This window comes from Musa acuminata, unplaced genomic scaffold (assembly GCF_036884655.1).
Source record: "Musa acuminata AAA Group cultivar baxijiao unplaced genomic scaffold, Cavendish_Baxijiao_AAA HiC_scaffold_1139, whole genome shotgun sequence".
Lineage (NCBI taxonomy): Eukaryota > Viridiplantae > Streptophyta > Magnoliopsida > Zingiberales > Musaceae > Musa > Musa acuminata.
Window position 1 is genome coordinate 11362 of NW_027021351.1, and position 120729 is coordinate 132090.

At 37.1% G+C, this 120729-nt stretch overlaps 7 protein-coding genes and 1 pseudogene across 9 annotated transcripts; 1 reads left to right on the plus strand and 7 right to left on the minus strand.

The window, feature by feature from the left end:
* Positions 1 to 1971, plus strand: part of LOC135671355 (large ribosomal subunit protein uL10-like) — a 2618-nt pseudogene extending 647 nt beyond the window's left edge.
* Positions 1972 to 6476: 4505 nt separating this feature from the next.
* Positions 6477 to 8203, minus strand: LOC135671342 (ethylene-responsive transcription factor CRF1-like). The gene is made up of 2 exons (XM_065179388.1): positions 7989 to 8203; positions 6477 to 7662 (listed from the first exon to the last, which is right to left on the minus strand). The coding sequence occupies exon 2, from the start codon at positions 7599 to 7601 to the stop codon at positions 6681 to 6683; it is 921 nt and encodes a 306-aa protein (XP_065035460.1). The 5' UTR covers positions 7602 to 7662; positions 7989 to 8203; the 3' UTR covers positions 6477 to 6680.
* Positions 8204 to 52145: 43942 nt separating this feature from the next.
* LOC135585948 (ubiquitin-conjugating enzyme E2 10) lies at positions 52146 to 56033 on the minus strand. 2 transcript variants are annotated; one of them, XM_065179709.1, is made up of 4 exons: positions 55800 to 56033; positions 54208 to 54335; positions 52951 to 53055; positions 52146 to 52441 (listed from the first exon to the last, which is right to left on the minus strand). In XM_065179709.1, exons 1-4 carry the CDS (start codon positions 55867 to 55869, stop codon positions 52298 to 52300), a joined length of 447 nt encoding a protein of 148 aa, XP_065035781.1. In that variant the 5' UTR covers positions 55870 to 56033; the 3' UTR covers positions 52146 to 52297. The 2 variants fall into 2 exon arrangements, with proteins under 2 accessions (XP_065035781.1, XP_065035782.1); XM_065179710.1 differs by having other exon boundaries at positions 55781 to 56025.
* A 1094-nt stretch (positions 56034 to 57127) lies between these two features.
* On the minus strand, positions 57128 to 59703 carry LOC103999688 (uncharacterized). Its single transcript, XM_009421506.3, has 3 exons — positions 59675 to 59703; positions 59470 to 59581; positions 57128 to 59298 (listed from the first exon to the last, which is right to left on the minus strand). Exon 3 carries the CDS (start codon positions 58401 to 58403, stop codon positions 57492 to 57494), a length of 912 nt encoding a protein of 303 aa, XP_009419781.2. The 5' UTR covers positions 58404 to 59298; positions 59470 to 59581; positions 59675 to 59703; the 3' UTR covers positions 57128 to 57491.
* Positions 59704 to 59732: 29 nt separating this feature from the next.
* LOC135671484 (BTB/POZ domain-containing protein POB1-like) lies at positions 59733 to 66048 on the minus strand. 2 transcript variants are annotated; one of them, XM_065179645.1, is made up of 6 exons: positions 65699 to 66048; positions 64311 to 64451; positions 61895 to 62010; positions 61741 to 61804; positions 60953 to 61232; positions 59733 to 60866 (listed from the first exon to the last, which is right to left on the minus strand). In XM_065179645.1, the coding sequence occupies exons 1-6, from the start codon at positions 65940 to 65942 to the stop codon at positions 60038 to 60040; spliced, it is 1674 nt and encodes a 557-aa protein (XP_065035717.1). In that variant the 5' UTR covers positions 65943 to 66048; the 3' UTR covers positions 59733 to 60037. The 2 variants fall into 2 exon arrangements, with proteins under 2 accessions (XP_065035717.1, XP_065035716.1); XM_065179644.1 differs by having other exon boundaries at positions 64311 to 64457; positions 65699 to 66046.
* Positions 66049 to 68050: 2002 nt separating this feature from the next.
* LOC135671371 (phosphatidylinositol 4-phosphate 5-kinase 10-like) lies at positions 68051 to 74050 on the minus strand. Its single transcript, XM_065179445.1, has 9 exons — positions 73865 to 74050; positions 73575 to 73628; positions 72939 to 73090; positions 72308 to 72470; positions 71777 to 71887; positions 71477 to 71643; positions 70273 to 70406; positions 68819 to 68927; positions 68051 to 68593 (listed from the first exon to the last, which is right to left on the minus strand). The coding sequence occupies exons 3-9, from the start codon at positions 73082 to 73084 to the stop codon at positions 68284 to 68286; spliced, it is 1140 nt and encodes a 379-aa protein (XP_065035517.1). The 5' UTR covers positions 73085 to 73090; positions 73575 to 73628; positions 73865 to 74050; the 3' UTR covers positions 68051 to 68283.
* Positions 74051 to 75734: 1684 nt separating this feature from the next.
* On the minus strand, positions 75735 to 79656 carry LOC135671372 (uncharacterized). Its single transcript, XM_065179447.1, has 2 exons — positions 79173 to 79656; positions 75735 to 76444 (listed from the first exon to the last, which is right to left on the minus strand). Exons 1-2 carry the CDS (start codon positions 79568 to 79570, stop codon positions 75958 to 75960), a joined length of 885 nt encoding a protein of 294 aa, XP_065035519.1. The 5' UTR covers positions 79571 to 79656; the 3' UTR covers positions 75735 to 75957.
* Positions 79657 to 81782: 2126 nt separating this feature from the next.
* On the minus strand, positions 81783 to 83534 carry LOC103999699 (probable WRKY transcription factor 27). Its single transcript, XM_018818703.2, has 3 exons — positions 82871 to 83534; positions 82667 to 82780; positions 81783 to 82573 (listed from the first exon to the last, which is right to left on the minus strand). Exons 1-3 carry the CDS (start codon positions 83221 to 83223, stop codon positions 82102 to 82104), a joined length of 939 nt encoding a protein of 312 aa, XP_018674248.2. The 5' UTR covers positions 83224 to 83534; the 3' UTR covers positions 81783 to 82101.
* Positions 83535 to 120729: the final 37195 nt, after the last annotated feature.

Genomic DNA, 120729 nt, shown 5'->3' on the forward strand with positions numbered 1-120729 from the left:
GCCTGTTTTATATGATCAAGTGAGATTTTATTATCATGTTCGTTTAGCCTTTTGCTTGTTTAAGATCCTGTTGAATATGACAACTTTATCATCGTAAATATCTTTGGTTCGTTTCAAGTTATATATGTTAGAATTTGTGGAATGCAAACGAGATCAAATATAAAAAATGCTGGAATCATGCCAATGTTCAAGCCTTTACAGTGTTTCCATCCAGATGTTCATTATAATTCAACATGCACCAATGTTTGATATATTTGTGATGAGTTATGTTGACTATGAAGTATCTTTGATGCAAAAAGTTCTTTGTGATGTTGCATTTCTTAAGAAGCCATAATAAGGTGTATAATGGCTGAGTTGGAATGATTTGTAATGTCCCAAAAGAATATGATGGCCGAATATGGCTATCAAAGTTTTTCTTGTGTAATCTTGCAGATCATACTAGATAAATGATTCATCTTTATTTAGTGGTAGAAACTTTGCATTGAGGAGCAAGATAATGTGTAAATCTCCAGAAGAAATTGATGGATCCTGCCATTTTGCTTCTACATTAGTTTTACAAATTTCTAACTCATCATAGTTAGGTTGAATGTTAGATTGTCACTGATGATATGACAATCATATTCTTGCGTATCTAACTAAGCCATTCTATTGCAATATGAGAAACAAATTTGGGAATGCCTTACTTCTGAAAAAAAAAAAAGTTTGAAAATGCAAATAGTCCATGCAAAAGTAATTAGTAAGATTTTCTATAAGATCTGGGCATCCTATTTATCTGATTACTTGGAGATATCATTTTTAAGGTCTATACAGTATAGTACTCTCCTTTGTTCCTTCTGCTGATATCTTTGGCACTGATCTACTGCTCATCTTGTTCGATGGACTGGTTCATGGATGAAAATCTTCTGTTGGTAAAACTTGGAAGTTTTCTTCAATTATCCTCTTTTCCTTTATATTCAGGTTGGAGCTCCTGCCTGTGTTGGGCTTGTTGCGCCTATCGATGTTGTTGTCCCTCCTGGCAACACTGGATTGGACCCTTCACAGACATCTTTCTTTCAGGTTAATAAGATATATGTCTTGTGTGCCATACAAAATATTTCCTGTAGTTTCTTCTTGAAGCCCGCCCCTTTTGCTTTCTATCAGGTGCTCAACATCCCAACCAAAATTAACAAAGGTACTGTAGAAATCATTACCCCCGTCGAGCTGATCAGGAAGGGTGACAAAGTGGGCTCTTCCGAGGCTGCACTCCTTGCAAAGCTTGGGATAAGGCCTTTTTCGTATGGTCTTGTTATTCTGTCTGTGTATGATAATGGATCTGTCTTCAGTCCTGAGGTGCTAGATCTCACGGAGGAAGACCTCATTGAAAAGTTTGCAGCTGGTCTTTCCATGGTTACTTCACTGTCTTTGGCCATTTCTTACCGGTCACTTGCGGCAGCTCCCCGTTATGTTCATCAACGCATACAAGAATGTGCTAGCAGTTGCAATTGCGACAGAGTACACCTTCCCACAGGCTGAGAAAGTTAAGGAGTACCTCAAGGTAGATTGCATACTTGTAGTCATTGGATTTTGACCAAATACGACATTACAAGTTTGTACAGTGTTCTAAATTCTCCAAATGGTGCAGGATCCAAGCAAGTTTGCTGTTGCCACTACCGTGGTTGCAGTGGAGGCTGCTGCTGCACCTGCAGCAGTACCTGTGGAAGAAAAGAAAGAGCAGCCTGCTGAGGAATCCGAGGACGGTATGGGCTTTAGCTTGTTCGACTAGGGAGCTCAAGGATCGTCTTATGATTTTCTAGGTTTAGTTTCGACTGTATTCAAAAGAGTATGAATGGTAGTGGCATTCCTTTGTTCTACCATATTTTCTTCTCTTTTCCATGTTTGGCTTGGATTCCTTTCAAAGTTTTGTTTATGTAGTTCTTAAACAATTTGATAATTATGTTTGTTATATTAGAATTTCCATGCCACATTTAACGAGTTTACAGGCTAAATTATTATTTGCTCTCTCTAAATTGAATATGTTTAACATGTAAATCTTATAATTAATACAAATTTTTTAAGCTCAAACCCCTTAGAAAAAAAGGCTCATATTGTTGGGTTTTTAACTAATAATATATTTTGATAAAAATGTCTTTTGACCACTTGGTGGTATAGTTTTTGTCATTTTGACAAAAATCCCTCTCTACCACTACTCCCATTATCGTCGTTATCATTACTTTCATCACCACTTATCTTTTCTCTCTAACAAGCAAAGAGGAGGAAGAGGTGAAGCAAAAGAGAAGAAGGGAGAAAAGAAAAGAAAATGTTGGGAAAGAAACAGGCAACATTGCCTCATGATAAAACGGAGGCGACGATGGTGCTGACAGCAATGTGTCGATGATTAAGGACAAGAGTGGTGGCGAAGGGATATCTTCATTAAAGTGATAAAAAAAGGTACCCCTAGGTAATTATATTTGATAATTATTTTATTCTCTATTCAACAAAATGTATTTGATAATTATGTTTGATATATTCCCACATTTTACAAGTTTTCTAACGAAATTATTTTTTGCACCACCTAAATCAAATATGTTTAATATGTAAATCTTATAATTGATATAAATTCTTCAAACTCAAACCCCCAATAAGAAAAATTTTTTTTAATTAATGATATATTTTGATAAAAATACTCTTCCACCATGACGACGTTGTATTCGTTGATCCCCTCTACCTCTATCCCCATTATTGGCATCATCCTTTCCTTTGTTGCCACTTATCCTTTTCTTGCTCTCCGCCTCTGTCTCTCTCTCTCTCTCTACTCATTGTTTCTTTTCTCTATTTTCACGATGAGTAGAGAGACAAAAGAGCAAGGGAAAGCAAGGAGGAAATGAGGGAAAAGAAACGATGAGAAAGGATGAACGTCACCTCATGATAGAACAAAGACAACTGTGAGGAGGAGGAAATGAGGGAAAAGAAACGATGAGAAAGGATGAACGTCACCTCATGATAGAACAAAGACAACTGTGAGGAAGGATGGCAATGGTGGTGCTAGCAACAATGTGTCGATGATTAGGGATGGGGGTTGCAACAAGGAGATATCTTCGTCAAAGTGATAAATAAAAGGTTCCCTTAAGTAACAACCAATTAGGGATGTCATTAGTAAAATTTCAATAGGAAAGATTTTTTTAAGGCAAAATACCTATAAAAAAATTTATTTTATTTAAGTGAAGGATAATCAAGGGTTCTCCATAAAATCTAATCTAATATAATTGTCATTTAACAATAATAAAATACCTAATAATTTCATCATAATGAGTACTAATCTTTTTTTTTTGGGACAAATAATGATAGGTTAAAAACTTCATTTGTTTTGTCTAAGTCATGCAATAACTTTTGACACCTATTTTATAAAAGGATATATATATAATTTAATTATTTTATAAGTCATTGTCACATCGAAAGTGGGAGAAAGAGGTTGAGAATATATGAATTATATTATACAGATATAAATGGACTTAATAGCGATGCATTTAGTATTTTGAGACATGCCATCAAAATTATGGTACCTCAAATTAAATAGGGCTATAATGTTGAATGGAAACATAGATTCTTGGATATCTTGGTGTAGATTTTCTCGGTGGCAATTTGACCCAAGCTTTAGATCTGACCTGTCCCAAATTTATGGCCCTCTTCATGCCATACTTTAATGAACTTAGTACCATCAGCCATTACTTCTACCAGCATTTTTTTTCCAAGGAAAGAATTCAATTGTTGTCACCTAAATTGTATGGTTTGTACAAAAAGGCATTAAAAAGGAAAAGAACTACAAAATTAAAATTTTAAATCTATATTATTTTTTTATACCAGCATATCATTTAACCTTTGAATTAATTCCAAGATCGAGAAGGATGGGTGTCGATATATCGATATAATTATTTCTTTATGACCTAAATGATTTCAATCATGAAAACAACCTCTTTATTTCTTGATTTTAATTTTTTAATATTTATTTTATATGGTATTCTATTATATCTTTTTTTTTGTTGATTGATTAAAGGGAAAGTTAAATTCGTCATAAATGTTAATCACATGGTTAAACTATGAGTTTATACCCAAAGGGAGCCCTTTAATTGATTGTTATGTTTGATGTTGGAGGGTACTAATCGAAGTGTCAACATGTTTAATATGATTTCTCTTTATATATATATATATATATATATATATATATATATATATATATATATATATATATATATATATATATATATATATATATATATATATATATATATATATATATATATATATATATATATATATATATATATATATATATATATATATATATATATATATATATATATATATATATATATATATATATATATATATATATATATATATATATATATATGATAACTAGCAATAATCAGTATGGAAGAGTGCTACAATGTACTTTAATTCATAGTAAATAAATCAATGTCCTTTGACAACTTAAATTAAAAGATGAACTAATTTTCTTTTACTATAAGCATAAGCTCTCTCAAAAGACTTGTTGACATAAAAGAAAAAATATAACCAAATTATATGTAGAGGTGAGCTTATGTATACATACATATACACACTTGCCAAAGCTTAGGATGATCATATTTGGTACAATATCAGACTCAAGAAATAGATTTTGGTTGGTCAAAATAAATCAAGAAAATAATCAGCTGATAGTGCTTTGAGTTCTTTAAAGGACTACACTGTAAGCATCCAAAACCTTTGATTTTATGCTTGGAGTTGCACTTAATAGGAAGCTTCAAAAGTAGAGGTGAATCAGATTTATATGACAGAATGAGAATGAGAGGGAGAGAGAGAGAGAGATGATATGAGCTACTAAAGATCAGGATGCTTGAATCAGAATAATAAATCAGCAGAGAAGGGTGACAGAATGGAGAAACATTGTTACAACTCCAACCTGAAAGCATTTCCACTATTAAATACATGCTTCAAGCATTGACCTAAGAATATTCTGATGCATCTCCACTAAGAAATATTTTTATTTTCTTATGCTTCTGTTTGGTAGATCTTTAGAATCACATCACTTTGCAGCAGCATTATTCAGAAACATTCATCCTACCCACCACCTTCCAAACAAGCATGCCTACTATGTGGACAATTCTCATCTCATTTAAGGTATAGGCACTCCAATGCATGCCTACATTGTAAAAGCAATGTTATCTCATATTAATTTCATTGAGTTTAAATTATCAATCCAAAATGCTTATGCTTAATATTGTCATTTAATTTGAGATTTAATCCAATAATATCGTCCTCTTGCTTTGTCGATCTAATACTAGATTGATTTTGATAATTTTTTTTGTCTGAGCCACCGATCGAAAATAATTAAGCACAATTTAACATTAGCATACTCGACTTATCCTTATAAATTAATCCTTTTTTTTATCTTTATCCACTTTTAATATAGGATTAAACCACTGCTGCTTGACACAGCGATACATAATCTCAAGAGATTAGTGAGTGTGACATGAAAAAAGTTTGCACAATGATACGCATGATGGACTGTTCTGTCCAACTCAGATTCAAACAAGCCAAGTGGAGAATAATCAATCCATCACCTGTAATCCGCCTTTACTAAAGAGATGTTGAGGTGTCCAATTGTACTTTGATCCACCTTCTTTGCCTTAACAAATTGGGGGGAATTTAAGGAGGTGTGAGATTCCCTTATAGATTTGTTGTCCGAAGAATATTTCCCCACACATTGCTGGTATAAAGTTCTCCTATCTCAAAAGAATTGACAGTGACTCACATACATCAATTACCATATGAAATTTCTCTAAATTATAGCAGTTTGGTTGTGCAAAAATAAGCTTCGCACTTCAAACGTTATATTAGATAATCATTTCTTATACTATTTTTTAATCAAAATCTAAAGATATATTAGATAATTCATACACAATCATATCCTAATTTACATGATGTTTCTTTTATATTGAAATCTTTCTAAATTTTAATCCGGACGAATTCCTAAAAAAAAGCACTATGTTATAATGTTTTCAATAACATCCAAAAAATATCGGTATAAAAACATCGTAACATAATATTTTTATATAAATTTTATAAAAAATATTATCATATAGTATTTATTATATTAAGTTATAGTTTTCAGTAATGCAAATATTGTATAAAAATTATTATAATTGGACTGATTCGGATCAATTTATAGAAAAAAAAAAATCTCCGCAAAATATTTTTTCCCCCCAATCTCTCTCCTCTCTCATTTTTCTAAAACATGTTGATTGGGCCTAATCCGCCATCAGTACGTCGGGACCCACGTCTGGGCTCCACGTGTCAGCCAACGACAAAGCGTCGGCAAAGCCCGTCGAATACGGCCACGAGTCCGTCATTGGGATGCCAAAGCGTACGGCGACGCCCAGCGCCACACCTCCACGTGTTGATGGTCGTTAAATAAGAAGGACGCACCAAAGATCTCCGTCTTAAATAATACCACACCGCTCCGAATCTCTTCCTCTTATTATCTTACACGGAAAGTTCCCGTCACCGTTAACAGACGGAGATTCTTTTTAGAGAGACAAAAAAATAAACACGAGGGAAATAAACTGCCGATATTTATGGCTCAACGCCATGGCAAAATCGGCCGATGAATCGGCGTCAGGCGACGGAATCGCGAACTGAAAGGCTTAGATTGCGGCGGGGTGCAGCTCGATCGGGAAGAAATCGCCCAAGTCTGCGAAAAGACCGTCTCCCGTTTGCCACGTCGATGACAGCTCGAGGAGGTCCAGCCTCGAGCCGAGGAAGAACCCGTCTCTCGAGTCATCGGCCAGCGAGCCCACCTCGGCCGAGCCGTCGTAGAAGAAGCTGACCGGATCCGACGCGCCGAAGCCGAGCAAGTCCACGAAGAAAGCCTCCTCCTCCTCCTCCGGCGGCAGGAACCCGCCCTGCTCCACCGGCGGTTTTTGCTGCTCCGCCGGGTCGCTGGTCTTGGTCGCGGCGGCGGCGGAACAGGTGGAGAAACCGCGGAGGACGGATGTCGGGGAGGAGAGGTTTCGGGGCTCCTCGGCGGAGTCGTACCTGCCTGATACGGGGGTCAGGTTGAGGTTCTTCGTGGGCGGCGGCGGAGGCGGGGGGCAGGCGAAGTTGGTGGTGGCGTCGGGGCCGCGGAGCCGGATGGCGGCGGAGTCGTACACCTTGGCGGCCTCCTCGGCGGTGTCGTACGTGCCCAGCCACACCCGGACGCGCCGCCACGGGTCCCGGATCTCCGCCGCGTACTTCCCCCACGGCCGCCGCCGGACGCCGCGGAATCTCCGAACGCCGTCTTCCCCGCCGGATGCCACAGCAGGCGCGGCCTTCCGCTTCTTCCCGACGGCCTTGCTCTTCCCGACCGCCGCGTTGCGGTGGGCCTCGAACCGAATCTCCTGGACGTACCGCCGGACGCGGCGGCGGGAGCGGCAGTACTCGCCCTCGTCGCCGGATGAGTCAGTGGCGTCGTAGTCGTTGCAGAAGACGCGCACGGTGCGCGGAGGCGGCGCGAGGGGCTTGGACGTCGTCACGACCACCACCTGCTCCGTCCGTTTCACAGGCACCAGAAAAGCAGCATCCATCGAACTCACTCCACGATGCTACTCTATTCTCTTGCCATCGGCTTCCTTCCTCTTCCTCCGCCTGCATTCCAACACGACGACAAGAAACCAGCCATAAAAATCTAATCTTTGGCATCCCAAAAGCTCCAAGAGAAACTGAAGGCCCAAACAAAAGCGTTATATGGCAGACCGCAAAAGAAGGCACCCCAAGCAGATAAGAAACAGACTCAAAGCTGAGGTTTTTACTGATGAAAGGAACATCAAGCAGCGAAACAGTGACGACTTACAACACCCCAACACAGCAGCAAATAAGCCTCATAGATTGTATACAGAAGAGGAAATGGGCTTTTAGAGAGAGAGAGAGAGAGAGAGAGAGAGAGAGAGAGAGAGAGAGTAAACAGAGTTAACCTCAGAAAGTGGAGGACCAGCAGGTGAGCACAGAGTGGTTGGAACGGAGTTAACCTCAGGACGGGCTTCTGGTTTTGGGAATTGATAAGAGAAGAAGATGCAGAGAGAAAGCAGCAGCAGTAGCAGAACACACAGCAGGGAACAGTAAGAGAGAGAGAGAGAGAGAGAGAGAGTGTGTGTGTGTGTGTGTGGTGGAAGAGTGAGTACGGGAACACGAACTTTAATAGGATCTGAATGGGAAATCTCGCGCTGCAATTGATTTTATTTTCTGATTTTTATTTTATTGTGTTTCATTATAATTAGAATTAAAAGTAAAATCGATGAATTGGATGACAGAGGCTGCGCCCGTGAACCCATCTGGCGCCGCCAGCCACCTTCGACGGACCGCCGCATCCTCCGATATGACAGCTGGCAGGTGGAACCCACCAAGAGGTGGGCCAATGGGAAGCCTAGCAGGATGCTGACTTGTCACTGTACGGGCGTGTAAGCTCAAAACCTTCACCATCCTCTGATTATTTTTTATAATGATAATATTAAATTAGAAATAAACTTGATTCGATTATAATATGAATATAATGACATAGGAAAGATTATCGATATCTCATAATCACGTGAAATATCACCACCACATAATCAATACCTCACCATTATGTGATCAACACATTAGTATCTTTCGGATGAAACGTTGTGATGATCAATTCAATTTATGAAAACTAGTAACTATTTCGAGAATTTAACTATGACATCGAATACAATAATCCCAAAAATTACTATAAAAAGACCCCTCTAAACTTTTAGTATATTTATTCTTATAAAGATTTATAATCTATCTAAATTTTTAGGACTCTAAACTAACGTAAACATAATTTTTTAGGATTTGAGCTTTTTTTTAATCGATATTATTTCACTTTATAAGAGTCCTCTTTTCTGTTGTATGTTAATTTTTTTTCTTTTGAATCAAGACGAACATAATAAATATTTTATTTTAATATATATTTTTACTTTGATTTAATATTAACATGATATATATATATATATATATATATATCATAATATGAGAAATGAAAAGATGATGAGGCTGAAGCATTCCCAAGTCATCTCTCTCCTCACTCTCTTAGGAGTTGGGAATCCCCCCAAACACTATCATATGAGGAGAAAGCTAAAGTAATTAAGGAGAGACGAGAGGAAGTGAACAAAGCATTCACGTGCATATTTTAGTGGCCGAGACTTACACCTGTCAACACATAGTCCAACACTCTTTACTGTGGGTGTCTTTTCATCATGCTTGCCTTCAAATGAATTCATTGACTTGTACAAAAACACTCCCAAACCTCTCTTTCTCTCTCTATCACAATCATCATCATCATCATCATCATCATCATCATCAGTTGGACAAGAAGGGTTGGCATTAATTGGTCCAACCTCCATGATCATCTCGTGGATGATTCAATCTTTTATTAGTGGTTCTATTTTCCTAATCCCTTTCTTCTCAACTCCCAACAAGTGTCCATTAAGGATCTGTTGGGGTTTGCAACTCCTAAATGACCTCATTCAGCTATGGAACAAAAGTGAAACCCTAATCCATTCAAAAAAAAGATAAATGCAGGTAACAATTGAGTGTTTCTCAAAATTCCAACGCTTCAATTTGGGTTAGACTAAGTATCTGCTAAGATGCGATGGAGGAAAACTCAAAATGGCTCTCTTAATTCTAAATTCATTTTATTTTTAGCAAATATTATAATCGTTAATTAGCCGTTTCGATATTTTCTTTTTGTTTGTTTTTTTTTTCTAACTTGATGAATATGTTATGTCTATTATTTCTCTTCATTTGGGTTATGAAAATTTTGATTCTCTTTTGATATACTTTGCATGAATTCTCTGAGTCCTGATAAGAAATTATTTGCTTTTGAGTAAACCTAGCAACATTTTATCGTTCATCCAAAAACAAGTATCTAATAAGTCTTAACTTTTTCAAGTCACCGATCAATACCAAATTCAATATGATCTTATATAAGCCCTTAGTCGAGAAACCCAAGTCTTTTGGATCCCCATGAAAGTGATAGGAACGAATAGAAGACAACTTCAAAAATAAAAGAATAAATCAAGAGATCAATGAATAAGCAACATACCAAAAAGTTGATGCAATGTAATATGGTTCAGTAACTCTCTATCTATATAGAGAGAAAATTGAATTATTCAATATACGAGATTAATTACAATATCCTTGAGTTATTTATATTCAAGCATGGCTCTCTTTGTATGCTCTCTCCTAGAAACTCTAAAAATTTTTCTTTCAATCCTCTCTAGATTCACTAAAAAGAAACCCTCAAATCACTAAGTGTCTTCTCTCTCTCTCTCTCGTCAAAACTTTGAGACTAAAGATGTATTTATAAAGATAAATCCTAATTCTAACTTTTTTATTTAAATTTTTAATTAAATCTAATTCTTAATCCACTAAAGAGTTTGAATTTGATTAGAACTCCTCCGAATAGCATTATTCTTGGATCAAAATTTTCCATGCAATTTCTTCTTTTAGGATGAACCCACTTTAGCTTTTTGGTTAAAAGTGGTTCTTAACTCTCTCATCAATATGAGATCTAAATGTGACTGAAAAAAATATTTTTATATTTTATTTTCTAAAATAACGTTAATCTCTCTAGCATCTCTCCATATATATAAGATTTACATGTGCATTAACTCTATAAACAAAAAATTCCTTGACCATATTGCAAATACGAATCAATACCTTAAATTTTATACTAACTATATATGGGTTAATTACATATTACTCCTTATAGTTAGCTATATTTAGTTTTCGGTTCCTACACTTTAAAAAATTATATTGACATATCCATAATTACGAAAGTGAAATATCTACGTCTATTTATCCTAATATCGTTAGTTTTACTAACAAAAACATGAAACAAAGGGCAAAAATATAATTTTAATATTCCAATTGGTGATGATAGATGATGTCGGTGGTGTCAAATGATGATATTGATAAGTTGAATTATAATGATAAAATCACATATTAAATGCTTGAATAAAATATCTTATTTACACATGTGGAAAGAGAGGATTTCTCTCAACTGTCTAGTGAGATTTCCTCAAGAGATTTCCTCATTCAATTGAGGAAATCTTAACTGCGATCAATTGTATGTACATGAGAAACATATAGTTGATGTCTGACAACTTGATCTCTTATGAAGTGAAAGTCGATGGTAATGTGTTTTATGCATGAGTGGAACACTGGATTGGCATATAAGTAGGTAGCTCTAATATTATCACATAATATATTGTATGAGGAAAGGTGGAGTTGATAAAATTGAGTTCCTTGAGTAGATTTATGACACAATTGAGTTCAGTAGCAATAGTGGCAATAGTCAACTTCAGTCGTAGATCGTGCGATTGTCTTTTGCTTCTTAAACCTCCAATTGAATATATTAGCTTCAAGAAAAATAATACACCCTGACGTGGATGTTCCATTAACAATAGCATAGAGATGAAGTAGGGCATCTTTGCGGAGAAAGATATCATAATTGAGGGTTCCTTTAAGATACCATAAAATTCGTTTGACCACAGACCAACATGTAGTAGATGGCATGAATTATGATAAATTATTGACTACAAATGAGATATCTAGACGGGTGAGAGCTGAGTACTATAAGAAGCCAAGTACCTGTCAGTATTGAGTAGAATCCATAGTGGGACTTCCATCACATAATTTAAGCGATTCACTTGTAGAGAGGAGAGTTATAACCTCTTTTGCATCCTGCATATTTGTCTTTGATAATAAGTCTTAGATATACTTTCTTTGTAATAAGAGGAGACCTGAATATGTGAATGTTACTTTTACTCCTAAAAAGTAACTCAAGATTCCTAAATCTTTGAGGGAAAATCGATCAGCTAGTTGCTTCAGGAATGCTTGGATCTCTAGAGGATCATTGCCTATGATAATAATATCATCCGTATATACTAGAAGATATATTATGTTTCTATTTTGTTGTCGTAGGAATAACGAGGTATCAAACTTGGATTTGATGAAGCCTGTCGATGTCAAAAACGAGCCAAGTTCAGTATACCACGCTCTTAGAGCTTGACGAAGTCTATAAATAACTTTTTGTAGTTTGCAAATATACCTCGGATACTGTGGATGAAGGGGAGATTTGTTGGAGACCTATATGGTCAGGAGACAGCTTAGCCAAACCTTTGTTGATACTCTTATTATATTGGTTGCTCTTCCTCTTAGATTTTTGATTGATTTGAGATGTGATGGTTGGTCCGGCCAATTTATCCTCGTGTTTTAAATACATCTCATAATTAGTCAACTTGTCATAGAGTTCTTCAAATGTTATTGGTGAGTCGCATGCCCAAATTATTGTTGCCAGTTTTTTGTACTCGTCTCTACTGGTCATAGGTGTCCTGTAAGCCAATTATATGAGTGACGACACGTATGATATGACACACAATCTTTTTGCTTATTATTATTATTATATTTTCTCACTTTATATGTGTGTGTGTGTGTGTATGTGTGTGTGTGTATGTGTCCATGGATCTATAGAATGAGAATCGGATCATGATAATGATGTTGAATCTTGTATTTTGATGATGAAACCAATTGATAATTATGTTTATGTTTTAATCTATGTTTCGAGTTATACAGGATGCTTCGATCAGGATGAGACAATTAAAGCAAGAAAAATCATGTTGGGCCGGAGGAACATGTCAGAAGATTGGACGTCGGGCCGGTGGATCGGTCGATGTATCGATAGAAAGCTTCGGGCCGTGGATTCGGGCATCGGACCAAGAAGAGCGGGTATTGCGTCAAGGATATCGGAGTTACGGAGTCAACTGGCCGATTGGGCAATAGGCCGCAGGAGAGGACGATGCGCCAAAGAATCGGACGAAGCGTCGAGGGACCAATGACATACTGGACAACTTGATTAATGCTTAGTATTAATTATCTAGATCGAAGTTTGTTTTATATGTGCAGGATTAACTACGATGGAAGTAAGACATGCAGCAGGAGTTATGCCAGAGTCAAGACCATGATCACGTTTGGGGTTCGAGAGTTCGACGGAAGTCCGGACGGTCGTCGGAGGTTCTACAGGAACAAATCCAAGAAGTCCAAGAGCTTGCCAAAGAAGCTCGTCGGAACTCTCCAAGTGGATCGTCGCGAGTCCAGGAGTTTGCTGGAAGTCCGCAGGAGCATCGCTGAAGGTTCATCGGATGTTCGCCAGAAGTTCGCCGAAAGCTCGCCGGAAGAAGCGATTGACGCATCGGAGCAAGTTGCAGTAAATGTCTTAAGAAATATCGTAGTTAGCATGTAAATTAAGTTAGAAATAGAAAGTGATCCCATTAACTTAATATGGGGGCAATTGGGCCCTTAACAGACCCAAATTGGGCCGAATGGATCAGCCCATTCGGACCAAGACTTCCTGGCCGGTAGTGGCACCGCTTGAGTCCGCGGTGGCACTGCCCAAGAGCTTAGTCTCCCAGGAAAGCTGGGCGGTGGTACCGCCTAGGCTCAGTCTCCGAGCGAGACTGGGCGGTGGTACCCCCCTGTCAGGCGGTGGTACTACCCCTGTCAAGCAGTGGTACCGCCTGAGCTCGGTCTTCGAGCGGTAGTACCACCCACTTATGGTGGTAGTATCGTCAGGACCCCGAAAATCCAAGAGATGACACATTTGAGCTCCAAATTCAAACCAATTGGGGCCTATATAAACCCCACCCTTTCTTGCATGAAAGGTAACCGAAAGCTTGATCTTACTATATGATTTTAGAGATCAAAAGTGTTGTAAAGGCCAAAAGTTCTTCTCTCTCTTTTTTTATAAGTTTTGATCATTCAAGAGAGGAGTGAAAATTCTGTAATGGTTGTCTCCTAAGCCCGTCAAAAGGAGTGAAACTGTAAAAGGGTAGTTGGCCTTCGTCTATTAAAGGAAGGCCTCTAGTAGACGCCGGTGACCTCGTCAGAGGAAGAAGCCGAAAGTGGATGTAGGTCACGTTTGACCGAACCACTCTAAAATCTAGTTTGCATTTCCTTTGTGCTATTTATCTTAACTGCAAACTACCTTCCTTACTTTACTTCAAATACGTTTATGTAAGCTTTCAAAGTTATTATCTGCACGAAACAACTTTTACGTCGGAATCGGATTTCAACGTACGAACGCAGTTTTAATCGTCAAAAGTTTTCTGCTACACTAATTCACCCCCCCCCCCTCCCCTCCTCTTAGTGCTCTTGATCCTAATAATTGGTATCAGAGCCTCGTTATTTCTCACTTGGATTAACACCCAAGAGAAATGGCTCTTTTCGGCAACCAAGAGGGTCACTCTCTCATTCGTCCTCCCTTCTTCAATGAGACGGACTACACTTATTGAAAAACTCGAATGATAGTTTTCTTGCTTTCTTTGGATTTGAACTTATAGCACATAGTTAAAAACGGATTTGAAATGTCATCTCTTCCAATGAACCATTAGAATGATTTGGAGAAGAAGACGTTTTCTTTAAATGCTAGAGCTATGAATGATTTCGACAAAAACGAGTTTAATCGGGTTAGGATCAAATATTTATTTTTGCATTTATATTTATTTTCATTTTTGCAAGGATCAAATCCATTTTTGCAAGGATCAAGATATGTATGTGAATCAAATCCTTGCAAATGTTAAAAAAAATCTTCCTTTTTCAAGAAGGAATCATTTCATCAAATCCATTTCTCGAAAAAAAATATTTTTCACACGATAAGTCTACGAGAGATGCATTTGTTAATTGATTCCATATATCAAAAATCAATGATATGAAACAAACTCGATATGACATATGTTTATGAAAGCTACATTAAGTCCGGAAGAGAAATACTAAATCATGTTAGGATCAAGAAAATCTGAAAATAAAATTGAACACTTTCATGCATTCGGACATGGTTTTGTTATAGATTTTCAAACATAATCATGAAGATAAAACATGCTCATCATCATGGAATTTTTTATATCCAAAACACATAATTTCCAACATGTTATTAAGGCATGTAATAGTGTAAAATTCTCATTATAGCAATTATATCCTACCATGCATGATCAAAATTTCTTCCTATTTTATCATTGTAAACAAGAAAGAAGAAGGGAAGAATAAAATAATATAAAATATTTTAATCATTTCAAGGCATATAAGCTATAAATACAATCACATCATGTCATGAAAGATAAAATCACTTGAATACTAAAAGACATGATTCATTTTGACACATCTCCTCTTTAAATAAAAAATAAAAGGAATTCTTAGGAGATCGTGATATAGATAAAATTCATTCAGTCTTGTATGAGAACAAGATATTAATTTAAGCATATAAAATTTTTCAATTCATTATGAATCATAAAAAAAATGTGGTTCCGAAAAATCATGATTCATTTAGGAAAATTTTCTCTTTAGTACATGAAGAAGAAATATAGCAATGATACCAATCATGATTCATTTGGATGGTAGATGACAAAAAGAAACATTGAGGATAAAAGATCTCGATTTTTATAGAGTAAATCTCAAGTTTTAAATCTCAAAAAATCAAGATAAAGCCCATTCAAATTTAAATCATCAAATCAAAATCATTTTTAAGAGATTCATAAAAAGATGATAAAATAGATTCATCAAAGTCAATAAGATAGAGAAAAATAATTTTTAAGAAAAATATTTTTCTCTATTTAGTTGTTTCATATAAGCATGCCTTTGTCCTTTTTGTGCCAAAAAGAATATATATAATCAATCGTTTAGGATCGAAAAATAAATTCCGTCATAAAAACCATTAAGATCAATAAACCACAAAAATCATCATGTATAACTTTAAAATCTCATGTATAAAATAAAATCATCAATCATGGTATTAAAACATCATTATGCATTATTAAATCATCAAGCATGATTTCATATTTTCAATCAAAAATTATTTTGTTTGTTTATCATAAGATATGCATTTTTCATGATTATTTTTAAAATCATTAGAAGGGTAAACATGATAAGCATAATCCTAATTCATTAGCATTTTCATTATATTATTTAAACTTACAATTTTCAAGAAAATTAATTCTATTCTAAAAAAAAAATGCATTAAGGAAAGCATTATGTAATTTCAAAATAAATTAAGGGGGTTTTGATTACCTCATCATTGAATGTTGTTAAGGCATAGTTTGCCACCTCACCTTTTTGATTTTCTCCTCACCTTCGGAAGAGCTCGATTCATCCCACTTTGTGTTCTTCTTCTTGCGTTCAAAGCAAGTAGTTCCATTCTTTTTGTTCTTAAATTTTTATTTCTTAAATTTTTTAAATTTCTTAGTGAGTAGTTCTTGTTCACCATTACTTGAGCTTATGCTCGAGTGGTCTTCAAATGTTCTATATCTCAAATCCTTCCTGTTCTTTGCAAGGTGGTTTTGTTCATCATGTTCATCATGTGCATTGTGCACCATTTCATATATCATCAATGAACCAATTAGTTCTTCAAGTGGTAAGTTGTTTAGATTTTTAGCTTCTTGTATCGTAGTTAGTTTTGAATTCCAATTTTTAGAAAGAGAATACAAAATCTTGTTTACAAGTTCAAAATCCGAAAAACTTCTACCAAGTGCTTTTAAACCATTGATGACATCTGTAAAACGGGTGTACATGTCTCCAATGGTTTCGCTTGGTTTCATGTGAAACAGTTCAAAATCGTGCATTAAAAAGTTGATTTTCGAATCTTTTAGTCTACTTGTGCCTTCATGAGTGGTTTCAAGAACATGCCAAATGTCGAAAGTCGTTTCGAACATAGCAGTGATGATTGATTTATTTTTAATATCATGCATGAAAAAAAAAATGAAATGTAAGGTTTTAAAAATGTGCATGTTTTAATTTTAAAATATAAGGATGCACAAATAAGATTGATACTTAACCCTTGTCATGATTTGAAGATTATAGTAAAGGAAAATGAATTACACTATTATATTGTTATTTCCTTCTATTTGACAATGACATAGGCGGAGCAAATTTTTCTAGCTTGCTAGCTAGCTTGCAAATCTCAAGAGAAGCAATGTGTGCTAAATTACATATTTTGAGAAGAAATTGCTATCTTGAAACATCACCAAGAGTTGCTAGATTGAAATCTCAAGAAGAAGCAAAACATGCTAATGTGCACATCTAACAAACTTGCATATTTCAAGAAGCAATAGTTGCTTTCTTGAATATCTCTAAATTGCTAGCTTGCATGTTCTAAAATGTTGTAACATTGCTAGCTTGCAAGATGTAGAGCTTACTATTTTGAACATCTTAAGAAACAAAAATTACAAAAGTACTATCTTGCCTATCTCAAGATGAAAAACATGCTAACTTGTGCATCTAGCAAAGTTGACAAAATTTACATATTTCAAGAAGCAAGAGTTACCTTCTTGAACATCTCTAATTTGCTAGCTTGCATGATGTAGAAGTTGCTATCTCAAAAGAAGCAAAAGTGCTATCTTGTATGTTGTAAAACTTGCATATCTAAAATTTGATAGCTTGAATGTTCTAAGCATAATGTAACACTTGCTAAATTTTCTAGCTTCAAACCTGCATGACGATAAAATTTGATATTATGTTTTTTCATGCAATAAGTTAAACTTATATTCCAAACACAAGAATAGTTGGACTTCTCCTTTTTGTTGATGACAAAGGGGGATAAGTATGATGTTATTTATAAGTTTATGCATAAGTTCATGATGACGTGTTGCAAGTATTCATGATGAATATTGCAATGACTTGAATTCAGTTTGAATTCAAGGTTCTATCAATATGGCATATTGATAGGGGGAGTTTGTTTAAACTTCGGGAGTTAAGTTTAACTCCGTCATCAATTGGTTGTCATCATAAAAAAGGGGGAGATTGTTGAATCTCGTATTTTGATGATGAAACCAATTGATAATTGTATTTATGTTTTAATCTACGTTTTGAGTGACGTAGGATGCTTCGATCAGGATGAGATAATTAAAGCAGGAAAAATCATATTGGGCTAGAGGAACATGTCAAAAGATTGGACGTCGGGCCAGTGGATCGGTCGACGTATCGATAGAAGGCTTCGGGCCGTGGATTTGGGCATCGGGCCAAGAAGAGAGGGTATTGCGCTAAGGATATCAGAGTTGTGAAGTCAACTGGTCGATTGGGCAATAGGCCGCAGGAGAGGACGATGCGCCAAAGAATGGGACAAAACGTCGAGGGACCAATGACATGCCGGACAACTTGATTAATGCTTAGTATTAATTGTCTAGATCGAAGTTTGTTTTACATGTGCAGGATTAACTACGATAGAAGTAAGACATGCAGTAGGAGTTATGCTGGAGTCAAGACCATGATCACGTTGGGGGTTCGAGAGTTCGACGGAAATCCGGATAGTCGTCGGAGCTTCTACGGGAACAAATCCGAGAAGTCCAGGAGCTTGCCAAAGAAGCTCATCAGAACTCACCAAGTGGATCGTCGTAAGTCTAGGAGTTTGTTGGAAGTCCGCAGGAGCATCACCAAAGGTTCGTCAGATGTTCGCCGGAAGTTCGCCGGAAGCACACCGGAAGAAGCGATTGATGCACCGGAGCAAGTTGCAGTAAATATCTTAAGAAATATCGTAGTTAGCATGTAGATTAAGTTACGAATGGGAGATGATCCCATTAACTTAATCTGGGGGCAATTGGGCCCTTAACAGACCCAAATTTGGTCGAATGGATCAGCTCATTCGAACCCAGATTTCCTGGCTGGCGGTGGCACTGCATGGGTCGATGGTGGCACCGCCCAGGAGCTCAATTTCCTAGGAAAGCTGGGCGGTGCAACCGCCCAGGTCAGGCAGTGGTACCGCCTAGGCTCAGTCTCCGAGTGAGACTGGGCGGTGGTACCGCCTGAGCTCGGTCTCCGAGTTGTAGTACCACCCAGTTATGGCTGTAGTATTGCCAAGACCCCGAAAATCCGGGAGATTACATATTTGAGCTCTAAATTCAAACCAATTGGGGCCTATATAAACCCCACCCTTTCCTGTATGAAAGGTAACCGAAAGCTTGATCTTACTCTATGATTTTATAGCTCAAAAGTGTTGTAAAGGCCACAAGTTCTCCTCCCTCTTTTCTTCCAAGTTTTGATCATTCAAGAGAGGAGTGAAAATTCTGTAAGGGTTGTCTCCTAAGCCCGTCAAAAGGAGTGAAACTGTAAAAGGGTGGTTGGCCTTCGCCTATTGAAGGAAGGCCTCTAGTAGACGCCGGTGACCTCGTTAGAGGAGGAAGCCGAAAGTGGATGTAGGTCACGTTTGACCGAACCACTCTAAAATCTGGTTTGCATTTCATTTGTGCTATTTATCTTAACTGCAAACTGCCTTCCTTACTTTACTTCAAATACGTTTCCATAAGCTTTCAAAGTTATTATCTGCACGAAACGACTTTTGCGTCAAAATTGGATTTTAACGTACGAATGCAGTTTTAATCGTCGAAAATTTTTTGCTGCACTAATTCACCCCCCTCCCCCCCCCCTCTTAGTGCTCTTGATCCTAACAAATGAGACCAATTCACCTTTAAACACAAATCCCAAATAATCCTGATCATAGGTTACTTGAGAGGGACATTGAAATAATCGAACAAATTGGTGTGCCATATACCCATCCATATGATGGAGGTAGTTCATCTCATAATTGCTCATGTGGAGACACTAGGGCTATAGTGTCGGTGTTGATTAGAGAATAAGTTCACTGATTGATCAACTCACGGAATGTTGGATGATTGATGATACCTCATTGTCAGATAACGATTCTGTCATCCCAGTGGTATACCCACTCCTTAGACTTGAGATACTAATGATGTCCTATATGAGTACTTCAGTCTTTGATACTAGACTTATAGGTTTGGAAGTTCCAAATCTAGTACAACCGGTCATCGGGAGTGACAACCAACCTTATGAGGGTCATTGAGTATCAATAGAGGATCATCCTCTCTCGGTATCATGAGAAGAATATATTATGTATTCTTGCTTAGATAAATCCTTAGTCAAGGTCATTCGGATTAAGAGAGAAAGAGTTTTTCGAGAGAATCCAATTAGAGTGAGACTCAAGGAGAAATCGTATAGGCCTAACAAAACCATACTCGGTATATAATCTATGAGATATTAGATAAATGAGGGACTATAGGTATATGGTAACTAAGGACATATAAGCTCAATGGATTTGATTCCCTTATATCATTTGGGGATTACGGCGTAGTGGCTTAGTACATTCACAATCGATGAGTCGAGTGAATTATTATAGAGATAATAATTTACTGAGTCATAAGGTGTTCTAATAGGTATGACTCATGACCAGCTCGATATTGGTCCAAGAGAATCACACACATATAGTAGGTATTGCAACTCCTAAATATCCTCCTTTAGCTATGGAACAATAGTGAAACCCTAATCCATTCAAAAAAAAGATAAATGCAGGTCACAACGAGTGTTTCTCAAAATTCCAACGCTTCATCTTGGGTTAGACTAAGTATCTGCTAAGATGCGATGGTGGAAAACTCAAAATGGCTCTCTTAATTCTAAATTCATTTAATTTTTAGCAAATATTATAATCGTTAATTAGTCGTTTCGATATTTTCTTTTTGTTTATTTTTTTTCTAACTTGATGAATATGCTATGTCTATTATTTCTCTTCATTTGGGTTATGAAAATTTTGATTCTCTTTTGATATACTTTGCATGAATTCTCTGAGTCCTAATAAGAAATTATTTGCTTTTGAGTAAACCTAGCAACATTTTATCGTTCATCCAAACACAAGTATCTATAGACTCTTTATTAAGTCTTAACGTTTTCAAGTCTCCGATCAATACCAAATTCAATATGATCTTATATAAGCCCTTAGTAGAGAAACCCAAGTCTTTTGGATCCCCATGAAAGTGATAGGAAGGAAGAGAAGACAACTTCAAAAATAAAAGAATAAATCAAGAGATCAATGAATAAGCAACATACCAAAAAGTCGATGCAATGTAATATGGTTCAGTAACTCTCTATCTATATAGAGAGAAAATTAAATTATTCAATATACGAGATTAATTACAATATCCTTGAGTTATTCCTATTCAAGCATGGCTCCCTTCGTATGCTCTCTCCCATAAACTTCAAAAATTTTTCTTTCAATCCTCTCTACATTCACTAAAAAGAAACCCTCAAATCACTAAGTGTCTTGTCTCTCTCTCATCAAAACTTTGAGACTAAAGATGTATTTATAAAGATAAATCCTAATTCTAACTTTTTTATTTAAATTTCTAATTAAATCTAATTCTTAATCCACTAAAGAGTTTGAATTTGATTAGAACTCCTCCGAATAGCATTATTCTTGGATCAAATTTTTCCATGCAATTTCTTCTTTTAAGATGAACCCACTTTAGCTTTTTGGTTAAAAGTGGTTCTTAACTCTCTCATCAATATGAGATCTAAATGTGACTGAAAAAAATATTTTTATATTTTATTTTCTAAAATAACGTTAATCTCTCTAGCATCTCTCCATATATTTAAGATTTACATGTGCATTAACTCTATAAAGAGAAAATTCCTTGACCATAATGTAAATACAAATCAATACCTTAAATTTTATGCTAACTATATATGGGTTAATTACATATTACTCCTTATAGTTAGCTACATTTAGTTTTCGGTTCCTACACTTTAAAAAATTATATTGACATCTCTATAATTATGAAAGTGAAATATCTAGGTCTATTTATCCTAACATCGTCAGTTTTACTAACAAAAATATGAAACAAAGGGTAAAACTATAATTTTAATATTCCAATTGGTGGTGATAGATGATGTTGGTGGTGGCAAATGGCAATATTGATAAGTTGAATTATAATGATAAAATTGCATATTAAATGGTTGAATAAAATATCTTATTTATACATGTAGAAAGAGAGGATTTTCCTCAACTATCCAACGAGATTTAAGGATGTCAATCTTGGACCGATGAAATAAAAATAGTTTACGGGCAAGAGGCTTCGTGAGTGAGTTTACTAGTTGATCAACTATATGTATATGAGAAACACACAGTTGATGTTTGACAACTTGATCTCTCAGTAAGTGAAAGTCGATGGCATTTGTGTTTTATGCATGAGTGAAACACTGGATTGGCACATAAGTTGGTAGCTCCAATATTATCACAATATATTGTATAAGGAAAGATGGAGTTGACGTTGAGTTTCTTGAGTAGATTTATGACCCAATTGAGTTCAACAGCAACAGTGGCAATAGTCAACTTTAGTCGTAGATCGTGCAATTTTCTTTTGCTTCTTAAACCTCCAATTGAATATATTAGCTTCAAGAAAAATAATACACCCTGATGTGGATGTTCTATCATCAAAGTTTCCTGCTCAATCAACATTAACAAAAGCATGGAGATGAAGCAGGGCATCTTTACGGAGAAAGATGTCATAATTGAGGGTTCCCTTAAGATACCATAAAATTCGATTGACCACAAACCAAAGCGTAATAGATGGTCGTTGCATAAATTATGATAATTTATTAATTACAAATGAGATATCTAGACGAGTGAGAGCTGAGTACCGTAAGAAGCCAAGTACCTATCAGTATTGAGTAGAATCCATAGTAGGACTTCCATCACATAATTTAAGTGATTCACTAGTAGAGAGGGGAGTTATAACCTCTTTTGCATCCTACATATTTGTCTTTGATAATAAGTCTTAGATATACTTTCTTTGTGATAAGAGGAGACCTGAAGATATGAATGTTGCTTCTACTCCTAGAAAGTATCTCAAGATTCCTAAATCTTTGAGGGAAAATTGATCGGTTAGTTGCTTTAGGAATGCTTGGATCTCCAGAGGATCATTGCCTGTGACAATAATATCATCCGCATATACTAAAAGATATATTATATTTCTATTTTGTTGTCGTAGGAATAACGAGGTATCAAACTTGGATTTGATGAAGCCTATTGATGTCAAAAACGAACGAAGTTCAGTACATGCTCTTAGAGCTTGACGAAGTCCATAAATAGCTTTTTGTAGTTTGCAAACATGCCTTAGATACTGTGGATGAAGGGGGGATTTGTTGGAGACCCATAGGGTCAGGAGATAGCTTAGCTAGACCTTTGTTAACACTCTTATTGTATTGGTTGCTCTTCCTCTTAGATTTTTAACTGATTTGAGCTGTGATAGTTGATCCGGGTAATTTATCCTCGTGCTTTAAATACATCTTATAGTCAGTCAACTTGTCATAGAGTTCTTCAAATGTTATTGGTGAGTCACATGCCCGAATTATTGTTGTCAGTTTCTTGTACTCGTCTCTGCTAGTCATAGGTGCCCTACAAGCCAATTATATGAGTGATGACACATGTGATATGACACACAATCTTTTTGCTCATTATTATTATGATATTTTCTCACTTTATATATATATATATATATATATATGTGTGTGTGTGTGTGTGTGTGTGTGTGTGTGTGTGTGTGTGTGTGTGTGTGTGTGTGTGTGTGCATGCGCGCGCGCGCGCGTGTGTGTTTGCAATGAGAATCGAATCGTGATGAGATCACGATAATGAGATCGATTCACCTTTAAATGTAAATCCTAAATAATCCTGGTTATATATTACTCGAGAGGGACATCGAGATAATCAGATAGATTGGTGTGCTATATACCCATCCATATGATGAAGATAGTTCATCTTATAATTGCTCATGTAGGGACACTAGGGCTATAGTGAAGGTGTTGATTAGAGAATGAGTTCACTGATTGATCAGCTCATGGAATATTAGATGGTTGATGATACCTCATTGTCAGACAACGATTCTGTTATCCTAGTGGTATACCTACTCCTTAGACTTGAGACACCAATGATGTCCTGTATGAGTACTTCAGTCTTTGATACTAGACTTATAGGTTTGGAAGTTCCAAATCTAGTACAACTGGTCATCGGGAGTGACAACCAACCTTATGAGAACCATTGAGTATCGATAGAGGATCATCCTCTCTTAGTATCATGAGAAGAATATCTCATGTGTTCTTGCTTAGATAAATCCTTGGCCAAGGTCATTCGGATTGAGAGAGAAAGAGTTTTTCGAGAGAATCCAATTAGAGTGAGACTCAAGGAGAAACCGTATAGGCTTGATAACACCATGCCCGGTATATAATCTCTGGGATATTAGATAAATAAGGGACTATAGGTACACGATAACTAAGGATAGATAAGCTCAATGGATTGGATTCTCTTGTATCATTTGAGGATTGTGACGTAGTGGCATAGTACATCTGCAATCGATGAGTCGAGTGAATTATTATGGAGATAATAATTTACTAAGTCATAAGGTGCTCTAACATATATGACTCATGACCAGCTCGATATTGGTCCTAGAGAGACACACATATAGTAGGTATTGCGATGAGTAGATGTTCGGATATGAGATATCCGTTAGAGCCCCTATCTTATTGGATATCCAATAAGCTTCTGAATTATTGGATCCTATGGATGAGATCCAATAAGAGCTAATAAGATATTATTGGATAGAGATCCACTAATCTAAGTGGCTTGGGTAGTTGGATGGAGATCCAATACCCAATAGGACAGGATCCATTAGAGTTAAGTTGATAGGGGACCTCTATAAATAGGAGGGAACCAAAGGCTCATAGGCTAAAGGCTTCTCAGTTACCACCTCTTATTCTCCTCTCCCCTTCTTCTCCTCGGACAATAGGTGTGCAGATTTGGGTAATGATTTGAGGAGCGTCTTCGTAGTCCCTATCGTGTGGATCACTACTAGAGAGGATGTCGCTTGACCTCCTTCATCCTCTTATATAAATCTACAGGAATTTAGAGATATATGATCTCTTTAGATAACACAACTATCTCACACGTTGTTTTCAATTTTGTGGGTTTTGCGCATCAATCTTCGCACATCGATGAATACCTTTTTTAAGAAATCTAAGATTTTTATTTTCTATTCTTTTGCTATGCATGTGATGTCACCCTTAGATTTCCCTACAGTCTCCAAGATCATTCAGGGTATGAACTAGGACTTCTTCATTACTGAGCGAATGACTTATCAAAGCCAAGTCTTCGATGATAACTTCGATATGTTATAGATAATCAGCAATAGTACTAAGAATGGAGAGAAGACTGAACATACAAGTATGTGAGTGATTTGGTAAGATGGTTTGTAACTTGTACTAATCTTCTACAGTAGTCGTACATAAAGATATTAGTGGGGCAACAGATCCAACGATGGAGGCTTGAATAGCTTGGAGGATAAGACGATCTTGGCGTAGCCATAGTTTGTGGGCTGGATTTGGTACCAGACTGGGGTCTCCTGAGATGTTAATCATTGCTAGTGAATAATTGAGAGAGCCATCAACTTAGCCTATAATGGGATATAAAGAAGATCAAACTTTGTGTACGAACAAATACAAGTAGACCGTAACACATAATGAAATTAAATGAAAATCAAAATCAAATATAGCTCTAAGATTTATGTGGAAAACCCCTCCAATGTAAAGGGTAAAAATCACAGGGTAATCCAAAGATAATTCACTATAAGAATAATGAATATATAAATCTTAGAGTCTTTTGCCCAAAACTCATGCAACAATCTCAAGAGAATAATTGAGATATAATGATTACGTCACTATGTACAATATCCAAATTCTCCCCGAGTAATCACAGCAAGAATCTACTATAGATCTAATATAACCTGAGATGAGAACACTACTTGGATGATTGAGTACAGTCTCTCTATGTTGTCCTTATCTTCTTTCATTTCCTTCTCTTGTTTTTTCTGCTCTTTTCTCCTTTTTTTTTAATCAAGTTGCTACTATAGTTTACTACCCTTGTTGCTATGGTTTTCTCCCTCTTTTTCGTAGCTACCACACCCCCCTTATTAAATCTAAGGTTAGATTAAAAGGGAGGTGGGCTATAGGTTGTTAAAGCCCACTATAGGCTGAACACACTGGCTGTAAGCCCAACAATCTCCTACTTCAACCCATAAAATAGGTTGTCCCATGACTCCTCAATGTGAAGCCATGCCGATCACCTATCGGCATATCTCATGTCTTTTTTTTTGTAAGGTCTCTGTCAACATATCTGCTCTGTTGTCATCTGTGTGAATTTTTTGAAGCTGCAATTGATCTCTTCAAGTATATTTCGAATCTAGTGGTATCTAACATCCATGCTTTGACTTGGAATAAAAAATTAAGTTTTTACACAAATGAATGGCACTTTGACTATCACAATTCACCACATAGTTTTTTTTTGTTTTAGCCCCAATTCTTGTAAGAATTTTTTCATCCATAACATTTTTTTACAAACCTCTATAGCAGCAATATATTTTGCCTTTGTGGTAGAGAGAGCAATACATCTTTACAATCTGGATTGCCATGACATAGCTCCCCTTGTAAAAGTAAGTACAAAACCTGATGTGGACTTCCTCGCATCAATATCTCTTGTCATATCTATATCTGTGTAAACTGTCAATATAAGTGGTCCACCTCCAAAGCTTAAATAAACCTTAGAAATCCCTCTGAGATATCTAAAACTCCACTTCATTGCTACCCAGTACTCTTTACCTAGATTTATAAGAAAATTGCTAGTAACATCCACTGCATATGCGAAATTCGGCCTCGTACATACCATCGAGTACATTAAACTTCCAACTACTGAAGCATAAGTTTGCATTTTCTCCTTCTCCTCATTACTTAAAGTGACCTACAAGAGAAGAACCAACTGGCTTTGTATTGCTCATACTGAACCTTTCCAATACATTCTTGATGTATTTCTCCTATGACTGTTGAATCTCATATTTTGATGATGAAACCAATTGATAAGTATTTATGTTTTAATTTACGTTCTGAGTGATGTAGGATGCTTCGATCAGGATGAGACAATTAAAGCAGGAAAAATCATGTTGGGCCGGAGGAACATGTTAGAAGATCGAACGTCGAGCCGGTGGATCGCTCGACGTATCGACAGAATGCTTCGGGCCGTTGATTTGAGCATCGGGCCAAGAAGAGCTAACATTGCGCCAAGGATATCGGAGTTGTGGAGTCAACTGGCCGATTGGGCAATAGGCCGTAAGAGAGGACGATGCGCCAAAGAATCGAACGAAACATCGAGGGACCAATGACATGCCAAACAACTTGATTAATGCTTAGTATTAATTGTCTAGATCGAAATGTCTTTTTACATATGCATGATTAACTATGATAGCAAGGCATGAAGCAAAATGAAGTCCCGGAGTCAAGGACGCGACTACATTGGGAGTTCGAGAGTTCGTCGAAAGTTCGGACATTCGTCGGAAGTTCTGGAGGAACCAGCCGAGAAGTCTCGAAGCTTGCCAAAGAAGGTCATCAGAACTCGCTAAGAAGATCGTCGTGAAGTCCAGGAGTTCACCGGAAGTTCGCCGGAAGCTCATCGGAAGAATAGACATAAGGACTTATTTTGCTTAGCAAATGTCTTAGCATTTCGTAGTTAGCACGTAATTGGGCTTGAATTTGGGCCAACCCAATTATGGGCCAGTTAGGCTCATGTAAGAACTGTGTTGAGCCCAATAAGAGGCCCAAACAGTGCCCCAAGAAGTCTCACCGTCGTGGCACAGTCTTCGAGATTATGTCAGGCGGTGGTACCGTCAGTCTGGGCGGTTGTACCACCCCTAGTAGGGTGCCAGGCGGTGGTACTGCTAGACTTGGGTAGTGGTACCGCCTAGGACAGTGTTAGCGTTGACTGACACTAGGCGATGGTAGCACCCAACGCAAGCGGTGGTACAGCCCGTGCCTTGGGAACCCAGGATGGAAAAGTTTTAGGCTCCAAGTTTGAATCAACTTGAAGCCTATAAATACCCCTCTCATCCCTGGTTAAAACACACAAGTATTGAGAGAAAAAAAAGTATAGAAACGATGCTGTAATCTTGTGCGAGCTCCTCTCAGAGATCTAAAGTGTTAGAATAGTTTGAGAGAGAGACGAGTGAGTGGGGGTGTAAGAGTTATCTCCTAAACCTGTTAAAAGGAGAATTGAGTTGTAAAAGGTGATTGGCCTTCGCCTATTGAAGGAAGGCCTCTAGTGGACACCGGTGACCTCGTCGGAGGAGGAAGCCGAAAGTGGATGTAGGTCACATTGACCAAACCACTCTAAAATCTAGTTTGCATTTACATTTGTGCAATTTATCTTTACTGCAAACCTCTTTAAGTGCTTACTGCCTTCATTACTTTTACGAACTCGCTTTCAAGTTAAGTTTTCTGAAAACGATTTTACGTCAGAAACGATTTTATCATACAAAAGTTTTTAAACCATCGTTATCTTACCGCTGCACTAATTCACCCCCCCTCTTAGTGCCGATCCCTGATCCTAACAGTGACAACCAAATCTTCTTATTTTTTCTGTCATGGGAAATCTGCATGCTTAGTATTTACTTTATTGGCCCCATATCCTTCATTGCAAAAGACTCACTCTGTTCCTTCTTCAACCTGTCAAGGATAAGCATGTCATCAACATAAAGTAAGAGAATAATAAAATTCTCACCAAACCATAATGATTTAAAGTCGTTATTTTGTATCCATTTTTAGTTATAAATAAATTAAACTTTTTGTACCATTGTCTTGGAGCTTGTTTCAACCCATATAAGCTCTTCCTCAACTTGCAGACAAAGTTCTCTTTATCTTTGATTTCGAAGTCTTCTGGTTGCTCCATATAAATTTTCTCCTCTAAATTACCATGAAGGAAAGCTATCTTCATATCTAACTGCTCAACCTCCAAGTCCTGGCTAGCAGTAATACCAAGAGTAACACGAATAGAAGATATTTTAATAACATAAGAAAAAATCTCTTCAAAGTTAATATATGTCTTTTGACCAAAGCCTTTCACAACCAATCTAGTTTTGTACTTTGGTTGAGAACAATATTCTTGAGTCTTCAACTTGAAAACCTAATTATTCTTCAAGGCCTTCATTTCCTTTGGTAGCTGTACTAAATCATATGTGTGGTTCTTCTACAAAGTATTCATCTCTTCCTGCATATCAACTAACCATTTCTTTTTCTACTCACTTTCAACTGCTTCTCAGTAACTCTCTGGTTCACCAGCATCAGTAAGCATCATATACTCATCTGTAGAGTATCTTCTGGAAGGTTGACATTTTCTAGAAGATCTTCTCAACTAAGGTTATATAGGAAGTTGCTTCCCGACTTCTTCTTGCTCAACATGTCCTACAAGTATATCAATATCGGACTCTACACCATCTTACTATGTATCTCCCCCATCACCCTGATATACTGAAGGAGTAATCGGGTCACAATCTGCTAATTCTTCTGTAGAAGTCTTGGCTTGTGCCTTCTTCTTCAAATCCTTAAAGGTTTGATCCTCAAAGAAGACCATATCTTTGCTTCTAAACACCTTCTTCTATTCTAGATCCCAAAGCCTATAACCAAATTGATCATCTAAGTATCCAAGAAAAATATATTATTTTGTCTTACCATCCAGCTTGGACCTCTCATTGTTTGGAACATGTGCAAATGCATGACAACTAAATACTCTCAAATGTCTGTAGGAAATATCTTTCCCTGACCATATATACTCTATAATATCACTATCTAGGGTTGTACATGGTGACAAGTTGATCACATCAACTACCGTCCTTAGAGCCTCATCCCAAAACTTTTTGGATAGCTTGGCTTATGAAAGCATTCATCTGATTTTTTCCATAATTGTGTGGTTCATCCTCTCTGCAATAGCATTATGTTGAGATGTACCAGGAACTGTCATCTTATGTTAGATGTCATGTGACCTGCAATAATCATTAAACAATCCTAGGTACTCACGATCATTATCTGATCTTGTGCATTTTAATTACCTTTATATCTCCCTTTCAAATTAGCTTAAAACTCTTTGAAGACATTAATAACCTAATCTTTGGTCTTCATAGCATAGGCCCAAACTTTCTTGGAAAAATTATCTATAAAAGTGATAAAATAAAGTGCACCACCGATACTAAGAACATTAATAGATCCACCAGGAGTTTTTGTCCTCAAAGTAAAACATACATCTGTATAAACATAGGCTATGGTATATAATTTTTTTAGACAAAGCAGGACTAGCAAATGAAACTCTATGTTGTTTACCAGCTACATAATCAATACAAGGGTTCGGACATGTACCTTTGAGGTCTAGCAATACCTTGATCTTGGAAAGAGCTTGTAGTCCCTTTTCGCTCGTGTCCCAGTCGCCTATGCCACAACTCTATGCTGAAGTCTTTTTCTATAGCAGTTAACTGCTCACCACAAGCTTTAGCCTGCAACCTATATAAGGTGTGACATTTTTTTCCACTAGCTACAATAAGAGAACCCTTATTGAGCTTTCATTGCCCTCTATGAAATCTATTATCATAGTCTTTATCATCTAGTCTTCCAACTAAAATTAAATTCAGCCTCAAGTTAATCGCATGTCTTATATCCTTAAGCACCAACTTGTAGCAAAGTTGATCTTTATATGGATATTACTCATTCTAATGATGTCTGTGGTGCCATAGTTGTTGAATCTCATATTTTGATAATGAAACCACTTGATATATGTTTATGATTTAATCTGCGTTTTGAGTGACGCAGGATGCTTCGATCAGGATGAGACAATTAAAGCAGGAAAAATCATGTTGTGTTGGAGGAACATGTCAGAAGATTGGACGTCGGGCCGGTGGATCGGTCGACGTATCGACAGAAGGCTTCGGGCAGTGGACTCCAGCATCGGGCCAAGAAGAACGGGTATTGCGCCAAGGATATCGGAGTTACGGAGTCAATTGGCCGATTGGGCAATAGGCCGCAGGAGAGGATGATGCGCTGAAGAATCGGACGAAGTGTCGAGGGACCAATGACATGCCGAACAACTTGGTTAATTGCTTAGGATTAATTGTCTCGATTGAAGTTTTATTTTACATGTGCAGGATTAACTACGATGGATGTAAGACATGCAGTAGGAGTTGCTCCGAAGTCAAGACTATGATCACGTTGGGAGTTCGAGAGTTCGACAGAAGTCCGGATAGTCGTCGGAAGTTCTACGGGAACAAATCCAAGAAGTCCAGGAGCTTGCCAAAAGAAGCTCGTCGGAACTCGCCAAGTGGATCGTCGCAAGTCCAGGAGTTTGCCGGAAGTCCGCAGGAGCATCACCGAGGGTTCATTGGGTGATCGACGGAAGTTCACCGGAAGCTCGCCAGAAGAAGCGATTGACGCACCGGAGCAAGTTGCAGTAAATGTCTTAAGAAATATTGTAGTTAGTATGTAGATTAAAGTTAGGAATGGGAGGTGATCCCATTAACATAATCTGGGGGCAATTGGGCCCTTGATAGACCCAAATTGGATCGAATGGATCAACCCATTCGGACCAGAATTCCTGCCAGGCTGTGGCACCGCCAGGGTCAGCGGTGGCACCACCCAAGAGATGGTCTCCCAGGAAAGCTAGGCGGTGCAACCGCCCCAGTCAGGTGGTGGCACCGCTTGGGCTCAATCTCCGAGCGAGACTGTGTCACGCCCCTCTCGAATTTAATTTTCATTCAGGAGGTGTGAACCTAATTCAAAATTGATAATATTATAATTCAACAAACAATCCAGGATCCAATCATACATTTGAGGTCACTAAGAAAAACATTCAAGTCATTCACCTTTACAATCCATAATTCATAAAACCTGTGTAGTTTATAATCATACATCATGTCACTAGATGATTCTTAAAATCCAAAAGCAACTTAACTAAACCATAACCACATCATAAATCCATAGTTGTGAGAATCTATACATTTACAAAACCAACATGTACCACATGTTTATATCATTCATTACATAAATTTAACTTAACATTCCCAAAATCATAACATGAGAGGTACTTTTCAAATATTTATAGGATACATCAATCTAGATTTGTCATTGATACAAACAAAAGGAACTTATACAACATCAACATATCAAGTACGAAAGATTTGCCCCAAAATCTTCTAGCTTCCCATTGCCTCAACCCAAACTACATATTTTAGCGAGTGATAAGCTATCCTGAAAAATTTATATATCAACGGGGTGAGCATATAAAGCTCAGCAAGCGACTAACATATCCATAGCAAAGAGGATAGTTTTTTTTAAAACAAATAAGGTATCAAAAATACAAAGCAGAGATACAAGATGAAACAAAAGCATGTGTTGTTTGAATGCAGAATTACGATGTCAATTCGTTCGAAGCATGTTTTGTTCATATAATCGAGGAAGGGTAATTGGAGCATATCATTGACATAAGGAGCATATCCATGGCATTTGATAATTTCAAGGTATAACAAAGACTTATAACATTTCAGAAACATATCAAAGAACAAAACATGAATAGAAGCTCAAATGTCACATGATGATGTATTCATTTCATTCTTATCCAAAGCATGCATAGAAACATAGCCAAAGCTTTAGATATCATATCAAACACATAGAAGGTGAAGTGGGATCATAACATAATATGATTCATCTATTTCTGAATGACCACCAAACATAAGTCTCCCACGTCTAGGAGCTCCATCCACCCATTTTTGAGTGAAGTCATAGGGGGCCAGCAGAGCATCGCGGGCTCTAAGCATAACTCCCTTTACCATTTTTGGCAAAGGTTCACATTTATCCCACAAACACCAAAGTACAAAGGGACAGTATAAATAATGAAATTAGCATATATCGAAAGCACATGCGGAACAACAAAATGTACATATGTCTTTCGAGTCAATACGATACAAATATAATCTTTCACAAATGTATTCAGATTTAAAAGGAAACAAAAGCAAGAGCATACAAGGATTTCAAGAAATCACATATAGCTCAATTGAAATAAAAAAGTTAGATGAATTCAATGTCCAAAAAAATGAAACTGGAAGAGGCACATATCGAAAGCAAATGCGGAACAATGGGATGTATGTGCCGAATCATTACGATGCAAACTTGAACTTTAGATGATAGCTGCAGATGTACAAATAAATAAAGGACAAAAGTATACAAGAATTTAAGGTAATAATGTAAAGCTTAACTGAAGTAAGAGTTTTTGCCAAAATCGATTTCCAAAGAGAAGAAACAAGAAAAGCCGAAATCGACCAAAGCTCGATTCTGGCAGAATTTGATAGGAACATTGTATGAACTATTTGGATAACCAATTATACTCCAATTTATACAAAATAGGTGTCATTAGAAAGCTTTGTCAATCTAGTTTCACGAAAATCAATTTTACAAGAATTGAAATTTACAATAGGGAGTTACAGATAATTTCGTAGCGAAAGTTCTGAAAATATTAGCTCTGTTTTACTGAATTCATAGGGTCGATGAAAGTAGATGTTTTAGTTAGTAATTGTACTTCAAAAATTTCAAATTAGGTATATATAGAAAGCATTTGGAGTCTAGCTTCGAATAAATCATACTTTGTATGAATCTGAGTTCACAGCAGAATGTTATAAGCAGTTAAGCAACAAGAGGTCAGAAATTTCAATCACTATTTTGCAGAATCTGTAGGGTTAATTTAAATAGAAGTATTAGTAGGTATTTAAACTCCAAATCATTCTATCTTAGTATCAAAATAAAGATATTTTTGTCTACTTTCAAATGGAATAGGCTTTGTCTAAATCAGAGTTTATTACAAAATGTTATGATCGAAATATTGCATAGAGGTCAGATTACCGAAAAATTACAGATTCATGGCTTGTGTATCAAAACAAAAGGTCTGGTTCTCAGTTTAAATCTCTCAAATTTTGCAAAATAAAAATAGAAACAGAGATTAAGATTACCGTGGGATGGGGTTAGAACACTTGCCTTAAAATTATTTGAATCCCAAATGTGGGAAAATTGATGAAAAACGTCAAGCTCTTCTTCTTCTTCTTCTTCTTCTTCTTCTTCGTCTTCTTCCCTTCTTTTCTCAAACTCACGTTGGCTGCAACTTTTCAGGTTTATTTTCTTTAACCTTTCATCTAATTCTTTTTTTTTTTTTGAATTTTGGCTAATGCAAAAGTTGTAAGGTGTCATGCATGCATGAAAGGGGCTAGGTGTCATCTTTCGAGTAAACATAAGTGGCACCCTTAGGTTAGCTAGTGACACATGTCCATTATTTTTTTTTTAACTTAAATTTGAATCTTTCATAAATTATATCAAACTTCTAATATTTACTCTTAGGTCCCTAGCCATAAACTTTTAATATAATATCATTTAATATAAAATAATCATTAAATAATCCTTATTTTTACAAACAAACCTTTTACTAAATTTTCAAAAATGGAGGATGTTACACTCTCCCCTCCTTAAAGAAAAATTTAGTCCTCTAAATTTATCATACCTCATTCGACGAAAAGATGAGGATAAACTTTCATCATTTTTTCCTCAAGCTCCCAGGTTGTTTACTCTCCAGAATGATATCTCCAGATCACTTTAACTAGAGGGATAACCCGATTCCTCAAGATCTTTTATTTTTTATCAACAATCTGAGTGGGCTCTTCCACATAAGACAAGTCTTTATCATTCACCATCGGCTCATACTTAATGATATGAGAGGTATCAGGTATATACTTTCTGATCATTGAAACATGAAATATATTATGGATATGGCACAATGATAATGGCAAGGCAATCTTATAAGCGACAGAACTAACTCTCTCAAGAATATCAAAAGGTCCAATAAATCTTGGGCTTAACTTTCCTTTCTTCCTAAATCTTACAATGCCTTTAGAAGGGGAGACCTTCAGGAATACAAAATCTACAATTTGAAACTCAATATTTCGTCTTCTGTTATTAACATAACTCTTTTGACAACTCTGAGCAGTCTTTAACCTTTTTCTTATAAGTTGAATTTTTTCAGTAGTCTCTTGTACTTTTTCTGGTGCTAATAACTTTCTGTTGCCAATTTCTTCCCAACATATAGGCGTCCTGCACTTTCGCCCATATAAAGCTTCATAGAGCCATCTGAATACTTGAATGATAACTATTATTGTAAGTGAACTCAATAAGAGAAATATCTTTATCTCGTTCATCTTTCCAATCCATAACATAGGCTCGAAGCAAATCCTCAAGTTTTTGAATGGTTCTTTCTGATTGACCATCAGTTTGAGGGTGATAAACAGTGCTAAACTTGACTTTAGTACCCATAGATTCCTGTAACCTTCTCCAAAATCTAGATAGAAATCTGGAGTCTCTGTCAGAGATGATCTCCTTTGGAACACCATGAAGTCTTACTATTTCATTGATATATAAATCTGTAAGCCTATCAAGAGAATAAGTCATATTGATTGGTAGGAAATGTGCATATTTCGTTAACCTATCAATGATAACCCATCCATGGTAATACATTCCCATTTCCATTCAGGAATATCTAAAGGTTGCAACAAACCTCCAGGTCTTTGGTGTTCTGCTTTGATTTGCTGACAAGTCAAACACTTTGAAACATATATTGCAATCTCCTTCTTCATGCCTTCCCACCAATAATGACTTTAGAGATCTCTATACATCTTAGTACTACCAGAATGCATAGTGTACTTTGAATTATGACCTTCCCTCAGGATTTGATTTTTGATATCCGAGTCATTTGGAACACATATTCTATCCCCAAATCTCAATAGGCCATCCTCTGAAACTCGAAAATTCAGTTTCAATCCCTTTTCTACTTTATTCCTTAAGCAGATCAAGCATCGATCTCGTAGTTGTCCTTCTTTAATTTGTTGAATGAGATCAGATTGCACTTGGATGGAAGCCATTAATATCATTGAGTCTTGCCCTTTTCTCATAATATTCAAATCATAATTCTCTTCTAATAACTTTCATTGCTTCACAACCAAAGTCGCCATAAAACTTGTAGATTTTCTACTAAGGGCATCTGCTACAACATTAGCTTTACCCGAGTGATAACGAATGGTACAATCATAATCCTTTAGAAGTTCTATCCATCTTCGTTGCCTCATGTTTAACTCTTTTTTAGTAAAAATATACTTTAATCTCTTATGATCAGTAAAGATTTCAAATGTTCGCCTATACAAATAATGCCTCCAAATCTTTAGAGCAAAAACAATTGCTGCCAATTCCAAATCATGAGTTGGATAATTCAGTTCATAACTCTTTAGTTGTCTAGAAGCATAAGCAATCACTTTCCCTTCTTGCATCAAAACACATCCAAGGCCCTTTCTTGAGGCATCAATATAAACCATAAATCCCTCATCACCACTTGGAATAGTGAGAATAGGGGCACTAGTCAATCTCCTTTTTAACTCTTGAAAACTTTGCTCACAATCATCACCCCATACAAATTTCACATTCTTTTGAGTGAGTTTGGTGAGAGGTTGAGCGATTCAAGAAAATCCCTCCACAAATCTCCTATAATAACCTGTCATGCCCAAGAAGCTTCTAACTTCTATCACGTTTGTTGGTACTTCCCACTTAACAATAGCTTCCACTTTCTTTGGATCAACAGATATACCCTTTCCTGAAATCACATGGCCTAAGAAAGCAATTTTATTCAACCAAAATTCACATTTGCTGAACTTTGCATACAACTTCTTTTCTCTTAGTATGGACAATATATTTCTCAAGTGTTCCTCATACTCCTGATTAGTCCTTGAATATACTAATATGTCATCAATGAATATAATCACACAATCGTCCAAGAATGGCTGAAATATCCTATTCATCAGTTCCATAAAAGCTGCAGGGGCATTAGTTAAATCAAAAGGCATCACTAAGAATTCATAGTGACCATATCAAGTTCTAAAAGTTGTTTTTGGAATATCCTCCTTCATGATCTTCAACTGATAGTAACCTGACCTTAATCAATCTTGGAGAATACTTATGCACCCTACAATTGATCAAACAAATCATCAATTCTAGGTAGGGGATACTTGTTTTTGATGGTCACCTGATTCAATTGTCTATAATCAATACAAAGCCTTAATTTTCCATCTTTTTTCTTACCTAATAGCAACGGAGCACCCCATGGTGAAACACTGGGTCGAATGAAACCCTTATTTAATAATTCTTGTAGTTGCTTTTTCAATTCCTCTAACTCAAGTGGTGTCATTCTGTAAGGAGGCTTAGATATTGGGGTTGTCTCAGGGACTAAATCAATAGTAAATTCACCCTCTCTATCTGGAGGTAAATCAGGCAAGTCATTTAGAAATACATCAGGCAAGGAGGTAAATCATGCCCAATACTCTCAAAATAAAAGATGGGATGATCTAGTATGCAAAAAGTGATCATTTTGTATAACAATCTATACTGGTATGATTGGAAGATAGTTAATCCATACTTAGTATAATATCAAAACTCCAAATATCTAGGAGAACCAAATCAGTAAGAAGTTCGTGTTCTCCAATAGAAATCAAACAAGATGACCAGATCGAGTTTGTTATCAAACAATCCCCAATAGCCGTATTTACATATAGCAAATAATCCAGTGGTTCAGGTTGAATGCCCATGTGATAAGTAAAATATTACGAATCAAATCATAGATGAGACATATGGTCAAACAAATATTTACATTCTTTCATAAACATGAATAGTACCTTCGACCACTAATTCAGAAGCTTTAGAATCATATTCCGTGATAGCATATACTCTGACATGGGCTGATGATTTATGAGGCAGTGATTCTTTCTTCTTGTTCAAAGGACAGTTTTTTATTTTATGATCCAAATTTTCACAAGCAAAATAGGCTCCAATTACCTACAAATATAAACTTATTTCATAATCTAACTCGCATCATACATAGGATTGAAGCTTTTGTGGTGATTTCCCTTTTTCAAATCAATGATGTCTTAACCCTCTTATTATCACATTCTAATTCATTTCTAATCTTTTTTTTTTTTATAAACTTGTCCTTGCTATTCCTGTCCTTGATCACCAGAAATTCTTTTGATCATCAGAACAATTTCGGACATCAAATATCTTCTCCAATCGCATCATCTATTTTTCTGCTACCAATGTATTAGGTTCACCACGCTTCTACTGCACCACTCTGATTTAATATCCCTGATCAACCATTTTATCGCACTTAATTAATCAAAAGCAGATGAAGTAGGAGAACTAAATATCCTCATCATCCTAGATTCCTAAAATGCATCAAAAAAAATTTCACCAATCACTATAGTTCATTAGACCTTAATATATTTTACATATCAACATATCAAACATTTCAGTGATCCTCAAACCATGCTCTGATACCACTCTGATCACGCCCCTCTCGAATTTAATTTTCATTCAGGAGGTGTGAACCTAACTCAAAATTGATAATATTATAATTCAACAAACAATCCAGGATCTAATCACACATTTGAGGTCATTAAGAAAAACATTCAAGTCATTCACCTTTACAATCCACAATTCACAAAACCTATGCAGTTTATAATCATACATCATGTCACTAGATGATTCTTAAAATCCAAAGGCAACTTAACTAAACCATAACCACATCATAAATTCATAGTTGTGAGAATCTATACATTTACAAAACCAACATGTACCACATGTTTATATCATTCATAACATAAATTTAACTTAACATTCCCAAAATCATAACATAAGAGGTACTTTTCAAATATTTACAGGATACACAAAAGGAACTTATACAACATCAACATATCAAGTACGAAAGATTTGCCCCAAAATCTTCTAACTTCCCATTGCCTCAACCCAAACTACATATTTTAGCGAGCGATAAGCTATCCTGAAGAATTTATATATCAACGGGATGAGCATATAAAGCTCAGCAAGCGACTAACATATCCATAGCAAAGAGGATAGTTTTTTTTTAAACAAATAAGGTATCAAAAATACAAAGTAGAGATACAAGATAAAACAGAAGCATGTGTTGTTTGAATGCAGAATTCTGATGTCATTTCGTTCGAAGCATGTTTTGTTCATATAATCGAGGAAGTGTAATTGGAGCTTATCATTGACATAAGGAGCATATCCATGGCATTTGATAATTTCAAGGTATAACAAAGACTTATAACATTTCGAAAACATATCAAAGAACAAAACATGAATAGAAGCTCAAATGTGAAGTAGAAGACGATGCATATAAACATAACAAAGACGATGCATTCATTTCATTCTTATCCAAAGCATGCATAGAAACATAGCCAAAGCTTTGGATATCATATCAAACACATAGAAGGTGAAGTAGGATCATAACATAATATGATCCATCCATTTCTGAATGACCACCAAACATAAGTCTCCCACGTCTAGGAGCTCCATCCACCCATTTTTGAGTGAAGTCATAGAGGGCCAGCAGAGCATCGCGGGCTCTAAGCATAACTCCCTTTACCATTTTTGGCAAAGGTTCACATTTATCCCACAAACACTAGAGTACAAAGGGACAGTATGAATAATGAAATTAGTATATATCGGAAGCACATGCGGAACAACAAAATGTACATATGCCTTTCGAGTCAATACGATACAAATATAATCTTTCACAAATGTATTCAGATTTAAAAGGAAACAAAAGCAAGAGCATACAAGGATTTCAAGAAATCACATATAGCTCAATTGAAATAAAAAAGTTAGATGAATTCAATGTCCAAAAAAATGAAACTGGAAGAGGCACATATCGAAAGCAAATGCGGAATAATGGGATGTATGTGCCGAATCATTATGATGCAAACATGAACTTTAGATGATAGCTGCAGATGTACAAATAAAAAAAGGACAAAAGTATACAGAAATTTAAGGTAATAATGTAAAGCTTAACTGAAATAAGAGTTTTTTCCGAAATCAATTTCCAAAGAGAAGAAACAAGAAAAGCCGAAATCGACCAAAGCTCGATTCTGGCATAATTTGATAGGAACATTGTATGAACTATTTGGATAACCAATTATACTCCAATTTATACAAAATAGGTGTCATTAGAAAGCTTTATCAATCTAGTTTTAGGAAAATCAATTTTACAAAAATTGGAATTTACAATAGGGAGTTACAGATAATTTCATAGCAAAAGGTCTGAAAATATTAGCTCTATTTTACTGAATCCATAGGGTCGATGAAAGCAGATGTTTCAGTTAGCAATTGTACTCCAAAAATTTCAAATCAGGTATATACAGAAAGCATTTGGATCTAGCTTCGAATAAATCATACTTTGTATTAATCTGAGTTCACAGCAGAATGTTATAAGCAGTTAAGCAATAAGAGGTCAGAAATTTCAGTCCTTGTTTTCAGAATCTGTATGGTTAATTTAAATAGAAGTCTTAGTAGGCATTTAAACTCCAAATCATTCGATCTTAGTATCAAAATAAAGATATTTTTGTCTACTTTCAAATTGAATAGGTTTGTCTAAATCAGAGTTTATTACAAAATGTTATGACCGAAACATTGCATAGAGGTCAGATTATCAAAAAATTACAGATTCATGGCTTGTGTATCAAAACAAAAGGTCTGGTTCTCAGTTTAAATCTCTCAAATTTTACAGAATAAAAATAGAAATAGAGATTAAGGTTACTGTGCGATGGGGTTAGAACACTTGTCTTAAAATTATTTGAATCCCAAATGTGGGAAAATTGATAAAAAACCTCAAGCTCTTCTTCTTCTTCTTCTTCTTCTTCTTCTTCCCTTCTCTTCTCAAACTCACGTTGGCTGCAACTCTTCAGGTTTGTTTTCTTTAACCTTTCATCTAATTCTTTTTTCTTTTTTTTTTTGGATTTTGGCTAATGCAAAAGTTGCAAGGTGTCATGCATGCATGAAAAGGGCTAGGTGTCATCTTTAGAGTAAACATAAGTGGCACCCTTAGGTTAGCTAGTGACACATGTCCATTATTATTATTATTATTTAACTTACATCTGAATCTTTCATAAATTATATCAAACTTTTAATATTTACTCTTAGGTCCCTTGCCATAAATTTTTAATATAATATCATTTAATATAAAATAATTATTAAATAATCCTTATTTTTACAAACAAACCTTTTACTAAATTTTTAAAAATGGGGGATGTTACAGACTGGGCGGTGCAATCGCCCTTGACAAGCGGTGGAACCGCTTGAGCTCGGTCTCCGAGCTCTGCCAAGCGGTGCAACCACCCTAGTCAAGCGATGGCACCGCCTAGGCTCAGTCTCCGAGCGAGACTGGGCGGTGCAACTGCCCCTGTCAAGCGGTGGCACCACCTAGAGGCTCAGTCTCCGAGCTCTGCCAAGCGGTGCAACCGCCCCTGTCAAGCGGTGGCACCGCCCAGATGCTCAATCTCCGAGCTCTACCAAGTGGTGTAACCGCCCTTGTCAAGCGGTGGCACTGCCCAGAGGCTCAATCTTCGAGCTCTGCCAGGTGATGCAACCGCCAGACCCCGGAATTTTGGGAGATGACAGTTTCGAGCTCCAAATTCAAACTGGTTTTGGGCCTATAAATACCCCTCTCATTCTTGGTTAATTCACACAAGCACAGAGAGATTAAAAGAGAGAAAACGTTGCTGCAATCTCTAGAATTTCTCTTCTCTAAATTCTAAGTGTTAGAATTCTGTTTAGAGAGGAGAGTGAGTGCTTGTAAGGGTTATCTCCTAAACTCGGTAAAAGGAGAAGAGGGGTATATGAAGGAGGTTGATCTTCTCCTAGTAAAAGAAGATCGTTAGTGGATGCCAGTGACCTCGACGGAAGAGGAATCGGAGGAGTGGATGTAGGTCACGATTAACCGAACCACTATAAACTCCCATCTTCTCTGGTTTGCATTTTATTTACTGCTATTACCTTACTACAAACCCCTTCAATAGCTTATTTCCTTCAATACATTTACGTATGCTTTCAAGCTAAGTTTCTGAAATCGGTTTTACGTTGGAAACGATTTTTATCGTACGAGAGATTTGACGAAGTTGATATTTTTATCCGCTGCACTAATTCACCCCCCCTCCCCCCCCTCCTAGTGCTCTTGAACCTAACAATTGGTATCAGAGCCCGGTATTTCTCATTTCGAATTTACACCTAAGAGAAATGGCTCTTCATGGCTTTCAAGAGGGCTTATCGGTTGTTCGTCCATCGTTGTTTAACGGATTGGAGTACACTTATTGGAAAACTCGAATGAGAGTTTTCTTGATTTCTATGAATTTGGATTTATGGAATATTATTGAAAATGGTTTTCAACTTCCCTAAACCGATGAACGAATGGTCGGATTTGGAGAAGAAGTATTTTTCTTTAAACACAAAGGCTATGAATGCCTTATTTTGTACTTTGGACAAAAATGAGTTCAATTGGATTTCTACGTGCGAAACGACATTTGATTTTGGCGAACACTTGAAATCACACACGAGGGAACTAGTAGAGTCAAAGACTTAAAAGTTAACATTTTATTACATGATTTTGAGCTTTTTCGAATGCAACCAAGCGAGACTATAAGCGACATGTACACCCATTTCACGGATGCCGTCAATAATCTAAGAGTTCTTGGTAAATCTTTTTCGTATTTTGATCTTGTAAGCAAGATCTTAAGATCCCTTCCAAAAAGGTGGGATCCTAAAATAACCGCAATACAAGAGACAAAAGATTTAAATATTTTTTCACTTAAAGAACTAATTGGTTCGTTGATGACATATGAAATGGTGCATAATGCACATGATGAACAAAACAACCTTCCAAAGAACAGGAAGGATTTGAGACAGAACATTTGAAGACCACTCGAGCATAAGCTCAAGTGATGGTGAACTTAAACTACAAATGAAACAAAAATTAAAAAGCAAAAAGGATGGAACTACTTGCTTTGAACGCAAGAAGAAGAATAAAAATTGGGATGAATCGAGCTCCTCTGAAGACGAGGAGAAAATCAAGAAAGGCAAGGTGGCAAACTACGCCTTAACCGTTTTCAATGATGAGGTAATCGAAATCCCCCTAATTTATTTTGAAATTACTTGATGCTTTCATGATGTTTTTTTTTTTTAGTTTAGAATTAATTTTTTTAAAAATTACATTTTAAAAATAAAAATACAAAAATTATAATCATGCTAGTAATTTCGAAAATGATAATATTGCATATTTTATGATAAACAAGCAAAATGATTTTGATTGAAAATATGAAATCATGCTATATGTGGTTAAGAAGTAATAATGTGTATTATGTTGATTTCCATTGATACCATGATTGACAATTTTATGCATGAGATTTTAAGTTATACATGATGATAAGCATGTGTTATTTTCATGAGTGCATTTGAAAAACATATGGCAAAACCATGTCCGAATGCATGAAAGTGTTAGATTTCATTTTCAGATTCTCTTGATTTATTGATCTTGATGGTTTTATGATGAAATTTATTTTTTGATCCTAAACGTTGATGCATGTTTTTTTTTATTTAACATAAATGAAAAAGCATGCTAACATGAAATCAATCACTTAAAATTAAATACTTAAAAAAAGGAAAATATATTATCAATGAAATCATGAATCTACTTATGTTATGAATTTTGTGAACCATAAAAATGATTTTGGTGATTTGAATTTGAGATGAGTTTTATCAAAATCATGATCTTGTTTTCTTGAAATAACATGAGATTTCCCTTGATGATCATCTCAATTATTTAAAAGGAGATTTGTCGAAATGAATCATGGAATTTTCGATTCATGACTTGATCCTTCATTTGTTTATGAGATGGTTGAAATCTTTGTGCATTTGAATTCTTCCCTTCTCCTTTCAATTTTTGAATTTATGCATGTTATATGTTGAAGATTTGAAACCATGTTTTGATATCATGCATACCCAAGAAATGTTGATTTGACAAAATGAATGATGATTTTTCTCTTGAATATAACTTGTGATATATTTTTTTTTATGAATCATCATCTTGATTTCTCGATATTCGATACATGAAATTTTATTATGAATCAAGATTTTTTGTTTAATCGATCTCCTAAGATTTTCTTTCGATTATTTATGAGGAGGTTTTTCAAAAAGAAATCATGTCTTTTTGTATTCAAATGTTCAAATCTTTCATGATATGATCTTTATGCAATTCCTTGTATTCATGAAATATTTATCTCATCACCCAACTAATTCTTCTTTATATTCCTCATATGATGATATGAATGAATGAAATATTCATAAATTTATAATGATACATGCAATACTTATGATAATGATGTATATGATAGTGTATTGCATATGATGTGTATCATGAATGCTTTAAATGATGAATGTTTGATATCATTGATCAACATGTTGATAAATGCTTAAAAATTTTAAAGCTTGAATATCATGTATGATATGCTTATAATGATGATTGATTTATTTGTATCATGCATGAAAAATGAAATGTATGTTTTTGAAAATGTGCATGTTTTAATTTGAAAATATAATGATGCACAAATAAGATTGATACTTACCTTTGTCATGATTTAGAAATTGACGCAAAGGGTCTTCCCTTCTTTTTGACATTGACAAAGGGGGAGAAATATCTAGCTCAAACAAAGCAAACAAAAGAAGCAAATGTGCTATCTTGCCTATCTCAATAGACAAAAATGCTAACTTGCACATCTAGTAAAACTTGACAAACTTGCATATTTCAAAAAGCAAGAGTTGCTTTCTTGAACATCTCTAAATTGCTAGCTTGCATGTTCTAAAATGTTGTAACATTGCTAGCTTGCAAGATGTAGAGCTTGCTATCTTGAACATCTTAAGAAACAAAAATTACAAAAGTGCTATCTTGCCTATCTCAAGAAGCAAAACATGCTAACTTGCGCATCTAGCAAAATTGACAAAATTTACATATTTCAAGAAGCAAGAGTTGCCTTCTTGAACATCTCTAATTTGCTAGCTTGCATGATGTAGAAGTTGCTATCTTAAAAGAAGCAAAAGTCCTATCTTGTATGTTGTAAAACTTGCATATTTAAAACTTGATAGCTTGAATGTTCTAAGTATGATGTAACACTTGCTAAATTTTCTAGCTTCAAAACTACATGATGATAAAACTTGATATTATGTTTTTCATGCAATAAGTTGAACCTATATTCCAAACACAAGAATAGTTGGACTTCTCCTTTTTGTTGATGACAAAGGGGGAGAAGTATGATGTTATGCATAAGTTTATGCATAAGTTCATGATGACGTGTTGCAAGTATTCATGATGAATATTGCAATGACTTGAATTCAGTTTGAATTCAAGGTTCTATCAATATGGCATATTGATAGGGGGAGTTTGTTTAAACTCCGGGAGTTAAGGTTAACTCCGTCATCAAGTGATTGTCATCATCAAAAAGGGGGAGATTGTTGAATCTCGTATTTTGATGATGAAACCACTTGATATATGTTTATGATTTAATCTGCGTTTTGAGTGACGCAGGATGCTTCGATCAGGATGAGACAATTAAACAGGAAAAATCATGTTGTGCCAGAGGAACATGTCAGAAGATTGGACGTCGGGCCGGTGGATTGGTCGACGTATCGACAAAAGGCTTCGGGCCGTGGACTCGGGCATCGGGCCAAGAAGAGCGGGTATTGCGCCAAGGATATCAGAGTTGTAGAGTCAACTGGCCGATTGGACAATAGGCCGCAGGAGAGGATGATGCGCCGAAGAATCAGACGAAGCGTCGAGGGACCAATGACATGCCAGACAACTTGGTTAATTGCTTAGGATTAATTGTCTCGATCGAATTTTTGTTTTACATGTGCAGGATTAAATACGATGGATGTAAGACATGCAGCAAGAGTTGCTCCGGAGTCAAGACTATGATCACGCTCGGAGTTCGAGAGTTCGACGAAAGTCCGGCCGGTCGTCGGAGGTTCTGCGGGAACAAATCCGAGAAGTCCAAGAGCTTGCCAAAAGAAGCTCGTCGGAACTCGCCAAGTGGATCATCGCAAGTCCAGGATTTTACCGGAAGTCCGCAGGAGCATCACCGAGGCTTCATCGGATGATCGACGGAAGTTCGTCGAAAGCTCGTCGGAAGAAGCGATTGACTCACCATAGCAAGTTACAGTAAATGTCTTAAGAAATATCGTAGTTAGCATGTAGATTAAAGTTAGGAATGGGAGGTGATCCCATTAACTTAATCTGGGGGCAATTGGGCCCATGATAGACCCAAATTGGGCCGAATGGATCAACCCATTCGGACTAGAATTCCTGCCAGGTGGTGGCACCGCCAGGGTCGACGGTGGCACCGCCCAGGAGATGGTCTCCTAGGAAAGCTGGGCAGTGCAACCGCCCTAGTCAGGCGGTGGCACCGCTTGGGCTTAGTCTCCAAGCAAGACTGGGTGGTGCAACCGCCTAAGCTCGGTCTCCGAGCTCTGCCAAGCAGTGCAACCACCCTAGTCAGGCGGTGGCACCGCTTGGGCTCAGTCCCCAAGCGAGACTGGGCGGTGCAACCGCCCCTATCAAGTGGTGGCACCGCCCAAAGGCTCAGTCTTCGAGCTCTGCCAAGCGGTGCAACCGCCCCTGTTAGGCGGTGGCACCACCCAGAGGCTCAGTCTCCGAGCTCTACCAGGCAATGCAACCACCCCAGTCAGGCGGTGCAACCGCCAGACCCCGGAATTCTGGGAGATGATAGTTTTGAGCTCCAAATTCAAACTGGTTTGGGGCCTATAAATACCCCTCTCATCCCTGGTTAATTCACACAAGCATAGAGAGATTAAAAGAGAGAAAACGTTGATGCAATCTCTAGAATTTCCCTCCTCTAAATTCTAAGTGTTAGAATTCTGTTTAGAGAGGAGAGTGAGTGCTTGTAAGGGTTATCTCCTAAATCCGGTAAAAGGAGAAGAGTGGTGTAAGAAGGAGGTTGATCTTCGCCTAGTAAAGGAAGATCGTTAGTGGATGCTGGTGGCCTCGACGGAAGAGGAATCGGAGGAGTGGATGTAGGTCACGATTGACCGAACCACTATAAACTCCCATCTTCTCTGGTTTGCATTTTATTTACTACTATTACTTTACTGGAAACCCCTTCAATAGCTTATTGCCTTCAATACATTTACGTATGCTTTCAGTTTAAGTTTCCAAAATCGATTTTATGTTGGAAATGATTTTTATCGTACGAGAGATTTGACAAATTTGACGTTTTTATCCGCTGCACTAATTCACCCCCCCCCCCCCCCCCTCTTAGTGCTCTTGATCCTAACAATACCCATCTTGATAACACCAAAATTTTTAGATCTATAGGTAGCAAAAAACTCCCTTCATGATATAGCATGATAAGAAGCACCTATGTCAATCACCCACTCAAGATCTTGACACACACAAGAAAAAATATCATTAGAAAGAGACAAAATCAAATAATCATCACTCTGCACTATAGTTGTAGTATTATCTTTTAACTCTGTAGACTCCACTTTTTTTTTCTTTTTTCTTGCTCTTCTTAGGTTTCTTGCATTGGTTCTTGTAATGTCATTTCTCACCGTAGTTATAACAAATAATATCTTTTCTTGATCTTGACTTACTTCTACTCATGCATGAACTACTTCTATCCTTGGACTTTGACCTTCCTCTGTTCTCTTATATAAGTGTCTATGAATCATTCCAAGATATTGCTAATTTCTTTCTTCTCAACTCCTCATTCAACAAACTACTTGTTTTTTTAGTAATGGTGACAACACCATTTGACGCAGAATTACTAAGAGAAACCATCAATATCTCCCAATTTTCTAGTAATGAATTGAGAAGTAACAATACCTACAACTCATCATCAAGAGATATTTTCATAGAGGATAATTGGTTAGTGATACTCTGCATTTTATTCAAATGCTCAACAATAGAAGCACCCTCTTTATATTTCAGGTTCACAAGTTTTCTGATCAAGAAAGCTTTGTTTCCAGTTGTTTTTTTTTCATAGAGACTTTCCAACTTTTTTTCAAAGAGAATATGCAGAACTTTCAGTAGAAACATAATGAAAGACACTATCATCAAGCCACTATCGAATAAACCCAATTGTTTTTCGATCTAACCTCTTCCACTCATCATCTGTCATAGTTGCGGGCTTTACACTATCCCCTTGTAAAGGTTCATACAAATCTTTACAATATAAGAGATATTTCATTCTTAGTTTACATATCATCTAATTGTTTCTATTCAGTCTAATCATATGATAAACACTACCGACCTCTATGTTCAAACATAAAAAAATTAAATCAATGAAACCCTACTCTGATACTAGTTGATGGGATATAAAAGAACAAATTTTATATATGAACAAATACAAGTAGGCTATAACACAGCGAAATTAAATAAAAATCATAATAAAATAGGATACCAAGATTTACGTGGAAAACCCCTTCAACGTGAAGGGTAAAAACCATAAGGTAAACCAAAGATAATCCACTATAAGAATAATGAATATACAAATCTCAGAATCTTTTATCCAAAACCCAAGCAACAATCTCAAGAGAATAATTAAGATACAAGGATTACATCACTACGCACAATATCCAAATTCTCCCCAAGTAATCACAGTAAGAATCTACTATAAATCTAATCTAACCTGAGATGAGAACACTGCTTGGATAATTGAGAATAGTCTCTTTGTGTTGCCCTTGTCTTCTTCTTTTTCCTTCTCTTGTTTGTCTGCTCAACAGCCTAGTAAATCATATCCAAATAGGAGATTAGAAAATTATGCTCGTCATAATGCATAGTTGCTATCTTTGGATAATTTGAAGATGATGAGTGCTGCAACATTGATGGTAATAAGGCCTGTATGTTGAGAAGTGCTATGATTTCTTGTAGGAATAATAACTGGAGCGTTAGAGATAGATGATAAAGATATTTTGAGGATATATATCTACAGGAGCACACAAGTGGTCAACTATAGAAAGAGAATCGAAGATGATTATGATGAGGTGTAGTGGACCATGCTTCTTCTTGGTCACGATTGCTACAGTGATCAGAGAGGAATAATGAAAGGACTAGATAGTGTTGTGGGAGGTTCGTGTGATGAGATCGGAGAGATACTCCAGTGATGTATGTTTGTTGAAGTAGCTTGCATGGTAGGATGTTCATGATTTTGAAAAGGAAAAGAAGACTTTACAAAAATAACGTGACGTGATACAAAGACTTTTTGAGTTTGAGGTTGTAGCATCAGAAAATATTATGTTCAAGAGAGTATCCTATAAAAAAGCAAGGCTTAGATCGTGGTGTTAGCTTATTTGAGGCATAAAAACGTAGCTATGGATATCATAGACAACCAAAGAATTTAAGTTTATAAAGGTTTGGAGACTTATGAAATAGTTTTTCAAATGGTGACTGGTATTGGAGAACTGGAGTGAGCATACGATTAATGAGATAGACTACAATTTAAAATATTGCTGACCAAAAAGTTGGTGGGATGGATGCCTAATGTAGAAGTGTAAGACTAGTTTCAACTATATGTTGATACTTACGTTCGGTAGAACCAGCTAATTGGCAACCATCGGTCGAATTCACCATGTGAACATCATCCGGCTTCTAGACTTCTGCTACAATGTGAACATCATCCAGCTTCCAAGCTTTTGATGCGAGGCATGCTCCGAGCTCTGATCTACAAAAGGTGTTAGCAATAGGTTACAGTCGAAGATTTTAGTAGCATCTCTTTGATTGGCAAGATCTTATTTATGAAAGGACAACAACATCTCTTTGATAGGCGAAGAGGGGTGGCGTCGCTACTCGTTAGAGCTTGTGCGATAATGGTGGAGCTCGAGGACTTTGGAGGTTGTCTAATGCCTTCGTCGTCAGAGCTACGGTTGAAAAGGCTAGAGTGCGAGAATGCAGCAGCGAAGAGGAGCAGTAGTACGAGAACACAGTTGTTGGTGGCATTGCACCTGAGCCTAATGGTGGATTTGGCGATAGCTCTAGAGTTAAAGTCATTGGAGGAAGGAGCAGTAGTCAGTGAGAAAGGAAGGATAAACCTTGCTCTAAGACAGTAATGGCTCTGATACCATGATAAGTTGAATTGTAATAATAAAAGCACACAGATTTCCCTTAACTATTCAGCAAGATTTCCTCATGCAGTTGAGGAAATTGTTGGAGGTCATAGGTGGATATTATGGATGAGGAGAGTAGTGACGAGAGATGAAAGTCGCTCTACATTTGCATCGATGCCAACATAGTCGTCAAGCGATGAAAGGGTACTAATGTAGATGTTGAATAGTTGTCACTCTACATCTATGTCGGTACTGATGTAGATATCGAGCGACCTTTTTGACACATATGTAGAGCGACGAAATGGCTGCTCGGCAACTATGTCAATATCGACATAGATGCAAAGCAACGCTTATCTTTTGTTGTCACTCTCCTCATCCATAACGGTCACCTGTGGCCCTCAACGACCCATCATCCATTACCATCAACTGAAATATTAAAATTATTTTTTTACTCTTTATTTTTATGTTTTCATTGGTAAGATCAACGATATTATGATAAATGAACATAGATGTTTCACTTTTGTAACTATAGGAGATGTGAATGTAACTCTTTAAACTGTAGGGACCGAAATTATATTTTCTTAGTTTCTAGATAAAAATTTAATTATATTCAAAAAATACTATGATTAGATTCCTATTACCAATTAATCCAACTACTTGTTGAACAAAGACTAATCAAGTTCGAATTGGAAATCCATCGTTGATAACTTATAATCAACAACTATATCTCTCTTTGTCCAAACTATAAATTTACAAGAATATTTTTTATTTAAATCTCAAATCTACATCTTAATCTTAATCTAATTAATGCTCCTCTGAGTATTTAAAATATAATTACGAGAACAAGGAATTAGAATACCATAGAGAAGAACATAAAGCAAATATATATTATATAGTAAAGCGGGAAGTGGGCTCGGTGGCCGAGACTGCGACAGGGCACAGCGGCAGCGGCAGGTCGGCGCCAGGACCACAACCCACCACCACGACACTGGCGGTGGCAGAAGGCGACACACCGACGCCCCCCTCAAGACGGACGCGTGTCGAGGCCTCCCGGCCGGCCGCATGTGGCCGAGACGTGGCGGGCGGTTTCCCGAGAGGGCTGGTGGATTCCGTCCCTCTCCCGAGCCGCCGTCATCCGTTGACCGCGTCCATCTTACGTGGCGTCGTACAGTACGTGGAAACCGTGGGACATCGTTCTGCTGGGACGCTTGGGTGGGAACGTTTTGGGTGCTGGGGAAACTGATGGTACGATGGTACCATCACGTGGCGAGCTTCGACACGTGACACGTGCATCACGTGGGTTATAAAATATCCGCATGTGCGATGGTATCCAATATGAAATCATGGGGACATGACTTATTCGCTCGATCATATCATACTGTTCATCGAGGACAAGAAAGAGAACAGGAGAAGGATTCGACATGACCGATGCAACGAGAGCAAAATAACATCAAACTTTTTTTCTTTTTGAAGGGATTACTATAACACCCTAATTTAATCTCACATTAAAAAATAATTGAATACTTGAATTAGCTAATAAAAATTTCTAGTTGGACTTAAATATTTTAGTTGAGACTTAATAAATTAATAATCGCATCGATGTCAATGTCCTCATTTGTTTAATTAAATAAAAAAAGAATTATATCGCATGTCACGAACATTCCTACCGATCGAGGTGTGAATCGATACATAAATGACTATCGTTTCAAGTGATTCAATCAAATTCAATATAACAAAAGCTAAAATAACGATTAGGGCTCGTAAACATTAGTGATTCAATCAAATTCAATATAACAAAAACTAAAATAATGATTAGGGCTCGTAAACATGAGATTTCTTCTTAGTGATTCAATCAAATTCAATATAACAAAAGCTAAAATAATGATTAGGGCCCGTAAACATGAGATTTCTTCTTATGAGGCATATGAAATCGACACTGCATCGCTACTATTGTTCGCAACCATCTAACCACCCCTTGGCACGCTATTGTTTGACATTCCTAATCTTCTTTCCTCTTCTCATTTCTCATTATTCTTTCTCCTTCGCTACATCTTCCTCTTCTCCTCCTTCGTGTTTGAAACATTGATACCGACTAATACGATCACTTCCTCATTTCCTTTCTTTTTTTCACCTTCCTCCTTCACCATACCCTCCTATTTCAGATGGCATCTTGAAGCTCTCTCCAAGGTGATGGCCATCTCTGCGTACTCTGATCCCATACAGATCTTGAAAATGATGGTTGCGGCACAGAGGGAAGGGAATCTCTTTAGAGTCTCACAGCTTGGTTTTCTCAAAAGGTTCAATTTTACATAGATTCAAGCCTGTAAGGCAGCAGAGAGCAACAGTGCAAACATCTCAAATGCAGCGACAAGTTCTGTTTGATTAATTTTCTTGTTTATAGAGAGCACAATTGGGACTCTTCTACTCCTTGAAACAAGTAACAGATAGCAGACATGATTCACAGCATGTCCAAGGGCGGATACAGCCCCAACAGATCCTAGCTGCAACATGACTAACCCATTGCATACTTCTGGGTCCAGCTTCTCGCGGAAGCCTCATACTTGTTCCGATCAGTCTTGTACATGTGTGCAATCTCTGGGACCAAAGGATCGTCGGGGTTTGGGTCTGTCAAAAGAGAACAGATGGAAAGCAACACCTGAAAGAACACCAAAGCAAATATCAAGCATCAGTTATTTTTTATCGGTCTTATCCTTCACTTACAAAAAAGTATCATATGGAAGAACAGCAAACGACAATGTTAGACGCAGGTTGTTATCGCAGCCGAATCAACCTACATCCAGATTTTCACAAGGAGCAATGGAGACCGGTTTGTTGTAATCAATTAGCATACCATGAGATGATCAAAGAAAAGAAAATAATGAACATCAGCAACCGGTCACATCTCACCAAGTCATTGATAATCAATGGCAATTACTCTCACTGACACGATTACCAAAAGATAACAACAGATGCATGAATTTATGCCACAGAGAAATCTTCAAAAATACTTCTATTTAACAGACGCTGTTGAATAATTCGCCAAAATATTCTATGAGTGAATACTGCCACTTAGATCCTGGAAAATTTTAACGCTATAAAACACCCATTAAATGTTAATCTACAATGAATTTTGAACATGAAAGAATATGCACAAAATTTAATAACCTTAGAGATTGTCAACGCAGGACTCCACTGCTCCTTCAAGATGTCAAGACAAATGCTGCCATTGCTGTTAATATTTGGATGGAAGACCTTTGTCCTGAATGCTACCTGCATAGTACAGATTTGAAGCTTAAGGGAACCGAAATCACTGCTTATTTTAACTGTGATATGTGTGTTGTTAAGTATTTAATGAAATCAAGGCACAAATTACTTAATCTCCATACACAGGCCAAGTCCTGGCATACCCATTATACCCATTAGAAATAATGCAACAACACTAAATCAAAACAAATGATGCTTATCCCTTTTCTTTTTCCACTACTAATTTACGGTGGTGAGTATTATGGGAAGTGCACCCTGACTGCTACCATATTCCAACAACAAGCTACAGTAGCTGGGATAAGAATGTTTCTTAAAGTTGGGTCCAAGTGGCTTTCCTGCTTCATTTGTTGTTGATATTGCCTATAAAATTCTCATGATCCGCCTGATTCTGTTTGTTTAAATATAATCAGAAAAATCATATAACATCCTTATTGGAAGAATAGTCCTCATAGGGTGATTGTTGACAAGTATCTTCTATTTTACAGTAGACTTACAGAACCTGTCGAAATTTGTTTTGGTGTTCAAGCTCTAAACGATGAGAAGATACAAATGCTTCGACTTTGAATGCCTTTCTCAAGTCTGTGCTATAGAAAATTTGAGGAACACCACTAATCATTGATAAACTCTCATGACTAACAAGTTTATAGATTGGTTTTAGATTTTTTTCCTCCAAATCTTGTAGCGGTGTATATTAAGTTGTTACACATGGCCAATGGGTTAATAATTATCAATTTTGTACTACACCCTTTGTGCTATATTCTTCTTGGAAATCAACTTGTTTTTCTTGATAAACAAGCTTGGGATGTTAATCACTTGTCATAGGTTGTGATTACCACATCCAATAGCTCAAAGATGATGTCAAGTCAATCATAGACCTCATGAACTTTTCTTTTTCTCTTTCTTATAAACATATCCATGCCAACTAACATCCATTTTTTAATATTTGTAGCAGGGTGTATATGCATTGTGCCCTATCCAGTGCTCCTTACCTCCTAGCCTATTTCTACATTCATGTTTAGTCAGAGGTTTGGAAAACAAAAAGCAAACCAGTTTAACATCCAATATTAACAAGAAAAAAGAGTTGTTATAGTTGCACCCTCTGAAAACAAAAGTAACTCTAAACGACAAGACATATCAAGAAGCTTAATGATGCAGTACCTTAGGTGGTTTGAATGGATAATCAGGAGGAAAGTGGATGGTGACAAGAAAGACACCCCCAGCATAAGGACTATCCGGAGGACCCATTATTGTTGCTTGCCAGTGAAACATGTCTTCTGCCACAGGACCTGTAAATTCCAAAAAAATGCAACTTATGGAAAAATAAATAAACGTCAAAGTCATGTCGAGATGAAGTTACCAGTAAATTCCAAGTTTAAGCTTCACCCACATCTAAGCATTATGATCCCAAGAATTGACTAAACTATCAAGTTCAAAATAAGGGTTTTTCGTTACCGATCTACGTTTGATAAACTCTAAGATGCTTGTGAGCATCCAAATGGATCAATTAGTAATAAACCATAAGGTTCCAACTATTTAGGCTTCAGCTACATGGATCCTTTCCTCCCATGGGTATCTACAAATTTCATCTCAATGGATTAACCATGCACTAAATAAAAAAGATGACTATTAGGATATTATCAAGCATATATTGCTTGGATCGAGTGATATTAGTCCCTTTTTATTCATTTCAAGTATATAAAAAGAAGGTCCCCAATAATTTAAGACAAGACATGTGCATGCCATTAAATTAAAAAATACCCATGAAGAACAATTGGGAGAGAGAGCAAATAAACTAGATCCATACTCAACACGACAACAAAAACTAGTTTATTGTCACTAAAAGCAGAGCCACTAAGTAGTGAGGTTAAACAATGGTTAACGAATTCATAATAGGTAATCCACGCTAATGTATCAACATCTGCAATAAAATTAATCATTTACTTAGATTAACATTATCATTCAAGCAAAAAAATATAGATATATACATATGAGCACAAGATCAATTTTTTTTTATTTTTGACAACCTTGACAGGCGAATAAGCAACCATGTTTCTGACAACCAGGTTTTTGACAACCTTGACAGGCGAATAAGCAACCAGGTTTTTGACAACCTCGCTTTCCCCTGAACCAACCGCACTAGAACAACATGTTTCGTTGTTACTTTTATGATAAGATCTAGCATATTGCCCATGCATGAAACGATATGAAATCAGAAGGCGAATAAGCAACCACAACGGAAAGCAATAAACCATTGAATTCTTGAAATAATCAATATTGACAAATAACAATCTGAAAGAACAGCCATAAAGCGACCATAGTAGACAACAAACTCTTTCACATTATATCCCATTTCCGTAAGTCTACACCTAATCCTGCAAAAGCTGAGCGTCTACCATCTCAAGACAAAACATTCTGCCACCGGGGAAAAATATAGGTTGCCTTATCTTACTTCGGTCTGAAATTTGGTAACTGCTATAAGACCAGACACCACAAACACAAGTCCAAAAACCATATTATGAACCACAACAAGGTTTCCGGCTCAATTCCCTAAATCACCACATGCAACGCGAGAAAATAGTGAAGTCGAATCATTTCATATCTAGAAAACTCAGGTAATTCTTAGAATATGGCAGCTTTAACACCAACAAAAGATCCACCCCCACCATACGAGTCCGGGTCGAAAACCTCAACAGCTCATCACAAAACAAAAGGGGAAAAAGGGCAAAACTACCTGGATCCGGCGAGGTTACCTGCGCTGCAGGACGTGGGAGGATCCTTCTGGAGGTCCTTGAGCTCCTTCAAGATCCGCTTCGAGGCCATGAACGCACACCTAATGCCCCTGCAGCAACCCCGAATCGATCGGATCGCCGAGGGAAGGAGGAGAAGAACAATCCGATCGCAAGAAGCAGCACCGGATTGGAGGTGGGGAGGAAGCGCGCTCTTATAGGAATTCTTCGGGTCGTCGTCATCCGCTCCTTCCCGCACGCGGTTTCGACGAACAAACGGCGAAAGCGGAAAGGTAATAAGGGAAGGGGGAAGTTTCGTAGCGATACATCCATCCACCGAATACGTACGCGTGTTTGCCGTATTGCATACTCGTATATTTGTACGACGGGGGGCCGATGATGTAACGATGACGACATGGTGGATGATGTGATCAACCGTCTATCAATCACATCATGCAGATATCAAAAGGTTAGTTTGTATTCCAATTTTAGATTTAATAAAATACAGCACGAATTTTTTTCACATTGACTTTACAATTTTTAATATATTTATTAAATTGTAATGTATTAAATTGACTTTACAATTTAGTCAACGAGTAGAATCTAATAAATTAGAATTTTGATAGTTTATCGTAAAGCACCGAACTCAAATTCGATATTTTTATCGAAAAAAAAAAGTCATGACAAAAAATAATTCTCTCTTATATATATTATTATTATTACCTTAAGTATTTATTAATCATTGGATAGGCTCCCAATACAAGTCTAATAAGAATTTGGCACATTAGCCCAACATTAAATCCGAATCATTTACAAAAATGCGAATTCCCAAGAAAAGCTTTTTTTTCTTTTAGGTTTTGCTGAAAAAATATCCTCGTTTTTATAATTATGTGATAGTATCCTTTTTAACCTAATACTAGAAATATCTTTTTTTCTCGTTTTCCTATAGACGGATCAATCGATAGGGTCAATCAGTCCGATTATAACATTTTTATACTTTGTTACGATATTTTTTAGTAATATCAAAAAATATTATAATGTAATACTGAGTTATAATATTTTTTTAGTATTATCAAAAACATTGTAACAATGTTGTATAATGATTACCAAGTTTGACATAATAATATTAGCTCAAGTTTTTTTTTGTTAAGTTATTTAAATATTATGCTAGTGCTATATATATATATATATATATATATATATATATATATATATATATATATATATATATATATATATATATATATATATATATATATATATATATATATATATATATATATATATATATATATATATATATATATAGTGTTTAATTGTTGCACTTGAAATGTTGTGGATTTGGGGTTTGCAATGTGTGAGTGAAGTTCCAGAGAATCCAAGAAGCAGGCCACCATAAAATATGGGCAAAATTAGTGCAGAAAATTAACACACCTGATTGGTTTCAATCATTAAAAATGTAAGCCAAAAAAAAAAAAGGAAAAAGAAACACAATTTGACGCAATAATGCCAGTGATTTATTTTGAAGACTATCTCTAGGATCCACATCACCTGTGAGATCCTAAAATTTGTTTCTTCTTCTATCTGGAAGAAGAGAAGTGACTCGACTAAGATATCTACTACCGGAGACACTTCAAGTAGCTGTTGTTGTCAGCTACTCCAATCCTTTTGTGATGATAGAGGAGGAAGAGGAGGAGGAGGTGATGATAAAGTCAGTCACGGTGCAGTAGTTCCATCCTCCATCACTGCCTTTGTTCTACTCATGGCGGCAGATGGCATCTTGCTCCTCCCGGCCCAGGTTGTGCCCAAATCCTCACCTTCCTCTGCTTGCTGTTCCATCTCCTCCATTTTCCTATTCCTCGTCAACCTCATGATTCCCATCCCTACCAAACCCACCAATAGAAGCCCAACCACTCCGCTCCCACATGCCACCGCCCAAACCCTCCACGTCGTCTCCCTCGCCGTGTCCGGAGCCGAGCTCGCCACGGACGACGGCACGACCATGGTGAAGTGCCCTGTCCTCGTCGCGGCGCAGGCGTTGTCCGACGCCGCGTCGGCGAGCTGCACCACCGATCCGTGCGGCCCGAGGCGGGCGCACTCGATCGTGGCGTTCAGTCCCGCCGGCAATGTGACTCGGGGGAAGGTGATGGAGATGGGATCTCCCAGAACTCTGAGCTCCAGCTTCCGGGTGGCGTTGGAAGTGGAACCACCGGATGCGTCGTAAGCGAGGCAGCCGACGACGGGAGCGAGGAGGGAGTAGCCGGGGACGTTGAAGAAGGACGACGACCGGTTGCCGAGGTCTTGGTGGACGACGACCAGCCGCCTCACGAACGGGACGGTCGTCGTCCTCGGAGGGACGTGGAGGGAGCCGAGACGGGCTCCTCTGCTCCACAGATTCCCGCTCCTCATCCTTTGGACAGAAGCTCTGACGCCGGAGAGACTCGAAGGAAGAGGCACCTCGTATGCCACACCTGTTCGACCTCGAGATAACAGGTCGAAAGCACGGTCGCGAATCGTCGAATCCAAGGACTCGATCGACATGGTCGACGAGTCCGTTCCAAGGGCGACGAGCAACAAGGAGGAGAAGAGGAGAGAGGTGACAGGCCAACACACCGCTCTTGGCCCCATGAGGCTGCAGGAAGAAGAGACTGCATACGTCGATGAGCTCCTAACGCCAAGCAAGCAAGGAAAAGAAGGTGGAGTTCCTTTATCTCTCCTTCCAAAGGCTGTGTGTCTGATTGAGGCCTTTTTGTCTCTCCCTTTACTATCCAACTTTAATCAACTCTATCCGTGAAGAGATGGGGGAGGAGGGCACAGAGATGGGCTGGATTGGCTAATATTGCAAGATCTAAGAGGCGAAGAGAGATGCAAAAGGTTGGAAATGGTATCAGCAGGGCAATTATAGCCATCTTGTACGTGTGGCAAGTGGAGGGTGACAGCTTGGATACCGCCGTCAATCTCGTACTAGTTGGTCAATGTGATCAACATCCATGATTGGAACATCAACAGTAATCCTGTCCAGGTTTCGTTGAGGCATATCCACACCAACTTTCTCTCTGAGCTCTGCAGTCCAATATCCATTTGTTCCTAAATATATAAATATAAATATATATATATGTATGAGATAAGGAGGAGGAGGACCAAACAATGTATTGGAAGCGGGTGACAAAGATTGGCCATGGAATCTAACAAGTCTCTTGGAGGATTGTCAACATATTTAGCCAAAATATGTGGTCCAATGAAGTCATATAAGCAGGGAATATAATATAATAAACCAACAAACTAGAAAAGTATGCAAAGTACTAAATGGATGTTTGAGGTCCTCCTCTTATGTGAGTGAGACTTGAGTCGTCGTCGTCTTATCTAACCACTGTTCTTGATATAAAAAAGAAAGAATAGGCAATGAGATCTCACGAATGGGATTTACCTCAAATATCCATCAGTCGGGCTCTCATTCATTTGAAGCATCAGAGTCCACGAATGAGATGATTTTTAGTTGTTTCTGTGCTGATCAGATTCCTCGCTGGTAAACAAAAGACAGGACACGAGCAATAATGCGGTTTGAATGAAATGTGTACAACAAAAAAAAATTAACCAAAAAGATTAGGGAAAATTTCTGACAGCATTTAACCAGAATTGGAACAGATGTACTAAAATTGGCAGTATGAAGGGGGAAAGAGGGGGGCTTACTTACAGTGCCTTAACCAACCTGCCAAATGGGTCAGTCCTTTTCTCATGTAAATAGATCTCCAACACAAAGCTGTATTCTTTTACTCCCAAAATAGTTCTTCAATTTGAGGTCAAACCTGAGCCCAAGCAGATCAGTGTAGATTAATGAATCCAACAGGACCATAAAAGATGAAGTCAGATTGAAGTTGATAACACACAACCAATCCAACCTGGAATTTGAAGAAGCCAGTCAGGGAAAATATCCACATGCCATGAAACTGAAAGATGTCACGCTGCATAAGCTGCTGGATAAATAACTGGAGACGGTAATAATTATACAGATTCATTAGTTAGGAGCAGAGTTAGTGAGCAAAGGAACTTTCGCAATCTCGTACATAATATTACATGACCATTCCCCTCCCCCCTCTAAAGCTTTGGCCGCCATCGTAGGGTAAAAAAAAAAAAAACCATGGCATGACACCCTTGCATCCACCCCATGGCATTATGGGGAGTGATAAGATGACAAAGCATCAACATTTCATTTTTCATTCGCATGAGAGAGATTGATGTTCACTGATCGTCTGACACTTGTACTACTGCGGCGAGGGGGATTGGGACTGCTTGATGGTCAATTCAGCTCTCAAGTGAAGAGTGTCATTGATGAAGAAGAGGCTATCTTCGGCCATGAAGGAAGTCCATGGTGTGGCAAACAGGTTCCTGTAGCCTACTGCCTTCCCGCCTGTGAAAGTGTAGTAGCCTTTGTACTTGCTCACAAACTCTCCTGACGGCTTGGTTCTTGCAGCAAACTCATAGTCCACCGTAAAGCTGATTGAACCTTTCTCCTGCATCCCTAGGAAAAGGCCGAAGCAGTGGAACAAACTCTGTTGATCCAAGTTGCAGTGGGCTGAGAGGAAGAATCCCTGCCCGCCCAAATGAAATGCCTGTGAGTAGACCCGGCCCGATGGGAACAGTTTAGCGCACTCCTCTCTCTTCAGGTCCAGGTAGACGATGCATTGTGGGTGAGGCCTATCGAATTCTACCACCTTCAGCGGACGGTACTTATAAGCCCTCTCCGTAAACCGCTTGTGGCTTGATTCATCAGCAGAAAAGGCGCGCTGCCGGTGCAAGGCCTCTGCCTTAAAAAAGAGCGCCTCGGTGACCAACTTGGAAGCAAGCTCGTGGTCCAGGTCATTGCATGTGAGAACTTTTCTCAGTTTCCTGCAAGTCATATGAGCAAAGCGGATATGGCGAATTAGGCGAGAACTCAAGATCTCACGCCGTTCTTCTAAGACTGGGTACTGAGCACGGGCCCATTTGAGAACAAACTCATAGATTGCATCCTCCGATGCCGCTTGGAGGTCATTACTAGATAGTATAGCCTCGATGCCAGCAAGAGGAAGACCCATCATTACGTCTTGCAACCTGCAAGTAGAAAAGTTGCCAAGTCCAAAGTTAGAATATATGTACCGAGTTTTGCATATGGTCATTGCTTCTACATGTGGACTTACTTTGTTATGTCCTTGTAACTATTGGCAAGGTAATCCTTGGCTGCATCGGTCAAAGGCTGGACTGCTGAGGCCATTGAAACACTAAAAGGGAGATCCAGATAGAGTAGTGCAGATTCTGTGGTCATGGGCAAGCTTCTAAGTAACTGAGTACAATGGTGCATGCAAGACACAACCTCAAACTTATCAGCAGCCATCAGCACATCCAAGAGGAGGGTGGGAGAGGTAGTCGACAACTTTCCACTGTACATAAAACTTAAGAGCTCCATAAGAGCAGCTTCCTCTGTTTAAAGTGAAAAAAATTAAGGTATATAAAGATAAAGTTGCTTGTCCAGAAAGGCATGCAAGTTGGGCTGATGTACAGACCTCCATAACTCTGGGGTTGTTGCTCTGAATCTCTCTCTAAAAAGATGGAACTCCGAGAACAAAATATATTTGGAATGCAGAAACAAGTTCTATCCATCAAGGATGTAGTTAAAATATCCAATAACATGAATTGTTAACTCGAGGAATGCCACATGGCAGTTCACATAATATTACTCAACTTTGTTGATTTTGTTAAAATCTGAAGATTCTCCTATACCTTAAAAAATAAAGACAAATCTAATCTGGTGCAAGAAATGACAATTTTATCAATTACAAAGTCTCAAGGATCTATTGAAAGTAAGAAAGGATCAAATGGCCAAATTGAATTATATACTCATTTCCAAGATGAAATATAACACTTTAGAGGGCAGATATACTTACACCAAGTAACACTTAATAGTTAATACCATCTGTTTTGAAATTACCTGATGCATTGATTCTTAGGGTCGCATGTCGCTGATCGGATTCTTTCATGCCATTTGAAAAAAGCTAATAATGAAAACATGAGAAAAAAAAACAATGATTTAGAAGTTATAATCACAAACAGAATAGAGTACGACAGTAGGTGGCACTTCTAACCTTGTAGAAAAATGGGCTTTTGGCAGCCAGTATAGCAGAACTAATATAAATGGAGTTGACTCTGAGGATACAAGGAGAATCAAGACTTAATGGATCATTACTTTCTGAATCATCACCTGTAAATTATTAAATATAGTCAAACAACAAACAAAAACACAAAAAATGGTACTGTGACAAAATAAGATCCAAGTCAGCATTGCCATGTTCATCAACCAATTCTTAAAACAAGGATGATTCTTCCAGGTTCAGCAAGATATTGACATCTCTATCGTACTGGTAGAAAATGTCTTCAGTGAAACCTCCTCTATATGCTCCAACGAAAGAAATAGCATATAAATGGAGAAGTTGCTTTTTTTTTCTACAAAATGTGTGATGAAGTATAGCATCAAGCTGGGATGTGTCATGACTTTTTATTCTCAAGGAGACTTGGCAGGCAAATGAGATGTGCCTTACAGCACAAATACAAGTTTGGACGACAAACAATGATTAGACCAAAAAATAATTCTGTGGCCACATAATTGACACAGAAGTTGATTATTATGACCATGCATAGTGAGCTGTTGAGTGTCTCCAAAAGTTCATGATTAAAACGAAATATAACATATATATTATTGTGCTTACTCTTAATTTTGTGTTTTTTGTCTGCTTGTTGACTTTGTTTTTATCTTGATGTAACTCCCTAACCAAAGTTACCCTTCTGTCTAATCCCATTGCGGCCCAGGATATACTTGAACCTGAATTGGTACAAAGAAAATAATATACACACAATATAGCCTGTAGGTATGCTGGCCAAACCTGATACAAATTTGTCTTAAGGAGGAATGTTAAAGTAGGTTGAGATGTTTTGCACCCAAGTTTTTCATAATACAAAGATGTTCATAACCTCCGTAAGGCCTTCCCTAGATTCATTAATGTTCTATAACCTATCCAATATTGATAAAAAAAATTACAAAATGATAATATATAAGAAGTAAGCACTTAAGGTTCACATCAGAGAAGTCAGACACTTAATGACATACAAGACTGAGACAAATACAGATTGAGACACAATGGTTGTCCTTTATTATGATGAGGCCTTCATATATGTTTTTTATTAGGATAAGATTCACATACTTATTCATTTAAAGCATAAGTATTAACAGTGACAACTAAAGACATCTGAAACTTTTATGTTGTGTTGTTAAGGTATTAATAGCAAGCTCAGATACAAAATTTATGATTTCGCAAGAATCAAGCAAATAGATTGCAGGAGCAGAGCAAGCTCGTATCTGCAATCATCCACAGGTCAAGACCTTGCTAATTGAAGTTTTTATTTTCTGTGTGCAGAAGCAACATAATCATTGACAGGATTGAATTTTCAATCCGACAAATATAGTATGAATTTAAGAACATTGTGATCAATGCTGAACAAAAAATTATTACATTGTTAAATTATTTTGTTCAGGACTAATTTCATCAAGTTAGGCCAAATAACTTTGTCTAAATGTCTCAGGTTTGGCGAAATTATGGTTGACTCAGGACTCATTCCTGAGACAAGTAGCACCTAACCCTAGCCAGCACCCAACCTAAAACCAGCCTGGCATGACATCTTGCTATCTACATGACATTCATAGACTGAAATCTTCATTAACTTGAGTTTCACCCAGCATAAGTTGAGGATGAGTTGGGACTTAAAACCTCCAAGATGTAATTGGGTCTAATTAAGTTACAGTTGGTGTTTCCTATGTGTTGGATTGGGTTAAGCTTAACTTCAATTCAATCCAAACCAAGGTTCAAAATCTTGATCAGGTGTGGATACTGATTGGAGGCCAGATCTATACAGAAACCTAGTACATAGTGACAAACTGACGCACAGTACCACTCGAACTAGAGAGAAAAAGGAGGTGATGGCAGCAGAGGCAGAGCAGGAGGAGGAGAAGGTGGTGGTGATATAGAAGCAGAGGCCTGACAGAGAGGAAGATGTGGAAGAGGAGACAAAGGAATAGACATACCAGGAGGGGGGGGTTCGGGGGAAGAGGAAAAAAGATATAGTTGTCAAAATCTTTAAAAAAAGATGGGGATACCGAGTGATAGGCTTACCACCTGATATCTCTAGTTTTAATAACTAAAATCAGATGGTACACCTGAGAAGTAACAGTACGTATATCACTATATCAGTTCACGATCAGAAAAGCAAATACAAAATTGACTGACCAGTATGGCCAGTTTTCTAAACCTCGAACCAAACTCTCCAAGTTGCAAGTTTAGAGATAATTTCTATAAAGAAACAAAATAAACATATTACCAAGCTATGCAATCAAAGTAACAACATGAATGTAAAATACCTATAAGGGAACTTGATATTCAAAAATACCTTCCACCCAGCAGCAATATTTAATTATTGACATAGCATGATGCTAAAGAGAGCTGGGCATACCGCATACACCAGTTCGATCTGTAATTGGTGCTGATTCTTCAAGCATTGGTTCATCTTCTTCATCTTGATTCTCATATTCCGCACATTCCTCAGTGTCAGGCTCGCAACTTGATATAAGCTCCGATGAGTATCTTGCAAATTCTGGTGCTAAAATTGATGAACATGTTTGTTGAATACAACAATTAAAAAATAAACAAATAAAAGTACAGATACATTAAAGTCATGGCATGACTCAGATAATGCAAGAAAGCTCCGCAAAAACTTGCAACTTAATATACCTTCAATCAAGGCTTCATTCTTCAAAGAGTAAAATAGTGAGGATTGGCATGGTTAGCGCCCCACAGTATCTTGTGAGCAAGCTATATTGAGTGTCGGCGCACTAACAGTATATTGCACACACCGATATGCATTGGACATAGTGCACATCTATAATCATGGCATGGTTCATAAGTCAACCCTTGTACCCGGGACACCATTTAGCTCTTGGACAGCCATGTCATCAGTTAGAGGGTTAAACACATTGTTCCATCTTCTGCCAAGATTCTTTGTGTTCTAACATTTTAATTGTGTTACCTATGACGTAAAGGGACTTAACCCTAACTGGATGGTGTTCTTTCGATACAAAGACTGCCCTTCTGACTTTCACCCATCAGCCATAATGACACCCAAATCTAACATCAATATAGTCATTTCATTTTTCTTCCTGAAATCGCCATCACTCAACATTACCCTTTTTAAATACATAATTAATTTCTAAACCATAGTTTTATAATCTGGTAGTGCCATTCCATGTCAACTAATTTGATCCTCAAAAACTTGAAGTATATTTCACATGAGCCTCGACATCTGAGATCACCATAATCAACAGATCCCTGAAGGGAACAGCCCAAATCGTCAAATTCAAACCATTAATAAGCATACCATAATGGGTCAGCAGATCCTGATTGAGATCGGCTCAAATCACCAGTTCTAGGTTGATTCTAACTGGTCTATCCAGAATTGGGATCATCTTAAGAACTTGAAGAACAGTACATCTTTGTTGACATAGGCAACAAGATCCAATGTTAGCCAAATTTTAATATCCGCCATCATTTTCCACTGACCAGGGTCAGAAAACCTATCTGTAACAAAAGTTCGTTATAACTCAAGTGTCAGTATTTCTAGCGCTCGATGGACCTCACTACTCGGAGAGCTAGAAAAGATTCACCTCTCCAATCGAAACCCCTTTCATTCAACAGTACCGGTAACCAAATACCTATACTTCTTGAACATATTCGGTCAGAAGAGAAAACGACAAGGAAAAAATAAATGGACTGGCGAGAGGAAGGGAATCTGCCATATCCGGGGAATTAACGGAGAGCTGGGGAGTCAGAGAGGGGTCCCCTCACCTTCCTCCTTGGAGCCATCATTTCTCCTCCGCTTGCGGTGTCCGTCCCACCCGATGCCGGCTCCAGCCCCGGCCCCGAGTGTCTCCGCCATGACCTCGATCCGAAGCACGCGGTCGGAGAAGTTGCTGGAGTTGAAGGCGAACTCGAAGTTGTTCTCTCCGCCCGGGAGGGAGTGGTCGCGATCCATCTCCGTCGCAGCCGTTCCGTCGTCGAGTGGATCGGCGCCGCCTCCCCACTCTCTCATTCCCCCTCACGCCCAAGGCGAAGCCCCAACCCTAAGAGATGAAGCGAAGCCAAGAAAGAAGGAAATGGCTGAAGGGCTTTAAAGCCGACACGAGAAAGCGGAGAGCTGCCGGTTTGCAAGTACACACCTTTTATGCTAAGATGAACCGCATTTAATATTATTATTACTACAAAAAGAATCCATATATATATATATATATATATATATATATATATATATATATATATATATATATATATATATATATATATATATATATATATATATATATATATGATGAATTTTTGAAAAAAAAATTTACTTTTCAAAATTTTTTACATATCATTCTTACTATAAAAAAAAGAGATAAAATAATTGTTTCATATAATTTAAGATATTATTTCAAAATTTTTCAAATTAAAAACGCTCTACGAAAAATTTAAACTTTTTTTTACGAATTCACCCACATATATATTGCTAATTGATTATAGTATTTCTCTCTCTAAATTCAATACATTTATACAATCAACCATTGTATGTATAATTGTAATTATGTGTAGTCATGTTGAATGAGATAACTCCAAACACTTAGATTTGTGAAGTTTGGAGATAATAAGAGTTAAATATATATTCCCATTCTAATTGAATATGAATAAAAAAATAAAAAAATCATTTAGATAATATATTATTTATTTTAAAAAAATATATGATATAGGCGAGATTCAAACTCAAAATATTATAATAAACTTTCAAAAATCTAGATTTCGAACTTTTAACCCTTTGTAAGAGTCTAATGTACCACAATTAGATCGATATTTAAAGTATAAATATGTCGAATAAGATTTCGATTCTCAACACTTAGTAAAAAACTTATAATTATTATTTAAGATATAAATATGTATTATTTAGATAATATATTATTTATTTTTTAAAGATAAATGATATAGGCGAGATTCAAACTCAAAATATTACAATAAACTTTCAAAAGTCAGATTTGGAACTCTCAACTCTCCGTCTTATACAATATATAAATATATCGGATAAGGTTTCGAATCTTAGAATCTACGGAACTAATATTTAAGATATAAATATTTATTATTTTTATGTTTATTCAGACATCATTATTATTATTTTTCTGTTTTATTATAACAATTATCAATTAGGGTTTTTCACCTGTTTGATTGACCAAAAATATTTGTCATATCGAGCTAAATAACATTATATGGTTTTATTAAAATCATTTCTCATATGAGTGGATGATAATATTTTTCTCTCACATATCTGATTTGTGTGATGGGAAAACTTTGGGTGAGGGTTGAAAACGTGGATGATAGAGGTCGTTCGATTGGACAATCTTATTGTGGACATACCAAATCCACGTCGTATTCCATCAATTGCATCCCTTCCACCTATCCTTTCCGGTGGTAGTTATCCGTCGTTACCGGTAGTTACACTTGTGTGAGAACGAGAGAACAGAAATGTGGGAAGACAATAAATTAACATATATATATATATATATATATATATATATATATATATATATATATATATATATATATATATTATAGCAGACTATATTAAATTAACGAATGATCCAATTAATTCATATTATAGCAGACTAAATTAACGAATGATCCAATTAGTTGAAGATTGGCAAATGATTCATATCTTTGATAAGTCGATTAGCATTAATTATGTAAGAAAAAGTACGACAAGAAAGGAGATCCAATTATTTGTAAATCGAACAATTATAAAAGATTTATGTAATCGACATCGAATAATTAGGACTTGTTGTCGCTGCTGTGACATGTCGGCAACAGCCTCTCAAAATCAGTTGATATCACAAGATTCTTGAAGGATAGTCTTTATGCACATGATGGTGTTCTTACACTTTGATTGTTGGAGTCTTTAACAAATGCAAATCTCTGGTTTTTGACTTCACATAATTACTGTTGTAAGGCACAAAAAATAAGAGGAAAGGAAGCACACAAGTCCCTAATTTTCTTGGATTAGATCAGAAACATCCAAATATGATCAACTCTCAGTATGAGTCAACAGTAACATCATCAAATTCGAGAAAGCTATAGTCATTTTGTTCATCTCTGGCAATCAATGGAAGTGCAGCCAGCTTCCACTCCATCATGATAATATCAACATACATTGATAAGCCATTCTTCCAAAAATATGTGCGGTGTGAACAAGTAGAAAAATACAGTGTTTGATAACTTCTCAGAAACACTTGATCATTTTACATCAATTCTGATTCTGTGTGGACTCAAGAATTTTCTAGAGAGAAAGGTTATCAGCATATGATGAGGACCATCACACTGTTACACACAGCTTGATTCCAAACAGAACATGATCAAAGTTCTTTCATGATCTTTTCAGCCTCACTTTCTGGAAAAAATTTGCCAAGGAACTCCTCGAAATGAGTCGAATAAACCTTGGGATTGACTGCTAAAATCACCGGGGAGTCTGATTGGAGAGACCTGAAAACATGTTCCACATGCTTAAGCTTGCTGTGCCCTTGAAGAATATTGACTATTCCGAGATACAGGATAACGTTGTTGGGCGACTGCTTCCTGGGGTGGCAAAGTGATGCTAAATTGCCTTCTTTTCTCTGTGTGTTGACTACACGAGCTGTCATTCGGATGCCAATTTCACTTGCAAATCTGAAATAATTAATTTGTTTTTAGAGCAAGTGAAAGAGAAAAAAAAAAAGGAAATTAAAAAAAAGATCAGTTCAGAACTATCACCCCAAAATCCAAAGATGTGTTGATGCTTAAATGTACAAAGATGAAAAATTACAAACCAAAAACTATAATTACAATATGCCAGAACTACAAACCAAAAACTATTAGGATATTTCTGAGCATAAAAAATGTGGAGATATTTACTCTATAGGGCAGGATGACCCTGAATTATCATCGGTAGTCATATCTTCGGCTGGATCACACTGGGTTGCGTCTGGACCATCTGAAGTTTTCTTCTCGGTATCATCTGAACCTGCACAATATATCCATTGCATGTCTTTGGATCAATAGTTATCATCTTGAAGTGTGATAGGGATTGCTCAGAGTGTCGAAAAATGACATTGTTATACATATAAACAATTTCAAGGAGAGATTTCTTTCTCCGCATACGACGCATTTATCACACAAACTTAATTCTTGACATAAAAAAGAAAATACAGGGAAATGAGTAGCTTGAAACTGATTTACCAGCTGCTGAATTAGTGATATATGAAAGCTGCATCATTATGTCTTCCTTCTAAAATAACAACAAACTTTCCAATTGCAACTCTAGCTAGCACCTAAATTTCAAACAGACAATGACTCTTACAGATACTTAGTTTCATCTTTTGACTATATATATATATATATATATATATATATAGTCACACACACCTTAAGGAGTTGAAGCATCGCATGTAAAACTAAAACTCAGTACTTACAGAAAGCTAGGATGCAAAATGACAAATCAGATAAGTTGGGTTCTAGGAGAGAGCTTGGATGGTGCTTTAGAAATCTAAATGTGGGACTCGTGCATTTATTTGAATGTGGTCTTGTGTGTTCGTTACTTGCAGCCTCACCCAACATTTCCTATTGAATCTTCATACAGATGATTATTGTTATGCCCACAAGTCATCCAATCTGTTATGCTACAGTGATATCCGCTAATCTTTACAGGGTTGTGGCCACCCTACTTGATGAGGTCATATTTAGATTGGAAAGTTGGAAAAACAATTCCTTACAAAAAGACAAAACCACTCCTCTTCAGGAATGATTTTGGGTCCATAGTTTCTCATAGGTCAAAGTGTTTGCACTGATAATAGCTAATTATACACAACAACAATAACAACAAAACGTAAATCCCAATTATTTGGGGTCAGCTACATAAATCTTTTGTCGTTATTGAGATATGTAAAACACTATATGTTTGGTTAATTTTAGAATATTTAAATTTTTATTTATAATTTTTATTAAGATCTCTTTAGATTTTTCCCTGTCTCTTCTTTTACCACTAATATTAATCAAGAACACACCAAGGCCATCAACCCACCTAAAGAGTGCAATAAGCCCCCTAGAGTAAAGGAGGCACATTAGGTGCTAAGTGCATATCAAGATTCTCATATTCTTTGCCAGGCAGTTTGGTTTAACTGAAGCATGATGACTTTTTCCAATCTTGTTTAAGAAGGTTCACTCACTGATTAACTAAAACCATAAAATTTCCTTGAGAAAATAAAAATATGCCTAAAGATTTACCTACGCGTACTTCACATCAGACTATAGGACTAATAGAATATGCAATCTAGTCATTAGAAGACCCAACAAATGCCATACTTTTTTACCTTCTTTATGCGTAGTGGTATAGTGGCCTTGAAAAACAGCTTCAAATGGTGCGGAGCAGACATGCATGCCTAGCAAGAGACTGTACTCAGTAACGCCTACTTCTTTCAAAAAGCTGCAGTCATGCTTTATTTGCCTGCCCCAGAAAGAAATTAACTTTGGAAAGCAAAACAAAAGACAACACATGATAATATCATGAAATCTTAATATTCCTTCATTCAGTTCAAATTAACAGTAATTGCAGGGCTATTCTAAATTATCTAATTGTGCGCTTACCACCTTCATAAATGATATAATCATATAACAGGTTTCTAGCAGTACTTTGGATATGGCATTTTAAGTTTGCTTTGGAGATGACCTAAGCAATACCACACAAGGGGTTCTCTCACAATGTAATAAGTAAGATGAGCTTCAGTTATGTAAACACAGAAATCCTATTCATATGGTTTAGTTCTCTCCATATTACCCTCAATCTCTTTCCATATCTTTGGAACTTCTACTAAAAATTTGATTCTTAAAACAAATAATTTTGTTATTGACTTTTGATATTTGAACTCAATCACCATTTCCTCTGATTCTGATCCTTTAAAGAGCATAACTGGTTGTAGCACAGGGGTATGAGGACAGATAAATATACTGAAGCAGCAAGGACCTGAGGATTGAGTGTTTTGCAAGTGTTGAGGACCTAATCCCTCAGAGTCTTCAAGGAGGCTCTTGCAGTGTCTCCTAATCGTCTGCCCATTAACCTTTAGTGCCTAGTTAGTACTTGGCTCAAAAAACTAAAATAGGAATTAGATGTGGGGATCTGAATTAACAAGTATGAGAAGAAACAAAAGTTTGTGAGCAGAGGATACATAAGAATAAAGGTTTCTAAGATCAGTATAGATCTCTCTGTTAACATACTGCGACACAAACAAAAGGATTCATGGCTCAGATAAATCATGAACATCAATGTTTTTCACATGCAAACTGAAAGTATGAAAAAGAATGGCTGAATGCACGATTATTAAAAATAAATAAATTTAGTATTCTAATTAGCAAGTAGAATTTATCAGATAAGGAAAATAAACTAACTACATGAGTTTCAACTTGTTCAAAGGTTGAAGATCTTGGTATAACCTCTTTTAAATCATTGAAAAAACAAGCAAAGAAAAAAATACAAAGGAAAACATTGTTGTAAAGAGCAATAATACCCAAGATACCTACCTTAGAAGTTGGTGCCTAACTGCTGCATGGAGGTGAAAAGCAACATTAAGATCTTCCTCAGCTCCTGCTTTGCTAACAAGGCGACCTTGAGGTGAAATTCCAAGGTTAAATTTCTTATGAATGCTTATATCTGACCGAAGAATATTTCCAACTACGACGAAGCGAACCTGTTTATAGTAATGTGTCATAACCCACCATAATAGGTAAGATACCATCTCAAAATTTGCAAAGAAACAACTAATCATGTTATTTATTACAGGTAAAGCAGAAGTTATAAGCAAATTAGACATGTCATGCTACCTTTTTTCCACCTTGTGGCTTCACAACATATAGCCCATAAAACTTTGGTAGCAAAGACCTCCTGTATTTCTTCAGATGGTGATAATATTTTGGTAGTATTTCTAATAAAACCTGAAAGAATGAGGAATATAAGCTTGCTGTTTGCAGCGGCAAAAACTTTTAATGCCTATGGAATAAACCTCAACATAAACTAAATGTTATTTATCCCACAGAAAATAGTGGCCACACATGCACATTAAGAGAAAATGTCAAATAGTTTCAGTTAGTTACCTATTTTTAAAACTGATTCAGACAGAAACTAGATATACTAAATCTGTCTGGAAAATTACACCCAAGCAAATTTGTGTCAAATAGGATAATGTTGTTTTTATTGTTTGTCTTGGTGCAGGCCACCAATTTCTACCATAACGTTGGAGTATTTACCATTTATTTCAACAAATTTCATAATCATGATAAGGTTAAATGTTGACTCAAACAGATAAAGCAAAAGATTAATAAACTACTGATACATATGAGGCAGTAGTGCAGTACCTTCATCTCAGATTTGCTTAGGATCTTTATTATAAATCGATCATCATGCTGTAAACAAAGAGAGGTAGCCTTTTCAGGTGAAACAAGGAACTTTAAGGTTTCATGTCCACGTATTGAGTCCGTGTAGTCATCATTATCAATTTCCCCAAACTCTTGAAGTTTCCTGAAGATTGAAGCAAATAAAAAAAGGTTAAGTTAAATAATCTAAGTGGTTACATACAAACAAAATGTTCCAAAATCTACTAAAAGAACAGGTATAGTACTAAAGCGATATTGTGTACTTGTTATAGTTTAGATTGTCAATGTTAAAGTAATTCTTTCCTTCTGTCACAACACAAAAATACTCAATAGAACTAATATTTTGTTCTGAGGAGGTGATGGAGGATATTACAGCTTGTAGACCCTCATCTGCAACAAATTCCCAATACAAATAAAGATAAAAGTTCCAAAATAGATCTATTTTACACCTATCTAGAGCCTAATAGGACAATCTTAAAAAACTATTCCAGTATTCCTTTGCAATTTAATAATAAAGCTCATTTATATAGAATATACTACTAACTCAATAGGAAATGAGTATATTAGTTAACAATCTGTAAAAAGAGAAGCAATTTGTAAAGTAAGTACGAACCTGAAAACTGCAGGACGATAATCTACCCACTCAAACTTGGCATTTGTTGTGTGAGAACCAATAGAACATTGCAAGGAAAAATTTGAAGTGGAAACAAAATCAAGATCAGAAGGTTCCCACTCTCCGAGTGCTGGTTTTTCCTCCATTTCTGCCTGCATGTTAATAACCTTTGCATAAGGATAACATGCCCAATAAACCATCACTTATCTTATAAATAACTAATTCAATGAAAAAATGTACTATTACATGCTCCATCAAATACAAGAAGTAAAAAAGTCGTAAGAAAGTAGGCAGAGAGTAGCATCATCTTAAGCTATTCAGTGAAATCGCAAGGATATGATTGCGTTCACTTGATTTTGGAAATTACATAGCGGTAAAAGGCAAGATTCTTTCTTTGTCCAAACAGTTTTGGGCATAACTAATCATGTTTCAACTGGCACATGTGATGTGAATGCGTTGATACAATTAGGACACAGGCGTAGGCACATAATTGACAGAAGCTCCACACACAATGAAGCTCATCGTGCGATCACTGAGCACTCAAAACCCGTTCATCCAGAGCTTACATGAAGATATAAAAATCTTAGTATACACAACATTTATCACAACAATAGATTACGCACCAACTTTACTAACCTTCCAAGCCAAGCAAGATCTCAATAGAAGCTCTCGATTACGTCACGTATCAGTCTGACAAAATGTCAAGAGAATAGAGATATAGTAAGCACAGCAAGAATCCAGAAAAAGACAACAATGAACGTGCTGATAAGCCGGTCACAGACATAAAACTCACCCCACACGAATCATCAGGTTGAGACACATCAAGATTCAATTTGTAAGCAGAAATATGAAATCTTGAAACACAGGAGGATAAAGAAGAGCAAACGCATCAACGATTGGAGGAGAGAGAGGTGACGGTTACGTACCGGTGACCTCCTCTGACGCCGCGAGAGCCACCGGGATGTGGGAAGACGCGGAGTTGATGGGGGCATTAGAAGATGGGAGGCAAACGGGACTGAACCCAACGGGGGTTGGGAACAGCGTGGAGATGGTTTTAGGGCACCGGCGAACGGCTTCGAACGCCAAGAATAGGCGTCGCGGCCACCAGTGAAAGAGAGGGAAAGAGGACGAATGCGCGACCGAATAGGGGCAAAGGATCAGAACTTGATGAAATGCGACAACAGCCCGACTTTTAAAGCATGTTTGGTGATACGGTTTCAGTTGGTTTGATTTCAATTAAAATATCACGATTTAGTAGTTGATGGGAAAATATTCTCAAGTAAAAATCACCGGAGAGAAAGCAAAGATCCGATCAACCATCAGAGGTCACTCTTATTGACTAATTCATAATATTTTCCCATCAACTTCTAATTTGTTATAATTCAAAATATTAATTTAAAATAATAATTCAAGAAATATTATGAAAAACGATGGGAGAAAGGATATTATGTTGAAACATTTCATAGATTAATTTGTTATAAAAGATTACTTACGGTATGATAATCGAGATCAATTATTATTTATTAAAATTATTTATTTTTATTAATTATTGACTTGAGTTTCGAAGGAATCACGTCGAAAATCTCATTTGATCTTAGTTTTCGTGAGACAAGCATCTAAGTCCATATTAGCCATGGAGCAATTGTTTGAGTCTTGTTTCAATCGTATAAAAATTTTTCATGTATATAATCTCGAATCGAATCGTTGAAGAAGGTATCATCCATTTCATCGAAGACACGTTATACTAATTTTTTTTAATAATTTCAATTAGTTTATTAATTATTCTTTTATAATTTTCTTAATGTTAGACCAAACTGACCGGTTATTTAAAATTAATACCAGATTGAAATACAAATAAATAGATTAATCATTTTAAGGAAGTTTGAAAATTATAAGGAAATTCTAAGCTCGGAAGGATTATGTTAGATTACTGATAGATAATTGGCATATTACAGTTTTATTGTGTTTGTTGAATTACAAAGAAGTTTCTAACCTACTTAATAAGGGTAAGAATTTAAGAAATACATGGAATGGACATTCATTCTCTCTCTCTCTCTCTCTCTCTCTCTCTCTCTCTCTCTCTCTCTCTCTCTCTTCCCAGCTGCTTTCTTACTAACTTTTTCTCTAGCAAATAAAAAAAATCTTCTGTCATCAGTTTCACACTTGGAAAAGGGTGAATAATAGCAAAATCAAACCCTGTATGCAGCAGTTATGACCATTTCCTAAATGGGAAGAAGAAAAAAAATGATCCATGATATCAATGGAATAATATAAATAGGGAAGCAAACTATTATAAACTATTTCAAAGCATCTTACAAGTGCCTTTTATAAGGAAATCACCATCAGTTTTATTGCTTGTTCCTTCATCAAGAGTTCACTTGTAGCAGACAATAGGATCAATTGTACTAAGAACAACAGTCCCAATTTTAACTTCTTCCTCACATCTAAAAATGTGTTTTCCATTTCATCCCCAGGGTTAAAAGAAGATGATGCACATGTATCATCAACATCAGTTTCAACTTGCAGTTCAACAGGAAAAGATTGAGGAGTTGGAACAATTGAACAGGATAATGCATACCTTATTCTATGTCATATAATATCACTGTGCACATGCACAATCACAAGAACAGATCTTTCATGTGCCCATAATCTGACTGAAGAAACTACCAGCCCTCTTTGAAAGCAGATTTTGCAAGGCATTACTGAATCCATTCTGGAACAAAATGATGAAAACATTTATGATTTATATAAGAAAATTGGTTCAATTGGAAAAAAAAAAATTCAACCCCTTCCGCATTAAGGAATACGCTAACTTTTATTTTTTCTAGGATTTTATCAACACCTGTTTATTTTGTGGCTACATTCGGTTAAATTATATGGAACAATAATTTCATGAAAACTGCATTACAACTGACTGTACAACTATACAAGAATCTGATACCAACAATTTATACATAGGCTAACTCCCAAATGTCAGTTGGCAAAACTCCATAAGTATTTTGGGAAGCAGAAACTTCTGTCAGTCCTTTTCGGCACATCTGGATGCAACTAGATAAAATGCCAAGTAGCATTTGATCCATGAGAGTCTCAACATAAATTTCAAGCAAGAAAAGCCACTTGATAGTGATGTCTCAAAATAAGTGGGCTTTGGAGTGGATGGACAGCCAAGCAACTGAATCAGCTCCTCCACTGGCAGTACCTGAAACTTGGTCGGTGTATTAAGAGCAACATTGTCTACACGATGCTCATAGATCTTTCCATTCTTGTCAAGTTTGTACTCTGAGGTTCCATCAAAGCGGCCATGACTCTCCCAAGGCACTCGGGGAATGCCATGAACAATCCAACGGATCATGATAACATTCTCCACAGGCTGCCATATGCTCACAATGTTAATCCATATGGCCCGAAAGAAAATGCGGCCACTAAGTCTTAGTGCCCAAAAAATCCTTTTATAATTGTCAATACCAGCAAACGTGTTGAGAGGATCTTTGAAGACAATATCATCCCTGGATGATAACAAAAGAAATATGTTAACCAGAACTAACTAATAGCTCTAAAACTCATTACACTGACAGTAATATAAACTATTCAACCAATTAAAAGTGAGAAGATCATGGTGAATCAGCAACGCCAGACACAGTGAGTACCAGTCACAGGACATATCTTTACAACTATAACTGAGAATTTAGAGCGGAACAAGTAATAACTTCTGGAATGTTTTCATAAGGTACATGATGTAAGTATCGTCTACCTTAAAACAACCTGTTCTAATGAATTACTTGAACATTTCTAATATTTCAAATTATTTTCAACAAAAGTTCAATCTTAAGAATGAGACTGATCTAGGTAATATAGAACTGTTTACCTTGAGAGTTTGATGAAGTTTGTGGTACTTAAACCAAAATCATTCATTTCCTTGGCGAGTGGCAACAACCATGCAAATGGGAGGATATGTAGAGGTAACTAAAGGGCCCGTGTGGAACTCCCATGTGGAGCCATCAATACCTCCATCGAGGCAGCCAGGTAAAATGTGTAAGCCAAAAAGTAGGAAAAGTATTTTCTATCTAACAAACCCTGTAAAGTTTCATAAGTATTCAAGGTTCTTTATCAGCTCTTTACATTTATAGATAAACCAGCAGCTAAAATTTATAGATTTAGATGTTGAAAAACTTTATATCAAGTCATGATAGTTTGTGGGGACCTCACAGCAAATAGGATTTAGAAGAAGGAAGCATAACATTAGGGAGAGTCATATATGCTATTATAGCTTGTCCTCATTGTCTAAACACATTTTTGAGTTCTACGCACAACAGCTTAGTAAGGAATCATAAGAGTGACCACTCTACCTACCTAAAGAAAGGGATGGAGAAACAAAATAAAGAACAAAGAGAGAATAAGCTGATTCACCTGCTGCCAATTTGCACCAATCAATTACTTGGCTAAAAGTCGAGAGAAATCTTCATTTCTATTTATATGTTAGCTTGATGACTCATTTTGGTTAGATCTAGCTATTGGACCAAGTACCAAGATTTGCAACATTCAGATCCAATTTAAAAACAACCATGGAAATTACGATCTGGACTGGCAGAATTTGATAGCGACACTGGCCTTTTACGAAAGAAAAAAACAACCTAAAGTGATTAGAACATTTCAGGATTGGCCGAAATGGGCCCAAATTTAAATAGGATCAACTAGGCCCATTGATGACTAAAACCCCACTGAAATCCATTGGAACTAGTTGGATTCAGTCGAAATTGGATGAGGCTGATCAAGTCCTGGCCAAGTCATGACAGCTAGTCCTCTGTAAAAGTAGGTTTGGAGGGAGCCTCATTAATATGATTCACAGCGATCAATCATGAAAAACCATATTAAGTGTGGTGGGTGTGATCAAACGTGGATATCTCTAGACAATGTGGGAAATGCTAAGCCTTATTTTTTATCTACCCTTTTCATGAGCTACTGATGTACATGATGAATTAAGTTTGGCTCGTCGGATAGTTCCCATCTTATGCGGAAGAGCTTCAACAGATAGAAAATCGATGAAACGACCCCATATCCTGTTCCACAACTGTTCGTTTATCTTTCTGCTGACAGGCAAATAGGTTGCATGGTATCGCATCAATGGTTCTAAGGACTTGTAGGCTTTTGGAGCATAGGCCGATAGAATCACTAGAAACACAAATCTAACTGTGATTTTGTTATTTTAGGCACATCTAATGCATATGAAGATTTCGGGAATTCAAGTCCTACAGGGAGAGGAAGGTCATACCTATGATCCAGTGGAATTTTGGAACCAAGAATGACATGTTTAGATTTGCTAGGTGGGACCAGTCCAAATTTGTGCCGAGATGGGTTTGGCTGATCAGCCATGTTCAGTGTAGTACTCTTGTAGTCATGCCTTAATTTGATTTGTCGGTCGAATGAATCCTACTTATCTAAGAAGATGTCTTAGGTTAGGAATCATATAATCATAACCCATTCCCTATTTTCCTTGTAGGTGCTATTTTGGAACAGTTCTTTGGTCCATGCCATTATGACAGTGTAAGTTGTGGAAGAATAGACACAGAATTCTACTACTGTTTCCAGAGGTACCCTATTGTAAGATATGGGGTTTTCTTTTTTTAATCTTTTCTCATGCTCTCCTCTTTTCTTGATATGGGTTTCATGATGGGGTTTCACATGGTAGACCTAAGACAAGTGATTTAACTTTTTTTAATTTTTATAAGCTAGTTTCATAATTATGCCTTAAATCATGAAAGATCCCATCCCTGTATTTTCTCGACAGTATAGCTATTGGAATTCCATGCACATTTTGCCCATTCCTAGTTCCATCGTGGTCGACACTTGTAATATCCAGTTCTGCCTAAACCAAAAACAGCAGTGGCAACCACACAGATTGTGGCTATGCCAAAAAAACCATAAGATTCAGTGATATCTCCTCAAGGGATGACTTTTGGTTTTCCATGTCCCCATTAATCTCTCCACGCTACTTATATGGGCAAAAATCTGGGGTTGGTGGTAGTAAAATGAAAGCAAGCCGCCAGACAGCTCCGATCAAACTTGTACAAATTCTCATCTAAGGCTGTTAAATGTCCACAGAAATTAGGTTCTCTAAACCTAAAAGGATGAACTTTTCCGTGAAATTTCCAGCTGGATTCGAATATTGTTTAAAAGGTCAAGCGAAATCTTGATATAATTACCAATAAAAGCCACGAAACAAGCGGAATCACGAACCTAAATATGTCAAAGTTGGGTTCACGCTGGAAGGTATCAGGAAAATCCTCTCGCAAGGTCCGAATCGCGTATCCCATGTTGACATAGTAGCTATGCCTCTCGTCGCCGTCGTCCATCTGCTGCTGCGGCGTCACAGAGGGGGACGGGGGAGAAGCAGACGAAGCGCCGGAAATTAGAGGGACGGAGAGGAGAGGGGGAGGGAGCAGGCCCCTCTCCCGCAATGGATCGGACACCCTAATCACCCTCTCCTTAGCCTCGTCCTTGACCTCGCCACGGGCGCAAACGCTTCGTCGCGGTGTCCTGCCGGGATCGGGGCTGCTGCTGCTCGTCCGCCTGGGGAGTGGGGCTTTGGCCGCCGGGAGTGAGGTGGCGTCGGTGAGAGGGAGGAGGAACGCCATGGGAGAAATGGGGCGAAAAAGGAACCTCCTTCCTATCCGAGAGAGATATATTGGGGATGGGGATGAATAAAGCAAAGCAAAGCAAAGATTGGTCTCATCATTACATAAGGCGGTGAATAGGAGGATCACCAGTTGAAATATCAGCTCTGGTGGGGACCAGTGTGGGTCCCACTTTTGATTCTGAAAAAGAAGGGTAAAATAAAATTAGCACCTAATTTTTCAAAACTTTTGAGTTTATATATATATATATATATATATATATATATATATATATATATATATATATAAACTTTATCCTTTTTGTTTGATTTTAGTATCTACTAAGTGGTAGAAAAAAATATATTATCTGAAATTATACATTAAGAGAGGATTAAGATTGCTAAGAGTTATTTAATTAATTATTTTTTTGATATATTAAGATCAAATCAGATGAACAAATCTGGAGTTTGGGGGAAAAAAATAATTGACTCAATTTTGACTTTTCAATAGGTCAAAATCACAGTTTGTAAGTTGAAAATTAATGTTCTTATTTTCGATTAAAATAATGTCCTTATGGCAACGGGTCAAACTTTTCATTTGAGTTTGACATTAACATTGGAGAGATTGGGTCAAAAGTGATGAGGCAAATTGTCAACTCAAATCACTTTCTTTTATTTGCCTTGGAAAAGAAAGATTAAGCATCACTTTCCAAACGCCCATTTCATGTGGCATCAACTTTTACGTTTCATGACAAAACTAAACCCACATTTAGATGACAATGATAGGAAAGAGGCAAAATGTGGATAGGCCAAAGAACAGTGTGCACCGGTGAGTCTATTTGAGAATATATTTAAAATGTGTATCGAGGATCAATATATATTTTAAATGTAAATTAATATTTAATATTTTTTAAAAAATTATATTTGATTTTTTAAATAAATATCGTATTAAAAATGCTCAAATACCCAAATTAATATTTCAATATTGACGGCATGTTAATATAATTTTTTTTTAAAATTTTAAAATATTCTATGATATTATTTGAAATGGTAAGTTTATCAAAATAATTTAATAAAAAATTAACATGATTTATTTTTTTATAAAATAAAATTTTATTTATTTTTTAAAAGTTTTTTATTTTTATTTTACTTATTAATTTAAATAAGTAATTATAATTTTTAATGCATATAAAAAATTAAAATGATAAATTTTAGCAAAAAAAATATTAATAGACATTTGAAATATAATTTTATCAAATAACAGTTACATCAATATGTATTTTAAATATAAATTAATATTTTTTTTTAAATCATACTTGATTATCTAAATATCGTGTTAAAAATGTTCAAATGTTACTACTAACTTAGGATATATATATATTTTTTATTTTTTAATATTCTATGATATTATTTAAAATTATAAGCTTATCAAAATAATTTAATAAAATTAACATGATTTATATTTTTATAAAATAAAAATATATTTCTTTTTAAAATTTATTTTTATTTTTATATAAAATATTTTTTATAAGATTTCATTTTATTTATTTTTTTACTTATTAATTAAAATAAGTAATTATAATTTTAAATAAATATAAAAAATTAAAAGGATAAATTTAGCAAAAAAAATATTAATAGACATTTGAAATATAATTTTATCAAATAACAATTACCACGGATACACATATAAAATGTAATTTACATCTATTGCTTATCAAACACTAAAAGTATTATTATGTAACTACATAGTATTTTCGAATACAACCTCAGCATCAAAATAATCAATTGAGGTAAGAGAGATGAATTCATTAACTCACACACACACACACATTTTTCTCCATTCTTAAATTATTATTTCATTATTTTCTTTGCATCAAATAATCTTTGACTTAAACAGAAAAGAAGAAAAACTCGAAAAATTTACAAATTTATTTTCAAGGAAAAAAATTCAATCAAACTAAAACTATCATATGAGATTAAAAAAGTTTAACCTCTAAGTAAGTTTATTAAAAAATATATATATATTAAAAGTTCCTTCTTAATTTCTTTTTCCTAGTGATGTAAATTATTTTTTAATCGATTAACACGTTTTATTTTATTGATAATCTTCATGGTGTAGTCATGGAAAAAGAGGACTGATATATTAAGAATATAAATATATTAAATCATATATTATATAATTACTCAATATTTTAGATGTATTGAAAATATAAAATGATATCAAACTTATTCAGGTCGCTATTATTATTAATTCAAAATTTACATATTTGATTGAGTATTGAAAAAAAAATCTAAATTAATTGAAAAATACAAAAAATCTTACAACTCATATTACATAATGAATAGAAAGAAAATTGGAGAGAAGATTGCGTGTGAATAATTCTTTCCTAATAAATTTCTCAGGAAAACTGTGGAGATATGATGCCGTCTTTCTCCCTTTCGTCTCCTGTCTGCTCTGTGCGGCCTATAGGACGGACAGCGGAGGAGGCATCAGCTCCCACCGGCTGCCTTCGCCGTGTTGTTGCTGTTAGGAAGTCACCGCGGCTGAAGGAACTACTGGTCTCTCAGGTCCCCACAATCGAACTCCCCCGCCTCGGCAGCCGCAGTGGGAGCGGCGGCGCCCATGAAGAGCAGGTCGTCCTCGCCCATGATCTCCATGTCCTTCACCAGAAGGATTCCCTCGTCTTCGTCCTCCTCCTCGTCCTCGTCCTCCTTCTCATGCGGCCATGTCTGGAGGAGCTCGTCCTCCATGGAGGCCGTGAGGGGGGTCGTGGGGGAGAGACCCGCCGCAGCGGAGGAGGACGGAGGGCTGGAGGATGGGTTGCCGGGGGCAGGGTGGCCAACTCCGCGGGAAGGGGAAGGGAACTTGTGGCGGGTGCTGCCGGCGAGGGCGTTGCGGTGGGTGGGCACCGGGTGGTTGTGCTCCGCGGTGTAGGTGATGATGAACATGGCCGGGTCCGCCCGGCTGCGCTCCACCTGCTTGCGGGCGAGGCAAGCCTTTGAGCTGCTACACCTGTAGTATCCCCTGCATCCCGACACCAACAGAGAACTCACCAAGCTCAGAGAGAGAGAGAGAGAGAGAGAGAGAGAGAGCGAGAGAGAGGGGGGGTTAGCTTACCGAGGATAAGGAGAGCCTTTGATGGGTTTCTGGCCGTACTTCCGCCACGCCCACGTATCGGAGGAGAGCCCGTCGGACGGGACGTGGCACACCACCTTCTGCTGCTGCTTCTTCCTGGAATCGCCCAATTAATATCCAATTCTTAGATCAAAGCTTCCTCTTCAAATCTGAACTACACCGCGGAGAGGCACCGCTTCCTCTTACCGTCGTTTGGAGCGTGGAGTCTGGGAAAAAGGTCGGTGAGCATCCTTGGACGGCCTCGCAGCAGCGTCGGCAAGGGAAGGAGACGGACTCCACCTCGACTGTTGCTGCTGCTGGACTTGGGGGACGCAGGGCTCGTAAAGCTCCTCCAGCTCTTTAAGGCCATCCCGGCCGAGGAACAGACGCTGGAAACCCACAAAGGGGGCACCTTTATCAGCTCCCACCGCCGCTGCCTCCTGCAGCTCCACCTCGAGCGGCACCATCGGCGCGGCCTTCGTCCCCGACGGCCGGCAGCTCCGCACTACCGCGCCCAGATCCCAGTCGTCATCAGCCATCCCCAGCGACAGCAACCACATGGCTCAGATACACTTCCTCGGGATTCCGAGCTCGAGCTCCGCTTATTAAGCCCATGCTCCCCGCGTGGAAAGCGAGACGGAGGCGTTGACCAACGGAAGGAGGAGGTCGGAAAGGGGGCTCGGAGACAGACGATCCAGCGGCGCTGACTTTCTCTCCTCGGCTACACGATGGAGAGCAAACGTGGAAAGAAGCCGTCAAGGGCCATTTTGGTGGGAGCCCCTTCTCTCGAAACTGCTAAAAACCAGGGTCGTTTTTGGAAAAGCCATCAGTTGACTTCTGCCAAAGGTCAACGAGTGAGAACAAGAAAATAGAAAGAGAAACAAATAAATCATATAAAAAAAATGTATACATATTTGCATGGATAAAATAATATCCTAAGTTAAATTAGAGGTATTTAAATATGGGTGATTGAACTTAGTTGAAGTTTCTGCTGTAACTCTTTAAATCCCTACGTGAGAGAAGATTTGGGGGGTATGAGATTGATTCTAAGGATATTAAAGTAGTTAAGGTAAATATTGTAGTATATTTAGACAAAATTAGACCCACTAAGATTACTTCAATTAGCTTGGATTTGTTACCATATCACAACATCAACCGAAGACCACGAGAATTTGAATACAAGGAAGGAAAGTGCATGTGAATTGCATAGAATTCTAATGGCGAGAAGTCAATGGTTATCATTTCTCCGTTGATTTAGTATTGATGGGCGTTGACATTGAGAACTATGAGTGTGGGAGAGAGTTGGAGAAGTAATCAAAAGCAGAAGAAAGACGAAGGGGAGTAAAACATATCCTCTATTTACTTACATATAGTAAATTTTATATATAGTGTACGAGTCTCATATATATTTAATTATAATTAGTATATCAATAGAAATATAAATAATATTTATATATTACGTATTCATGTTTTCGATTCTTAAGATTAAAATATATATTTTTCAAAAATATCCTTCTCGGTGTTCTATAAAATATTGATTTAAACACATATAATTATTAAGATGAATATGAGGTTAAGTTATGATAATAAATATGTATATAGTGATTACAAGTGACAATTGAATTTTAATTGATTGAATCTTAAGACTTAAATGAGTTTGAACATAACTAAAATAAGGAAGTTTAAGTTTTAAATATCATGTATATACAAGATAATAAGTTATTTAGATATGGATAGAGTAATAAAAAAATTAAATATGATGCAAATCAAAGAGGAGTATTATGCTAAATGTTGAGATACATAAGGGAGATCGAAAGATGAATTTTGATCAAAAATATCATCTTTGTTCAAACCAAATTAAACTCAATTAAAGTTTTTATAATATCAAAATTATAATAGTAAAAGAAAAAAAAAACCATGAAAGGAGGCCTAATGAGATTGAATTCTAGACCTTAAAGCAACCTCTTAAATATTTTTATCTTAATTTTGATCTCATCCTCTTTTCTATAATCTTTTTTCTTATTTTTTTAGCCATTCTCTCAACTTCTCTTAGAGAGGCCATGAAATCTCAACTCTAAGGAAGATTGAGTTAATAAAAATTTAACTCTTCCCTTGCTATATCTAGGATTTTAATTTTATAAATTATAAGATGATATTTCATGCTATTTTTGAATAACTTAAACTTTAAATTTATCTTTGATTATTGAATATATCTTGCATGATTCTGTTATAGTTCTACTAATATGACTTTAATATAAGGTATTTAGAATATTTTAATTTTTTAAAAAGAATTATATTTGAGCTAAATTAGTCTCCTTAGGGATATAATTAAACTCTAACATTTTGATATGTTTTAAAAAGTAAGTTTTCTTTTGTAAAATTTAAAATTGAGTGAATGCTATCTTTATACACAAAGATATAAGGTTTATAAATTTATATAATATTAACCCAATTTCAATATAATAGAATAGGCATTGTAGTTGAATTAGAAGAGTAGTTTAGCCTCCATATGATTCTTTTTTATGCTAAATTTTGGTATATATTTAGTTTTATATATCTCATAGTATTTTATAAAATTTTATGATAATTCAATATCATTTGGTCAACTAGAATAGTAAAGTAAAATTTCTTCACTAATTGAATATACTAATTAGTTCATTTGATTTTAAAGTGAATTGTTGAAAAATTGGTGGAGGAATCCAGATACTTTTTAGGGTTAGTACAGTTTATTTCATAAGAGATTTTATCATTAAATTATTATAATAAATTATTATAAATCGATAATTCAAGGGATAAGGTTCTTAATTATTATAAATCGATGATAGATGCATCATTTCTTAGCACACTTGATTAATAAACAACGTAGTCTTTTATTGGCATCATCATTTTTGAATTCAATCAAATAAATATAAGTTAAATTCATTGTAAAATATGTTACAACATATAATGTGAGAGTGCATAGATATATTATGATATACAATACACGTATATGTTATGATATATAGTGTAGGAGCATACATATATATTATGACATATTATATATATATATATATATTATGACGTGTGATATACAAATGTACATATGTATTATGACATGTGGTATGAGCATGCACATATGACGTGCAGTATAGAAGTTAAAATTTTTTTATGTTTTTTATATGTGCATATAAGCATTTCAAATTATTTTGATGCAGAATTTTATATCCTTATTATACATTTACAATGTTGTAAGATTATACTTCGTGAAGAAGCCGTAAGATAAGATATTTATAATTAAATATCTTATGTTCTTGATTTTAAAATATTATATATACAATATGATATATGCTCATTGGAATAAATCTATAAAGGCTTATACTATAGCGCTCGAGTCCACATACATTGAATTATAACTATCATGCCAATAGTACTATATATATATATATATATATATATATATATATATATATATATATATATATATATATATATATATATATATATATATATATATATATAACTCTCCTTTCATGATATAATTTTTTATATTTATGCTCATAAGTATGATAAATGATATGATCATATTTTCGACTCTTAAAATTAAAGTACATGCATTCCAAAATATATAATTTTTAAAATTCTATGAAATATTGACTGAGCATATATAAGTATTAATATTTACATTAAGTATAATATAATAAGCCAAAGTATACTAACATACTTTAATACAAGGCTAAGTTATCTTAATATATAGATAGAACAGAAATATTTATATGGAGGATCAATATTTGAGATGGATAATATTTTTAAATTTTATATATTTTAAAATATTCAATTATATGTGATGCCACGAAGATATATCAATTTTGATTACTTTTCGGATTAAATACGTCAAGTTTATAGAACTAAAATTAGGTTTTTATTTTATAAGGATCTATTTATAAATATAGATATTACAGGGATTAAACTGTAAAAGATAAAAAAAATAGAGTTTTCTTCCTCTTGCCTCTCACGCACCTCTAACTTCCCCATGAGGGAAACAGAGGTGCATCGGTGGAGGAGAGAGGAAGGAGAGGAAGAAGAGAAGTGGGAGGAAGGAGAGAAGAGAAAAGGGGAGAAAGGAAAGAAAGAAGGGGGCTGCAGCTGTGGGAGAAGAAGGGAAAGGAAGAAGAGAAAGGGAGGAAGGAGAGAAGAGAAAGGAGAATAAGGAAAGGAAGGGAAGAGAAGAGAAAGGAGAGTGAGGAAATGAAAGGAAGAAGGGAACTGCGGCTGTGGGGTAGAAGGGAAGGAAAAGAGAAGAAAGAAAGAGGGACAAAGAAGGGAGAAAGCAGAGGAGGAAAGGAAGAGATGACTACGGCTGCGGCAGTGGGAGAGAAGGGAAGGAAGGGAGAAGAAGGAGAAGGAAAGACGAGAGGAAAGAAAGAGGGGAAGAGAAGGGAGAAAGCAGAGGAGAAAAGAATGTGGAGGTTGCAGGGGAGAAGGGAAAGAGGAGAGAATGCAAGGGAGAAGGGAAGGAAGGGAGAAGAAGGAGAGGAAGAAGAAAGGAGAATGAAAGAGATGAAGAGAGGGAAAAAGGGGAGGAGGAGCTGATAAGAAGGGGGCTGCGGTTGTACGGGTTGTAGGGTCAAAACTAGAATTAGATATTTCTCTTTAATCTCTTCGTATCTTTTCATATGACAAGTAGATTGATGGATTAGGGAGATTCAGAAAAAAAAAAAAAAAATCTCTCAATTATATTTAGATGCGTATTCTTTTTAGCCCCCAAAGGTTTTATCTATTTATAGACGAGAACAGAAGGTCTAAAATAAGTTATTATGAGAGTTTCTTCCATCAAGGACCTCCCTAAGGAATCTTACTATAACATAAACTTTTTTTTAGGTCAATAATCATAAGAAGAATCCAATTATATCTATAATATATTTTATCTAATTATATAATCTAACATTCTCCCACTTGCTCATTAATTGATAAGATAAAAAATAAATAAAATAAAATATATTTAAAAATAATTTGATCCCAATTGGATTATTAAATTTTAGAAAAACTATATACATGCACGTGAATTTTTAAAAATAGACCAATAAATCTAATAAATATAATAATACTATATTAAGTTTGACTAACAATATGAGTTATAGCAGTTGTATGTCATTGGTGTCACACTTTCTTCTATGTACCACAACACTATTAACCTTTCCTAATGCAGTTCAAAATGACCCTTATAATTTGTCTTGTCAAGATAATCTTGTCATCACATTCAACCATAATATGTACATATATAATTATGAATATGATAGTAGAAATAAATAACTTTAAGTACGTAAGCAAGAATGTTAATTATAGTATCCACTAAAATATACATCACCATATCCTTTATGGGTTGCTCAGAAACTCAATCGTAAGAACACGTTCTTGCAAAATACTTTAGGCTGTAAGTCATAAGTGAATGGATCAACAATCAATATAGTGGAACTTAAGTAATTAATTAACATTGGATATTTCTGGACTCATCTTCTTTAACCATCAAGTACTTTATACCATAATGCATAGAGATGCAATAGTACTTGTCATTCTTGGAGAAGAAAACTACTGTAATGTCATAAAATATCTTCAATGACTTGACAATTGAGTCTGACTACACCAAGTGTTGAGATAAAATTTTATAGTAAAAAATTGATATATGTTTCGACATAAGCTTGAGCATAAACTTCCAATTATGTATATACAAAGAATATCTTCTTTATATGATTCTTTACAAGTCATTTTAAAGCATTTACTATTGACTAAAATTTTCTTTTTATGATTTACTCAACAAAACTGTATATTAAATCTTTTCGAGACTCAATTGATATATCCTTTCTAAGATAGTGTTCATAATCATTGAGGTCTATCATTGAATTACTCAATATTAGTAATATAAGATGTCTTATTCATATCAACCATCTTAAAACTCTTAGTGACAAATTTATTAATTTAGTATAATAAACTAAGATCACTATTGGTAAGATAAAATATTATCCATATATAAGACCAATATAATAAACATGCTTTCATTGATATAAATAATGATCAATAGTATTTGCCTTAAATCTGAAAAAGAAATAATGATATCAAGAACCTTTATATATTATTATCTTGAAGCTTATTTAAGGTCATAAATGGATTCCTAAATTTGCATACCAAATTTTATATTTCTTTTATTTTCTTTGTAAATCGTTTAGAGTAGCCTATATAAAGCTAGATCCTTAAAATAATTATTTTCATATCATTATGATATAACTTAAATTTATAATGAGTTTTTATAATGAGTTACTAATATTACGATGATTCTTAACGAGTTCATTAAAAACTAAATATCTCGTTATGGTCGATATATTCTTTATCAGTAAAACTTTTAACCACAAGTCTAACAATTATATCATTCGACATTATCTTTTGAGTTATATTTATATAATAGACTCTTTTACAAGACAATTCGATAAATTTATTAGACACCGGTTTGGTTATTAATTTTAACTCTTCTTTTATTGCATCATATTACTTTTCAGAATCATTACTTTCATGACATGTGAAAATAATGAGGGATCTATTGTGATTCCTATATCATAATATAATTCTTGTAGATATACCACATAATAATCATAAATGATAGGATTCCTTTCCCTTTGAGATATTCCCAAGGTTGTCAATTATGGTTGTTCTACAAGACCATTAACAACGATATCAATATAATGTGAGAGTTTAGTAATGCTATTTTATTGTTTACTTTTACCAAATTATTTAATAATTTGAGTAACAACAATCTCTCGAATAATAAAGGAGTATCAACTTGTATCTCCTCTATATCAAAAATGAATTTCGAGATTTTCACTCTCATCTCTCGAATAATTGTCCTTGTACTATAATTAGAGCAATAAGATATGTACCCTTTTAAACTTTTCTGAATAGATAATAAAATATTCAAAAAATAATTATTAAATCTAATTTTTTTTTACATGAGTTGAAGATCCTTATCTCTATAGGACAATCTCAAATATGTAAATATCTTAAGTTAGGTTTCCTATCATTTCATAACATAAAAGAAGTCATGTAATTTACTTACTAGGAACACCATTCAAGAAATACATAGTTGTCCTTGGAACTTCTTCTCATATTGATTTCTGTACAAAAGAATAATAATCTATCATGCTCCTAACCATATCTATAAAGGTATGATTATATCTTTCAACAATCATATTCTGCCCTAACACATCTGGTAAATCATATTAAACATATATACCTTATTTTTATAAAAATCTAGCAAATAAATTAGAATTATAATTGGGTTCTAAATATCATAAAATTTATCACCATTGTCAGATATAATAATCTTGACTTTTCTATCTAATTATCTCTCGATTTTATTTATGTAATTTCAAGAGTGTTAATGATTTAAGACTTTACATAAATTAGATATATAGAATCATATCTTAGTAGGTTATTTATATGGTAATAAAATATCTCTTTTTACTGAGACGAAAGTATAGAGTGACCCACAAATATAAGCATAATCTCAAGGAGTTTATAAAACTATATTTTATTTTAATATTTATTTATAAAACCATTATAAACTTAAGATTCATATTAATTCTGTATAGACTATTATACATAATTCAAAGGTTAATTTTTATTGAATCACAGTAAGTTTAGAACTACCAAAAGGGAAATAATATTCTAACAATTCTAGGTAAAGAACCCAAAATTTCAGAATTATAAGAACACAACATGGATCCTCAAGATCTATCAATTGAATCATCTTTAGATGTAGGTAATACATACAAACTAATATTGCTTTTGTTAGGATCGAGTTGGCACTAAGAGGAGGGATGAATTAGTACAACGGATAAAAACATCGATTTTGTAAGATATTCATTCGTTGAAAACCAATTTCGGAAAGTGCTTGACTTTAGAGTAAATGAACTAGCAATTGACTTAAAAAGTAATAGCAGTAATAAAAAGCAGAATGGAAATGAGCATACCGGAATTTATAGTGGTTCGGTCGTTGTGACCTACATCCACTCCCGATTCCTCTACCGTCGAGGCCCCCGGCTTCCACTACAGATCTTCTTTCAATAGGCGAAGATCAACTACCATTTTACACTCTTTCTCCGTTTCACGGGTTTAGGAGACAACCCTTATAAGCCTCTCTTTTTTAGACCTCACTTCTCCCTTTAGACAAACTTCTAAATACTAGGAAGAAGTGATCCTAAATCTTAAGAGAGTTTCCTAATTTTTTCTTAAGTATTTTTTTTTTTTTAACTCAATTTCGTGCTCTATTCTTGTTGCTCCATGCAGGAATAGCTGGGGTATTTATAGACCCCAAATGATTTCAAAATTAGAGCCAAAAAAGGTTTCATCCCGGATTTCTCGAGTCCTGGCAGTACCACCACCTGTGCTGGGTGATACCACCACTTGCAATACTGACATTAGGTGATACCACCGCCCAATCTGGCGGTATCATCGCTTGGGAGATTATGTTTGGACGGTACCACCGCCTAGACTGGCGGTACCACCATATGACAATCTTGGAGACTAAGTCTGGGTGGTACCATTGCCTGACATAGTCTTGGAGACTGTGCCACCGACGGTTCTACTAGTTTGGGTCACTGTTTGGGCCTTTTACTTGGCCCAACATAGCCTAAACATGGGCCTAGTTGGCTCCTAATTGAGTTGATCTAATTACATTCTAAATCGACTCAATTAGACTCTAAACTAACTCAATCTATACATAATAGATTACAAGCGAATCTTATGTTGTCCGGCATATCATTGGTTCTTCCGGCGCTTCGTCCGATCCTTCAGCACATCGTCTTCTCCTTCGGCATATTGCCTAATTAACATATTGTCTTCTCACAACATCTGATCTCATTGGTGCAATGTCCGATCTTCTTGGCTTGATGCCCGAATTCACGGACCTAAGCCTTTTGCCGACATGTTGATCGATCCTTTGGCCCGACATACAATCTTCTAATTCAAGCTTTGTAATAATTGTCTAGATCGAAGTAGGTTTTAAGTGTACATGATTAACTATGATAGCGATCAAGGTGTAAAGCAAAATAAAGTCCCGGAGACAAGAACGAGATTTCATTGGGAGTTCAAGAGTTCGTCAGGAGTCCGGACGTTCGTCGGAAGTTCTGTCAGAATTGACCAAGAAGTCTAAGAGCTTGCCAAAGAAGCTCATCAGAACTCGCCAAGAAGATCATCGTGAAGTCTAGGAGCTTGCCGGAAGTCCGTTGAAACATTGCCGAGAGATCATCGGAAGTTTACCGGAAGATCGTCGGAAGTTCACCGGAAGAAACCTAGACTTACCAGACATATTTAGCTTAGTGTATGCCTTAAATTTCATAGTTAGCACATAATTGGGTTGGAATTGGGCCAACTCAATTAGGGGCCAAGTGAAAAAGGTCCAAACAGTGACCCAACAGGTGGAACCATCGTGACACAGTCTCCGAGACTATGTCAGGTGGTGGTACTGTCAATCTGGGCGATGGTACCGCCTAGACACAGTCTCCAAGAGACTGTCAGACAGTGGTACCACCAGACTAGGTGGTGGTACCACCCAGTGGTAGGGTGTCAAGTAGTGGTACCGCTAGATTGAGCGGTGGTACCACCGAGTGTTAGTGCTATATGCGGTGCTACCGCTAGGACCCGGGAAACCCGAGATGAGATACTTGCTCCAAGTTTGAATCCACTTGAAACTTATAAATACCCCTCTCATCCTTGGTTAATATATAACAAGTATAAAAAATTTAAAAGTAAGAAAACATTGTAGTAATCACTTGACAGATCCCCTCCTCTAATTCTAAGTTTAGAATTATGTTTACAGAGGAGTGAATGCTTGTAAAAGGTTGTCTCCTAAACCTGTGAAAAGGAGAAGAGGAGTATAAAAGGGTAGTTCGTCTTCGCCCATTGAAGGAAGACTGATAGTGGAAGCCGGTGGCCTCGAGTGAAGAGGAATCGAGAGTGGATATAGGTCACAATGACCGAACTACTATAAAAATCTAGTTTACATTTCTTTTGTGCAATTTACCTTTACTACAAACTATTTTACTTTCATTATGCTTCCATACATTTTCAAGTTATCTTTTGAGATCGGTTTTCAACGAATGAATATTTTTCAAACTGATATTTTTATCCGCTGCACTAATTCACCCCCCTCTTAGTGCCGACTCATTCATAATAGTTGGCATCAGAGCTAAGTTTTTCTCATTTGGTTGAACACCCAAGAGAAATGACTTTTTTCGGATTTCAAGAGGGTTTTTCTATTGTTCGTACTCCTATGTTCAATGAGATGGACTACACTTATTGGAAAACTCGAATGAAAGTTTTCTTGCTTTCTATTTATTTAAATTTATGGAATATGGTTAAAAATAGATTTCAAAGGTCCTCTATTTGAATGAACGATTGGAATGATTTTGAGAAGAAGACTTTTTCTTTAAATGCTAGAGCTATTAATGCTCTATTTTGTGCCTTAGACAAAAATGAATTCAATTGAGTTTCTACTTGCGAAATGACTTTTGACATTTGACACACACTCGAAATCACACACGAAAGCACTAGTAAAGTTAAAGACTCTAAAATAAATATTTTGATGCGTGATTTTGAATTATTTCATATGAAACCAAGTGAGACTATTTGAAGCATGTACACCCGTTTTACGGATGTCATCAATAGTCTACAAGCTCTTGGTAAAAGTTTTTCGAATCTTGAACTTATGAATAAAATTTTACGATCACTTTCTAAAAATTGGGATTCAAAAGTAACGGCAATATAAGAATCAAAGGACTTGAACTATTTTTCGATTGAAGAACTTATTGGGTCTTTGATGACCTATAAAATGACTTATATGGCACTTGTTGAACTTGAGAACAACCTTCCAAAGAGTAAGAAAGATTTGGCACTTAGAACAAATGAAGACCACTTGAGCGAAAGCTCAAGTGATGATGACTTTGAACTCTTAAGTATAAAGCTTAAAAAATTCATAAAACAAGAATCAAAGAATAAAAATGAACCTAAAAAGAAGAAGCTACAAAAGAAGAAGAAAAACTAAGGTGGCTTGGGACGAATCGAGTTCATCCGAAGATGAAGGAAAAACCAACAAAGGTGAGGTGGCAAACTACGCCTTAATGACTTTTGACGACGAGGTAACCAAAACCTCCTTAGTTTATTTTGAAATTACTTGATGCATTTCATGAGTTATTTTTAAATTAGTTTTGAAAATTGCATGTTAACTCCTAGCTTAATGCATAATGATGTAAGACATAATGAAAAAGTTAAAAATTTGAGACCATGCTTATCTTTCTATTGATTTTGAAAATGATCATAAAAATTACATTTGTTAGATTTAAATCTAACACTTGTACATTTAATAAAATTAATCTTATGTATGATTTTAAGAAGCAATAATGTATAATCATGTTGATTTCCATGTTACTTTTCGATTTTGATTGAAGATGCCTAATGTTCAATGAAACTATGCTTGATATTTTAATAAAAATGTTAAGAAGTTTGATATTATGTTTAATAAGTTTATATTTTAAAATTATGCATGATGATTCTTGTGATTTATGGATTATCGATCTTTGCCATAATAAAAGTTGCTTTTTCGATTTTAAACTTTGATACATGTTTTTATTTGGCATAAAAATTTGGACATGCTTGTAAGAAATCAAACCACATAAATTGAAACAAGTAAAAGGGGAATACATTTTGAAAATAAATGTTTGTATCATGGTTGATGATTTTACATTTTAAAATTATGCACGATGAGTTGAAGTGATGTTAGTTTAAAAATATTTATTCAAATGCATGAATGGACAATCTTTTTGTCAAATGAATCATGATTTTGTTTGTGAATCCTTGAAATTAAAACTTTGAGTCTTCTTTTTAAATCAATATTGTTTTCTATCATGCTTTATATTTACAAAAGAAGAAACTTGTAAAAAATGATATATGGTCTTTTGACAATCATGACTTAATTTTTCATCTTTGTTAATTATCTTTGTCATAATATGAAAATTGATGTAAAGGGAAAAGAATTACAAAATTGTATTCTTCCCATGTTTTTGACAATGAAAAAGGGGAGAAAGAAAATCGCTAGCATCTCAAGATATTGATAAATCAACTAATGTCATTTTGAATCTCTTATGATTTTGATGATTTGAATCTAAATGAGATTTTTCTAATCAAATCATGAACATTCTCTTAATTTCTTAACTTGAGATTTTCTTTTATGAATCAAGATTTCTTACTCTTTATTTTCATATGATTCTTGCATTTTATTCAAGAAAAAATTTTCTATATGAACCATGTCTTTTGGTATTCAAATAATCTTTAATATTATATCTTTCATTACATGATTTATTTATGATACTCCCTTGTATTCATAAATTGTATACCTCATCACATTTGTTTTAAATTTATCTTTGTCATGATGTGAAATATTTATGATTTGAAATGATGCATGCAATACTTATGATTTTATTATGATGATGTATATGATGTATTGCATATAATGCGAATCATGATTAAAATTGCTTTAACTTGAATTCAATTTGAATTCAAGATTTATCTCAATTATGGTATATTACAATAAGAATAATACTTTATCTTTGTCATAGTTTAAAAATTGATATAAATATAAATAAATTGTACTATTGTTTTATTATTCCCCTCTTTTTGCCAATGACAAAGGGGGAGAAATAATTGCTAGTGTGCACATATCAAAAGAGAAAGATTTGCTAGCTTGCACAATTCAAGAAGATGCAAAAACATGCTAGCTTGCTCATCTCAAAAGAGAAGCAAATATTGCTAACTTGTGTTAGGATCGGAGCGGCACTAAGAGGGGGGGGGGGGGGGGGTGAATTAGTGCAGCGGATTAAAACTTCGATTTTAATCAAAATCTTTCGTACGTTAAGAACGAAACTTGAGAAATTTAACTTGAAGGCGTATTCTTAAAGTTGCGCAGCAAGAGTAATACAAACTAAAGCAGTAAGAAGATTTGCAGTAATGTAAATGACAATAATAAAAAGCAAACCAGAGATTACGCCGATTTTTAGAGTGGTTCGGTCAAATGACCTACTCCACTTGCGAGGCCCCTCTTCGATGAGGCTCCCACCTTCCACTAGCAAGTCTCTTGAAATGGAAGGGTAAACACCCCTCTTACAACCTTTTACAAGCAGCTCAACCTCTTACAAATTTTCAATAAGAAAGAAGGAGGAGAACTCTCTAGCAAATTGAAAACAAGACTTGCTAAGACTTTCTAAGACTTTTCTCTCAATCAAAATGCTTCTAAAAAGTTGTAACCTCAGCTGAGATTTGAGGGGTATTTATAGGCCTCAAGAGGATTCAAATTTTGGGCTCCAAAATTTGAATTTTCTTAGGGTTTCTGGTGCTGGAGGTGCCACCGCCCAGCGCTCGGGTGCTGGACGGTGCAACCGCCCAGCCAAGGTGGTGTCACCGCCCAGCTCTCGGGTGCTGGGCGGTTCCACCGCCCAGCTAGGCGGTGCCATCGCCTACAGTGTTTTCAGCCCGACTACAGTGTTTTCAGCCACTAGTTGGGCTTCAATCTTGGCTCTCTAGTTCGCTGGTTTAGCTTAATTTTTAGCCTAAACCAACTCTGACTTTGGGCCCAGTTGGCCCCTAACTAGGATATAGGATTATCTCTTAATCCAAATCCTAATTACAAGTGAACTACATAACAAAAACACATCCTAAGCAAGCTTTCAACCGCGAACGTCGAGTCTTGTTTCGGCGAGCTTTCCGACGAACTTCTTCCGACGGACTCCCATCAAGCTCCCGATCTTGTGATGACTTTAACGAGTAGCCGAGCCTTCTCGGTGATCTCCGTGAACCTCCGACGATCTCTTCGGCGAACTTCCGATAGGTTCCCGATTTCTTCTCGGTTGGTTCCGGCAACATCTCCGACGATTCTTCGGACTCTTAAACATCCATCGATCTTGACTCCGGTATTCTTGTTTTGTGTTTTCTGGTTATCGTAGTTAATCCTGCACACTTAACTCAATAATATGGATTAGATCAATTAACCCATCAATTGATTTCATCATCAAAATCCGAGATTCAACAATCTCCCCCTTTTTGATGATGACAATCAATTGATGACGGAGTTAAACATAACTCCCCCTATCTATATGCCATATTATGAGAAGATGAAAATACTTGAATTTCATCCATTGAATTCAAGCATAAACCGATAAGTTCTAACCGTAGAGCTTATCGTTATTCTCATTAAGCAATAGTAAATGCGAAACTTCGATGAAAATCATAAGTCAAATGATATGGGATAATTTTTACTACGATAGGAGATAAAGATTTTCAACATGAATTTCATGATATCGATGTAAGGCATGCTTTCAATATGATCAATCAATCTTGTGATATTCTCAAGGATTTTGCAAGGCATATTTTGTCATGCTATTAAGAATGATATAAGTCATCACTTTTCTCCCCCTTTGTCATCAACAAAAAGGAAAATGAGACTTGAAGCACATATTTTGTCATATAACGATTTTATCATTGAAAATTAAGTATGCAAAAATATTTACGCAGAGTTCATTTTAGAGGAAAATTCAACATGCATTCATATTATCTAATCTCTTCTTTCTATGAATAATAGAAATTATAGATGTATAAGAGAGAGATTGGGATAAAAAAATTCAAGTAGTAATTTCACGAAGTCAAGATCATAATTCGAATACAAACTCATTCAAATCGTCAAATTCATGAAAATCTCAACATTACTTTTTAATCATCACATAAGGCATTTAAAGAATTTTTGAAACATAGGAGAATGATGAATTTAAGCATACAATGTTTCAATCAAATTCAAGTCATGAATGCCAATACTTTCATATTTGTAAGTATCAATTCATGAATGCCAAAAGATATTATTTGTGATTCCAATTTTGCAAGATCAAGATTATGATTTAGATAAAACTTATTTAAATCAAATCGCTAACTTGAAATTCATAATCAAGTCATCAAAGTCGATTTCGAGATTTCACAACATGTCATATGGAATTTGAAGGAGAATGAGAGATGGAAAGAAGATGAAAAACTTTACGGAAAATCCAATCAAACAAGTTTATTGTTTAGGGACAATTTAACATACCTAATTCCCTTCTAATGAATTCAAATTGGTCTTCATTCAAGGCTTTTGTGAATATATCTGCTAATTGATGCTTTGTGTCAATGAATTCTAGAACAACATTATTGTTAAGGACATGATCGCGTATGAAATGATGCCTAACGTCGATGTGCTTAGTTCTAGAATGCTGAATTGGATTTTTAGTAAGGCATATGGCACTAGTATTATCGCATTTTATGGGAATATTTTCAAGGTGAATTCCATAGTCTTCTAATGTATTTTTCATCCAAATTACTTGTGCACAACATGCACTTGCAGCAATGTATTCGGCTTCCGCCGTAGATAGTGCAACTAAATTTTGTTTCTTGGAAGTCCAAGAAACAAGTGCATGTCCTAAAAATTGGCATGTTCCGAATGTACTTTTTCTATCTATCCTGCATCCGCCAAAATCGGCATCTGCATAAGCTATTAGATCAAAATTTTCAGATTTTGGATACCACAATCCTAAATTTGGAGTTCCTTTAAGATACCTAAATATTCTTTTAACACTCTTAAGATGAGATAATTTAGGATTAGATTGAAACCTAGCGCAAAGTCCTACACTAAACATAATATCCGGTCTAGTCGCAGTGAGGTAGAGTAGACTACCTATCATTCCCCTATATGTTTTTTGATCGAAACTTTCACCATTTTCATCCATATCTAACTTAGTCGCAGTACTCATAGGGGTGTTTATTGCTTTTGAATTATCCATGTTAAATCGTTTTAACAATTCTAATGTATATTTGGATTGGTTAAGAAATATACCATCACTAAGTTGTTTGATTTGTAATCCCAAAAAGAAAGTTAATTCACCCATTAAACTCATTTCAAATTCAAGACTCATACATTTGGCAAATGATTCACATAGTGATTCATCCGAAGAGCCAAACACAATATCGTCAACATAAATTTGCACAATAAGAAAATTATTTTCAAAATGTTTAATAAACAATGTAGTATCAACCTTGCCTTTGGTAAAATTATTTAAAATAAGAAAGGAACTAAGCCTTTCATACCAAGCTCTAGGAGCTTGTTTTAAGCCATAGAGAGCTTTAGTCAATTTGAATACATGATTAGGAAGAAGAGAATTTTCAAATCCGGGAGGTTGTTCGAAAATACTTCTTCGGAAATAAAACCATTCAAGAAAGCACTTTTAACATCCATTTGAAATAGTTTAAAATTATTACTACTAGCATAGGCAAGGAGCATCCTTATGGCTTCTAATCGAGCCACGGGAGCGAAGGTTTCTTCGTAATCGATACCTTCTTCTTGGTTGAAACCTTTGGCCACTAATCTAGCCTTGTTTCTAACCACGATACCATTTTCGTCTTGCTTGTTTCTAAAGACCCACTTAGTACCTATGACTAAGTGGTCACTTGGTCTAGGAACAAGCTTCCATACCTCATTCCTCTCAAATTGGTTCAATTCTTCTTGCATTGCAATGATCCAAAAATCATCTTTTAAGGCTTCGTCAATGCATTTAGGTTCAATTTGAGAAAGGAAAGCGGCGTTAGCACAGAAATTTTTGAAAGAAGAACGAGTTTGAACCCCTTTTGATGTATCTCCTATAATTTGCTCTTTTGGATGAGCATCTACATACTTCCATTCTTTTGGTAAAGAAATTTCGGAAGAAGATGCATTCAAATGGCTATTTTGAGGAGAGGGTTCATTTAAATTCAAATTATCAAAACCAAGATCATCATCAAAATCATTTTTCTTTAAATCGGAAATTTCATTAAAAACTACATGAATAGACTCTTCAATTACTAAAGTTCTTTTATTAAAAACCCGAAAAGCTTTAGAAACGGAAGAGTAACCAAGAAAGATGCCTTCATCGGATTTAGCATCAAATTTTCCTAAAGCATCCCTTTCATTTAAAATAAAGCATTTACAACCAAAAACTTTAAAATAGGAGATGTTTGGTTTTTTGTTATTCCATAATTCATAGGGAGTTTTGGATAAGGATGGTCTTATTAGGACTCTATTCATGATGTAGCAAGCCATATTTACGGCTTCGGCCCAAAAGTACTTAGGTAAACTATGTTCATTCAACATAGTTCTTGCCATTTCTTGTAGGTTTCTATTTTTCCTTTCAACTACTCCATTTTGTTGAGGATTTCTTGGAGTTGAGAAGTTGTGATTGTACCCATTACTTTCGCAAAAATTTTGAAAGTCACGGTTTTGGAATTCACCACCGTGATCACTCCGAATTGATGAAATCATGAAGCCTTTTTCGTTTTGAGTGAGTTTACAAAATTTAGAGAAACACTTGAAGCAATCACTTTTGTGAGCTAAGAAATAGGTCCAAGTGTATCTAGAGTAGTCATCCACAATCACAAAAGCATATTTGCTTCCACCTAGACTTGTTGTATCAATTGGTCCAAATAGGTCCAAATGGATCAATTGTAATGGTCTAGTAGTGCTAATTTGATTTTTTGGTTTGAAGCTTGTTTTTATTTGTTTGCCTAGTTGACATGCATCGCATACTTCGTCCTTAATAAACTTTATATTTGGAATTCCTCGTACTAATTCTTGAGATGAGATCTTAGATATTGTTTTCATGCTTGCATGGCCTAATCTCCTATGCCAAAGCCAAGCATCATCATTTACGACGGAGAAGCACATTTCATTACTTAGTTCATCAAGATTGATGGTATAGACATTATTTTGTTTTAAAGCAATCATAGTCATGTTATGATTTGGTTTTTCAATAATGCACATATTTGATTCAAATCTAACGATGTAACCTTTATCGCATAGTTGACTAATACTCAAGAGATTATGTTTCAATCCATCAACTAGTAAGACATCATCAATGGAAAAATTAAATTTGTTACCAATAGTTCCCTTGCCAATGATTTTGCCCTTGTTGTTGTCTCCGAAGGTAACATACCCTTCTTCTTTGCTAGTGAGCATAGAGAAATGAGATGGATCTCCAGTCATATGTCTTGAGCATCCACTATCGAGATACCATCTCTTGCTCCTAGCTTGTGGGTTTGTCTACAAAACAGGATGATTTTTAGGTACCCATTTGATTTTGGGTGCCTCAAAAATTGACCCACTAACTTTGTTATTTATTATTGAATTCTTTATAGTTCCTTTAGGAACCCATATTAATTTTTGTGAACTAATTTTCCTAAATGGGCATTTGTAGGCAATATGTCCGGATTTGCAACAAAAGTTGCATTTCATATAAGAGGAAACATGTAATGTAGGTCCTTTTATGAAAGTGGTAGGATTTTGATGTAATCCTTTTACAAATCCAATTCCATTTCTATTTGCGATGTGACCCTTGTGTGCAAGGATCATATCTAATCCTTTGCTACCAACCTTAAACTTGTTTAAGGTTTCCTTAAGAAGCAAATTTTTATTTTTTATTGCTTCTAAGTGCTCACACTTAGAGCATGGAGGAGTTTGAAGACTATCAAACTTATCTTGTAGCAAAGCATGCTCTTTCTTTAAGATACTTAACTTCTTGCTAACAGCTCTACATTCATCAAATAATTCATGAAAAGCGATAGATAGTTCTTCAAAAGATAACTCTTCATTAAATAAATCACATACCTCTTCTCCTAACGCCATTAGCGCGTAATGAGCAACTTGCTCGGTGTTGGACTCCTCTTCTTCGGATGCGCTTGAATCATCCCACGTTGCCTTGAACGCCTTCTTCTTCGATGTTCTCTTTTTGGCTTGAGGACAATCGTTCTTGTAGTGTCCCGGTTTTTTGCATTCATAGCAAATCACTTAGTCCTTCTTTTGTTCAAATTTGTTTTTAAATTTGTTCTTTCTTAAGTATTTCTTAAATTTTTGAGTCAAAAGTGCAATGTCATTATCACTGTCCTCATCACTTGATGTTCCTTTCAAGTGGTCTTCTTGTGATTTGAGTGTCATATCCTTCCTGTTCTTTGGAAGGGGGTTCTCGAGCTCGTCATGAGCTTGACATGTCATTTCGTAGGTCATTAGAGACCCAATGAGTTCTTCAAGAGGGAATGCTTTAAGGTCTTTGGCCTCTTGAATGGCCGTAACTTTTGGATCCCAACTTTTAGGGAGGGATCTTAAGATTTTAGTTACTAGTTCAAAGTTAGTAAAATCTTTACCAAGAGCTTTGAGTCCATTGATGACATCCGTAAACCGGGTGTACATGTCTCCGATGGACTCACTTGGTTTCATTCGGAAAAGTTCGTAAGAGTGCACAAGGATGTTGATTTTGGACTCTTTCACTCGGCTAGTTCCTTCATGAGTGACCTCAAGAGTTCTCCAAATATCAAAAGCCGAATCACACATTGAAACACGATTAAATTCGTTTTTGTCTAGTGCACAAAACAAGGCATTCATAGCCTTTGCATTTAAAGCAAAAACCTTCTTCTCCGATTCATCCCATTCGCTCATCGGAAGAGAAGATTTTTGAAATCCATTCTCGACAATAGACCAAAGCTCAAAGTCCATAGAAATGAGGAAGATTCTCATGCGAGTCTTCCAATATGTGTAATCCGACCCATTAAACAAAGGTGGTCGTGCAATAGAATGGCTCTCTTGCATGCCGGAGTAAGCCATCTCTCTTGGGTATTAAACCAAATATGAGAGATAACCTTGCTCTGATACCACTTGTTAGGATCGGAGCGGCACTAAGAGGGGGGGGTGAATTAGTGCAGCGGATTAAAACTTCGATTTTAATCAAAATCTTTCGTACGTTAAGAACGAAACTTGAGAAATTTAACTTGAAGGCGTATTCTTAAAGTTGCGCAGCAAGAGTAATACAAACTAAAGCAGTAAGAAGATTTGCAGTAATGTAAATGACAATAATAAAAAGCAAACCAGAGATTACGCCGATTTTTAGAGTGGTTCGGTCAAATGACCTACTCCACTTGCGAGGCCCCTCTTTGATGAGGCTCCCACCTTCCACTAGCAAGTCTCTTGAAATGGAAGGGTAAACACCCCTCTTACAACCTTTTACAAGCAGCTCAACCTCTTACAAATTTTCAATAAGAAAGAAGGAGGAGAACTCTCTAGCAAATTGAAAACAAGACTTGCTAAGACTTTTTAAGACTTTTCTCTCAATCAAAATGCTTCTCAAAAGTTGTAACCTCAGCTGAGATTTGAGGGGTATTTATAGGCCTCAAGAGGATTCAAATTTTGGGCTCCAAAATTTGAATTTTCTTAGGGTTTCCGGTGCTGGAAGTGCCACCGCCCAGCCAGGCGGTGCCACCGCCCAGCCAAGGAGGTGTCACCGCCCAGCTCTCGGGTGCTGGGCAGTTCCACCGCCCAGCTAGGCGGTGCCACCGCCTACAGTGTTTTCAGCCCGACTACAGTGTTTTCAGCCACTAGTTGGGCTTTAATCTTGGCTCTCTAGTTCGCTGGTTTAGCTTAATTTTTAGCTTAAACCAACTCTGACTTTGGGCCCAGTTGGCCCCTAACTAGGATATAGGATTATCTCTTAATCCAAATCCTAATTACAAGTGAACTACATAACAAAAACACATCCTAAGCAAGCTTTCAACCGCGAACGTCGAGTCTTGTTTCGGCGAGCTTTCCGACGAACTTCTTCCGACGGACTCCCATCAATCTCCCGATCTTGTGATGACTTTAACGAGTAGCCGAGCCTTCTCGGTGATCTCCGTGAACCTCCGACGATCTCTTCGGCGAACTTTCGATAGGTTCCCGATTTCTTCTCGGTTGGTTCCGGCAGCATCTCCGACGATTCTTCGGACTCTTAAACATCCATCGATCTTGACTCCGGTATTCTTGCTTTGTGTTTTCTGGTTATCGTAGTTAATCCTGCACACTTAACTCAATAATATGGATTAGATCAATTAACCCATCAATTGATTTCATCATCAAAATCCGAGATTCAACAACTTGCATATTTCAAGAAGCAAAAGTTGCTTTCTTAAACATCTCAAATATTGCTAACTTATATTTTTTAAAATGATGTAAAAATTTGCTAGCTTGCATGATGTAAAACTTGTTAGAATTGTTAGCTTGGATATCGCAAAGGAAGCGAAAATTGCATTTATCAAAAGAGAAGAAAGAACTTGCTATCTTGAACATCACCAAAAATTGCTAGCTTACTTATCTTGAGAAGCAAAAGTGCAAACTTGCAAAATTTATAATCTTGCGCATCATTAAAATTAATGATAATTTTATGATTAGGCATGTTGTAAAGTGATAAAAAAATTTGCTAGCTTGCATGTTACAAAACTTGCATATCTCTAAAACTTGCTAGTTGCACTTCTCCTTTTTGTTGATGACAAAGGGGGAGAAAGTATGATGATGATCATCCATGATATGATGTATTTATGAATGATGATTTGGAATCATGCATGTAATAATCACATGTTGCAAATATTAATAATGAAATACTGTTTTGACTTGAATTCAAGGTTCTATCAATATGATATATTGATAGGGGGAGTTAAGGTTAATTCTGTCATCAATTAGTTGTCATCATAAAAAAGGGGGAGATTGTTGAATCTCGGATTTTGATAATGAAACCAATTGATAGTGTTTATGATTTGATCGACATTCTGAGTGATGTAGGAAGCTTTGATCTGGGAGAGACAATTAAAGCAGGAATAATTATGTTGGGCCGGAGTGGAACATGTTAGAAGATTGGACGTCGAGGAGGAGGATTGGTCGACGTATCGATAGAAGGCCTTAGGCCATGTGATCGGGCATCGGGCCAAGAAGAGTGAAAATTATGCTAAGGAAATCGGAGTTGTAGAGGTCAATTGGCCGATTGGGTAATAGGCCATAAGAGAGGACGATGCACCGAAGAATCAGACGAGGCGTCGATGAACCAATAACATGTCAGACAACATTTGATTCAGGCTTTGTAATAATTATCTAGATCGAAATATGTTTTAAGTGTGTAGGATTAACTACGATAGCGATCAAGGCGTAAAGCAAAATGAAGTCCTGGAGTCAAGAACGAGATTTCTTTGGGAGTTCGAGAGTTCATCGGGAGTCCCGACGTTCGTAAGAAGTTCTGCCAGAATTGACCAAGAAGTCCAGGAGCTTGCTAAAGAAGCTCGTCAGAACTCGCCAAGAAGATCATCGTGAAGTCCAAGAGCTTTTCGAAAGTCCATTGGAACATTGCCGAGAGATCATTGGAAGTTCGCCGGAAGCTCGCCGGAAGAAACCTAGACTTACCAGACTTATTTAGCTTAGTGTATGCCTTAAAATTTATAGTTAGCATATAATTGGGTTGGAATTAGGCCAACTCAATTAGGGGCTAATTTGGCCCAAGTTTGGGCTGTGTTAGGCTAAGTGAAAAGACCCGAATAATGACCCAACATGTGGAATTGTCATGGCACAATCTCCAAGACTATGTTAGGCGGTGGTACTACTAGTCATAGGTGCCCAGCAAGCCAATCACGTGAGTGATGGCACGTGTGACTTGATACATAATCTTTTTGCTTATTATATTTTGGCGTATATCACTTTATAACTATTGCATAAATGCATACATATATTGTGATGTCCTTGGATTTGTGCAATGGGAATCGGATCGTGATGAGATCACGATAATGAGATCGATTCACCTTTAACCACATATCCTAAATAATCCCGGTCATAGGTTACTCGAGAGGGACATCGTGATAACCGGATAGACTGGTGTGCTGTATACCCGTCCATATGATGGATGCAGCTGGTCTCATAGCTGCTCGTGTAGGGACACTAGGGATACAGTACAAGTGCTCATTGGAGAATGAGTTCACTGATTGATCCGCTTACGGAATGCTGGATGGTTGATGATGCCTTATTGTCAGACAGCGATTCCGTAGTCCTAGTGGTGTATCTGGTCCTTAGACTTGAGACACCAAGGATGTCCTGTATGAGTGCTCCACTCTTTGATACCAGACTTATAGGTTTGGCTGTCCCCAGATCTAGTACAACTGGTCATTGGGAGTGGTAGTCGACCTTACGAGGGCTATTGAGTGTCAATAGAGGATCATCCACTCTCGGCGTCATGAGAGGAATATCCTATGTGTTCTTGCTCAGACAAATCCCTGACCAGGGTCATTCGGGTTGAGAGAGAAAGAGTTCTCCAGGAGAATCCGATTAGAGCGAGACTCGAGTAGAAACCGTATGGGTCTGACAGCACCATGCTCGATATACGGTCTCTGTGATATTAGATGGATGAGGGACTATAGGTACATGGTAACTGAGGACAGACAGGTCCAATGGATTGGATTCCCCTGTATCGTCTGGGGACTACGGCGTAGTGGCATAGTACGTCCGTAGTCGATGAGTCGAGTGAATTATTATAGAGATAATAATTCACTGAGTTAGAAGGAGTTCTGACAGGTATGACTCACGGCCAGCTCGATATTGGGCCTAGAGGGTCACACACATATGGTAGGCATTGCGATGAGTAGAGGTTCGGATATGAGATATCCGACGGAGCCCTTGTCTTATTGGATGCAGATCCAATACCCACTAGGGAAGGACCCATTAGGATTTGACACGGGATCTCTATAAATAGGAGGGATTCACAACCTCATAGGCTAGAGTCTTTGCTTGCCTTTCCTATTCTCCTCTCCCTCTCCACCTCAGAGTAGGCCTAGAGTTTTGAGGAGCGTCATCGCAACCCTGCTGTGTGGATCACCGCTAGAGAGGAGGACGCTTGACCTCCTTCACCCTCTCCTAAGGATCTGCAAGGAAACAGGGATATACGATCTCCCTAGGTAACACAATCTCTATACGCAGTTTTGTGTTTTGCGGATTTTTGCGCACCAATCTTCGCACGACGACGAACATCTTTTTGGGAATCGGGGATTTTTGTTTTCTTGTTCTTCCGCTGCGCATATGATGTCGCCCCCAATGATTTCCCAAACAGTGGTATCAGAGCCAGGTTGTTCGTGCGAATGATTGGTTTTGAACTGCGTGTGTTGTGTTTAGGAAGAATTTTGACGTCAAAATGGTTTTGAACTGCATGTGTTGTGTTTAGGAAGAATTTTGACGTCAAAATCGTTGACGCAAAAGCGAGAAAGGGCAGCAACAGTTGCTGCCCTCGATCTGCGTGCGTGAAGCGCAGCCGAAGGCGGGCAGCGCAGGGGCTGCGTCTGCAGCAGCCGGCCGGCGGCCTGCTTGAAGCAGGCTTGCTGCCGGCGGGGCTGGCAACCCACGGGCAGAGGCGCCGCAGGGCAACGGCGCGAGCCGCCGTAAGGAAGCAGCGGCGCCTGCCGCCGCTGCTCCCGCGGGCGAAACCCCCCCACAGGGGCGGCCGCCCGGCGGTACAGCACCGCCTGCGGAGGCAGCGGCGCCCGAAGGGGGCGCCCACCCGCAGCGGCATCGACGCCAGCGGGCGTGCCGCCTGCAGCCGAGGGCGCCGCCGGCAGGGTGGTGGCGGCGGCAGCAGCGAAAGGAGGAAAGGGCATTAAGGTTTGCTGGGAAAAAGACAGTTTTGCTCTCGGAATTTGAGAAATTCCAGTTTCTGTCTTTTGTCCAAATTACGAAAATACCCTTAGGAATTGAGAAATTCCCTACATGTCCCTGATTTCAGAAAAATATTAATTAATTAAAAGGTTTAGTTGATTATTATTTTTATTATTATCTAGTAGTCCTACATGATGATGATTATTTATACATGTGATGTATGATGTGTGGACGGATGATCATGGACCGTGTGATGTGTGTACTTGTGATTATTATTATTGAGGTCTACGAACCTCCGTTATATTTCTCGTTTATTGTCGGCCTGCGTACCTATGATTAAGTTGTAATCATATGAGGAGGTGCAGCGGGAGCGTGGATACGATAGTGGGACCCACGAGACGGACGATCGTGATGCATGGAGATGCATCAAGATGTCGACGAAACCGACGAGGACGAGATGGACGATCACAGGGCATGGAGATGCACCGTTGCACACATAGATCTTGATGTGAGTGATTAGGCCTACTGGCTCGGGCCTAATCATATTAGGTTGTGGTCCATGATCATCTGGTGTGATTGCTTATACACATACTAGATATGTATATATATTTGCATGCGATGTAGATATATATTAAATATGTATATGTGTGACATGTCATATTAGGAGACCAAATTATAGAAACATCTCTCGATAATATTAAGTCGGTAAACGTGAGGCAATTAGATTGACCCACGTGGCCTTCCATCGTTATGAGTAGGAACCGAATCCCGGTGTAGGTTGAGTTGGTCGAGTCCCTCGAGACTCACCTATATCGCGATTCGCTATCTTGCTTACGACATAGAGATGTCACCGGTGACCTGAGGACATGGTATGCTTGGTCGAGTCCCTCGAGGGTATATCATCAAATCAGACTCATCTTGTAACGAAGGTGTTGACTTAACCGAGCATCATGGTTGGTCGAGTCCCTCGAGGCCATGGTGATTCGGAGGCCGAACAAGACGGGAATCACAGGGAGTTGTGATTGGTAAGAGTTGCCTACCTTTTAGGCTTAGTGTGATTGGTCGAGTCCCTCTAGGTTACACTAAGACGTTGATTGGATCCTGAACCCCACTAGAAGTCTGCCGGAGACTTCCGTTTCACGTGCTGAGGGTGTCGCGTGACTCGATAGTAAAATAGTGGGAGCATATTAAGATAGAAGTCCATATCTTGATAGTTTATTTCTTGCAAAATCTGTATGTTATTCATTTCTGCTACATCTTTATTTTCAGAAAATGTCGCTTTCAAATCCCTTACGTGGCATACTTGATGTCAACCGCTTCACTGGTCCAAATTATACGGATTGGCTCCGTAACTTGAGAATTGTTCTCACAGCGGAGAAAATCGTGTACGTCCTTGATACAGTGATGCCTACGCCCGAAGAAGGGGCAAGCGAGGATGAGATCGCTCACTACGTGAAGTACATTGATGACTCCACTCTTGCTCAGTGCTATATGTTGGGCTCTATGACTCCAGAGTTACAGAGACAACATGAAAAGATGGATGCCAGATCCATTCTCCTACATGTCCGCAAATTGTTTGAGGAACAGGGAAGGACTCAACGATATGAGATATCCAAGAGCCTTTTCCGCGCTAGGATGACTGAGGGGACACCGGTTCAGAACCATGTCCTAAAGATGATTGAGTGGATAGAGAAACTCATAGGTCTAGGAATGGTCCTAGAGGATAACTTGTGTGTGGACATTGTGCTTCAGTCCCTACCAGATTCCTTTTCATAGTTCATAATGAATTTTAATATGAACAAGCTTGAGGTGACTCTCCCAGAGCTCCTCAATATGTTGAGGGAGGCAGAGAGTACTATTAAGAAAGAGAATCCAGTTCTCTACACTGGTGAGACCAGAAAGAAAAGGAAAGCAGAAAGGTCCCTTAAGAAGGGAAAGGGCAAGGGCAAACAAGGTAAAGCAAAGGTTGCTAAGAAAGACCCAACAAAGGACAAAGGCCGGTGCTTCCACTGTGGTAAAGATGGGCATTGGAAGAGAAACTGCAAAGAGTACCTTGCAGAAAGGGCGAAACAAAAGCTTGATGAAGCTTCAGGTACATTCATGATCAGTCTCCATTTGTCAGACTCTTATGATAACACATGGGTATTGGATACCGGTAGTGCTTATCATATATGTAATTCGTTGCAGGTTCTGGCAAGGCCTAGGAGACTAGAGAGAGACGAGATAGACCTCAAGATGGGTAATGGAGCAAAAGTTGCTGCATTAGCTGTTGGCGAGGTCGCCCTACATCTGCCTAGTGGAGCTTTTATTGCATTAGATGCATGTTATTTTGTTCTTTCTATTATAAAAAACATTATCTCCATTTCATGTTTAACAGTTAGTGGATATAAATTTGTTTTTGAGAACAATGGTTGTTCGATATTATTAGATGATAAGATCATCACGAAAGGAACATTGCATAATGGTTTATTTATGTTAGACACTACTCCACATATCATGAATGTAAATGTGTCTAAGAGGAAACGAGATGAGGTGAACAGTGCATACCTATGGCATTGTAGGCTAGGTCACATCCATGAAAGAAGGATTCAAAAGTTGCTAAATAATGGATATCTAGATCCATTCGACTATGTGTCATATGCAACTTGTGAACCTTGCATTCGTGGAAAATTGACCAACTCTCCATTTAGTGGAATTGGAGAGAGAGCCACTGAGTTGTTGGAACTCATACATAGTGATGTATGTGGACCCATGTCAACTCATGCCATTGGAGGTTACTCATACTTCATTATATTTACTGATGATTTCTCAAGGTATGGATATGTGTACTTAATGAAGTACAAGTCCGAGGCCTTTGAGAAATTCAGAAAGTATAAGAATGAGGTGGAGAACCAGACTGGAAAGAGTATCAAAACTCTTTGATCAGATCGAGGATGTGAGTACTTAAGTACAGAGTTTACTCAGTTCCTCAAGGACCATGGGATATTATCCCAATGGACACCTCCTTATACACCTCAGCTCAATGGTGTCTCTGAAAGGAGAAATCGTACATTATTAGATATGGTACGGTCCATGATGAGTTTCGCTGACCTACCCATCTCATTCTGGGGATATGCCCTAGAAACCGCAGCTTACCTTCTGAACAGAGTTCCAACTAAAGTCGGTAGTGTCTACACCATATGAGATATGGAAAGGGAAGAAGCCTGATCTTAAGGTTGTTAAGATTTGGGGCTGCCCTGCCCACGTTAAAAGACACAACCCCGATAAGTTAGAATCAAGGACAGAGCGATGCATATTTGTGGGATACCCCAAGGAAACTTGTGGGTATTATTTCTATCATCTCGAGGACAAAAAGGTCTTTGTAGCTAAGAGAGCAGTGTTCCTTGAGAAGGAACACATTCTTGGCGGAGACAGTGGGAGAATGATAGAGTTGAGCGAAGTTAGAGAACCAAGCTCAAGCACCACTCTACAGCCCGAGTCTGTTCAGGAACCTAATACACAAGTTTCAACTTTACGCAGGTCTGATAGAGTATCTCATCCTCCTGAGAGATATGTGGGACATATTAGAGGAGAGGATGCTGAGGATATTGATCCTCAAACCTACGAGGAGGCTATTATGAGTATAGACTCCGGGAAGTGGCAAGAAGCCATGAATTCTGAGATGGATTCTATGTACTCCAATAAGGTTTGGAACCTAGTTGATGTGCCCGAAGGTATTGTACCCATCGGTTGCAATAGGATCTTTAAGAAAAAGATCGGAGTAGATGGAAAGGTAGAGACCTATAAAGCAAGGCTAGTGGCTAAAGGGTATCGTCAAAGGCAAAGTGTTGACTACGACGAAACCTTCTCACGCGTAGCAATGCTAAAATCCATCAGAATTCTATTGGCTATTGCAGCACACTATGATTATGAGATCTGGCAGATGGATGTGAAAACCGCATTCCTCAATGGGAACCTCGAGGAGGAAGTGTATATGATGCAACCTGAGGGATTCGTGTCCAAGAACTGCCCAGATAAGGTGTGTAGGTTGCTTAGATCCATTTATGGACTAAAGCAAGCTTCCCGAAGTTGGAACATAAGATTTGATGAGTCAATCAGATCTTATGACTTCGTTAAGAACGAAGATGAGCCTTGTGTGTACAGGAAGGTAAGTGGGAGCGCTATCACCTTTTTGGTGTTATATGTGGATGACATCCTCATCATTGGGAATGATGTAGGAATGCTATCCACAGTAAAGACTTGGTTATCTAGACACTTCTCCATAAAGGACTTAGGGGAAGCATCCTATATCTTGGGGATTAGAATCTATAGAGATAGATCCAAGAGGATGCTTGGCTTGTCCCAGTCCAGGTACATAGAAACCATTGTCAAAAGGTTTGGCATGGAAAATTCCAAAGGGCAAACATGAATATGATACCTTATGCCTCAGCAATAGGGTCTATCATGTATGCCATGCTATGTACTAGGCCTGATATAGCGCATGCTCTGAGTGTCACGAGCAGGTATCAGGCGGATCCAGGCTTGGAGCACTGGAAAGCAGTAAAGTGTATCCTTAAGTACTTGAGAAGGACTAAGGATCTTTTACTAGTATATGGAGGTAATAGCCTTAAGGTTGAAGGCTTCACTGACTCAAGTTTTTAGTCTGATGTCGATGATAGCAAGTCGAATTCAGGGTTTGTGTACACCTTGAATGGAGGAGCAGTGTGCTGGAAGAGTTCCAAGCAAGATACCACTGCTGACTCGACCATAAAGGCGGAGTACATTACTGCATTAGATGTAGCAAAGGAGGGAGTCTGGGTGAAGAAGTTCATCACAGATTTGGGAGTCGATACAGATAGCGACAAGTCGACTTCCCTTATTGCGACAACTATGGGGTGATTACTCAAATAAAGGAACCCGGGTCTCATCAGAAGTGTTCTGAGGAGGTTCCAACTTATCAGAGAGATCGTAACCCGAGGAGATGTAGCAGTGGAAAGAGTTCCATCCGAAGATAACATTGCAGATCCACTGACAAAGCCGTTGTCTCAGATTGTCTTTGAGCGTCACAGGAGTTTGATGGGGATCAGACACTTAGGTGATTGGCTTTAGGTCAAGTGGGAGATTGCTAGTCATAGGTGTGTTAGGATCGAGAGCACTAAGAGGGGGGGGGGGGGGGGGGGGGGGGGTGAATTAGTGCAGCGGATATCTTTTAGCGATTAAAAACAAAAGCAGCGTTCGTTCGATAAAAATCAGTTTTGAAGCAAAAGCCGACTCAAAGATAACTTATGACTAAGTGCAGTTTACGTCTAAACGTAGTTTACGTCTAAACACAATTTACGTTTAAATGCAGTTTGCTTCTAAACGCAGTCTTACGTCTAAACGCAGATTTACGTCTGAACGCAGATTTACGTCTAAACGCAGATTTACGTCCAAACTCAGTTTACATCTAAAACGCAGTTTTACGTTTAAACGTAGTTTACGTCTAAACGCAGTTTTACGTCTAAAACGTAGATTTACGTCTAAACGCATATTTACGTCTAAACGCAGTTTGCGTCTAAGCGCAGTTTGCGTCTAAACACAGTTTGCGTCTAAGCGCAGTTTACGTCTAAACGCAGCTTACGTCTAAACGCAGTTTGCGTCTAAACGCAGTTTGCGTCTAAGCGCAGTTTACGTCTAAACGCAGTTTGCGTCTAAACGCAGTTTGCGTCTAAACGCAGATGACAGTTTGCAGTTCTAAATGAAATCAAGACGTAAACGTAAACTGCACAAAACTCATTCGTAAAAGCGCAGAGAGATAGTTTGCAGTTTGTAGATGGAATCAAGACGTAAACGTAAACTGCATAGAATTCGTTCGTAAAAGCGCAGAGAGCAGTTTGCAGTTTGTAAATGGAATTAAGATGTGAACGTAAACTGCACAGAACTCGTTCGTAAAAGCGCAGAGAGCAGTAGCTATGTAGGAGGTTTGCAGTAATGATAAAGTGCTCAAAATAAACGCAAACCAGAGATTTAGAGTGGTTCGGTCAGTCTTGACCTACTCCACTTTTGGCTTCCTCCACCGGCGAGGTCACCGACGTCAACTAGGAGCCTTCCTTCAATAGGCGAAGGCCAACTACCCTCTTACAGATTCACTCCTTTTGACGGGCTCAGGAGACAACCCTTACAAATGTTTTCTCTCCTCTCTTTACAACTCAAACTTGAAGAACAGAAGGAGGAGGAAAACTAGCAGTTTTGAGCTCTAAGAACCACTGAAAAGATCAAGATTTCGGCTTGAGTTCTTTTTTTCTCAGTGCTGAATGGGTGGGGTATTTATAGGCCCCAACCCAATTCAAATTTGGAGCTCAAAACGATCAAATCCCGGAATTCCGGGATCAGGCGGTTGCACCTCCTGACTGGAGAGGTTGCACCGCCTGGCAGAGCTCGAAGACCGAGCTCAGGCGGTGCCACCTCTCTGCTAGGGAGGTTGCACCGCCCAGTCTTGCTCGAAGACTGAGCTCAGGCGGTGCCACCTCTCTGTCAGGGAGGTTGCACCGCCCAGTCTTGCTCAAAGACTGAGCTCAGGCGGTGCCACCTCCCGGCTGGAGAGGTTGCACCGCCCAGTCTCGCTGGGAGGCTTAGCCCAGGCGGTGCCACCTCCTGGCCTAGGCGGTTGCACCTCCTGGCACTATTCCAGATCACTGGTTGGGCTCCAAACTTGGCCCAAACCAGTCCGAATTCGGGCCCAATTGGCCCAAGATTAAGTTAATGGGATCACCTCCCATTTTCCAACTTAATCAACGTGCTAACTACGATTATATCTAAGACAATTTCTGCAGCTTTGCTTCGGTGCGTCAATCGCTTCTTCCGGCGAGTTTCCGGCGAACTTCCGTCGATCATCCGATGAACCCTCGGTGATGCTCCTGCGGACTTCCGGCAAACTCCTGGACTTTGCGACGATCCACTTGGCAAGTTCCGACGAGCTTCGCTTGGCAAGCTTTTGGACTTCTCGGATCTGTTCTCGCAGAACCTCCGACGACCGTCCGAACTTCCGTCGAACTCTCGTACTCCCAACGTGATCATGAACTTGACTCCGGCGCAACTCCTGCTGCTTGTCTAACTTTCATCGTAGTTAATCCTGCACACTTAAAAAACTTCGATCGAGACAATTAATCCTAAGCAATTAACCAAGTTGTCCGGCATGTCATTGGTCCCTCGACGCTTCGTCCGATTCTTCGGCGCATCGTCCTTTCCTACAGCCTATTGCCCAATCGGCCTGTTGGCTCCGCAACTCCGATATCCTTGGCACAATACCCGCTCTTCTTGGCCCGATGCCCGAGTCCACGACCCGAAGCCTTCTGTCGATACGTCGACCGATCCATCGGCCCGACGTCCAATCTTCTGACATGTTCCTCCGGCACAACATGATTTTCCTGCTTTAATTGTCTCATCCTAATCAAAGCATCCTGCATCACTCAAAACGCATATTAAATCATAAACATATATCAAGTAGTTTCATCATCAAAATACGAGATTCAACAAGGTGCCCAGCAAGCCAATCACGTGAGTGATGGCACGTGTGACTTGATACATAATCTTTTTCCTTATTATATTTTGGCGTATATCACTTTATAACTATTGCATAAATGCATACATATATTGTGATGTCCTTGGATTTGTGCAATGGGAATCGGATCGTGATGAGATCACGATAATGAGATCGATTCACCTTTAAATACATATCCTAAATAATCCCGGTCATAGGTTACTCGAGAGGGACATCGTGATAACCGGATAGACTAGTGTGCTGTATACCCATCCATATGATGGATGCAGCTGGTCTCATAGCTGCTCGTGTAGGGACACTAGGGATACAGTACAGGTGCTCATTGGAGAATGAGTTCACTAATTGATCCGCTTACGGAATGCTGGATGGTTGATGATGTCTTATTGTCAGACAGCGATTCCGTAGTCCTAGTGGTGTATCTGGTCCTTAGACTTGAGACACCAAGGATGTCCTGTATGAGTGCTCCACTCTTTGATACTAGACTTATAGGTTTGGCTGTCCCCAGATCTAGTACAGCTGGTCATTGGGAGTGGTAGTCGACCTTACGAGGGCTATTGAGTGTCAATAGAGGATCATCCACTCTCGGCGTCATGAGAGGAATATCCTATGCGTTCTTGCTCAGACAAATCCCTGGCCAGGGTCATTCAGGTTGAGAGAGAAAGAGTTCTCCAGGAGAATCCGATTAGAGCGAGACTCGAGTAGAAACCGTATGGGTCTGACAGCACCATGCTCGATATACGGTCTCTGGGATATTAGATGGATGAGGGACTATAGGTACATGGTAACTGAGGACAGACAGGTCCAATGGATTGGATTCCCCTGTATCGTTTGGGGACTACGGCGTAGTGGCCTAGTACGTCCGTAGTCGATGAGTCGAGTGAATTATTATAGAGATAATAATTCACTGAGTTAGAAGGAGTTCTGACAGGTATGACTCACGACCAGCTCGATATTGGGCCTAGAGGGTCACACACATATGGTAGGCATTGCGATGAGTAGAGGTTCGGATATGAGATATCCGACGGAGCCCTTGTCTTATTGGATGCAGATCCAATACCCATTAGGGAAGGACCCATTAGGGTTTGACATGGGATCTCTATAAATATGAGGGATTCACAGCCTCATAGGCTAGAGTCTTTGCTTGCCTTTCCTATTCTCCTCTCCCTCTCCACCTCAGAGTAGGCCTAGAGTTTTGAGGAGCATCATCGCAACCCTACTGTGTGGATCACCGCTAGAGAGGAGGACGCTTGACCTCCTTCACCCTCTCCTAAGGATCTGCAAGGAAACAGGGATATACGATCTCCCTAGGTAACACAATCTCTATACGCAGTTTTGTGTTTTGCGGATTTTTGCGTACCAATCTTCGCACGACGACGAACATCTTTTTGGGAATCGGGGATTTTTGTTTTCTTGTTCTTCCGTTGCGCATATGATGTCGCCCCCAATGATTTCCCAAATAGGTACCGCTAGTCTGGGCGGTGGTACCGCTAGACTGGGCGGTGGTACTGCCAGACTGGGTGGTGGTACTGCTGTTAGGATCGGAGCGGCACTAAGAGGGGAGGGGGGTGAATTAGTGCAGCGGATTAAAACTCGTAAGTTTGAAAACGATTTCGTAAATGCGTAGAGATTTCAATTCGACAATGAATGACTTGGTGAAAGTAGTTCGAGTAAAGTGAGAAAATAAAAACCAAAATCTTGCTGCTATGTAAATAACGGTTTAAGAAAGGTAAACACTCACACATTCAAGGAACACACTAATTTAAAGTGGTTCGGTCAAAATGACCTACATCCACTTGCGAAGCCTTCTTCGATGAGGCTCCCAACTTCCACTAGCAAATCACTTTGAAGGGGAAGGACAAATACCCCTCTTACAACCTTTTACAAGTGGTTCACACTCTTACAGATTTTCAAAGAGAAAGAGGGAGGTGAACACTCAAGCAATTGAAAACAAGACTTGCTAAAGACTTTGCTAAGGCTTTTATCTCAATCTCTTGCTTCTCAAAGGTTGTGTTCTGTTAGAACCCTTGCAGATTCTAAACTTGGGGTTGATCTCTTTAGGGGATCAGCCTCCTTGGAACTCTATAGGGGTTCCTCCCTCCAAGTTGCTGCTCAAAGGCTGCAGAAAAGATTCATCTATTGCTTATGAAAAGAGGTGGAATACATGACTATTTATAGGGCTTCTAAGCCCTAACTCCTAATAGGACTCTTACTTAAGACTCCTACTTCTAACCAACTCCTAATAGGACTCCTACTCAAGACTCCTATTCCTTTACAACTCCTTATTCTTCTTTAAGAAATAACCTCCTATACCTAGCTAGCCACTTCACCTCTTTAATAGGGGTCGGCTTAGGTAGGTTTTACATGAATGTCCCTCTCAATTAGGACTCTCCTAGCTAGAGTCCTAACATGTTCTCTATTGAGAATTGAGGGGTATTTATAGGCTCCAAGATGATTCAAATTTGGGCTCCAATTTTTGAATTTTCTTGGGTTTCCGAGGCTGGCGGTGCCACCGTCTGTCGGTGGCGGTGCCACCGCCTGTCAGTGTCTGACACTGACAGTGTATTGGTGGTGCCACCACCCAGTCCGTCGGTGCCACCGTCGGACCACTCGGGTGCTGGGCGGTGCCACCGCTCAGTTCTCGGGTTCTGGGCAGTGCCACTGCCTAATCTGGTGGTGCCACTGCCTATACTATTTCAGCTCATTGGTTGGGCTCCAAACTTGGCCCAAACCAGTCCGAACTCGGGCCCAATTGGCCCCTACTTGGGTTATAGGATTAACACCTAATCCTAACCCTAATTAACGTGCTAAATACGAATATAAAGATATTTCCTAAGCTATTGCAAAGTCTGCAAGTCAAGACTTCTTTCGGCGAGCTTCCGGCGAACTTCCTACAGTCTTCTGATAAACTCTCGGAAACCATTTTGCGGACTCCCGGTAAGCTCCTAGACTTCATGATTTGATCTTGGCGAGTTCCGACGAGCTTCTTCAGCAAGCTACGATCTTTCTCGGTGAGCTCCACGAACTTCCGACGTACCTTCCGGCGAGCTTCCGAAAACCCTTCGGCAAGCTCCCTACTCATTCTCGGCTAGTTTCGGCAGCATTCCCGACGAACCTTCGGACTTCCATCGGACTCTCGAACTCCCAACGAATCCTTCGCGCTTGACTCCGGCACTTTGTTTCGCTTTATGTCTTCATCGTTATCATAGTTAATCCTGCACACACAAGCCAAAACTCTACTCCGATCTAGACAATTATTACAACGCGAATTGACATTCTGTTGCCCGGCACGTCATTGGTTGGCGCTTCGTCCGATTCTTCAGCACATCGTCCTCTCTTATGGCTTGTTGCCCAATTGATGGTTGACCTCCACAACCCCGATATCCTTGGCACAATTCCGCTCTCCTTGGCCCGATGCCCGACGTTCGAAGCCTTCTACCGTCCAATATCTTGACGTGATCTCCTCTAGCGCAACGTCAATTCCTCCTGCGTCAACTGTCTAATCCTGATCAAGTAGACCTGCATCACTCAAAATGCAGTTAAACATAAACACATATCGATTGGTTTCATAATCAAAATACGAGATTCAACAATCTCTCCCTTTTTTATGATGACAACCAATCGATGTCGGAGTTAACCTTAACTCCCGGAGTTTAGACAAACTCCCCTTATCAATATGCCATATTGATAGAACCTTAAATTCAAACTAAATTCAAATCATTGCAAATATTCATCATAAATATTTACAACATGTCATCATGCATAACATGATCATACTTCTCCCCCTTTGTCATCAACAAAAACGAGAAGTGTCACTTTCTATATGTTTGAGATATAAATTCAACTTATTGCATGAAAAACATAATATCAAGTTTTATCATCATGCAATTTGTAAGCTTGAAAATTTAGCAAGTATTACATCATGCTTAGAACATTCAAGCTATCAAGTTATAGATATGAAAGTTTTACAACATACAAGCTAGCAAATTTAAAGATGTGCAAGTTTAAAGATACCACAAATTTAAAGATATGCAAGTTGGCATATTTGCTTTTCTTTACAATGTGCAAGATAGTATTTCTTTGTAATGTTCAAGATAGCAAGTTCTACATCATGCTAGCTAGCAAATTAGAGATGTTTAAGAAAGCAATTCTTGCTTCTTGAAATATACAAGTTGCAAGCTAGCAAATTTTTGCTTCCTTTGCAATGTTTGAGCTAGCAATTTTGCTTTCATTGCAAAGTGCAAGTTAGCATGTTTTGCATCTTGAGATAGACAAGATTGCATTTTTGGTATACAAATTTATAGTATACAAGCTATCAACTTTTGCACATAAAAGGTTAGCAAAATTTTACATCTTTTGAGATGTGCAAGATGGACTATTTTGCCTCTTTTTGAAATATGTAGCTTGGCAACCGTTGCTGCTCTTGAGATTTGCAAGATAGGACTTCTTGCTTCCTTTCTGAGATTAGCAAGCTAGCAAGTTTGCCTCTTTTCGAATTGTGCAAGCTAGCAAATTTGCTATCTAGCAAGTTTTGCTCCCCCTTTGTCATTGTCAAATAGAAGGGAATAACAATACAATCATGTAATTTATTTCTCTTTACTATAATCTTCAAACCATGACAAGGGTAAATAACAAAGATGAAAAATGAATGTCAAAAGACATATATCATTTTTGACAAATTTCTTCTTTTGTAGATAGAAAGCATGATAGGAAATAATCTTGATTCAAAAAGAAAACTCAAGTTATAAATTATCAAGATGTCAAGTAGCATATCATGGTTTACAAAAATAAGTTTCTTGCTAGTTAATAGCAAAAAGAATTGTAGGAGAACAAAATCTCAAGTCATGCATATAAAATCTTATGATTCACATAGAACATCTCCTCTTTTATAAAACGAGAGAATCATGATGAAGAATCTTGATTTACATAAAGTTTTAAAACATAATTATCAAGATTATGAATACTAAAAGACCATGAAACATTTCGATAAATCTCTTTTTAAATAGAAAACAATCTTGATTCATTCAATAGAAAATTCAAATTATAATTGTAAAAAATCAAGATCATGATTTCAATAAAACTCATTAAATTCAAATCATTTTCATAATCCATGAGATTCATAAAAATAATACAAATGGATTCATCAAAATCAATAAGATAGAGAAAAATAATTTTCAAGAAAAATGTTCTTCTCTTTTAGTTGCTTAAATTCATGTGATTTATTTCATTCAAGCATGCCTTTGTTTTATGTCAAATAAAAACATGTATCATGTTTAAAACCGAAAGTGCTAGATTTATTATGACAAGGATCAATAATCCATAAATTACAAGATTCATCATACATAATTTCGAAAATCTCATGCATAGAACAAAATCATCAATCATGATATCAAAACATTTATCATTTAAAGCATTCATGATACACATCATATGCAATACATCACATATATTATCATAATAAAAGGCATAAGTATTGCATACATCATTCCAAATCATAAATATTTCAAATCATAATGGTATTAATTTGTCAAATTGCATCCTACCATGCATGATCATAACTTTTCATTTGTATGCATCAAAATAATCTCAAGAGTATTTCATGCTTAATTTTATATCACCACATAAGGAATATCAAGAAGAAAATAATTGGGTGATGAGATAAACATTTCATGAATATAAAGAATTACATAAAAATCATATCATGAAGGATTAGAACATGTGAATACCAAAAGACATGATTTCTTTTTGAAAAACCTACTCATAAATAATCAAAAGAAAATTTTAGGAGATCGATTAATGAAAAATCTTGATTCATAATAAATCTTAATTTGTAAATATCACGGAATCAAGATCATGATTTTGGATAAAACTCATTCAAATTCAAATCGTCTAACTTCAAACTCATAATCAAGTCATCAAAATCAATTTCGAGATTCATAAAATATCATGAAATCATTAATCTTGATTAGATGAGAAAAATATTTTTTAAGTGATTTTTTTTCATCT

Coding starts and splice junctions, on each gene's coding strand:
- LOC103999688 (XM_009421506.3), bottom strand. CDS start 58,403: ATGGGGCCAAGAGCGGTGTGTTGGCCTGTCACCTCTCTCCTCTTCTCC.
- LOC135585948 (XM_065179709.1), bottom strand. CDS start 55,869: ATGGCCTCGAAGCGGATCTTGAAGGAGCTCAAGGACCTCCAGAAGGAT. Junction 54,336..55,799: donor TCCCACGTCCTGCAGCGCAG/GTAACCTCGCCG, acceptor TGGAATTTACAG/GTCCTGTGGCAGAAGACATG. Junction 52,442..52,950: donor CTGCGTTGACAATCTCTAAG/GTTATTAAATTT, acceptor GTGTTCTTTCAG/GTGTTGCTTTCCATCTGTTC.
- LOC135671484 (XM_065179644.1), bottom strand. CDS start 65,942: ATGAGAGAGTGGGGAGGCGGCGCCGATCCACTCGACGACGGAACGGCT. Junction 62,011..64,310: donor AGATCGAACTGGTGTATGCG/GTATGCCCAGCT, acceptor AATAATTTACAG/GTGATGATTCAGAAAGTAAT. Junction 60,867..60,952: donor AGTTACAAGGACATAACAAA/GTAAGTCCACAT, acceptor TTCTACTTGCAG/GTTGCAAGACGTAATGATGG.
- LOC135671371 (XM_065179445.1), bottom strand. CDS start 73,084: ATGGAGGAAAAACCAGCACTCGGAGAGTGGGAACCTTCTGATCTTGAT. Junction 72,471..72,938: donor TATCGTCCTGCAGTTTTCAG/GTTCGTACTTAC, acceptor TTCAATCTTCAG/GAAACTTCAAGAGTTTGGGG. Junction 68,594..68,818: donor GGGTCATCCTGCCCTATAGA/GTAAATATCTCC, acceptor TAATTATTTCAG/ATTTGCAAGTGAAATTGGCA.
- LOC135671372 (XM_065179447.1), bottom strand. CDS start 79,570: ATGGCGTTCCTCCTCCCTCTCACCGACGCCACCTCACTCCCGGCGGCC. Junction 76,445..79,172: donor CCCAACTTTGACATATTTAG/GTTCGTGATTCC, acceptor GTTATCATCCAG/GGATGATATTGTCTTCAAAG.
- LOC135671342 (XM_065179388.1), bottom strand. CDS start 7,601: ATGGATGCTGCTTTTCTGGTGCCTGTGAAACGGACGGAGCAGGTGGTG.
- LOC103999699 (XM_018818703.2), bottom strand. CDS start 83,223: ATGTGGTTGCTGTCGCTGGGGATGGCTGATGACGACTGGGATCTGGGC. Junction 82,781..82,870: donor ACTCCACGCTCCAAACGACG/GTAAGAGGAAGC, acceptor GGGCGATTCCAG/GAAGAAGCAGCAGCAGAAGG. Junction 82,574..82,666: donor AAAGGCTCTCCTTATCCTCG/GTAAGCTAACCC, acceptor GTCGGGATGCAG/GGGATACTACAGGTGTAGCA.